The sequence below is a fragment of the Mesoplodon densirostris genome, unplaced genomic scaffold (genome assembly GCF_025265405.1).
Source record: "Mesoplodon densirostris isolate mMesDen1 unplaced genomic scaffold, mMesDen1 primary haplotype scaffold_44, whole genome shotgun sequence".
Taxonomy (NCBI): Eukaryota; Metazoa; Chordata; class Mammalia; order Artiodactyla; family Ziphiidae; genus Mesoplodon; species Mesoplodon densirostris.
Genome location: NW_026778198.1, coordinates 350,662 through 494,840, shown reverse-complemented (window position 1 = coordinate 494,840; position 144,179 = coordinate 350,662).

Genomic DNA, 144,179 nt, shown 5'->3' with positions numbered 1-144,179 from the left:
ACTCCATGACACCTGACAACACAATGATCCGGGACTCTTGTCATCACAATGCTCCATTCCCTAGTCATCACAATGCTCCACGACCCCTGTCATCACAACACTCCATGAACTTTTTCAGCCCAGTGCTCCATGACACTTGTCATCACAGTGATCCATGCCGTTGTCATCCCAATGCTCCATGACCCCTGAATTCACAAAGCTCCGTGACGCTTGTCATCACAGTGCTCCATGACACATGTCATCACAATGCTCCATGTCTTTCTCAGCAAAATGCTCCATGACCTTGTCATGTCAATGCTCTATGCGCTTTTCATCACAATACTCCATTTCCATTGTCATAACTATCCTCCATGAAGTTTGGGATCACATTGCTTCATGCCCTTGTCATCACAATGCTCCATGCTCCTTGAAATCAAAATGATCCATGACCTCTGTCATCACAATGCTCCAAACCCTTGTGATCACAATGTTGCATAACACTTGTCATCACAACGCTCCATGATGCCTGTCATCACAATACTCCATGCCGTTTTCATCACAATGCTCCATGACCTTTGTCAGCAAAAATCTCAAGACACTTGTCATCACAATGCTCCCTGGCAATTGTCATCAGAATGCTCCTTGAAACCTGTCACGAAAAGTCTCCATGCCTTTTTCATCTCAATGCCCCATGCCGTTTTCATCACAATGCTCCGTGACCCTTGTCATTACAATTCTCCATGCACTTGTCAGCACAATGCTCCCTGACCCTTCTCCTCACAATGCTCCAAGCCATTGTCATCACAATGCTCCATTACCTTTGTCATCAGAATCCCTCATGACACTTGGCATCACAATAATCCATGCCATTGTCATCACAATGGGCCATTACATATGTCATCACAATGCTCCCTGACACCTGTCTTCACAATACTGCATGATCTGCTCATCACGATGTTTGATGCCCTTGTCATCACAATGCGCCATTCCAACTCTCATCGCAATAATCCATGAAACTTATTAGACCAATGTTCCATGCACTTGTCATCAAAATGCTCCATGCCCTTGTTAACACAATGCTCCATGACCTCTGTCATCACAATGCTCCATCATTCCAGTCACCACAATGGTTCATACCCTCGTCATCAACAGTCTCTGTGACCTTTTTAACCACAATGCTCCATGAACTTTTCATCACAATGGTCCTTGACCCTTGTCATCACAATACTCTATGCCTTTCTCAGCACAATGCTCTATGACCCTTGTCATCACAATGCACCATGCGCTTGTCATTACAATGCTCCACAATCTTGTCATCACAATGCTCCATAAAATTTGTCATCACAATGCTCCATGCACTTCTCATCAAAATGCTCTCTCACCACTGATATCACAATGCTACATCACTATTTGTCACAACACTCCCTCACCCCTGTCATCACAATGTTACATGACTCCTGTCATCACAATGCTACATGCACTTATCATCACAATGATCGATGACCCCTGACATCACAATGTTCCATAACACCTGTCATCAAAATGTTCCATGACACTTTTCATCAAATTGCTCCATGACCCTGTCATCACAATGCTCCCTGCCCTTCTCATCACAATGCACCACGCCCCTGCCATCAAAATGCTCCATGACCTTTGTCATCACAAAGATCCATGACCATTGGCATCACAATGCTCCATGTCATTGTCATCACATTGCTCCATGCCCTTGTCTTCACATAGCTCCATGACACATGTCATCAGAATGCTCCATGGCCTTCTCATCACAATGTTCCATGCCCTTGCCATGACAATGCTCCATTACCCCTGTCATAACAATGCTCCATGACCCCTGCCATCACGATGTTCCATGGCCTTGTCATCACAAGAATCCATGACCGTTCTCATCACAATGCTCTAAGAACACTGTAATCACAATTCTCTATGCCCCTTTTCATCTCAATGATCCATGAACCATGTCATCACAATGCACCATGCCCATCATCATAATGCTTCATGCTATTGTCATCACAATGAAATCAAAATGCTCCATGACCTCTGTCATAACAATGTTCCATACCCTTGTGATCACCATAATCCATAACACTTATCATCACAACACCCCATGACGCTCATCATCACAATTATACATGGTCTTCTCTTCACAATGCTCCATGATCTTTGTCTTCACAATTCTCAATACACTTGTCATCACAATGCTCCCTGACACTGGTGGTCAGTATGCTCCTTGAACCCTTTCATGACAAGGCTCCATGCCTTCTTCATCATAATAATCCATGCCCTTTTCATCACAATGCTCCAAGATGCCTGTAATCACAATGCTCCATGCACTTGTCATCTAAAAGCTCCATGACACTTGTCATCAGAATGCTCCATTCCCTAGTCATCACAATGCTCCATGACCCCTGTCATCACAACACTCCATGAATATTTTCATCCCAGTGCTCCATGACCCTTGTCATCACAATGATCCATGACCTTGTCATCCCAATGCTCCATGAACCCTGTATTCACAATGCTCCGTGACGCTTGTCAACACAGTGCTCCATGACACATGTCATCACAATGCTCCATGCCTTTGTCAGCAAAATGCTACATGACCTTTTCATTACAATGCTCTATGTCGTTGTCATCACAATACTCCATTTCCATTGTCATCACAATCCTCCATGAATTTTGGGATCACATTGCTTCATGCTCTTTTCATCACAATGCTCCATGCTCCTTGAAATCAAAATGATCCATGACCTCTGTCATCACAATGCTCCAAACCCTTGTGATTACAGTGTTCCATAACACTTGTCATCACAACGTTCCATGATGCCTGTCATCACAATACTCCATGCCCTTGTCATCACAATGCTCCTAGAAACCTGTCATCACAATGCTCCGTGACTCCAGTCATCACAATGCTTCATAACGTTTGTCATCACAATGATCCATGCCCGCATCATCACAAGGCTCTGTGACCTTTGTAACCACAATGCTCCATGAACATTTCATCACAATTCTCTGTGAACCTTGTCATCACAATGCTCCATATCTTTGTCAGAACAATGCTCCATGACCATTGTCATCACAATGTGCCACACGCATTTCATCACAACGGTCCACAACGTTTTCATTGCAATGCTCCATAAACCTTGTAATAACAATGGTCCATGCACTTCTCATCAAAATGCTCTCTCACCAGAGATATCACAATGTTCCATCACTAGTCGTCAAAATACTCCCTCACCCCTGGAATCACAATGATCCATGACCCTGTAATCAAAATGCTACGTCCCCTTATCATCAAAATGTTCCATGACCCCTGACATCACAATGTTCTATAACCCCTGCCATCAAAATATTCCATTACACATTTTATCAAATTGCTGCATGACCCGGTCATCAAAATGCTCCCTGCCCTTCTCATCACAATGCACCATGCCCTTTTCATTAAAATGCTCCATGACTTGTCATCACAAAGCTCCATGACCCTTGGCATCACAATGCTCAATGTCATTGTCATCACAATGCTCCATGAAAAATCTCATAACATTGCTCAATGCCCTTGTCATCACAAAGCTCCATGACACCTGTCATCACAATGCTCGATGCCCTTCTCATCACAATGCTCCATGCCCTTGTCATTACAGTCCTGCATGACCCATGTATCACAGTGTTCCGTGCCCTTGTCATCACAATGCTCCATGCCCACTCTCATCACAATAATCCATGAAACATTTCAGACCAAAGTTCCATACCCTTCTCATCACAAGGCTCCATTACCCCTGTCATAACAATGCACCATGACCGCTGCCATCACAATGTTCCACGGCCTAGTCATCACAAGGTTCCATGACAATTCTCATCACAATGCTCAAGACCCCTGGAATCACAATGCTCCATGCCCTTGTCATCACAAAGCTCCATGACGCATGTAATCAGAATGTTCCATGGCCTCCTCATCACAATGCTCCATGTCCTTGTCATCACAATGCTCCAAAACCCTTGTAATTACAATGCTCCATGCCCCTTTTCATCTCAATGCTCCATGAACCCTGTCATCACAATGCACCATGCACATCATCATAATGCTTCAGGCTATTGTCATCACAATGAAATCAATATTTTCCATGACCTCTGTCATCATAATGCTCCAAACCCTTGTGATCACAATGTTGCATAACACTTATCATCACAACACACCATGATGCTCATCATCACAATTTTCCATGGTCTTCTCATAACAATGCTCCATGATCTTTGTCATCCCAATGCTCAATACACTTGTCATCACAATGCTCCCTGACACTTGTCGTCAGTATGCTCCTTGAACCCTGTCATGACAAGGCTCCATGCCTTTTTCATCACAATGATCCATGACTTTTTCATCTCAATACTCCAAGATCCCTGTAATCACAATGCTCCATGCCCTTGTCATCACAAAACTCCATGACGCATGTCAACAGAATGCTCCATGGCTTTCTCATCACAATGCTCCATGCCCTAGTCATCAGAATGCTCTAAGACCCCTGTAAACACAATGCTCCAGTCCCCTTTTCTTCAGAATGCTCCATGAGGCTTGTCATCACAACTTTCCATGGTCTTCTTTTCACAATGCTCCAAGACCTTGTCACCACCATGCTCCATTCCCTTGTCATCACAATGCTCCATGCACTTCTCATCAAAATGCTCTCTCACCACTGATATCACAATGCTACATCACTATTTGTCACAACACTCCCTCACCCCTGTCATCACAATGTTACATGACTCCTGTCATCACAATGCTACATGCACTTATCATCACAATGATCGATGACCCCTGACATCACAATGTTCCATAACACCTGTCATCAAAATGTTCCATGACACTTTTCATCAAATTGCTCCATGACCCTGTCATCACAATGCTCCCTGCCCTTCTCATCACAATGCACCACGCCCCTGCCATCAAAATGCTCCATGACCTTTCTCATCACAAAGATCCATGACCATTGGCATCACAATGCTCCATGTCATTGTCATCACATTGCTCCATGCCCTTGTCTTCACATAGCTCCATGACACATGTCATCAGAATGCTCCATGGCCTTCTCATCACAATGCTCCATGCCCTTGCCATGACAATGCTCCATTACCCCTGTCATAACAATGCTCCATGACCCCTGCCATCACGATGTTCCATGGCCTTGTCATCACAAGAATCCATGACCGTTCTCATCACAATGCTCTAAGAACACTGTAATCACAATTCTCTATGCCCCTTTTCATCTCAATGATCCATGAACCATGTCATCACAATGCACCATGCCCATCATCATAATGCTTCATGCTATTGTCATCACAATGAAATCAAAATGCTCCATGACCTCTGTCATAACAATGTTCCATACCCTTGTGATCACCATAATCCATAACACTTATCATCACAACACCCCATGACGCTCATCATCACAATTATACATGGTCTTCTCTTCACAATGCTCCATGATCTTTGTCTTCACAATTCTCAATACACTTGTCATCACAATGCTCCCTGACACTGGTGGTCAGTATGCTCCTTGAACCCTTTCATGACAAGGCTCCATGCCTTCTTCATCATAATAATCCATGCCCTTTTCATCACAATGCTCCAAGATGCCTTTAATCACAATGCTCCATGCACTTGTCATCTAAAAGCTCCATGACACTTGTCATCAGAATGCTCCATTCCCTAGTCATCACAATGCTCCATGACCCCTGTCATCACAACACTCCATGAATATTTTCATCCCAGTGCTCCATGACCCTTGTCATCACAATGATCCATGACCTTGTCATCCCAATGCTCCATGAACCCTGTATTCACAATGCTCCGTGACGCTTGTCAACACAGTGCTCCATGACACATGTCATCACAATGCTCCATGCCTTTGTCAGCAAAATGCTACATGACCTTTTCATTACAATGCTCTATGTGGTTGTCATCACAATACTCCATTTCCATTGTCATCACAATCCTCCATGAATTTTGGGATCACATTGCTTCATGCTCTTTTCATCACAATGCTCCATGCTCCTTGAAATCAAAATGATCCATGACCTCTGTCATCACAATGCTCCAAACCCTTGTGATTACAGTGTTCCATAACACTTGTCATCACAACATTCCATGATGCCTGTCATCACAATACTCCATGCCCTTGTCATCACAATGCTCCTAGACACCTGTCATCACAATGCTCCGTGACTCCAGTCATCACAATGCTTCATGACGTTTGTCATCACAATGATCCATGCCCGCATCATCACAAGGCTCTGTGACCTTTGTAACCACAATGCTCCATGAACATTTCATCACAATTCTCTGTGAACCTTGTCATCACAATGCTCCATATCTTTGTCAGAACAATGCTCCATGACCATTGTCATCACAATGTGCCACACGCATTTCATCACAACGGTCCACAACGTTTTCATTGCAATGCTCCATAAACCTTGTAATAACAATGGTCCATGCACTTCTCATCAAAATGCTCTCTCACCAGAGATATCACAATGTTCCATCACTAGTCGTCAAAATACTCCCTCACCCCTGGAATCACAATGATCCATGACCCTGTAATCAAAATGCTACGTCCCCTTATCATCAAAATGTTCCATGACCCCTGACATCACAATGTTCTATAACCCCTGCCATCAAAATATTCCATTACACATTTTATCAAATTGCTGCATGACCCGGTCATCAAAATGCTCCCTGCCCTTCTCATCACAATGCACCATGCCCTTGTCATTAAAATGCTCCATGACTTGTCATCACAAAGCTCCATGACCCTTGGCATCACAATGCTCAATGTCATTGTCATCACAATGCTCCATGAAAAATCTCATAACATTGCTCAATGCCCTTGTCATCACAAAGCTCCATGACACCTGTCATCACAATGCTCGATGCCCTTCTCATCACAATGCTCCATGCCCTTGTCATTACAGTCCTGCATGACCCATGTATCACAGTGTTCCGTGCCCTTGTCATCACAATGCTCCATGCCCACTCTCATCACAATAATCCATGAAACATTTCAGACCAAAGTTCCATACCCTTCTCATCACAAGGCTCCATTACCCCTGTCATAACAATGCACCATGACCGCTGCCATCACAATGTTCCACGGCCTAGTCATCACAAGGTTCCATGACAATTCTCATCACAATGCTCAAGACCCCTGGAATCACAATGCTCCATGCCCTTGTCATCACAAAGCTCCATGACGCATGTAATCAGAATGTTCCATGGCCTCCTCATCACAATGCTCCATGTCCTTGTCATCACAATGCTCCAAAACCCTTGTAATTACAATGCTCCATGCCCCTTTTCATCTCAATGCTCCATGAACCCTGTCATCACAATGCACCATGCACATCATCATAATGCTTCAGGCTATTGTCATCACAATGAAATCAATATTTTCCATGACCTCTGTCATCATAATGCTCCAAACCCTTGTGATCACAATGTTGCATAACACTTATCATCACAACACACCATGATGCTCATCATCACAATTTTCCATGGTCTTCTCATAACAATGCTCCATGATCTTTGTCATCCCAATGCTCAATACACTTGTCATCACAATGCTCCCTGACACTTGTCGTCAGTATGCTCCTTGAACCCTGTCATGACAAGGCTCCATGCCTTTTTCATCACAATGATCCATGACTTTTTCATCTCAATACTCCAAGATCCCTGTAATCACAATGCTCCATGCCCTTGTCATCACAAAACTCCATGACGCATGTCAACAGAATGCTCCATGGCTTTCTCATCACAATGCTCCATGCCCTAGTCATCAGAATGCTCTAAGACCCCTGTAAACACAATGCTCCAGTCCCCTTTTCTTCAGAATGCTCCATGAGGCTTGTCATCACAACTTTCCATGGTCTTCTTTTCACAATGCTCCAAGACCTTGTCACCACCATGCTCCATTCCCTTGTCATCACAATGCTCCATGCACTTCTCATCAAAATGCTCTCTCACCACTGATATCACAATGCTACATCACTATTTGTCACAACACTCCCTCACCCCTGTCATCACAATGTTACATGACTCCTGTCATCACAATGCTACATGCACTTATCATCACAATGATCGATGACCCCTGACATCACAATGTTCCATAACACCTGTCATCAAAATGTTCCATGACACTTTTCATCAAATTGCTCCATGACCCTGTCATCACAATGCTCCCTGCCCTTCTCATCACAATGCACCACGCCCCTGCCATCAAAATGCTCCATGACCTTTCTCATCACAAAGATCCATGACCATTGGCATCACAATGCTCCATGTCATTGTCATCACATTGCTCCATGCCCTTGTCTTCACATAGCTCCATGACACATGTCATCAGAATGCTCCATGGCCTTCTCATCACAATGCTCCATGCCCTTGCCATGACAATGCTCCATTACCCCTGTCATAACAATGCTCCATGACCCCTGCCATCACGATGTTCCATGGCCTTGTCATCACAAGAATCCATGACCGTTCTCATCACAATGCTCTAAGAACACTGTAATCACAATTCTCTATGCCCCTTTTCATCTCAATGATCCATGAACCATGTCATCACAATGCACCATGCCCATCATCATAATGCTTCATGCTATTGTCATCACAATGAAATCAAAATGCTCCATGACCTCTGTCATAACAATGTTCCATACCCTTGTGATCACCATAATCCATAACACTTATCATCACAACACCCCATGACGCTCATCATCACAATTATACATGGTCTTCTCTTCACAATGCTCCATGATCTTTGTCTTCACAATTCTCAATACACTTGTCATCACAATGCTCCCTGACACTGGTGGTCAGTATGCTCCTTGAACCCTTTCATGACAAGGCTCCATGCCTTCTTCATCATAATAATCCATGCCCTTTTCATCACAATGCTCCAAGATGCCTTTAATCACAATGCTCCATGCACTTGTCATCTAAAAGCTCCATGACACTTGTCATCAGAATGCTCCATTCCCTAGTCATCACAATGCTCCATGACCCCTGTCATCACAACACTCCATGAATATTTTCATCCCAGTGCTCCATGACCCTTGTCATCACAATGATCCATGACCTTGTCATCCCAATGCTCCATGAACCCTGTATTCACAATGCTCCGTGACGCTTGTCAACACAGTGCTCCATGACACATGTCATCACAATGCTCCATGCCTTTGTCAGCAAAATGCTACATGACCTTTTCATTACAATGCTCTATGTGGTTGTCATCACAATACTCCATTTCCATTGTCATCACAATCCTCCATGAATTTTGGGATCACATTGCTTCATGCTCTTTTCATCACAATGCTCCATGCTCCTTGAAATCAAAATGATCCATGACCTCTGTCATCACAATGCTCCAAACCCTTGTGATTACAGTGTTCCATAACACTTGTCATCACAACATTCCATGATGCCTGTCATCACAATACTCCATGCCCTTGTCATCACAATGCTCCTAGACACCTGTCATCACAATGCTCCGTGACTCCAGTCATCACAATGCTTCATGACGTTTGTCATCACAATGATCCATGCCCGCATCATCACAAGGCTCTGTGACCTTTGTAACCACAATGCTCCATGAACATTTCATCACAATTCTCTGTGAACCTTGTCATCACAATGCTCCATATCTTTGTCAGAACAATGCTCCATGACCATTGTCATCACAATGTGCCACACGCATTTCATCACAACGGTCCACAACGTTTTCATTGCAATGCTCCATAAACCTTGTAATAACAATGGTCCATGCACTTCTCATCAAAATGCTCTCTCACCAGAGATATCACAATGTTCCATCACTAGTCGTCAAAATACTCCCTCACCCCTGGAATCACAATGATCCATGACCCTGTAATCAAAATGCTACGTCCCCTTATCATCAAAATGTTCCATGACCCCTGACATCACAATGTTCTATAACCCCTGCCATCAAAATATTCCATTACACATTTTATCAAATTGCTGCATGACCCGGTCATCAAAATGCTCCCTGCCCTTCTCATCACAATGCACCATGCCCTTGTCATTAAAATGCTCCATGACTTGTCATCACAAAGCTCCATGACCCTTGGCATCACAATGCTCAATGTCATTGTCATCACAATGCTCCATGAAAAATCTCATAACATTGCTCAATGCCCTTGTCATCACAAAGCTCCATGACACCTGTCATCACAATGCTCGATGCCCTTCTCATCACAATGCTCCATGCCCTTGTCATTACAGTCCTGCATGACCCATGTATCACAGTGTTCCGTGCCCTTGTCATCACAATGCTCCATGCCCACTCTCATCACAATAATCCATGAAACATTTCAGACCAAAGTTCCATACCCTTCTCATCACAAGGCTCCATTACCCCTGTCATAACAATGCACCATGACCGCTGCCATCACAATGTTCCACGGCCTAGTCATCACAAGGTTCCATGACAATTCTCATCACAATGCTCAAGACCCCTGGAATCACAATGCTCCATGCCCTTGTCATCACAAAGCTCCATGACGCATGTAATCAGAATGTTCCATGGCCTCCTCATCACAATGCTCCATGTCCTTGTCATCACAATGCTCCAAAACCCTTGTAATTACAATGCTCCATGCCCCTTTTCATCTCAATGCTCCATGAACCCTGTCATCACAATGCACCATGCACATCATCATAATGCTTCAGGCTATTGTCATCACAATGAAATCAATATTTTCCATGACCTCTGTCATCATAATGCTCCAAACCCTTGTGATCACAATGTTGCATAACACTTATCATCACAACACACCATGATGCTCATCATCACAATTTTCCATGGTCTTCTCATAACAATGCTCCATGATCTTTGTCATCCCAATGCTCAATACACTTGTCATCACAATGCTCCCTGACACTTGTCGTCAGTATGCTCCTTGAACCCTGTCATGACAAGGCTCCATGCCTTTTTCATCACAATGATCCATGACTTTTTCATCTCAATACTCCAAGATCCCTGTAATCACAATGCTCCATGCCCTTGTCATCACAAAACTCCATGACGCATGTCAACAGAATGCTCCATGGCTTTCTCATCACAATGCTCCATGCCCTAGTCATCAGAATGCTCTAAGACCCCTGTAAACACAATGCTCCAGTCCCCTTTTCTTCAGAATGCTCCATGAGGCTTGTCATCACAACTTTCCATGGTCTTCTTTTCACAATGCTCCAAGACCTTGTCACCACCATGCTCCATTCCCTTGTCATCACAATGCTCCATGACCCCTGTCATCACAATAATCCATGAACATTTTCAGCCCAATGTTCCACTACTTTCTCATCACAATGCTCCATGGCCAATATCATCACAATGCTCCATGACCACTGTAATCACAGCACTCCATGACACCTGACAACACAATGATCCGGGACTCTTTTCATCACAGTGCTCCATTCCCTATTCATCACAATGCTCCATGACTCCTGTCATCACAACACTCCATGAACATTTTCAGCCCACTGCTCCATGACCCTTGTCATCACATAGGTCCATGCCCTTGTCATCCCAATGATCCATGACCCCTGTATTCACAATGGACGGTAACGATTGTCATCACTGTGGCCATGACACATGTCATCACAATGCTGCATGCCTTTGTCATCAAAATGCTACATGACCTTGTCATGACAGTGCTCTATGCGCTTGTCATCACAATACTCCATTTCCATTGTCATCACAATCCTCCATGAACTTTGGGATCACATTGCTTCATGCCCTTGTCATCACAATTCACCATGCTCCTTGAAATCAAAATGATCCATGACCTCTGTCATCACAATGTTCCAAACCCTTCTGATCACAATGTACCATAACACTTGTCATCACAACACTCCATGATGCCTGTCATCACAATACTCCATGCCCTTTTCATTACAAAGCTCCATGACCTTTCTCATCACAATTCTCAATACACTTGTCCTCACAATGCTCCCTGACACTTGTCATCACAATGTTCCTTGAACCCTGTCACGAAAAGGCTCCATGCTTTTTTCATCACAATGCCCCATGCCGTTTTCATCACAATGCTCCATGCCATTGTCATCAAAATACTCAATAAGCTTGTCATCAGAATGCTCCATGACCCTTGTCATCACAATTCTCCATGCACTTGTCAGCACAATGCTCCATTACTTTTGTCATCAGAATCCTCCATGACACTTGGCATCACAATGCTCCAAGCCATCGTCATCATAATGGGCCATTATATATGTCATCACAATGCTCCCTGACACCTGTCTTCACAATACTGCATGATCTGCTCATCACGATGTTCGATGCCCTTGTCATCACAATGCGCCATTCCAACTCTCATCGCAATAATCCATGAAACTTATTAGACCAATGTTCCATGCACTTGTCATCAAAATGCTCCATGCCCTTGTTAACACAATGCTCCATGACCTCTGTCATCACAATGCTCCATCATTCCAGTCACCACAATGGTTCATACCCTCGTCATCAACAGTCTCTGTGACCTTTTTAACCACAATGCTCCATGAACTTTTCATCACAATGGTCCTTGACCCTTGTCATCACAATACTCTATGCCTTTCTCAGCACAATGCTCTATGACCCTTGTCATCACAATGCACCATGCGCTTGTCATTACAATGCTCCACAATCTTGTCATCACAATGCTCCATAAAATTTGTCATCACAATGCTCCATGCACTTCTCATCAAAATGCTCTCTCACCACTGATATCACAATGCTACATCACTATTTGTCACAACACTCCCTCACCCCTGTCATCACAATGTTACATGACTCCTGTCATCACAATGCTACATGCACTTATCATCACAATGATCGATGACCCCTGACATCACAATGTTCCATAACACCTGTCATCAAAATGTTCCATGACACTTTTCATCAAATTGCTCCATGACCCTGTCATCACAATGCTCCCTGCCCTTCTCATCACAATGCACCACGCCCCTGCCATCAAAATGCTCCATGACCTTTCTCATCACAAAGATCCATGACCATTGGCATCACAATGCTCCATGTCATTGTCATCACATTGCTCCATGCCCTTGTCTTCACATAGCTCCATGACACATGTCATCAGAATGCTCCATGGCCTTCTCATCACAATGCTCCATGCCCTTGCCATGACAATGCTCCATTACCCCTGTCATAACAATGCTCCATGACCCCTGCCATCACGATGTTCCATGGCCTTGTCATCACAAGAATCCATGACCGTTCTCATCACAATGCTCTAAGAACACTGTAATCACAATTCTCTATGCCCCTTTTCATCTCAATGATCCATGAACCATGTCATCACAATGCACCATGCCCATCATCATAATGCTTCATGCTATTGTCATCACAATGAAATCAAAATGCTCCATGACCTCTGTCATAACAATGTTCCATACCCTTGTGATCACCATAATCCATAACACTTATCATCACAACACCCCATGACGCTCATCATCACAATTATACATGGTCTTCTCTTCACAATGCTCCATGATCTTTGTCTTCACAATTCTCAATACACTTGTCATCACAATGCTCCCTGACACTGGTGGTCAGTATGCTCCTTGAACCCTTTCATGACAAGGCTCCATGCCTTCTTCATCATAATAATCCATGCCCTTTTCATCACAATGCTCCAAGATGCCTTTAATCACAATGCTCCATGCACTTGTCATCTAAAAGCTCCATGACACTTGTCATCAGAATGCTCCATTCCCTAGTCATCACAATGCTCCATGACCCCTGTCATCACAACACTCCATGAATATTTTCATCCCAGTGCTCCATGACCCTTGTCATCACAATGATCCATGACCTTGTCATCCCAATGCTCCATGAACCCTGTATTCACAATGCTCCGTGACGCTTGTCAACACAGTGCTCCATGACACATGTCATCACAATGCTCCATGCCTTTGTCAGCAAAATGCTACATGACCTTTTCATTACAATGCTCTATGTGGTTGTCATCACAATACTCCATTTCCATTGTCATCACAATCCTCCATGAATTTTGGGATCACATTGCTTCATGCTCTTTTCATCACAATGCTCCATGCTCCTTGAAATCAAAATGATCCATGACCTCTGTCATCACAATGCTCCAAACCCTTGTGATTACAGTGTTCCATAACACTTGTCATCACAACATTCCATGATGCCTGTCATCACAATACTCCATGCCCTTGTCATCACAATGCTCCTAGACACCTGTCATCACAATGCTCCGTGACTCCAGTCATCACAATGCTTCATGACGTTTGTCATCACAATGATCCATGCCCGCATCATCACAAGGCTCTGTGACCTTTGTAACCACAATGCTCCATGAACATTTCATCACAATTCTCTGTGAACCTTGTCATCACAATGCTCCATATCTTTGTCAGAACAATGCTCCATGACCATTGTCATCACAATGTGCCACACGCATTTCATCACAACGGTCCACAACGTTTTCATTGCAATGCTCCATAAACCTTGTAATAACAATGGTCCATGCACTTCTCATCAAAATGCTCTCTCACCAGAGATATCACAATGTTCCATCACTAGTCGTCAAAATACTCCCTCACCCCTGGAATCACAATGATCCATGACCCTGTAATCAAAATGCTACGTCCCCTTATCATCAAAATGTTCCATGACCCCTGACATCACAATGTTCTATAACCCCTGCCATCAAAATATTCCATTACACATTTTATCAAATTGCTGCATGACCCGGTCATCAAAATGCTCCCTGCCCTTCTCATCACAATGCACCATGCCCTTGTCATTAAAATGCTCCATGACTTGTCATCACAAAGCTCCATGACCCTTGGCATCACAATGCTCAATGTCATTGTCATCACAATGCTCCATGAAAAATCTCATAACATTGCTCAATGCCCTTGTCATCACAAAGCTCCATGACACCTGTCATCACAATGCTCGATGCCCTTCTCATCACAATGCTCCATGCCCTTGTCATTACAGTCCTGCATGACCCATGTATCACAGTGTTCCGTGCCCTTGTCATCACAATGCTCCATGCCCACTCTCATCACAATAATCCATGAAACATTTCAGACCAAAGTTCCATACCCTTCTCATCACAAGGCTCCATTACCCCTGTCATAACAATGCACCATGACCGCTGCCATCACAATGTTCCACGGCCTAGTCATCACAAGGTTCCATGACAATTCTCATCACAATGCTCAAGACCCCTGGAATCACAATGCTCCATGCCCTTGTCATCACAAAGCTCCATGACGCATGTAATCAGAATGTTCCATGGCCTCCTCATCACAATGCTCCATGTCCTTGTCATCACAATGCTCCAAAACCCTTGTAATTACAATGCTCCATGCCCCTTTTCATCTCAATGCTCCATGAACCCTGTCATCACAATGCACCATGCACATCATCATAATGCTTCAGGCTATTGTCATCACAATGAAATCAATATTTTCCATGACCTCTGTCATCATAATGCTCCAAACCCTTGTGATCACAATGTTGCATAACACTTATCATCACAACACACCATGATGCTCATCATCACAATTTTCCATGGTCTTCTCATAACAATGCTCCATGATCTTTGTCATCCCAATGCTCAATACACTTGTCATCACAATGCTCCCTGACACTTGTCGTCAGTATGCTCCTTGAACCCTGTCATGACAAGGCTCCATGCCTTTTTCATCACAATGATCCATGACTTTTTCATCTCAATACTCCAAGATCCCTGTAATCACAATGCTCCATGCCCTTGTCATCACAAAACTCCATGACGCATGTCAACAGAATGCTCCATGGCTTTCTCATCACAATGCTCCATGCCCTAGTCATCAGAATGCTCTAAGACCCCTGTAAACACAATGCTCCAGTCCCCTTTTCTTCAGAATGCTCCATGAGGCTTGTCATCACAACTTTCCATGGTCTTCTTTTCACAATGCTCCAAGACCTTGTCACCACCATGCTCCATTCCCTTGTCATCACAATGCTCCATGACCCCTGTCATCACAATAATCCATGAACATTTTCAGCCCAATGTTCCACTACTTTCTCATCACAATGCTCCATGGCCAATATCATCACAATGCTCCATGACCACTGTAATCACAGCACTCCATGACACCTGACAACACAATGATCCGGGACTCTTTTCATCACAGTGCTCCATTCCCTATTCATCACAATGCTCCATGACTCCTGTCATCACAACACTCCATGAACATTTTCAGCCCACTGCTCCATGACCCTTGTCATCACATAGGTCCATGCCCTTGTCATCCCAATGATCCATGACCCCTGTATTCACAATGGACGGTAACGATTGTCATCACTGTGGCCATGACACATGTCATCACAATGCTGCATGCCTTTGTCATCAAAATGCTACATGACCTTGTCATGACAGTGCTCTATGCGCTTGTCATCACAATACTCCATTTCCATTGTCATCACAATCCTCCATGAACTTTGGGATCACATTGCTTCATGCCCTTGTCATCACAATTCACCATGCTCCTTGAAATCAAAATGATCCATGACCTCTGTCATCACAATGTTCCAAACCCTTCTGATCACAATGTACCATAACACTTGTCATCACAACACTCCATGATGCCTGTCATCACAATACTCCATGCCCTTTTCATTACAAAGCTCCATGACCTTTCTCATCACAATTCTCAATACACTTGTCCTCACAATGCTCCCTGACACTTGTCATCACAATGTTCCTTGAACCCTGTCACGAAAAGGCTCCATGCTTTTTTCATCACAATGCCCCATGCCGTTTTCATCACAATGCTCCATGCCATTGTCATCAAAATACTCAATAAGCTTGTCATCAGAATGCTCCATGACCCTTGTCATCACAATTCTCCATGCACTTGTCAGCACAATGCTCCATTACTTTTGTCATCAGAATCCTCCATGACACTTGGCATCACAATGCTCCAAGCCATCGTCATCATAATGGGCCATTATATATGTCATCACAATGCTCCCTGACACCTGTCTTCACAATACTGCATGATCTGCTCATCACGATGTTCGATGCCCTTGTCATCACAATGCGCCATTCCAACTCTCATCGCAATAATCCATGAAACTTATTAGACCAATGTTCCATGCACTTGTCATCAAAATGCTCCATGCCCTTGTTAACACAATGCTCCATGACCTCTGTCATCACAATGCTCCATCATTCCAGTCACCACAATGGTTCATACCCTCGTCATTAACAGTCTCTGTGACCTTTTTAACCACAATGCTCCATGAACTTTTCATCACAATGGTCCTTGACCCTTGTCATCACAATACTCTATGCCTTTCTCAGCACAATGCTCTATGACCCTTGTCATCACAATGCACCATGCGCTTGTCATTACAATGCTCCACAATCTTGTCATCACAATGCTCCATAAAATTTGTCATCACAATGCTCCATGCACTTCTCATCAAAATGCTCTCTCACCACTGATATCACAATGCTACATCACTATTTGTCACAACACTCCCTCACCCCTGTCATCACAATGTTACATGACTCCTGTCATCACAATGCTACATGCACTTATCATCACAATGATCGATGACCCCTGACATCACAATGTTCCATAACACCTGTCATCAAAATGTTCCATGACACTTTTCATCAAATTGCTCCATGACCCTGTCATCACAATGCTCCCTGCCCTTCTCATCACAATGCACCACGCCCCTGCCATCAAAATGCTCCATGACCTTTGTCATCACAAAGATCCATGACCATTGGCATCACAATGCTCCATGTCATTGTCATCACATTGCTCCATGCCCTTGTCTTCACATAGCTCCATGACACATGTCATCAGAATGCTCCATGGCCTTCTCATCACAATGCTCCATGCCCTTGCCATGACAATGCTCCATTACCCCTGTCATAACAATGCTCCATGACCCCTGCCATCACGATGTTCCATGGCCTTGTCATCACAAGAATCCATGACCGTTCTCATCACAATGCTCTAAGAACACTGTAATCACAATTCTCTATGCCCCTTTTCATCTCAATGATCCATGAACCATGTCATCACAATGCACCATGCCCATCATCATAATGCTTCATGCTATTGTCATCACAATGAAATCAAAATGCTCCATGACCTCTGTCATAACAATGTTCCATACCCTTGTGATCACCATAATCCATAACACTTATCATCACAACACCCCATGACGCTCATCATCACAATTATACATGGTCTTCTCTTCACAATGCTCCATGATCTTTGTCTTCACAATTCTCAATACACTTGTCATCACAATGCTCCCTGACACTGGTGGTCAGTATGCTCCTTGAACCCTTTCATGACAAGGCTCCATGCCTTCTTCATCATAATAATCCATGCCCTTTTCATCACAATGCTCCAAGATGCCTTTAATCACAATGCTCCATGCACTTGTCATCTAAAAGCTCCATGACACTTGTCATCAGAATGCTCCATTCCCTAGTCATCACAATGCTCCATGACCCCTGTCATCACAACACTCCATGAATATTTTCATCCCAGTGCTCCATGACCCTTGTCATCACAATGATCCATGACCTTGTCATCCCAATGCTCCATGAACCCTGTATTCACAATGCTCCGTGACGCTTGTCAACACAGTGCTCCATGACACATGTCATCACAATGCTCCATGCCTTTGTCAGCAAAATGCTACATGACCTTTTCATTACAATGCTCTATGTCGTTGTCATCACAATACTCCATTTCCATTGTCATCACAATCCTCCATGAATTTTGGGATCACATTGCTTCATGCTCTTTTCATCACAATGCTCCATGCTCCTTGAAATCAAAATGATCCATGACCTCTGTCATCACAATGCTCCAAACCCTTGTGATTACAGTGTTCCATAACACTTGTCATCACAACATTCCATGATGCCTGTCATCACAATACTCCATGCCCTTGTCATCACAATGCTCCTAGACACCTGTCATCACAATGCTCCGTGACTCCAGTCATCACAATGCTTCATGACGTTTGTCATCACAATGATCCATGCCCGCATCATCACAAGGCTCTGTGACCTTTGTAACCACAATGCTCCATGAACATTTCATCACAATTCTCTGTGAACCTTGTCATCACAATGCTCCATATCTTTGTCAGAACAATGCTCCATGACCATTGTCATCACAATGTGCCACACGCATTTCATCACAACGGTCCACAACGTTTTCATTGCAATGCTCCATAAACCTTGTAATAACAATGGTCCATGCACTTCTCATCAAAATGCTCTCTCACCAGAGATATCACAATGTTCCATCACTAGTCGTCAAAATACTCCCTCACCCCTGGAATCACAATGATCCATGACCCTGTAATCAAAATGCTACGTCCCCTTATCATCAAAATGTTCCATGACCCCTGACATCACAATGTTCTATAACCCCTGCCATCAAAATATTCCATTACACATTTTATCAAATTGCTGCATGACCCGGTCATCAAAATGCTCCCTGCCCTTCTCATCACAATGCACCATGCCCTTGTCATTAAAATGCTCCATGACTTGTCATCACAAAGCTCCATGACCCTTGGCATCACAATGCTCAATGTCATTGTCATCACAATGCTCCATGAAAAATCTCATAACATTGCTCAATGCCCTTGTCATCACAAAGCTCCATGACACCTGTCATCACAATGCTCGATGCCCTTCTCATCACAATGCTCCATGCCCTTGTCATTACAGTCCTGCATGACCCATGTATCACAGTGTTCCGTGCCCTTGTCATCACAATGCTCCATGCCCACTCTCATCACAATAATCCATGAAACATTTCAGACCAAAGTTCCATACCCTTCTCATCACAAGGCTCCATTACCCCTGTCATAACAATGCACCATGACCGCTGCCATCACAATGTTCCACGGCCTAGTCATCACAAGGTTCCATGACAATTCTCATCACAATGCTCAAGACCCCTGGAATCACAATGCTCCATGCCCTTGTCATCACAAAGCTCCATGACGCATGTAATCAGAATGTTCCATGGCCTCCTCATCACAATGCTCCATGTCCTTGTCATCACAATGCTCCAAAACCCTTGTAATTACAATGCTCCATGCCCCTTTTCATCTCAATGCTCCATGAACCCTGTCATCACAATGCACCATGCACATCATCATAATGCTTCAGGCTATTGTCATCACAATGAAATCAATATTTTCCATGACCTCTGTCATCATAATGCTCCAAACCCTTGTGATCACAATGTTGCATAACACTTATCATCACAACACACCATGATGCTCATCATCACAATTTTCCATGGTCTTCTCATAACAATGCTCCATGATCTTTGTCATCCCAATGCTCAATACACTTGTCATCACAATGCTCCCTGACACTTGTCGTCAGTATGCTCCTTGAACCCTGTCATGACAAGGCTCCATGCCTTTTTCATCACAATGATCCATGACTTTTTCATCTCAATACTCCAAGATCCCTGTAATCACAATGCTCCATGCCCTTGTCATCACAAAACTCCATGACGCATGTCAACAGAATGCTCCATGGCTTTCTCATCACAATGCTCCATGCCCTAGTCATCAGAATGCTCTAAGACCCCTGTAAACACAATGCTCCAGTCCCCTTTTCTTCAGAATGCTCCATGAGGCTTGTCATCACAACTTTCCATGGTCTTCTTTTCACAATGCTCCAAGACCTTGTCACCACCATGCTCCATTCCCTTGTCATCACAATGCTCCATGACCACTGTCATCACAATAATCCATGAACATTTTCAGCCCAATGTTCCACTACTTTCTCATCACAATGCTCCATGGCCAATATCATCACAATGCTCCATGACCACTGTAATCACAGCACTCCATGACACCTGACAACACAATGATCCGGGACTCTTTTCATCACAGTGCTCCATTCCCTATTCATCACAATGCTCCATGACTCCTGTCATCACAACACTCCATGAACATTTTCAGCCCACTGCTCCATGACCCTTGTCATCACATAGGTCCATGCCCTTGTCATCCCAATGATCCATGACCCCTGTATTCACAATGGACGGTAACGATTGTCATCACTGTGGCCATGACACATGTCATCACAATGCTGCATGCCTTTGTCATCAAAATGCTACATGACCTTGTCATGACAGTGCTCTATGCGCTTGTCATCACAATACTCCATTTCCATTGTCATCACAATCCTCCATGAACTTTGGGATCACATTGCTTCATGCCCTTGTCATCACAATTCACCATGCTCCTTGAAATCAAAATGATCCATGACCTCTGTCATCACAATGTTCCAAACCCTTCTGATCACAATGTACCATAACACTTGTCATCACAACACTCCATGATGCCTGTCATCACAATACTCCATGCCCTTTTCATTACAAAGCTCCATGACCTTTCTCATCACAATTCTCAATACACTTGTCCTCACAATGCTCCCTGACACTTGTCATCACAATGTTCCTTGAACCCTGTCACGAAAAGGCTCCATGCTTTTTTCATCACAATGCCCCATGCCGTTTTCATCACAATGCTCCATGCCATTGTCATCAAAATACTCAATAAGCTTGTCATCAGAATGCTCCATGACCCTTGTCATCACAATTCTCCATGCACTTGTCAGCACAATGCTCCATTACTTTTGTCATCAGAATCCTCCATGACACTTGGCATCACAATGCTCCAAGCCATCGTCATCATAATGGGCCATTATATATGTCATCACAATGCTCCCTGACACCTGTCTTCACAATACTGCATGATCTGCTCATCACGATGTTCGATGCCCTTGTCATCACAATGCGCCATTCCAACTCTCATCGCAATAATCCATGAAACTTATTAGACCAATGTTCCATGCACTTGTCATCAAAATGCTCCATGCCCTTGTTAACACAATGCTCCATGACCTCTGTCATCACAATGCTCCATCATTCCAGTCACCACAATGGTTCATACCCTCGTCATCAACAGTCTCTGTGACCTTTTTAACCACAATGCTCCATGAACTTTTCATCACAATGGTCCTTGACCCTTGTCATCACAATACTCTATGCCTTTCTCAGCACAATGCTCTATGACCCTTGTCATCACAATGCACCATGCGCTTGTCATTACAATGCTCCACAATCTTGTCATCACAATGCTCCATAAAATTTGTCATCACAATGCTCCATGCACTTCTCATCAAAATGCTCTCTCACCACTGATATCACAATGCTACATCACTATTTGTCACAACACTCCCTCACCCCTGTCATCACAATGTTACATGACTCCTGTCATCACAATGCTACATGCACTTATCATCACAATGATCGATGACCCCTGACATCACAATGTTCCATAACACCTGTCATCAAAATGTTCCATGACACTTTTCATCAAATTGCTCCATGACCCTGTCATCACAATGCTCCCTGCCCTTCTCATCACAATGCACCACGCCCCTGCCATCAAAATGCTCCATGACCTTTGTCATCACAAAGATCCATGACCATTGGCATCACAATGCTCCATGTCATTGTCATCACATTGCTCCATGCCCTTGTCTTCACATAGCTCCATGACACATGTCATCAGAATGCTCCATGGCCTTCTCATCACAATGCTCCATGCCCTTGCCATGACAATGCTCCATTACCCCTGTCATAACAATGCTCCATGACCCCTGCCATCACGATGTTCCATGGCCTTGTCATCACAAGAATCCATGACCGTTCTCATCACAATGCTCTAAGAACACTGTAATCACAATTCTCTATGCCCCTTTTCATCTCAATGATCCATGAACCATGTCATCACAATGCACCATGCCCATCATCATAATGCTTCATGCTATTGTCATCACAATGAAATCAAAATGCTCCATGACCTCTGTCATAACAATGTTCCATACCCTTGTGATCACCATAATCCATAACACTTATCATCACAACACCCCATGACGCTCATCATCACAATTATACATGGTCTTCTCTTCACAATGCTCCATGATCTTTGTCTTCACAATTCTCAATACACTTGTCATCACAATGCTCCCTGACACTGGTGGTCAGTATGCTCCTTGAACCCTTTCATGACAAGGCTCCATGCCTTCTTCATCATAATAATCCATGCCCTTTTCATCACAATGCTCCAAGATGCCTTTAATCACAATGCTCCATGCACTTGTCATCTAAAAGCTCCATGACACTTGTCATCAGAATGCTCCATTCCCTAGTCATCACAATGCTCCATGACCACTGTCATCACAACACTCCATGAATATTTTCATCCCAGTGCTCCATGACCCTTGTCATCACAATGATCCATGACCTTGTCATCCCAATGCTCCATGAACCCTGTATTCACAATGCTCCGTGACGCTTGTCAACACAGTGCTCCATGACACATGTCATCACAATGCTCCATGCCTTTGTCAGCAAAATGCTACATGACCTTTTCATTACAATGCTCTATGTCGTTGTCATCACAATACTCCATTTCCATTGTCATCACAATCCTCCATGAATTTTGGGATCACATTGCTTCATGCTCTTTTCATCACAATGCTCCATGCTCCTTGAAATCAAAATGATCCATGACCTCTGTCATCACAATGCTCCAAACCCTTGTGATTACAGTGTTCCATAACACTTGTCATCACAACGTTCCATGATGCCTGTCATCACAATACTCCATGCCCTTGTCATCACAATGCTCCTAGACACCTGTCATCACAATGCTCCGTGACTCCAGTCATCACAATGCTTCATGACGTTTGTCATCACAATGATCCATGCCCGCATCATCACAAGGCTCTGTGACCTTTGTAACCACAATGCTCCATGAACATTTCATCACAATTCTCTGTGAACCTTGTCATCACAATGCTCCATATCTTTGTCAGAACAATGCTCCATGACCATTGTCATCACAATGTGCCACACGCATTTCATCACAACGGTCCACAACGTTTTCATTGCAATGCTCCATAAACCTTGTAATAACAATGGTCCATGCACTTCTCATCAAAATGCTCTCTCACCAGAGATATCACAATGTTCCATCACTAGTCGTCAAAATACTCCCTCACCCCTGGAATCACAATGATCCATGACCCTGTAATCAAAATGCTACGTCCCCTTATCATCAAAATGTTCCATGACCCCTGACATCACAATGTTCTATAACCCCTGCCATCAAAATATTCCATTACACATTTTATCAAATTGCTGCATGACCCGGTCATCAAAATGCTCCCTGCCCTTCTCATCACAATGCACCATGCCCTTGTCATTAAAATGCTCCATGACTTGTCATCACAAAGCTCCATGACCCTTGGCATCACAATGCTCAATGTCATTGTCATCACAATGCTCCATGAAAAATCTCATAACATTGCTCAATGCCCTTGTCATCACAAAGCTCCATGACACCTGTCATCACAATGCTCGATGCCCTTCTCATCACAATGCTCCATGCCCTTGTCATTACAGTCCTGCATGACCCATGTATCACAGTGTTCCGTGCCCTTGTCATCACAATGCTCCATGCCCACTCTCATCACAATAATCCATGAAACATTTCAGACCAAAGTTCCATACCCTTCTCATCACAAGGCTCCATTACCCCTGTCATAACAATGCACCATGACCGCTGCCATCACAATGTTCCACGGCCTAGTCATCACAAGGTTCCATGACAATTCTCATCACAATGCTCAAGACCCCTGGAATCACAATGCTCCATGCCCTTGTCATCACAAAGCTCCATGACGCATGTAATCAGAATGTTCCATGGCCTCCTCATCACAATGCTCCATGTCCTTGTCATCACAATGCTCCAAAACCCTTGTAATTACAATGCTCCATGCCCCTTTTCATCTCAATGCTCCATGAACCCTGTCATCACAATGCACCATGCACATCATCATAATGCTTCAGGCTATTGTCATCACAATGAAATCAATATTTTCCATGACCTCTGTCATCATAATGCTCCAAACCCTTGTGATCACAATGTTGCATAACACTTATCATCACAACACACCATGATGCTCATCATCACAATTTTCCATGGTCTTCTCATAACAATGCTCCATGATCTTTGTCATCCCAATGCTCAATACACTTGTCATCACAATGCTCCCTGACACTTGTCGTCAGTATGCTCCTTGAACCCTGTCATGACAAGGCTCCATGCCTTTTTCATCACAATGATCCATGACTTTTTCATCTCAATACTCCAAGATCCCTGTAATCACAATGCTCCATGCCCTTGTCATCACAAAACTCCATGACGCATGTCAACAGAATGCTCCATGGCTTTCTCATCACAATGCTCCATGCCCTAGTCATCAGAATGCTCTAAGACCCCTGTAAACACAATGCTCCAGTCCCCTTTTCTTCAGAATGCTCCATGAGGCTTGTCATCACAACTTTCCATGGTCTTCTTTTCACAATGCTCCAAGACCTTGTCACCACCATGCTCCATTCCCTTGTCATCACAATGCTCCATGACCCCTGTCATCACAATAATCCATGAACATTTTCAGCCCAATGTTCCACTACTTTCTCATCACAATGCTCCATGGCCAATATCATCACAATGCTCCATGACCACTGTAATCACAGCACTCCATGACACCTGACAACACAATGATCCGGGACTCTTTTCATCACAGTGCTCCATTCCCTATTCATCACAATGCTCCATGACTCCTGTCATCACAACACTCCATGAACATTTTCAGCCCACTGCTCCATGACCCTTGTCATCACATAGGTCCATGCCCTTGTCATCCCAATGATCCATGACCCCTGTATTCACAATGGACGGTAACGATTGTCATCACTGTGGCCATGACACATGTCATCACAATGCTGCATGCCTTTGTCATCAAAATGCTACATGACCTTGTCATGACAGTGCTCTATGCGCTTGTCATCACAATACTCCATTTCCATTGTCATCACAATCCTCCATGAACTTTGGGATCACATTGCTTCATGCCCTTGTCATCACAATTCACCATGCTCCTTGAAATCAAAATGATCCATGACCTCTGTCATCACAATGTTCCAAACCCTTCTGATCACAATGTACCATAACACTTGTCATCACAACACTCCATGATGCCTGTCATCACAATACTCCATGCCCTTTTCATTACAAAGCTCCATGACCTTTCTCATCACAATTCTCAATACACTTGTCCTCACAATGCTCCCTGACACTTGTCATCACAATGTTCCTTGAACCCTGTCACGAAAAGGCTCCATGCTTTTTTCATCACAATGCCCCATGCCGTTTTCATCACAATGCTCCATGCCATTGTCATCAAAATACTCAATAAGCTTGTCATCAGAATGCTCCATGACCCTTGTCATCACAATTCTCCATGCACTTGTCAGCACAATGCTCCATTACTTTTGTCATCAGAATCCTCCATGACACTTGGCATCACAATGCTCCAAGCCATCGTCATCATAATGGGCCATTATATATGTCATCACAATGCTCCCTGACACCTGTCTTCACAATACTGCATGATCTGCTCATCACGATGTTCGATGCCCTTGTCATCACAATGCGCCATTCCAACTCTCATCGCAATAATCCATGAAACTTATTAGACCAATGTTCCATGCACTTGTCATCAAAATGCTCCATGCCCTTGTTAACACAATGCTCCATGACCTCTGTCATCACAATGCTCCATCATTCCAGTCACCACAATGGTTCATACCCTCGTCATCAACAGTCTCTGTGACCTTTTTAACCACAATGCTCCATGAACTTTTCATCACAATGGTCCTTGACCCTTGTCATCACAATACTCTATGCCTTTCTCAGCACAATGCTCTATGACCCTTGTCATCACAATGCACCATGCGCTTGTCATTACAATGCTCCACAATCTTGTCATCACAATGCTCCATAAAATTTGTCATCACAATGCTCCATGCACTTCTCATCAAAATGCTCTCTCACCACTGATATCACAATGCTACATCACTATTTGTCACAACACTCCCTCACCCCTGTCATCACAATGTTACATGACTCCTGTCATCACAATGCTACATGCACTTATCATCACAATGATCGATGACCCCTGACATCACAATGTTCCATAACACCTGTCATCAAAATGTTCCATGACACTTTTCATCAAATTGCTCCATGACCCTGTCATCACAATGCTCCCTGCCCTTCTCATCACAATGCACCACGCCCCTGCCATCAAAATGCTCCATGACCTTTGTCATCACAAAGATCCATGACCATTGGCATCACAATGCTCCATGTCATTGTCATCACATTGCTCCATGCCCTTGTCTTCACATAGCTCCATGACACATGTCATCAGAATGCTCCATGGCCTTCTCATCACAATGCTCCATGCCCTTGCCATGACAATGCTCCATTACCCCTGTCATAACAATGCTCCATGACCCCTGCCATCACGATGTTCCATGGCCTTGTCATCACAAGAATCCATGACCGTTCTCATCACAATGCTCTAAGAACACTGTAATCACAATTCTCTATGCCCCTTTTCATCTCAATGATCCATGAACCATGTCATCACAATGCACCATGCCCATCATCATAATGCTTCATGCTATTGTCATCACAATGAAATCAAAATGCTCCATGACCTCTGTCATAACAATGTTCCATACCCTTGTGATCACCATAATCCATAACACTTATCATCACAACACCCCATGACGCTCATCATCACAATTATACATGGTCTTCTCTTCACAATGCTCCATGATCTTTGTCTTCACAATTCTCAATACACTTGTCATCACAATGCTCCCTGACACTGGTGGTCAGTATGCTCCTTGAACCCTTTCATGACAAGGCTCCATGCCTTCTTCATCATAATAATCCATGCCCTTTTCATCACAATGCTCCAAGATGCCTTTAATCACAATGCTCCATGCACTTGTCATCTAAAAGCTCCATGACACTTGTCATCAGAATGCTCCATTCCCTAGTCATCACAATGCTCCATGACCCCTGTCATCACAACACTCCATGAATATTTTCATCCCAGTGCTCCATGACCCTTGTCATCACAATGATCCATGACCTTGTCATCCCAATGCTCCATGAACCCTGTATTCACAATGCTCCGTGACGCTTGTCAACACAGTGCTCCATGACACATGTCATCACAATGCTCCATGCCTTTGTCAGCAAAATGCTACATGACCTTTTCATTACAATGCTCTATGTCGTTGTCATCACAATACTCCATTTCCATTGTCATCACAATCCTCCATGAATTTTGGGATCACATTGCTTCATGCTCTTTTCATCACAATGCTCCATGCTCCTTGAAATCAAAATGATCCATGACCTCTGTCATCACAATGCTCCAAACCCTTGTGATTACAGTGTTCCATAACACTTGTCATCACAACGTTCCATGATGCCTGTCATCACAATACTCCATGCCCTTGTCATCACAATGCTCCTAGACACCTGTCATCACAATGCTCCGTGACTCCAGTCATCACAATGCTTCATGACGTTTGTCATCACAATGATCCATGCCCGCATCATCACAAGGCTCTGTGACCTTTGTAACCACAATGCTCCATGAACATTTCATCACAATTCTCTGTGAACCTTGTCATCACAATGCTCCATATCTTTGTCAGAACAATGCTCCATGACCATTGTCATCACAATGTGCCACACGCATTTCATCACAACGGTCCACAACGTTTTCATTGCAATGCTCCATAAACCTTGTAATAACAATGGTCCATGCACTTCTCATCAAAATGCTCTCTCACCAGAGATATCACAATGTTCCATCACTAGTCGTCAAAATACTCCCTCACCCCTGGAATCACAATGATCCATGACCCTGTAATCAAAATGCTACGTCCCCTTATCATCAAAATGTTCCATGACCCCTGACATCACAATGTTCTATAACCCCTGCCATCAAAATATTCCATTACACATTTTATCAAATTGCTGCATGACCCGGTCATCAAAATGCTCCCTGCCCTTCTCATCACAATGCACCATGCCCTTGTCATTAAAATGCTCCATGACTTGTCATCACAAAGCTCCATGACCCTTGGCATCACAATGCTCAATGTCATTGTCATCACAATGCTCCATGAAAAATCTCATAACATTGCTCAATGCCCTTGTCATCACAAAGCTCCATGACACCTGTCATCACAATGCTCGATGCCCTTCTCATCACAATGCTCCATGCCCTTGTCATTACAGTCCTGCATGACCCATGTATCACAGTGTTCCGTGCCCTTGTCATCACAATGCTCCATGCCCACTCTCATCACAATAATCCATGAAACATTTCAGACCAAAGTTCCATACCCTTCTCATCACAAGGCTCCATTACCCCTGTCATAACAATGCACCATGACCGCTGCCATCACAATGTTCCACGGCCTAGTCATCACAAGGTTCCATGACAATTCTCATCACAATGCTCAAGACCCCTGGAATCACAATGCTCCATGCCCTTGTCATCACAAAGCTCCATGACGCATGTAATCAGAATGTTCCATGGCCTCCTCATCACAATGCTCCATGTCCTTGTCATCACAATGCTCCAAAACCCTTGTAATTACAATGCTCCATGCCCCTTTTCATCTCAATGCTCCATGAACCCTGTCATCACAATGCACCATGCACATCATCATAATGCTTCAGGCTATTGTCATCACAATGAAATCAATATTTTCCATGACCTCTGTCATCATAATGCTCCAAACCCTTGTGATCACAATGTTGCATAACACTTATCATCACAACACACCATGATGCTCATCATCACAATTTTCCATGGTCTTCTCATAACAATGCTCCATGATCTTTGTCATCCCAATGCTCAATACACTTGTCATCACAATGCTCCCTGACACTTGTCGTCAGTATGCTCCTTGAACCCTGTCATGACAAGGCTCCATGCCTTTTTCATCACAATGATCCATGACTTTTTCATCTCAATACTCCAAGATCCCTGTAATCACAATGTTCCATGCCCTTGTCATCACAAAACTCCATGACGCATGTCAACAGAATGCTCCATGGCTTTCTCATCACAATGCTCCATGCCCTAGTCATCAGAATGCTCTAAGACCCCTGTAAACACAATGCTCCAGTCCCCTTTTCTTCAGAATGCTCCATGAGGCTTGTCATCACAACTTTCCATGGTCTTCTTTTCACAATGCTCCAAGACCTTGTCACCACCATGCTCCATTCCCTTGTCATCACAATGCTCCATGACCCCTGTCATCACAATAATCCATGAACATTTTCAGCCCAATGTTCCACTACTTTCTCATCACAATGCTCCATGGCCAATATCATCACAATGCTCCATGACCACTGTAATCACATCACTCCATGACACCTGACAACACAATGATCCGGGACTCTTTTCATCACAGTGCTCCATTCCCTATTCATCACAATGCTCCATGACTCCTGTCATCACAACACTCCATGAACATTTTCAGCCCACTGCTCCATGACCCTTGTCATCACATAGGTCCATGCCCTTGTCATCCCAATGATCCATGACCCCTGTATTCACAATGGACGGTAACGATTGTCATCACTGTGGCCATGACACATGTCATCACAATGCTGCATGCCTTTGTCATCAAAATGCTACATGACCTTGTCATGACAGTGCTCTATGCGCTTGTCATCACAATACTCCATTTCCATTGTCATCACAATCCTCCATGAACTTTGGGATCACATTGCTTCATGCCCTTGTCATCACAATTCACCATGCTCCTTGAAATCAAAATGATCCATGACCTCTGTCATCACAATGTTCCAAACCCTTCTGATCACAATGTACCATAACACTTGTCATCACAACACTCCATGATGCCTGTCATCACAATACTCCATGCCCTTTTCATTACAAAGCTCCATGACCTTTCTCATCACAATTCTCAATACACTTGTCCTCACAATGCTCCCTGACACTTGTCATCACAATGTTCCTTGAACCCTGTCACGAAAAGGCTCCATGCTTTTTTCATCACAATGCCCCATGCCGTTTTCATCACAATGCTCCATGCCATTGTCATCAAAATACTCAATAAGCTTGTCATCAGAATGCTCCATGACCCTTGTCATCACAATTCTCCATGCACTTGTCAGCACAATGCTCCATTACTTTTGTCATCAGAATCCTCCATGACACTTGGCATCACAATGCTCCAAGCCATCGTCATCATAATGGGCCATTATATATGTCATCACAATGCTCCCTGACACCTGTCTTCACAATACTGCATGATCTGCTCATCACGATGTTCGATGCCCTTGTCATCACAATGCGCCATTCCAACTCTCATCGCAATAATCCATGAAACTTATTAGACCAATGTTCCATGCACTTGTCATCAAAATGCTCCATGCCCTTGTTAACACAATGCTCCATGACCTCTGTCATCACAATGCTCCATCATTCCAGTCACCACAATGGTTCATACCCTCGTCATCAACAGTCTCTGTGACCTTTTTAACCACAATGCTCCATGAACTTTTCATCACAATGGTCCTTGACCCTTGTCATCACAATACTCTATGCCTTTCTCAGCACAATGCTCTATGACCCTTGTCATCACAATGCACCATGCGCTTGTCATTACAATGCTCCACAATCTTGTCATCACAATGCTCCATAAAATTTGTCATCACAATGCTCCATGCACTTCTCATCAAAATGCTCTCTCACCACTGATATCACAATGCTACATCACTATTTGTCACAACACTCCCTCACCCCTGTCATCACAATGTTACATGACTCCTGTCATCACAATGCTACATGCACTTATCATCACAATGATCGATGACCCCTGACATCACAATGTTCCATAACACCTGTCATCAAAATGTTCCATGACACTTTTCATCAAATTGCTCCATGACCCTGTCATCACAATGCTCCCTGCCCTTCTCATCACAATGCACCACGCCCCTGCCATCAAAATGCTCCATGACCTTTCTCATCACAAAGATCCATGACCATTGGCATCACAATGCTCCATGTCATTGTCATCACATTGCTCCATGCCCTTGTCTTCACATAGCTCCATGACACATGTCATCAGAATGCTCCATGGCCTTCTCATCACAATGCTCCATGCCCTTGCCATGACAATGCTCCATTACCCCTGTCATAACAATGCTCCATGACCCCTGCCATCACGATGTTCCATGGCCTTGTCATCACAAGAATCCATGACCGTTCTCATCACAATGCTCTAAGAACACTGTAATCACAATTCTCTATGCCCCTTTTCATCTCAATGATCCATGAACCATGTCATCACAATGCACCATGCCCATCATCATAATGCTTCATGCTATTGTCATCACAATGAAATCAAAATGCTCCATGACCTCTGTCATAACAATGTTCCATACCCTTGTGATCACCATAATCCATAACACTTATCATCACAACACCCCATGACGCTCATCATCACAATTATACATGGTCTTCTCTTCACAATGCTCCATGATCTTTGTCATCCCAATGCTCAATACACTTGTCATCACAATGCTCCCTGACACTGGTGGTCAGTATGCTCCTTGAACCCTTTCATGACAAGGCTCCATGCCTTCTTCATCATAATAATCCATGCCCTTTTCATCACAATGCTCCAAGATGCCTGTAATCACAATGCTCCATGCACTTGTCATCTAAAAGCTCCATGACACTTGTCATCAGAATGCTCCATTCCCTAGTCATCACAATGCTCCATGACCCCTGTCATCACAACACTCCATGAATATTTTCATCCCAGTGCTCCATGACCCTTGTCATCACAATGATCCATGACCTTGTCATCCCAATGCTCCATGAACCCTGTATTCACAATGCTCCGTGACGCTTGTCAACACAGTGCTCCATGACACATGTCATCACAATGCTCCATGCCTTTGTCAGCAAAATGCTACATGACCTTTTCATTACAATGCTCTATGTGGTTGTCATCACAATACTCCATTTCCATTGTCATCACAATCCTCCATGAATTTTGGGATCACATTGCTTCATGCTCTTTTCATCACAATGCTCCATGCTCCTTGAAATCAAAATGATCCATGACCTCTGTCATCACAATGCTCCAAACCCTTGTGATTACAGTGTTCCATAACACTTGTCATCACAACGTTCCATGATGCCTGTCATCACAATACTCCATGCCCTTGTCATCACAATGCTCCTAGACACCTGTCATCACAATGCTCCGTGACTCCAGTCATCACAATGCTTCATGACGTTTGTCATCACAATGATCCATGCCCGCATCATCACAAGGCTCTGTGACCTTTGTAACCACAATGCTCCATGAACATTTCATCACAATTCTCTGTGAACCTTGTCATCACAATGCTCCATATCTTTGTCAGAACAATGCTCCATGACCATTGTCATCACAATGTGCCACACGCATTTCATCACAACGGTCCACAACGTTTTCATTGCAATGCTCCATAAACCTTGTAATAACAATGGTCCATGCACTTCTCATCAAAATGCTCTCTCACCAGAGATATCACAATGTTCCATCACTAGTCGTCAAAATACTCCCTCACCCCTGGAATCACAATGATCCATGACCCTGTAATCAAAATTCTACGTCCCCTTATCATCAAAATGTTCCATGACCCCTGACATCACAATGTTCTATAACCCCTGCCATCAAAATATTCCATTACACATTTTATCAAATTGCTGCATGACCCGGTCATCAAAATGCTCCCTGCCCTTCTCATCACAATGCACCATGCCCTTGTCATTAAAATGCTCCATGACTTGTCATCACAAAGCTCCATGACCCTTGGCATCACAATGCTCAATGTCATTGTCATCACAATGCTCCATGAAAAATCTCATAACATTGCTCAATGCCCTTGTCATCACAAAGCTCCATGACACCTGTCATCACAATGCTCGATGCCCTTCTCATCACAATGCTCCATGCCCTTGTCATTACAGTCCTGCATGACCCATGTATCACAGTGTTCCGTGCCCTTGTCATCACAATGCTCCATGCCCACTCTCATCACAATAATCCATGAAACATTTCAGACCAAAGTTCCATACCCTTCTCATCACAAGGCTCCATTACCCCTGTCATAACAATGCACCATGACCGCTGCCATCACAATGTTCCACGGCCTAGTCATCACAAGGTTCCATGACAATTCTCATCACAATGCTCAAGACCCCTGGAATCACAATGCTCCATGCCCTTGTCATCACAAAGCTCCATGACGCATGTAATCAGAATGTTCCATGGCCTCCTCATCACAATGCTCCATGTCCTTGTCATCACAATGCTCCAAAACCCTTGTAATTACAATGCTCCATGCCCCTTTTCATCTCAATGCTCCATGAACCCTGTCATCACAATGCACCATGCACATCATCATAATGCTTCAGGCTATTGTCATCACAATGAAATCAATATTTTCCATGACCTCTGTCATCATAATGCTCCAAACCCTTGTGATCACAATGTTGCATAACACTTATCATCACAACACACCATGATGCTCATCATCACAATTTTCCATGGTCTTCTCATAACAATGCTCCATGATCTTTGTCATCCCAATGCTCAATACACTTGTCATCACAATGCTCCCTGACACTTGTCGTCAGTATGCTCCTTGAACCCTGTCATGACAAGGCTCCATGCCTTTTTCATCACAATGATCCATGACTTTTTCATCTCAATACTCCAAGATCCCTGTAATCACAATGCTCCATGCCCTTGTCATCACAAAACTCCATGACGCATGTCAACAGAATGCTCCATGGCTTTCTCATCACAATGCTCCATGCCCTAGTCATCAGAATGCTCTAAGACCCCTGTAAACACAATGCTCCAGTCCCCTTTTCTTCAGAATGCTCCATGAGGCTTGTCATCACAACTTTCCATGGTCTTCTTTTCACAATGCTCCAAGACCTTGTCACCACCATGCTCCATTCCCTTGTCATCACAATGCTCCATGACCCCTGTCATCACAATAATCCATGAACATTTTCAGCCCAATGTTCCACTACTTTCTCATCACAATGCTCCATGGCCAATATCATCACAATGCTCCATGACCACTGTAATCACAGCACTCCATGACACCTGACAACACAATGATCCGGGACTCTTTTCATCACAGTGCTCCATTCCCTATTCATCACAATGCTCCATGACTCCTGTCATCACAACACTCCATGAACATTTTCAGCCCACTGCTCCATGACCCTTGTCATCACATAGGTCCATGCCCTTGTCATCCCAATGATCCATGACCCCTGTATTCACAATGGACGGTAACGATTGTCATCACTGTGGCCATGACACATGTCATCACAATGCTGCATGCCTTTGTCATCAAAATGCTACATGACCTTGTCATGACAGTGCTCTATGCGCTTGTCATCACAATACTCCATTTCCATTGTCATCACAATCCTCCATGAACTTTGGGATCACATTGCTTCATGCCCTTGTCATCACAATTCACCATGCTCCTTGAAATCAAAATGATCCATGACCTCTGTCATCACAATGTTCCAAACCCTTCTGATCACAATGTACCATAACACTTGTCATCACAACACTCCATGATGCCTGTCATCACAATACTCCATGCCCTTTTCATTACAAAGCTCCATGACCTTTCTCATCACAATTCTCAATACACTTGTCCTCACAATGCTCCCTGACACTTGTCATCACAATGTTCTTTGAACCCTGTCACGAAAAGGCTCCATGCTTTTTTCATCACAATGCCCCATGCCGTTTTCATCACAATGCTCCATGCCATTGTCATCAAAATACTCAATAAGCTTGTCATCAGAAAGCTCCATGACCCTTGTCATCACAATTCTCCATGCACTTGTCAGCACAATGCTCCATTACTTTTGTCATCAGAATCCTCCATGACACTTGGCATCACAATGCTCCAAGCCATCGTCATCATAATGGGCCATTATATATGTCATCACAATGCTCCCTGACACCTGTCTTCACAATACTGCATGATCTGCTCATCACGATGTTCGATGCCCTTGTCATCACAATGCGCCATTCCAACTCTCATCGCAATAATCCATGAAACTTATTAGACCAATGTTCCATGCACTTGTCATCAAAATGCTCCATGCCCTTGTTAACACAATGCTCCATGACCTCTGTCATCACAATGCTCCATCATTCCAGTCACCACAATGGTTCATACCCTCGTCATCAACAGTCTCTGTGACCTTTTTAACCACAATGCTCCATGAACTTTTCATCACAATGGTCCTTGACCCTTGTCATCACAATACTCTATGCCTTTCTCAGCACAATGCTCTATGACCCTTGTCATCACAATGCACCATGCGCTTGTCATTACAATGCTCCACAATCTTGTCATCACAATGCTCCATAAAATTTGTCATCACAATGCTCCATGCACTTCTCATCAAAATGCTCTCTCACCACTGATATCACAATGCTACATCACTATTTGTCACAACACTCCCTCACCCCTGTCATCACAATGTTACATGACTCCTGTCATCACAATGCTACATGCACTTATCATCACAATGATCGATGACCCCTGACATCACAATGTTCCATAACACCTGTCATCAAAATGTTCCATGACACTTTTCATCAAATTGCTCCATGACCCTGTCATCACAATGCTCCCTGCCCTTCTCATCACAATGCACCACGCCCCTGCCATCAAAATGCTCCATGACCTTTGTCATCACAAAGATCCATGACCATTGGCATCACAATGCTCCATGTCATTGTCATCACATTGCTCCATGCCCTTGTCTTCACATAGCTCCATGACACATGTCATCAGAATGCTCCATGGCCTTCTCATCACAATGCTCCATGCCCTTGCCATGACAATGCTCCATTACCCCTGTCATAACAATGCTCCATGACCCCTGCCATCACGATGTTCCATGGCCTTGTCATCACAAGAATCCATGACCGTTCTCATCACAATGCTCTAAGAACACTGTAATCACAATTCTCTATGCCCCTTTTCATCTCAATGATCCATGAACCATGTCATCACAATGCACCATGCCCATCATCATAATGCTTCATGCTATTGTCATCACAATGAAATCAAAATGCTCCATGACCTCTGTCATAACAATGTTCCATACCCTTGTGATCACCATAATCCATAACACTTATCATCACAACACCCCATGACGCTCATCATCACAATTATACATGGTCTTCTCTTCACAATGCTCCATGATCTTTGTCTTCACAATTCTCAATACACTTGTCATCACAATGCTCCCTGACACTGGTGGTCAGTATGCTCCTTGAACCCTTTCATGACAAGGCTCCATGCCTTCTTCATCATAATAATCCATGCCCTTTTCATCACAATGCTCCAAGATGCCTTTAATCACAATGCTCCATGCACTTGTCATCTAAAAGCTCCATGACACTTGTCATCAGAATGCTCCATTCCCTAGTCATCACAATGCTCCATGACCCCTGTCATCACAACACTCCATGAATATTTTCATCCCAGTGCTCCATGACCCTTGTCATCACAATGATCCATGACCTTGTCATCCCAATGCTCCATGAACCCTGTATTCACAATGCTCCGTGACGCTTGTCAACACAGTGCTCCATGACACATGTCATCACAATGCTCCATGCCTTTGTCAGCAAAATGCTACATGACCTTTTCATTACAATGCTCTATGTCGTTGTCATCACAATACTCCATTTCCATTGTCATCACAATCCTCCATGAATTTTGGGATCACATTGCTTCATGCTCTTTTCATCACAATGCTCCATGCTCCTTGAAATCAAAATGATCCATGACCTCTGTCATCACAATGCTCCAAACCCTTGTGATTACAGTGTTCCATAACACTTGTCATCACAACGTTCCATGATGCCTGTCATCACAATACTCCATGCCCTTGTCATCACAATGCTCCTAGACACCTGTCATCACAATGCTCCGTGACTCCAGTCATCACAATGCTTCATGACGTTTCTCATCACAATGATCCATGCCCGCATCATCACAAGGCTCTGTGACCTTTGTAACCACAATGCTCCATGAACATTTCATCACAATTCTCTGTGAACCTTGTCATCACAATGCTCCATATCTTTGTCAGAACAATGCTCCATGACCATTGTCATCACAATGTGCCACACGCATTTCATCACAACGGTCCACAACGTTTTCATTGCAATGCTCCATAAACCTTGTAATAACAATGGTCCATGCACTTCTCATCAAAATGCTCTCTCACCAGAGATATCACAATGTTCCATCACTAGTCGTCAAAATACTCCCTCACCCCTGGAATCACAATGATCCATGACCCTGTAATCAAAATGCTACGTCCCCTTATCATCAAAATGTTCCATGACCCCTGACATCACAATGTTCTATAACCCCTGCCATCAAAATATTCCATTACACATTTTATCAAATTGCTGCATGACCCGGTCATCAAAATGCTCCCTGCCCTTCTCATCACAATGCACCATGCCCTTGTCATTAAAATGCTCCATGACTTGTCATCACAAAGCTCCATGACCCTTGGCATCACAATGCTCAATGTCATTGTCATCACAATGCTCCATGAAAAATCTCATAACATTGCTCAATGCCCTTGTCATCACAAAGCTCCATGACACCTGTCATCACAATGCTCGATGCCCTTCTCATCACAATGCTCCATGCCCTTGTCATTACAGTCCTGCATGACCCATGTATCACAGTGTTCCGTGCCCTTGTCATCACAATGCTCCATGCCCACTCTCATCACAATAATCCATGAAACATTTCAGACCAAAGTTCCATACCCTTCTCATCACAAGGCTCCATTACCCCTGTCATAACAATGCACCATGACCGCTGCCATCACAATGTTCCACGGCCTAGTCATCACAAGGTTCCATGACAATTCTCATCACAATGCTCAAGACCCCTGGAATCACAATGCTCCATGCCCTTGTCATCACAAAGCTCCATGACGCATGTAATCAGAATGTTCCATGGCCTCCTCATCACAATGCTCCATGTCCTTGTCATCACAATGCTCCAAAACCCTTGTAATTACAATGCTCCATGCCCCTTTTCATCTCAATGCTCCATGAACCCTGTCATCACAATGCACCATGCACATCATCATAATGCTTCAGGCTATTGTCATCACAATGAAATCAATATTTTCCATGACCTCTGTCATCATAATGCTCCAAACCCTTGTGATCACAATGTTGCATAACACTTATCATCACAACACACCATGATGCTCATCATCACAATTTTCCATGGTCTTCTCATAACAATGCTCCATGATCTTTGTCATCCCAATGCTCAATACACTTGTCATCACAATGCTCCCTGACACTTGTCGTCAGTATGCTCCTTGAACCCTGTCATGACAAGGCTCCATGCCTTTTTCATCACAATGATCCATGACTTTTTCATCTCAATACTCCAAGATCCCTGTAATCACAATGCTCCATGCCCTTGTCATCACAAAACTCCATGACGCATGTCAACAGAATGCTCCATGGCTTTCTCATCACAATGCTCCATGCCCTAGTCATCAGAATGCTCTAAGACCCCTGTAAACACAATGCTCCAGTCCCCTTTTCTTCAGAATGCTCCATGAGGCTTGTCATCACAACTTTCCATGGTCTTCTTTTCACAATGCTCCAAGACCTTGTCACCACCATGCTCCATTCCCTTGTCATCACAATGCTCCATGACCCCTGTCATCACAATAATCCATGAACATTTTCAGCCCAATGTTCCACTACTTTCTCATCACAATGCTCCATGGCCAATATCATCACAATGCTCCATGACCACTGTAATCACAGCACTCCATGACACCTGACAACACAATGATCCGGGACTCTTTTCATCACAGTGCTCCATTCCCTATTCATCACAATGCTCCATGACTCCTGTCATCACAACACTCCATGAACATTTTCAGCCCACTGCTCCATGACCCTTGTCATCACATAGGTCCATGCCCTTGTCATCCCAATGATCCATGACCCCTGTATTCACAATGGACGGTAACGATTGTCATCACTGTGGCCATGACACATGTCATCACAATGCTGCATGCCTTTGTCATCAAAATGCTACATGACCTTGTCATGACAGTGCTCTATGCGCTTGTCATCACAATACTCCATTTCCATTGTCATCACAATCCTCCATGAACTTTGGGATCACATTGCTTCATGCCCTTGTCATCACAATTCACCATGCTCCTTGAAATCAAAATGATCCATGACCTCTGTCATCACAATGTTCCAAACCCTTCTGATCACAATGTACCATAACACTTGTCATCACAACACTCCATGATGCCTGTCATCACAATACTCCATGCCCTTTTCATTACAAAGCTCCATGACCTTTCTCATCACAATTCTCAATACACTTGTCCTCACAATGCTCCCTGACACTTGTCATCACAATGTTCCTTGAACCCTGTCACGAAAAGGCTCCATGCTTTTTTCATCACAATGCCCCATGCCGTTTTCATCACAATGCTCCATGCCATTGTCATCAAAATACTCAATAAGCTTGTCATCAGAATGCTCCATGACCCTTGTCATCACAATTCTCCATGCACTTGTCAGCACAATGCTCCATTACTTTTGTCATCAGAATCCTCCATGACACTTGGCATCACAATGCTCCAAGCCATCGTCATCATAATGGGCCATTATATATGTCATCACAATGCTCCCTGACACCTGTCTTCACAATACTGCATGATCTGCTCATCACGATGTTCGATGCCCTTGTCATCACAATGCGCCATTCCAACTCTCATCGCAATAATCCATGAAACTTATTAGACCAATGTTCCATGCACTTGTCATCAAAATGCTCCATGCCCTTGTTAACACAATGCTCCATGACCTCTGTCATCACAATGCTCCATTATTCCAGTCACCACAATTGTTCATACCCTCGTCATCAACAGTCTCTGTGACCTTTTTAACCACAATGCTCCATGAACTTTTCATCACAATGGTCCTTGACCCTTGTCATCACAATACTCTATGCCTTTCTCAGCACAATGCTCTATGACCCTTGTCATCACAATGCACCATGCGCTTGTCATTACAATGCTCCACAATCTTGTCATCACAATGCTCCATAAAATTTGTCATCACAATGCTCCATGCACTTCTCATCAAAATGCTCTCTCACCACTGATATCACAATGCTACATCACTATTTGTCACAACACTCCCTCACCCCTGTCATCACAATGTTACATGACTCCTGTCATCACAATGCTACATGCACTTATCATCACAATGATCGATGACCCCTGACATCACAATGTTCCATAACACCTGTCATCAAAATGTTCCATGACACTTTTCATCAAATTGCTCCATGACCCTGTCATCACAATGCTCCCTGCCCTTCTCATCACAATGCACCACGCCCCTGCCATCAAAATGCTCCATGACCTTTCTCATCACAAAGATCCATGACCATTGGCATCACAATGCTCCATGTCATTGTCATCACATTGCTCCATGCCCTTGTCTTCACATAGCTCCATGACACATGTCATCAGAATGCTCCATGGCCTTCTCATCACAATGCTCCATGCCCTTGCCATGACAATGCTCCATTACCCCTGTCATAACAATGCTCCATGACCCCTGCCATCACGATGTTCCATGGCCTTGTCATCACAAGAATCCATGACCGTTCTCATCACAATGCTCTAAGAACACTGTAATCACAATTCTCTATGCCCCTTTTCATCTCAATGATCCATGAACCATGTCATCACAATGCACCATGCCCATCATCATAATGCTTCATGCTATTGTCATCACAATGAAATCAAAATGCTCCATGACCTCTGTCATAACAATGTTCCATACCCTTGTGATCACCATAATCCATAACACTTATCATCACAACACCCCATGACGCTCATCATCACAATTATACATGGTCTTCTCTTCACAATGCTCCATGATCTTTGTCATCCCAATGCTCAATACACTTGTCATCACAATGCTCCCTGACACTGGTGGTCAGTATGCTCCTTGAACCCTTTCATGACAAGGCTCCATGCCTTCTTCATCATAATAATCCATGCCCTTTTCATCACAATGCTCCAAGATGCCTGTAATCACAATGCTCCATGCACTTGTCATCTAAAAGCTCCATGACACTTGTCATCAGAATGCTCCATTCCCTAGTCATCACAATGCTCCATGACCCCTGTCATCACAACACTCCATGAATATTTTCATCCCAGTGCTCCATGACCCTTGTCATCACAATGATCCATGACCTTGTCATCCCAATGCTCCATGAACCCTGTATTCACAATGCTCCGTGACGCTTGTCAACACAGTGCTCCATGACACATGTCATCACAATGCTCCATGCCTTTGTCAGCAAAATGCTACATGACCTTTTCATTACAATGCTCTATGTCGTTGTCATCACAATACTCCATTTCCATTGTCATCACAATCCTCCATGAATTTTGGGATCACATTGCTTCATGCTCTTTTCATCACAATGCTCCATGCTCCTTGAAATCAAAATGATCCATGACCTCTGTCATCACAATGCTCCAAACCCTTGTGATTACAGTGTTCCATAACACTTGTCATCACAACGTTCCATGATGCCTGTCATCACAATACTCCATGCCCTTGTCATCACAATGCTCCTAGACACCTGTCATCACAATGCTCCGTGACTCCAGTCATCACAATGCTTCATGACGTTTGTCATCACAATGATCCATGCCCGCATCATCACAAGGCTCTGTGACCTTTGTAACCACAATGCTCCATGAACATTTCATCACAATTCTCTGTGAACCTTGTCATCACAATGCTCCATATCTTTGTCAGAACAATGCTCCATGACCATTGTCATCACAATGTGCCACACGCATTTCATCACAACGGTCCACAACGTTTTCATTGCAATGCTCCATAAACCTTGTAATAACAATGGTCCATGCACTTCTCATCAAAATGCTCTCTCACCAGAGATATCACAATGTTCCATCACTAGTCGTCAAAATACTCCCTCACCCCTGGAATCACAATGATCCATGACCCTGTAATCAAAATTCTACGTCCCCTTATCATCAAAATGTTCCATGACCCCTGACATCACAATGTTCTATAACCCCTGCCATCAAAATATTCCATTACACATTTTATCAAATTGCTGCATGACCCGGTCATCAAAATGCTCCCTGCCCTTCTCATCACAATGCACCATGCCCTTGTCATTAAAATGCTCCATGACTTGTCATCACAAAGCTCCATGACCCTTGGCATCACAATGCTCAATGTCATTGTCATCACAATGCTCCATGAAAAATCTCATAACATTGCTCAATGCCCTTGTCATCACAAAGCTCCATGACACCTGTCATCACAATGCTCGATGCCCTTCTCATCACAATGCTCCATGCCCTTGTCATTACAGTCCTGCATGACCCATGTATCACAGTGTTCCGTGCCCTTGTCATCACAATGCTCCATGCCCACTCTCATCACAATAATCCATGAAACATTTCAGACCAAAGTTCCATACCCTTCTCATCACAAGGCTCCATTACCCCTGTCATAACAATGCACCATGACCGCTGCCATCACAATGTTCCACGGCCTAGTCATCACAAGGTTCCATGACAATTCTCATCACAATGCTCAAGACCCCTGGAATCACAATGCTCCATGCCCTTGTCATCACAAAGCTCCATGATGCATGTAATCAGAATGTTCCATGGCCTCCTCATCACAATGCTCCATGTCCTTGTCATCACAATGCTCCAAAACCCTTGTAATTACAATGCTCCATGCCCCTTTTCATCTCAATGCTCCATGAACCCTGTCATCACAATGCACCATGCACATCATCATAATGCTTCAGGCTATTGTCATCACAATGAAATCAATATTTTCCATGACCTCTGTCATCATAATGCTCCAAACCCTTGTGATCACAATGTTGCATAACACTTATCATCACAACACACCATGATGCTCATCATCACAATTTTCCATGGTCTTCTCATAACAATGCTCCATGATCTTTGTCATCCCAATGCTCAATACACTTGTCATCACAATGCTCCCTGACACTTGTCGTCAGTATGCTCCTTGAACCCTGTCATGACAAGGCTCCATGCCTTTTTCATCACAATGATCCATGACTTTTTCATCTCAATACTCCAAGATCCCTGTAATCACAATGCTCCATGCCCTTGTCATCACAAAACTCCATGACGCATGTCAACAGAATGCTCCATGGCTTTCTCATCACAATGCTCCATGCCCTAGTCATCAGAATGCTCTAAGACCCCTGTAAACACAATGCTCCAGTCCCCTTTTCTTCAGAATGCTCCATGAGGCTTGTCATCACAACTTTCCATGGTCTTCTTTTCACAATGCTCCAAGACCTTGTCACCACCATGCTCCATTCCCTTGTCATCACAATGCTCCATGACCCCTGTCATCACAATAATCCATGAACATTTTCAGCCCAATGTTCCACTACTTTCTCATCACAATGCTCCATGGCCAATATCATCACAATGCTCCATGACCACTGTAATCACAGCACTCCATGACACCTGACAACACAATGATCCGGGACTCTTTTCATCACAGTGCTCCATTCCCTATTCATCACAATGCTCCATGACTCCTGTCATCACAACACTCCATGAACATTTTCAGCCCACTGCTCCATGACCCTTGTCATCACATAGGTCCATGCCCTTGTCATCCCAATGATCCATGACCCCTGTATTCACAATGGACGGTAACGATTGTCATCACTGTGGCCATGACACATGTCATCACAATGCTGCATGCCTTTGTCATCAAAATGCTACATGACCTTGTCATGACAGTGCTCTATGCGCTTGTCATCACAATACTCCATTTCCATTGTCATCACAATCCTCCATGAACTTTGGGATCACATTGCTTCATGCCCTTGTCATCACAATTCACCATGCTCCTTGAAATCAAAATGATCCATGACCTCTGTCATCACAATGTTCCAAACCCTTCTGATCACAATGTACCATAACACTTGTCATCACAACACTCCATGATGCCTGTCATCACAATACTCCATGCCCTTTTCATTACAAAGCTCCATGACCTTTCTCATCACAATTCTCAATACACTTGTCCTCACAATGCTCCCTGACACTTGTCATCACAATGTTCCTTGAACCCTGTCACGAAAAGGCTCCATGCTTTTTTCATCACAATGCCCCATGCCGTTTTCATCACAATGCTCCATGCCATTGTCATCAAAATACTCAATAAGCTTGTCATCAGAATGCTCCATGACCCTTGTCATCACAATTCTCCATGCACTTGTCAGCACAATGCTCCATTACTTTTGTCATCAGAATCCTCCATGACACTTGGCATCACAATGCTCCAAGCCATCGTCATCATAATGGGCCATTATATATGTCATCACAATGCTCCCTGACACCTGTCTTCACAATACTGCATGATCTGCTCATCACGATGTTCGATGCCCTTGTCATCACAATGCGCCATTCCAACTCTCATCGCAATAATCCATGAAACTTATTAGACCAATGTTCCATGCACTTGTCATCAAAATGCTCCATGCCCTTGTTAACACAATGCTCCATGACCTCTGTCATCACAATGCTCCATCATTCCAGTCACCACAATGGTTCATACCCTCGTCATCAACAGTCTCTGTGACCTTTTTAACCACAATGCTCCATGAACTTTTCATCACAATGGTCCTTGACCCTTGTCATCACAATACTCTATGCCTTTCTCAGCACAATGCTCTATGACCCTTGTCATCACAATGCACCATGCGCTTGTCATTACAATGCTCCACAATCTTGTCATCACAATGCTCCATAAAATTTGTCATCACAATGCTCCATGCACTTCTCATCAAAATGCTCTCTCACCACTGATATCACAATGCTACATCACTATTTGTCACAACACTCCCTCACCCCTGTCATCACAATGTTACATGACTCCTGTCATCACAATGCTACATGCACTTATCATCACAATGATCGATGACCCCTGACATCACAATGTTCCATAACACCTGTCATCAAAATGTTCCATGACACTTTTCATCAAATTGCTCCATGACCCTGTCATCACAATGCTCCCTGCCCTTCTCATCACAATGCACCACGCCCCTGCCATCAAAATGCTCCATGACCTTTGTCATCACAAAGATCCATGACCATTGGCATCACAATGCTCCATGTCATTGTCATCACATTGCTCCATGCCCTTGTCTTCACATAGCTCCATGACACATGTCATCAGAATGCTCCATGGCCTTCTCATCACAATGCTCCATGCCCTTGCCATGACAATGCTCCATTACCCCTGTCATAACAATGCTCCATGACCCCTGCCATCACGATGTTCCATGGCCTTGTCATCACAAGAATCCATGACCGTTCTCATCACAATGCTCTAAGAACACTGTAATCACAATTCTCTATGCCCCTTTTCATCTCAATGATCCATGAACCATGTCATCACAATGCACCATGCCCATCATCATAATGCTTCATGCTATTGTCATCACAATGAAATCAAAATGCTCCATGACCTCTGTCATAACAATGTTCCATACCCTTGTGATCACCATAATCCATAACACTTATCATCACAACACCCCATGACGCTCATCATCACAATTATACATGGTCTTCTCTTCACAATGCTCCATGATCTTTGTCATCCCAATGCTCAATACACTTGTCATCACAATGCTCCCTGACACTGGTGGTCAGTATGCTCCTTGAACCCTTTCATGACAAGGCTCCTTGCCTTCTTCATCATAATAATCCATGCCCTTTTCATCACAATGCTCCAAGATGCCTGTAATCACAATGCTCCATGCACTTGTCATCTAAAAGCTCCATGACACTTGTCATCAGAATGCTCCATTCCCTAGTCATCACAATGCTCCATGACCCCTGTCATCACAACACTCCATGAATATTTTCATCCCAGTGCTCCATGACCCTTGTCATCACAATGATCCATGACCTTGTCATCCCAATGCTCCATGAACCCTGTATTCACAATGCTCCGTGACGCTTGTCAACACAGTGCTCCATGACACATGTCATCACAATGCTCCATGCCTTTGTCAGCAAAATGCTACATGACCTTTTCATTACAATGCTCTATGTCGTTGTCATCACAATACTCCATTTCCATTGTCATCACAATCCTCCATGAATTTTGGGATCACATTGCTTCATGCTCTTTTCATCACAATGCTCCATGCTCCTTGAAATCAAAATGATCCATGACCTCTGTCATCACAATGCTCCAAACCCTTGTGATTACAGTGTTCCATAACACTTGTCATCACAACGTTCCATGATGCCTGTCATCACAATACTCCATGCCCTTGTCATCACAATGCTCCTAGACACCTGTCATCACAATGCTCCGTGACTCCAGTCATCACAATGCTTCATGACGTTTGTCATCACAATGATCCATGCCCGCATCATCACAAGGCTCTGTGACCTTTGTAACCACAATGCTCCATGAACATTTCATCACAATTCTCTGTGAACCTTGTCATCACAATGCTCCATATCTTTGTCAGAACAATGCTCCATGACCATTGTCATCACACTGTGCCACACGCATTTCATCACAACGGTCCACAACGTTTTCATTGCAATGCTTCATAAACCTTGTAATAACAATGGTCCATGCACTTCTCATCAAAATGCTCTCTCACCAGAGATATCACAATGTTCCATCACTAGTCGTCAAAATACTCCCTCACCCCTGGAATCACAATGATCCATGACCCTGTAATCAAAATGCTACGTCCCCTTATCATCAAAATGTTCCATGACCCCTGACATCACAATGTTCTATAACCCCTGCCATCAAAATATTCCATTACACATTTTATCAAATTGCTGCATGACCCGGTCATCAAAATGCTCCCTGCCCTTCTCATCACAATGCACCATGCCCTTGTCATTAAAATGCTCCATGACTTGTCATCACAAAGCTCCATGACCCTTGGCATCACAGTGCTCAATGTCATTGTCATCACAATGCTCCATGAAAAATCTCATAACATTGCTCAATGCCCTTGTCATCACAAAGCTCCATGACACCTGTCATCACAATGCTCGATGCCCTTCTCATCACAATGCTCCATGCCCTTGTCATTACAGTCCTGCATGACCCATGTATCACAGTGTTCCGTGCCCTTGTCATCACAATGCTCCATGCCCACTCTCATCACAATAATCCATGAAACATTTCAGACCAAAGTTCCATACCCTTCTCATCACAAGGCTCCATTACCCCTGTCATAACAATGCACCATGACCGCTGCCATCACAATGTTCCACGGCCTAGTCATCACAAGGTTCCATGACAATTCTCATCACAATGCTCAAGACCCCTGGAATCACAATGCTCCATGCCCTTGTCATCACAAAGCTCCATGACGCATGTCATCACAATGTTCCATGGCCTCCTCATCACAATGCTCCATGTCCTTGTCATCACAATGCTCCAAAACCCTTGTAATTACAATGCTCCATGCCCCTTTTCATCTCAATGCTCCATGAACCCTGTCATCACAATGCACCATGCACATCATCATAATGCTTCAGGCTATTGTCATCACAATGAAATCAATATTTTCCATGACCTCTGTCATCATAATGCTCCAAACCCTTGTGATCACAATGTTGCATAACACTTATCATCACAACACACCATGATGCTCATCATCACAATTTTCCATGGTCTTCTCATAACAATGCTCCATGATCTTTGTCATCCCAATGCTCAATACACTTGTCATCACAATGCTCCCTGACACTTGTCGTCAGTATGCTCCTTGAACCCTGTCATGACAAGGCTCCATGCCTTTTTCATCACAATGATCCATGACTTTTTCATCTCAATACTCCAAGATCCCTGTAATCACAATGCTCCATGCCCTTGTCATCACAAAACTCCATGACGCATGTCAACAGAATGCTCCATGGCTTTCTCATCACAATGCTCCATGCCCTAGTCATCAGAATGCTCTAAGACCCCTGTAAACACAATGCTCCAGTCCCCTTTTCTTCAGAATGCTCCATGAGGCTTGTCATCACAACTTTCCATGGTCTTCTTTTCACAGTGCTCCAAGACCTTGTCACCACCATGCTCCATTCCCTTGTCATCACAATGCTCCATGACCCCTGTCATCACAATAATCCATGAACATTTTCAGCCCAATGTTCCACTACTTTCTCATCACAATGCTCCATGGCCAATATCATCACAATGCTCCATGACCACTGTAATCACAGCACTCCATGACACCTGACAACACAATGATCCGGGACTCTTTTCATCACAGTGCTCCATTCCCTATTCATCACAATGCTCCATGACTCCTGTCATCACAACACTCCATGAACATTTTCAGCCCACTGCTCCATGACCCTTGTCATCACATAGGTCCATGCCCTTGTCATCCCAATGATCCATGACCCCTGTATTCACAATGGACGGTAACGATTGTCATCACTGTGGCCATGACACATGTCATCACAATGCTGCATGCCTTTGTCATCAAAATGCTACATGACCTTGTCATGACAGTGCTCTATGCGCTTGTCATCACAATACTCCATTTCCATTGTCATCACAATCCTCCATGAACTTTGGGATCACATTGCTTCATGCCCTTGTCATCACAATTCACCATGCTCCTTGAAATCAAAATGATCCATGACCTCTGTCATCACAATGTTCCAAACCCTTCTGATCACAATGTACCATAACACTTGTCATCACAACACTCCATGATGCCTGTCATCACAATACTCCATGCACTTTTCATTACAAAGCTCCATGACCTTTCTCATCACAATTCTCAATACACTTGTCCTCACAATGCTCCCTGACACTTGTCATCACAATGTTCCTTGAACCCTGTCACGAAAAGGCTCCATGCTTTTTTCATCACAATGCCCCATGCCGTTTTCATCACAATGCTCCATGCCATTGTCATCAAAATACTCAATAAGCTTGTCATCAGAATGCTCCATGACCCTTGTCATCACAATTCTCCATGCACTTGTCAGCACAATGCTCCATTACTTTTGTCATCAGAATCCTCCATGACACTTGGCATCACAATGCTCCAAGCCATCGTCATCATAATGGGCCATTATATATGTCATCACAATGCTCCCTGACACCTGTCTTCACAATACTGCATGATCTGCTCATCACGATGTTCGATGCCCTTGTCATCACAATGCGCCATTCCAACTCTCATCGCAATAATCCATGAAACTTATTAGACCAATGTTCCATGCACTTGTCATCAAAATGCTCCATGCCCTTGTTAACACAATGCTCCATGACCTCTGTCATCACAGTGCTCCATCATTCCAGTCACCACAATGGTTCATACCCTCGTCATCAACAGTCTCTGTGACCTTTTTAACCACAATGCTCCATGAACTTTTCATCACAATGGTCCTTGACCCTTGTCATCACAATACTCTATGCCTTTCTCAGCACAATGCTCTATGACCCTTGTCATCACAATGCACCATGCGCTTGTCATTACAATGCTCTACAATCTTGTCATCACAATGCTCCATAAAATTTGTCATCACAATGCTCCATGCACTTCTCATCAAAATGCTCTCTCACCACTGATATCACAATGCTACATCACTATTTGTCACAACACTCCCTCACCCCTGTCATCACAATGTTACATGACTCCTGTCATCACAATGCTACATGCACTTATCATCACAATGATCGATGACCCCTGACATCACAATGTTCCATAACACCTGTCATCAAAATGTTCCATGACACTTTTCATCAAATTGCTCCATGACCCTGTCATCACAATGCTCCCTGCCCTTCTCATCACAATGCACCACGCCCCTGCCATCAAAATGCTCCATGACCTTTCTCATCACAAAGATCCATGACCATTGGCATCACAATGCTCCATGTCATTGTCATCACATTGCTCCATGCCCTTGTCTTCACATAGCTCCATGACACATGTCATCAGAATGCTCCATGGCCTTCTCATCACAATGCTCCATGCCCTTGCCATGACAATGCTCCATTACCCCTGTCATAACAATGCTCCATGACCCCTGCCATCACGATGTTCCATGGCCTTGTCATCACAAGAATCCATGACCGTTCTCATCACAATGCTCTAAGAACACTGTAATCACAATTCTCTATGCCCCTTTTCATCTCAATGATCCATGAACCATGTCATCACAATGCACCATGCCCATCATCATAATGCTTCATGCTATTGTCATCACAATGAAATCAAAATGCTCCATGACCTCTGTCATAACAATGTTCCATACCCTTGTGATCACCATAATCCATAACACTTATCATCACAACACCCCATGACGCTCATCATCACAATTATACATGGTCTTCTCTTCACAATGCTCCATGATCTTTGTCTTCACAATTCTCAATACACTTGTCATCACAATGCTCCCTGACACTGGTGGTCAGTATGCTCCTTGAACCCTTTCATGACAAGGCTCCATGCCTTCTTCATCATAATAATCCATGCCCTTTTCATCACAATGCTCCAAGATGCCTGTAATCACAATGCTCCATGCAGTTGTCATCTAAAAGCTCCATGACACTTGTCATCAGAATGCTCCATTCCCTAGTCATCACAATGCTCCATGACCCCTGTCATCACAACACTCCATGAATATTTTCATCCCAGTGCTCCATGACCCTTGTCATCACAATGATCCATGACCTTGTCATCCCAATGCTCCATGAACCCTGTATTCACAATGCTCCGTGACGCTTGTCAACACAGTGCTCCATGACACATGTCATCACAATGCTCCATGCCTTTGTCAGCAAAATGCTACATGACCTTTTCATTACAATGCTCTATGTCGTTGTCATCACAATACTCCATTTCCATTGTCATCACAATCCTCCATGAATTTTGGGATCACATTGCTTCATGCTCTTTTCATCACAATGCTCCATGCTCCTTGAAATCAAAATGATCCATGACCTCTGTCATCACAATGCTCCAAACCCTTGTGATTACAGTGTTCCATAACACTTGTCATCACAACGTTCCATGATGCCTGTCATCACAATACTCCATGCCCTTGTCATCACAATGCTCCTAGACACCTGTCATCACAATGCTCCGTGACTCCAGTCATCACAATGCTTCATGACGTTTGTCATCACAATGATCCATGCCCGCATCATCACAAGGCTCTGTGACCTTTGTAACCACAATGCTCCATGAACATTTCATCACAATTCTCTGTGAACCTTGTCATCACAATGCTCCATATCTTTGTCAGAACAATGCTCCATGACCATTGTCATCACAATGTGCCACACGCATTTCATCACAACGGTCCACAACGTTTTCATTGCAATGCTCCATAAACCTTGTAATAACAATGGTCCATGCACTTCTCATCAAAATGCTCTCTCACCAGAGATATCACAATGTTCCATCACTAGTCGTCAAAATACTCCCTCACCCCTGGAATCACAATGATCCATGACCCTGTAATCAAAATGCTACGTCCCCTTATCATCAAAATGTTCCATGACCCCTGACATCACAATGTTCTATAACCCCTGCCATCAAAATATTCCATTACACATTTTATCAAATTGCTGCATGACCCGGTCATCAAAATGCTCCCTGCCCTTCTCATCACAATGCAACATGCCCTTGTCATTAAAATGCTCCATGACTTGTCATCACAAAGCTCCATGACCCTTGGCATCACAATGCTCAATGTCATTGTCATCACAATGCTCCATGAAAAATCTCATAACATTGCTCAATGCCCTTGTCATCACAAAGCTCCATGACACCTGTCATCACAATGCTCGATGCCCTTCTCATCACAATGCTCCATGCCCTTGTCATTACAGTCCTGCATGACCCATGTATCACAGTGTTCCGTGCCCTTGTCATCACAATGCTCCATGCCCACTCTCATCACAATAATCCATGAAACATTTCAGACCAAAGTTCCATACCCTTCTCATCACAAGGCTCCATTACCCCTGTCATAACAATGCACCATGACCGCTGCCATCACAATGTTCCACGGCCTAGTCATCACAAGGTTCCATGACAATTCTCATCACAATGCTCAAGACCCCTGGAATCACAATGCTCCATGCCCTTGTCATCACAAAGCTCCATGACACATGTAATCAGAATGTTCCATGGCCTCCTCATCACAATGCTCCATGTCCTTGTCATCACAATGCTCCAAAACCCTTGTAATTACAATGCTCCATGCCCCTTTTCATCTCAATGCTCCATGAACCCTGTCATCACAATGCACCATGCACATCATCATAATGCTTCAGGCTATTGTCATCACAATGAAATCAATATTTTCCATGACCTCTGTCATCATAATGCTCCAAACCCTTGTGATCACAATGTTGCATAACACTTATCATCACAACACACCATGATGCTCATCATCACAATTTTCCATGGTCTTCTCATAACAATGCTCCATGATCTTTGTCATCCCAATGCTCAATACACTTGTCATCACAATGCTCCCTGACACTTGTCGTCAGTATGCTCCTTGAACCCTGTCATGACAAGGCTCCATGCCTTTTTCATCACAATGATCCATGACTTTTTCATCTCAATACTCCAAGATCCCTGTAATCACAATGCTCCATGCCCTTGTCATCACAAAACTCCATGACGCATGTCAACAGAATGCTCCATGGCTTTCTCATCACAATGCTCCATGCCCTAGTCATCAGAATGCTCTAAGACCCCTGTAAACACAATGCTCCAGTCCCCTTTTCTTCAGAATGCTCCATGAGGCTTGTCATCACAACTTTCCATGGTCTTCTTTTCACAATGCTCCAAGACCTTGTCACCACCATGCTCCATTCCCTTGTCATCACAATGCTCCATGACCCCTGTCATCACAATAATCCATGAACATTTTCAGCCCAATGTTCCACTACTTTCTCATCACAATGCTCCATGGCCAATATCATCACAATGCTCCATGACCACTGTAATCACAGCACTCCATGACACCTGACAACACAATGATCCGGGACTCTTTTCATCACAGTGCTCCATTCCCTATTCATCACAATGCTCCATGACTCCTGTCATCACAACACTCCATGAACATTTTCAGCCCACTGCTCCATGACCCTTGTCATCACATAGGTCCATGCCCTTGTCATCCCAATGATCCATGACCCCTGTATTCACAATGGACGGTAACGATTGTCATCACTGTGGCCATGACACATGTCATCACAATGCTGCATGCCTTTGTCATCAAAATGCTACATGACCTTGTCATGACAGTGCTCTATGCGCTTGTCATCACAATACTCCATTTCCATTGTCATCACAATCCTCCATGAACTTTGGGATCACATTGCTTCATGCCCTTGTCATCACAATTCACCATGCTCCTTGAAATCAAAATGATCCATGACCTCTGTCATCACAATGTTCCAAACCCTTCTGATCACAATGTACCATAACACTTGTCATCACAACACTCCATGATGCCTGTCATCACAATACTCCATGCCCTTTTCATTACAAAGCTCCATGACCTTTCTCATCACAATTCTCAATACACTTGTCCTCACAATGCTCCCTGACACTTGTCATCACAATGTTCTTTGAACCCTGTCACGAAAAGGCTCCATGCTTTTTTCATCACAATGCCCCATGCCGTTTTCATCACAATGCTCCATGCCATTGTCATCAAAATACTCAATAAGCTTGTCATCAGAATGCTCCATGACCCTTGTCATCACAATTCTCCATGCACTTGTCAGCACAATGCTCCATTACTTTTGTCATCAGAATCCTCCATGACACTTGGCATCACAATGCTCCAAGCCATCGTCATCATAATGGGCCATTATATATGTCATCACAATGCTCCCTGACACCTGTCTTCACAATACTGCATGATCTGCTCATCACGATGTTCGATGCCCTTGTCATCACAATGCGCCATTCCAACTCTCATCGCAATAATCCATGAAACTTATTAGACCAATGTTCCATGCCCTTGTCATCACAATGCTGCATGCCTTTGTTATCACAATGCTCCATGACCTCTGTCATCACAATGCTTCGTGACTCAAGTCATCACAATGCTTCATGACCTTTGTCATCACAATGATTCATGCCCTGGTCATCAACAGTATCTGTGACCTTTTTAACCACAATGCTCCATGAACTTTTCATCACTATGCTCTTTGACCCTTGTCATCACAATGCTCTATGCCTTTCTCAGCACAATGCTCCATGACCCTTGTCATCACAATGCTCCATGCGCTTATCAGCAAAATGCTCCATGACACATGTCATCACAATGCACCATGCGCTTGTCATCAGAGTGCTCCACAATCTTGTTATCACAATGTTCCTTAAATTTGTCATCACAATGCTCCATGCACTTCTCATCAAAATGCCCTCTCACCACTGATATCACAAGGCTACATCACTATTTGTCACAATACACCCTCACCCTTGTCGTCACAATGTTCCATGACTCCTGTCATCACAATGCTACATGCAATTATCATCACAAAGTTCGATGACCCCTGACATCACAATGTTCCATAACACCTGTCATCAATATGTTCCATGATACTTTTCATCAAATTGCTCCATGACCCTGTCATCAGAATGCTCCCTGCCCTTCTCATCACAATGCAACACGCACTTGCCATCAAAATGCTCCATGACCTTTGTCATCACAAAGATCCATGACCCTTGGCATCACAATGCTCCATGTCATTGTCATCACAATACTCCATGAACGCTCTCATCACATTGCTACATGCCGTTGTCATCAAAAAGCTCCAAGACACATGTCATCAAAATGCTCCATGGCCTTCTCATCACAATGTTCCATGCCCTTGCCATCACAATGCTCCATTACACCTGTCATAACAATGCTCCATGACCCATGTCATCACGAATTTCCATGGCCTTGTCATCAAAGGCTCCATGACCCTTCTCATCACAATGATCCAAGAACACTGTATTCACAATGCTCTATGCCCCTTTTCATCTCAATGATCCATGAAGCCTGTCATCACAATGCACCATGCCAATCATCATAATGCTTCATGCTATTGTCATCACAATGAAATCAAAATGCTCCATGACCTCTGTCATAACAATGCTCCAAACCCTTGTGAACACAATATTCCATAACACTTGTCATCACAATGACCCATGTGGCTCGTCATCACAATTATCAATGGACTTCTCATCACAATGCTCCTTGAAATTTGTCATCACAATGCTCAATACACTTGTCATCAAAATGCTCCCTGACACTTGTCGTCAGTATGCTCCTAGAACCCTGTCATGACAAGGATCCATGCATTTTTCATCACAATGATCCATGACCTTTTCATCACAATTCTCAATATACATGTTATCACAATGCTCCCTGACACTTGTCATCAGAATGCTCCTTGAACCCTGTCACGAAAAGGCTCCATGCCTTTTTCATCACAATGCCCCATGCAGTTTTCATCACAATGCTCCATGCCACTGTCATCACAGTACTCCAAAAGCTTGTCATCAGAATGCTCCATGACCCTTGTCATCACAATTCTCCATGCACTTGTCAGCACAATGCTCCCTGAACCTTGTCATCACAATTCTCCAAGCCATTTTCATCACAATGCTCCATTACTTTTTTCATCAGAATCCTCCATGACACTTTGCAACACAATGCTCCATTCCCTAGTCATCACAATGCTCCATGACACCTGTCATCACAACACTCCATTTATATTTTCAGCCCAGTGCTTCATGACACTTGTCATCACAATGATTCATGACCTCGTCATCCCAATGCTCCTTGAACCCTGTATTCACAATGCTCCGTGACGCTTGTCAACACAGTGCTCCATGACACATATCATTACAATGCTCCATGCATTTGTCAGCAAAATGCTACATGACCTTGTCATTAAAATCCTCTATGCGCTTGTCATCACAATACTCCATTTCCATTGTCATCACAATCCTCCATGAACCTTGGGATCACTTTTCTTCATGCCCTTGTCATCACAATGCTCCCTGACACTTGTCGTCAGTGTGCTCATTGAACCCTGTTATGACAAGGTTCCATGCATTTTTCATCACAATGATCCATGACCATTTCATCACAATCCTCCAAGGTCCCTGTAATCACAATGCTCCATGCCCTTGTCATCACAAAACTCCATGACGCATGTCATCAGAATGCTCCATGGCCTTCTCATCACAATGCTCTATGCCCTAGTCATCACCATGCTCCAAGACCGCTGTAATCACAATGCTCCATGTCCCTTTTCATCAGAATGCTCCATGAGACTTGCCATCACAAGTCTCCATGATCTTCTCATCACAATGCTCCAGGAACTTGTCATCACCATGCTCCATTCCCTTGTCATCACAATGCTCCATGATCACTGTCATCACAATAATCCATGAACATTTTCAGCCCAATGCTTCACGACCTTCTCATCACAATGCTCCATTGCCAATATCATCACAATGCTCCATGACCACTGTCATCACAACACTCCATGACACCTGACAACACAATGATACAGGACTCTTGTCATCACAATGCTCCATTAGCTTGTCGTCACAATGCTACATGACACCTGTCATCACAACTCTCCATGAACATTTTCAGCCCAGCGCTCCATGACCCTTGTCATCACAATGATCCATGCCCTTGTCATCCCAATGCTCCATGACCCCTGTATTCACAATGCTCCTTGACGCTTGTCATCACAGAGCTCCATGACACATGTCATCACAATGCTCCATGCCTTTGTCAGCAAAATGCTACATGACCTTGTCATTACAATACTCTATGAGCTTGTCATCAAAATACTCCATTTCCATTGTCATCACAATCCTCCATGAACTTTGGGATTACATTGCTTCATGCCCTTGTCATCACAATGCTCCATGCTCCTTGAAATCAAAATGATCCATGACCTCTGTCATCCCAATGCTCCAAACCCTTGTGATCACAATGTTCCATAACACTTGTCATCATAACGCTCCATGATGCCTGTCATCACAATACTCCATGCCCTTTTCATCACAATGCTCCATGACCCCTGTCAGCACAATGCTCCATGACTCCAGTCATCACAATGCTTCATGACCTTTGTCATTACAATGGTCCATGCCCTCATCATCAACAGTCTCTGTGATCTTTTCAACCACAATGCTCCATGAACTTTTCATCACAATGCTCTTTGACCCTTGTCATCACAATTTTCTATGTCTTTCTCAGCACAGTGCTCCATGAACCTTGTTATCACAGTGCTCCATGCGCTTGTCAGCACAATGCTCCATGTCACATGTCATCACAATGCACCATGCGCTTGTCATCACAGTGCTCCACAACCTTGTCATCACAATGCTCCATAAAATTTGTCATCACAGTGCTCCATGCACTTCTCATCAAAATGCTCTCTCACCACTGATATCACAATGCTACATCACTATTTGTCACAATACTCCCTCACCCCTGTCATCACAATGTTCCATGACTCCTGTCATCACAATGCTACATGCACTTATCATCACAATGTTCGATGACCCCTGAAATCACAATGTTCCATAACACCTGTCATCAAAATGTTCCATGACACTTTTCATCAAATTGCTTTATGGACTTCCGGGTAAGATGGCGGAAGAGTAAGACGCGGAGATCACCTTCCTCCCCGCAGATACACCAGAAATACAGCTACACGTGGAACAACTCCTACAGAACACCTACTGAACGCTGGCAGAAGACCCCAGACCTCCCAAAAGGCAAGAAACTCCCCACATACCTGGGGAGGGCAAAGCAGAGAGATTCCCGCACAGAGGAGCGGTGCCGAGCGGCACTCACCAGCCCGAGAGGCTTGTCTGCTCCCCCGCTGGGGCGGACGGCGCTGGAGCTGAGGCTCGGGCTTCGGTCAGAGCGCAGGGAGAGGACTGGGGCTGGCGGCGAGAACTCAGCTTGAAGGGGGCTAATGTGCCACAGCTAGCCGGGAGGGAGTCCGGGAAAACTCTGGAGCTGCCAAAGAGGCAGGAGACTTTTTCTTCCCTCTTGGTTTCCTGGTGCGCGAGGAGAGGGGATTAAGAGCGCCGCGTAAAGGAGCTCCAGAGACGGGCGCGAGTTGCGGCTGAAAGCGCGGAGCCCAGAGACGGGCGTGGGATGCTGGGGCTGCTGCTGCCGCCGCCAAGAAGCCTGTGTGCGAGCGCAGGTCACTGTCTACACCGCCCTTCCGGGAGCCTGTGCAGCCTGCCACTGCCGGGATCCCAGGATCCAGGGGCGGCTTCCCTGGAAGAACGCACGGCGCGCCTCGGGCTGGTGCAACGTCACGCCGACCTCTGCCGCTGCAGGCTCGCCCCGCACTCCGTGCCCCTCCCTCCCGCCCGGCCTGAGTGAGCCAGAATCCTCGAAGAGGCTGCTCCTTTAACCCTGTCCTGTCTGAGCGAAGAACAGACGCCCTCCGGCGACCTACATGCAGAGGCGGGGCCAAATCCAAAGCTGAGACCCAGGAGCTGTGAGATCAAAGAAGAGAAAGGGAAACCTCTCCCAGCAGCCTCAGAAGCAGCGGATTAAAGCTCCACAATCAACTCCATGTACCCTGCATCTGTGGAATACATGAATAGACAACAAATCATCCCAAATTGAGTAACCAGGAGTCAGTGCTGTGCCTCTGAGGTGGGAGAGAGAACTTCAGGACACTGGTCCACAAGAGACCTCCCAGCTCCACATAATATCAAACGGCGAAAATCTTCCAGAGATCTCCATCTCAACACCAGCACCCAGCTTCACTCTACGACCAGCAAGCTACAGTGCTGGACACCCTATGCCAAACAACTAGCAAGACAGGAACACAACGCCACCCATTAGCAGAGAGGCTGCCTCAATTCATAAAAAGTCCACAAACACCCCAAAACACACAACCAGGCGTGGACCTGCCCACCAGAAAGACAAGATCCAGCCTCATCCACCAGAACACAGGCAGTAGTCCCCTCCACCAAGAAGCCTACACAACCCACTAAACCAACCTTAGCCACTGGGGACAGACACCAAAAACAACGGGAACTACGAACCTGCAGCCTGCAAAAAGGAGACCCCAAACACAGTAATATAAGCAAAATGAGAAGACAGAAAAACACACAGCAGGAGAAGGAGCAAGATAAAAACCCACCAGACCTAACAAATGAAGAGGTAATAGGCAGTCTATCTGAAAAAGAATTCAGAATAATGATGGTAAAGATGATCCAAAATCTTGGAAATAGAATAGACAAAATGCAAGAAACAGTTAACAAGGACCTAGAAGAACTAAAGACGAATCAAGCATCGATTAAAAACACAATAAATGAAATAAAAAATACTCTAGATGGGATCAATAGCAGAATAACTGAGGCAGAAGAACGGATAAGTGAGGTGGAAGATAAAATAGTGGAAATAACTGCTGCACAGCAAAATAAAGAAAAAAGAATGAAAAGAACAGAGGACAGTCTCAGAGACCTCTGGGACAACATTAAACGCACCAACATTCGAATTATAGGGGTTCCAGAAGAAGAAGAGAAAAAAAAAGGGACTGAGAAAATATTTGAAGAGATTATAGTTGAAAACTTCCTTAATATGGGAAAGGAAATAGTTAATCAAGTCCAGGAGGCACAGAGAGTCCCATACAGAATAAATCCAAGGAGAAATACACCAAGACACATATTAATCAAACTGTCAAAAATTAAACACAAAGAAATCATATTAAAAGCAGCAAGGCAAAAACAACAAATAACACACAAGGGAATCCCCATCAGGATAACAGCTGATCTCTCAGCAGAAACTCTACAAGCCAGAAGGGAGTGGCAGGACATACTTAAAGTGATGAAGGAGAAAAACCTGCAACCAAGATTACTCTACCCAGCAAAGATCTCATTCAGATTTGATGGAGAAATTAAAACCTTTACAGACAAGCAAAAGCTGAGAGAGTTCAGCACCACCAAACCAGCTTTACAACAAATGCTAAAGGAACTTCTCTAGGCAAGAAACACAACAGAAGGAAAAGAACTACAATAACGAACCCAAAACAATTAAGAAAATGGGAATAGGAACATACATATCAATAATTACCTTAAATGTAAATGGACTAAATGCTCCCACCAAAAGACACAGACTGGCTGAATGGATACAAAAACAAGAACCATATATATGCTGTCTACAAGAGACCCACTTCAGACCTAGAGACACATACAGACTGAAAGTAAGGGGATGGAAAAAGGTATTCCATGCAAATGGAAACCAAAAGAAAGCTGGAGTAGCAATTCTCATATCAGACAAAATAGACTTTAAAATAAAGACAACTAGAAGAGACACAGAAGGACACTACATAATGATCAAGGGATCAATCCAAGAAGAAGATATAACAATTGTAAATATTTATGCACCAAACATAGGAGCACCTCAATACATAAGGGAAATATTAACAGCCATAAAAGGAGAAATCGACAGTAACACAATCATAGTAGGGGACTTTAACACCCCACTTTCACCAATGGACAGGTCATCCAAAATGAAAATAAATAAGGAAACACAAGCTTTAAATGATACATTAAACAAGATGGACTTAATTGATATTTATAGGACATTCCATCCAAAAACAACAGAATACACATTTTTCTCAAGTGCTCATGGAATATTCTCCAGGATAGATCATATCTTGGGTCACAAATCAAGCCTTGGTAAATTTAAGAAAATTGAAATTGTATCAAGTATCTTTTCCGACCACAATGCTATGAGACTAGATATCAATTACAGGAAAAGAGCTGTAAAACATACAAACACATGGAGGCTAAACAATACACTACTTAATAACGAAGTGATCACTGAAGAAATCAAAGAGGAAATTAAAAAATACCTAGAAACAAATGACAATGGAGACACGACGACCCAAAACCTATGGGATGCAGCAAAAGCAGTTCTAAGAGGGAAGTTTATGGCAATACAATCCCACCTTAAGAAACAGGAAATATCTCGAATAAACAACCTAACCTTGCACCTAAAGCAATTAGAGAAAGAAGAACAAAAACATCCCAAAGTTAGCAGAAGGAAAGAAATCATAAAAATCAGATCAGAAATAAATGAAAAAGAAATGAAGGAAATGATAGCAAAGATCAATAAAACTAAAAGCTGGTTCTTTGTGAAGATAAACAAAATTGATAAACCATTAGCCAGACTCATCAAGAAAAAAAGGGAGAAGACTCAAATCAATAGAATTAGAAATGAAAAAGGAGAAGTAACAACTGACACTGCAGAAATACAAAAGATCATGAGAGATTACTATCAGCAACTCTATGCCAATAAAATGGACAACCTGGAAGAAATGGACAAATTCTTAGAAATGCACAACCTACCAAGACTGAATCAGGAAGAAATAGAAAATATGAACAGACCAATCACAAGCACTGAAATTGAAACTGTGATTAAAAATCTTCCAACAAACAAAAGCCCAGGACCAGATGGCTTCACAGGCGAATTCTATCAAGCATTTAGAGAAGAGCTAACACCTATCCTTCTCAAACTCTTCCAAAATATAGCAGAGGGAGGAACACTCCCAAACTCATTCTACGAGGCCACCATCACCTTGATACCAAAACCAGACAAGGATGTCACAAAGAAAGAAAACTACAGGCCAATATCACTGATGAACATAGATGCAAAAATCCTCAACAAAATACTAGCAAACAGAATCCAACAGCACATTAAAAGGATCATACACCATGATCAAGTGGGGTTTATTCCAGGAATGCAAGGATTCTTCAGTATTCGCAAATCAATCAATGTGATACACCATATTAACAAACTGAAGGAGAAAAACCATATGATCATCTCAATAGATGCAGAGAAACTTTTGACAAAATTCAACACCCATTTATGATAAAAACCCTGCAGAAAGTAGGCATAGAGGGAACTTTCCTCAACTTAATAAAGGCCATATATGACAAACCCACAGCCAGCATCGTCCTCAATGGTGAAAAACTGAAACCATTTCCACTAAGATCAGGAACAAGACAAGGTTGCCCACTCTCACCACTCTTATTCAACATAGTTTTGGAAGTTTTAGCCACAGCAATCAGAGAAGAAAAGGAAATAAAAGGAATCCAAATGGGAAAAGAAGAAGTAAAGCTGTCACTGTTTGCAGATGACATGATACTATACATAGAGAATCCTAAAGATGCTACCAGAAAACTACTAGAGCTAATCAATGAATTTGGTAAAGTTTCAGGATACAAAATTAATGCACAGAAATATCTGGCATTCCTATATACTAATGATGAAAAATCTGAAAGTGAAATCAAGGAAACACTCCCATTTACCATTGCAACAAAAAGAATAAAATATCTAGGAATAAACCTACCTAAGGAGACAAAAGACCTGTATGCAGAAAATTATAAGACACTGATGAAAGAAATTAAAGATGATACAAACAGATGGAGAGATGTACCATGTTCTTGGATTGGAAGAATCAACATTGTGAAAATGACTCTACTACCCAAAGCAATCTACAGATTCAATGCAATACCTATCAAACTACCAATGGCATTTTTCACAGAACTAGAACAAAAAATTTCACAATTTGAATGGAAACACAAAAGACCCCGAATAGCCAAAGCAATCTTGAGAACGAAAAATGGAGCTGGAGGAATCAGGCTCCCTGACTTCAGACTATACTACAAAGCTACAGTAATCAAGACAGTATGGTACTGGCACAAAAACAGAAAGATAGATCAATGGAACAGGATAGAAAGCCTAGAGATAAACCCACGGACATATGGTCACCTTATCTTTGATAAAGGAGGCAGGAATGTACAGTGGAGAAAGGACAGTCTCTTCAATAAGTGGTGCTGGGAAAACTGGACAGGGACATGTAAAAGTATGAGATTAGATCACTCCCTAACACCATACACAAAAATTAGCTCAAAATGGATTAAAGACCTAAATATAAGGCCAGACACTATCAAACTCCTAGAGGAAAACATAGGCAGAACACTCTATGACATAAATCACAGCAAGATCCTTTTTGACCCACCTCCTAGAGAAATGGAAATAAAGACAAAAATAAACACATGGGACCTAATGAAACTTAAAAGCTTTTGCACAGCAAAGGAAACCATAAACAAGACCAAAAGACAACCCTCAGAATGGGAGAAAATATTTGCAAATGAAGCAACTGACAAAGGATTAATCTCCAAAATTTATAAGCAGCTCATACAGCTCAATAGCAAAAAAACAAACAACCCAATCCAAAAATGGGCAGAAGACCTAAATAGACATTTCTCCAAAGAAGATATACAGACAGCCAACAAACACATGAAAGGATGCTCAACATCTTTACTCATTAGAGAAATGCAAATCAAAACTACAATGAGATATCATCTCACACCAGTCAGAATGGCCATCATCAAAAAATCTAGAAACAATAAATGCTGGAGAGGGTGCGGAAAAAAGGGAACACTCTTGCACTGCTGGTGGGAATGTGAATTGGTACAGCCACTATGGAGAACGGTATGGAGGTTCCTTAAAAAACTACAAATAGAACTACCATATGACCCAGCAATCCCACTACTGGGCATATACCCTGAGAAAACCATAATTCAAAAAGAGACATGTACCAAAATGTTCATAGCAGCCCTATTTACAATAGCCCGGAGATGGAAACAACCTAAGTGTCCATCATCGGATGAATGGATAAAGAAGATGTGGCACATATATACAATGGAATATTACTCAGCCATAAAAAGAAATGAAATTGAGCTATTTGTAATGAGGTGGATGGACCTAGAGTCTGTCATACAGAGTGAAGTAAGTCAGAAAGAGAAAGACAAATACTGTATGCTGACACATATATATGGAATTTAAGAAAAAAATGTCATCAAGAACATAGGGGTAAGACAGGAATAAAGACACAGACCTACTAGAGCATGGACTTGAGGATATGGGGAGGGGGAAGGGTAAGCTGTGACAAAGTGAAAGAGCGGCATGGATATATATACACTACCAAACGTAAGGTAGATAGCTAGTGGGAAGAAGCCGCATAGCACAGGGAGATCAGCTCGGTGCTTTGTGACCGCCTGGAGGGGTGGGATAGGGAGGGTGGGAGGGAGACGCAAAAGGGAGGGGATATGGGAACATATGTATATGTATAACTGATTAAATTTGTAAAATAAAAAAAATAAATAAAATAAAAAAAATATTGCTTTATGACCCAGTCATCAGAATGCTCCCTGCCCTTCTCATCACAATGCACAACGCCCTTGACATCAAAATGCTCCATGACCTTTGTCATCACAAAGATCCATTACCCTTGGCATCACAATGCTCCATGTCGTTGTCATCACAATGCTCCATGAATGCTCTCATCACATTGCTCCATGCCCTTGTCTTCACATAGTTCCATGACACATGTCATCAGAATGCTCCATGGCCTTCTCATCACAATGTTCCATGCCCTTGTCATCACAATAGGCCATTCCAACTGTCATCGCAACAAACCATGAAACTTATTACACCAATGTTCCATGCACTTGTCATCACAATGCTCCATGCCCTTCTTATCACAATGCTCCATGACCCATGTCATCACAATGCTCCGTGACTCCAGTCATCACAATGCTTCATGAACTTTGTCATCACAATGGTCCATGTCCTTGTCATCAACTGTCTCTGTGACCTTTTTAACCCCAATGCTCCATGAACTTTTCTTCGCAATGCTCTTTGACCCTTGTCATCACAATGCTCTATGCCTTTCTCAGCACAATGCTCCATGACCCTGGTCATCAAAATGCTCCATGCACTTGTCTTCACAATGTTCCATGACACATGTCATCACAGACCTCCATGACCCCTGTCATCACAATGCTCAGTGACTCCAGTCATCACAATGCTTCATAACGTTTTTCCTCAAAATTGTCCAAGCCCGCCTCATCACAAGGCTCTGTGACATTTGTTACCACAATGCTCCATGAACTTTTCATCACAATTCTCTGTGACCCTCGTCATCACAATGCTACATGTCTTTGTCAGAACAATGCTCCATAACCATTATCATCACAGTGTGCCACGCGCATTTCATCAAAACGGTCCACAATCTTGTCATTGCAATGCTCCATAAACTTTGTAATCACAATGCTCCATGCACTTCTCATCAAAATGCGCTGTTACCAGAGATATCACAGTATTCCATCCCTAGTCATCGCAATACTACCTCACCCCTGTAATCAGAATGTTCCATGACCCTGTCATCACACTGCTACATCCCCTTATCAACACAATGTTCCATGACCCATGACATCACAATGTTCCATAACCCATGTCATCAAAATGCTCCATGATCCTTTTCATCCCAAAGCTCCAAGACCCCTGACATCACAATGTTCTATAAACCCCGCCATCAAAATGTTCCATTACACTTTTCATCAAATTGCTGCATGACCCGGTCATCAAAATGCTCCCTGCCCTTCTCATCACAATGCACCATGTCCTTGTCATCAAAATGCTCCATGACTGGTCAGCAGAATGCTCCATGACCCCTGGCATCACAATGCTAAATGTCATTGTCATCACCATGCTCCATGAACCCTCTCATAACATTGCTCAATGCCCTTGTCATCACAGAGCTCCATGACCCTTGTCATAACAATGCTCGATGCCCTTCTCATCACAATGCTCCATGCCCTTGTCATTACAATCCTGCATGACGAATGTATCATAGAGTTCCGTACCCTTGTCATCACAATGCTCCATGCCCACTCTCATCACAAAAATCCATGAAACATTTCAGACCAATGTTCCATGGCCTTCTCATCACAATGGTCCATTACCTCTGTCATAACAATGCACCATGAACCCTGCCATCACAATGTTCCATGGCGTAGTCTTCACAAGGTTCCATGACACTTGTCATCACAATGCTGAAAACCACTGTAATCACAATGATCCATGCCCTTCTCATCACAAAGCTCCATGACGCATGTCATCAGAATATTCCATGGCCTTCTCATCACAATGATCCTTGCCCTTGTCATCACAATGCTCCAAGACCTTGTAAACACAATGCACCATGCCCATTTTCATCTCAATGCTCCAAGAACCCTGTCATCACAGTGCACGTTGCCCATCATCATAATACTTCAGTCTATTGTCATCACAATGAAATCAATATTGTCCATGACCTCTGACATCATAATGCTTCAAACCCTTGTGATCACAATGTTCCATAAAACTTATCATCACAGCACCCAATGACGCTCATCATCACAATTATCCATGGTCTTCTCATCACAATGCTCCATGACCTTTGTCATCCTGATGCTCAATACACTTGTCATCACAATGCTCCCTGACACTTGTCGTCAGTATGCTCCTTGAACCCTGTCATGACAAGGCTCCATGCCTTTTTCATCACAATAATCCATTCCCTTTCCATCACAATGCACCAAGATCCCTGTAATCACAATGCTCCATGGCCTTGTCATCAAAAAGCTCCATGAGGCATGTCATCAGAATGTATCCTGGCCTTCTCATCACAATGTTCCATGCCCTTTTCATCACAATGCTCCAAGACCCCTGTAATCACAATGCTCCATGCCCCTTTTCATCAGAATGCTCCATGAGACTTTTCATCACAAGTCTCCATGGTCTTCCCATCACAATGCTCCAGGACCTTGTCATCACCATGATCCATTCCCTTGTCATCACAATGCTACCTGACCGCTGTCATCTCAATAATCCATGAACAAATGTCAGCCCAATGCTCCACGACCTTCTCATCACAATGCTCCATGGCCAATATCATCACAGTGCTCCATGACCACAGTCCTCACAACACTCCATGACACCTGACAACACAATGATCTGGGAAATTTGTCATCACAATGCTCCATTCCCTAGGCATCACAATGCTCCATGAACCCTGTCATCACAACTCTCCATGAACATTTTCAGCCCAGTGCTCCATGACCCTTGTCATCACAATGATCCATGCCCTTGTCATCCCAATGCTCCATGACGCCTGTATTCACAATGATCTTGACTCTTGTCATCACAGTTCTCCATGACCTTTGTCACCACAATTCGCTTTACACTAGTCATCACAATGCTCCCTGACAGATGTCATCAGAATGCTCCTTGAAAACTGTCACGAAAAGGCTCCATGCCTTTTTCATCACAATGCCCCATGCCGTTTTCATCACAATGCTCCATGCCATTGTCATCAAAATACTCCACAAACTTGTCATCAGAATGCTCCCTGACCCTTGTCATCACAATTCTCCATGCACTTGTCAGCACAATGCTCCCTGACCCTTGTCATCACAATGCTCCAAGTCATTGTCATCACAATGTTCCATGACCCCTGTCATCACAATAATCCAGGAACATTTTCAGCCCAATGCTCCACGACCTTCTCATCACAATGCTCCATGGCCAATATAATCAAAATGCTCCATGACCACTGTCATCACAACACTCCATGACACCTGACAACACAATGATCCGGGATTCTTGTCATCACAATGCTCCATTCCCTAGTCGTCACAATGCTCCATGACCCCTGTCATCACAACACTCCATGAACATTTTCAGCCCAGTGCTTCTTGAAGCTTGTCATCACAATGATCCATTTCCTTGTCATCCCAATGCTCCATGACCCCTGTATTCACAATGCTCCTTGACGCTTGTCATCACAGTGGTCCATGACACATATCATCACAATGCTCCATGCCTTTGTAAGCAAAATGTTACATGACCTTGTCATTACAATCCTCTATGCGCTTGTCATCACAATACTCCATTTCCATTGGCATCACAATCCTCTATGAACCTTGGGATCACATTGCTTCATGCCCTTGTCATCACAATGCTCCATGCTCCTTGAAATCAAAATGATCCATGACCTCTGTCATCACAATTCTCCGATCACAATATTCCATAACACTTGTCAACACAATGCCCCTTGACGATCGTCATCACAATTATCCATGGTCTTCTCATCACAATGCTCCCTGACCTTCATCATCACAATGCTCAATACACTTGTCATCAACATGCTCCCTGACACTTGTTGTCTGTATGCTCCTTGAACCCTGTCATGACCAGGCTCCATGCCTTTTTCATCACAATGATCCATGCCATTTTCATCACAATGCTCCAAGTCCCATGTAATCACAATGGTCCATGCCATTGTCATCAAAGAGCTCAATGACGCATGTCATCAGAATGCTCTTTGGTCTTCTCCTCAGAATGCTCCATGCCCTTGTCTTCACAATGTTCCAAGACCCTTGTAATCACAATGCTCCATTCCCCTTTTAATCAGTATGCTCCTTGAGACTTGTCATCACAAGGCTCCATGGTTTTGTCATCACAATGCTCCAGGACCTTGTCATCACAATGCTTCACGACTTTGTCCTGAAAATTTTCAATGACCCTTGTCATCATAATGCTCCAAGCCCTAATCATCCCAATGCTCCATTATATTTGTCATCACAATCCACCATTACATTTGGTATCACAAAGCTCCATGCCATTGTCATCGCCATGGACCATGACATATGTCTCACAATGCTCCCTGACACCTGTCTTCACAATACTCCATGCCCTTGTCATCACAATGCACCATGCCCACTCTCATCACAAAAATCTATGAAACTTGTCAGACCAATGCTCCATGCCCCTGTCATCACAATGCTCCATGACTCCAGTCATCACAATGCTTCGTAATGTTTGTCATCACAATGGTCCATGCCCGCGTCATCACAAGGCTCCGTGACTTTGTAACCACAATGCTCCATGAACTTTTCATCACAATTCTCTGAGAAACTTGTCATCACAATGCTCCATGTATTTGTCAGAACAATGCTCCATGACCATTGTCATCACAATGTGCCACGCGCATGTCATCACAACGTTCCAAACCTTGGCATTGCAATGCTCCATAAAACTTGTAATCACAATGCTCCATTCACTTCTCATCAAAATGCTCTTTCACCAATGAAATCACAATATTCCATCACTAGTCATCACAATACACCCTCACCCTTGTAATCACAATGTTCCATGACCCTGTCATCACAATGCTACATCCCCTTATCATAACAATGTTCCATGAACCCTGCCATCACAATGTTCCATAAGACCTGTCATCAAAATGCTCCATGACCCTTTCCATCCCAAAGCTCCAAGACCCCTGACATCACAATGTTCTATAACCCCTGCCATCAAAATGTTCCATTACACTTTTTATCAAATTGCTGCATGACCCAGTCATCAAAATGCTCCCTGCCCTTCTCATCAAAATGCTCCATGACTTGTCATCACAAAGCTCCAAGACCCTTGGCATCACAATGCTCCATGTCATTGTCATCACAATGCTCCATGAACCCTCTCATCACATTGCTCCATGCCCTTGTCATCACAAAGCTCCATGACACTTGTCATCACAATGCTCGATGCCCTTCTCATCACAATGCTCCATGCCCTTGTCATTACATTCCTGCATGACCCTTGTATCACAGTGTTCCCTTTCCTTGTCATCACAATGCTCCATTCCCACTCTCATCACAATAATCCATGAAATATTTCAGGCCAAAATTCCATACCCTTCTCATCACAATGCTCAATTACCCCTGTCATAACAATGCACCATGACACCTGCCTTCACAATGTTCCACGGCCTAGGCATCACAAGGTTCCATGATATTTCTCATCACAATGCTCAAGACCCCTGAAATCACAATGCTCCTTGCCCTTGTCATCACAAAGTTCCATGACGCATGTCATCAGAATGTTCCATGTCCTTCCCATCACAATGCTCCATGCCCTTGTCATCACAATGCTCCAAGACCCTTGTAATCACAGTGCTCCATGCCCCATTTCATCTCAATGCTCCATGCCTTTGTCAGCAAAATGCTACATGACCTTGTCATTACAATGCTCTATGCACTTGTCATCACAATAATCCATTTCCATTGTCATCACAATCCTCCATGAAATTTGGGATCACATTGCTTCATTCCCTTGTCATCACAATGCTCCATGCTCCTTGATATCAAAATGATCCATGACCTCTGTCATCACAATGCTCAAAACCCTTGTGATCACAATGTTCCATAACATTTGTCCTCACAACGCTCCATGATGCCTATCATCACAATACTCCATGCCCTTTTCATCACAATGCTCCATGACTTTTCTCACCACAATTCTCAATACACTTGTCATCACAATGCTCCCTGACACTTGTCATCAGAATGCTCCTTGAACCCTGTTATGAAAAGGCTCCATGCATTTTTCATCACAATGCCCCATGCCGTTTTCATCACAATGCTCCAGGCCATTGTCATCAAAATACTCCAAAAGCTTGTCATCAGAATGCTCCAAGACCCTTGTCATCACAATGCTCCAAGCGATTGTCATCACAATGCTCCATTACCTTTGTCATCAGAATCCTCCCTGACACTTGGCATCACAATACTCCATGTCATCCTCATCACAATGGGCCATTACATATGTGATCACAATGCTCCCTGACACCTGTCTTCACAATACGGCATGACCTGGTCATCACAATGCTCCATGCCCTTGTCATCACAGTGTGCCATTCCAACTGTCATTGAAATACTGCATGAAACCCATTAGACCAATGTTCCATGCCATTCTCATCACAATGCTCAATGCCTTTGTTATCACAATGCTCCATGACCCCTGTCATCACAATGCTCCGTGACTCCAGTCATCACAATGCTTCATGACCTTTGTCATTACAATGGTCCATGCCCTCGTCATCAACAGTCTCTGTGACCTTTTCAACCACAATTCTCCATGAACTTTTCATCACAATGCTCTTTGAACCTTGTCATCACAATTTTCTATGTCTTTCTCAGCACAATGCTCCATGACCCTTGTCATCACAGTGCTCCATGCACTTCTCATCAAAATGCTCTCTCACCACTGATATCACAATGCTACATTACTATTTGTCACAATACTCCCTCACCCCTGTCATCATAATGTTCCATGACTCCTGTCATCACAATGCTACATGCACTTATCATCACAATGTTAAATGACCCCTGACATCACAGTGTTCCATAACACCTGTCATCAAAATGTTCCATGACAATTTTCATTAAATTTCTCCATGACCCAGTCATCAGAATGCTCCCTGCCCTACACATCACAAAGCACAACGCCCTTGCCATCAAAATGCTCAATGACCTTTGTCATCACAAAGATCCATGACCCTTGGCATCACAACGCTCCATGTCATTGTCATCACAATGCTCCATGTACGCTCTCATCACATTGCTCCATGCCCTTGTGTTCACAAAGCTCCATGACACATGTCATCAGAATGCTCCATGGCCTTCTCATCACAATGCTCCCTGCCCTTGCCATCACAATGCTGAATTACCCCAGTCATAACAATGCTCCATGACCCCTGCTATCACGATATTCCATGGCCTTGTCAACACAAACCTCCATGACCCTTCTCATCACAATGCTCCAAGAACCCTGAAATCACAATGCTCTATGCCCCCTTTCATCTCAATGATACATGAACCCTGTCATCACAATGCACCATGCCCATCATCATAATGCTTCATGCTATTGTCATCACAATGAAATCAAAATGCTCCATGACCTCTGTCATAACAATGCTCCACACCCTTGTGATCACAATATTCCATAACACGTGTCATCACAATGCCCCATGAAGCTCGTCATCACAATTATCCATGGTCTTCTCATCACAATGCTCCATGAACTTTGTCATCACAATGCTCAATACACTTGTAATCAAAATGCTCCCTGACACTTGTTGTCTGTATGCTCCTTGAACCCTGTCATGATAAGGCTCCATGCCTTTTTCATCACAATGATCCATGACCTTTTCATCACAATGCTCCAAGACCCATGTAATCACAATGCTCCATGCACTTGTCATCACAAAGCTCAATGACGCATGTCATCAGAATGCTCCTTGGTCTTCTCTTCACAATGCTCCATGCCCTTGTCATCACAATGTTCCAAGACACCTGTAATCACAATGCTCCATGCCCCTTTTCATCAGTATGCTCCATGAGACTTGTCATCACAAGGCTCCATGGTTTTGTCATCACAATGCTCCAGGACCTTGTCATCACAATGCTTCTCGACCTTGTCATGAAAATTTTCATTGGCCCTTGTCATCATAATGCTCGAAGCCCTAATCATCACAATGCTCCATTATATTTGTCATCACAATTCTCCATTACATTTGGTATCACAATGCTCCATGCCATTGTCTTTGCAATCGACCATGACATATGTCATCACAATGCTCTTTGACATCTGTCTTCACAATACTCAATGAGCTTCTCATCACAGTGCTCCATGCCTTTGTCATCACATTGAACCATGCCCACTGTCATCACAATAATCTATGAAACTTGTCAGACCAATGCTCCATGGCCTTCTCATCACAATGCTCTATACCCTAGTCATCACAATGCTTCAAGACCCCTGTAATCAGAATGCTCCATGACCCTTTTCATCAGAATGCTCCATGAGACTTGCCATCACAAGTCTCCATGTTCTTCTCATCACAATGCTCCAGGACCTTGACATCACCATGCTCCATTCCCTTGTCATCACAATGCTCCATGACCCCTGTTATCACAACACTCCATGAATATTTTCAGGCCTGTGCTCCATGACCCTTGTCATCCCAATGCTCCATGACCCCTGTATTCACAATGCTCCTTGATGCTTCTCATCACAGTGCTCCATGACACATGTCATCACAATGCTCCATGCCTTTGTCAGCAAAATGCTACATGACATTGTCATTACAATGCTCTATGCGCTTGTCATCAAAATACTCCATTTCCATTGTCATCACAATCCTCCATGAATCTTGGGATCACATTGCTTCATGCCCTTGTCATCAAAATGCTCCATGCTCCTTGAAATCAAAATGATCCATGACCTCTGTCATCACAGTGCTCCAAAAGCTTGTGATCACAATGTTCCGTAACACTTGTCCTCACAACGCTCCATGATGCCTGTCATCACAATACTCCATGCCCTTTTCATCACAATGCTCCATGAGCTTTGCCACCGCAATTCTCAATACACTTGTCATCACAATGCTCCCTGACTCTTGTCATCAGAATGCTCCTTGAAACCTGTCACGAAAAGGCTCCATGCCTTTTGCATCACAGAGCCCCATTCCGTTTTCATCACAATGCTCCATGCCATTGTCATCAAAGTACTCCTCAAGCTTGTCATCAGAATGCTCCATGACCCTTGTCATCACAATTCACCATGCACTTCTCAGCACAATGCTCCCTGACCCTTGTCATCACAATGCTCCAAGCCATTGTCATCACAATGCTCCATTACCTTTGTCATCAGAATCCTCCATGACACTTGGCATCACAATGCTCCATGCCATCCTCATCACAACGGGCCATTACACATGTGATCACAATGCTCCCTGACACCTGTCTTCACAATACTGCATCACCTGGTCATCACAATGCTCCATGCCCTTGTCATCACAATGCGCCATTCCAACTGTCATCGGAACCATCCATGATACTTATTAGACCAATGTTCCATGACCTTTTTATCACCATGCTCCATACCCTCGTTATCACAATGCTCCATGACACCTGTCATCACAATGCTCCATGACTCCAGTCATCACAATGCTTCATGACCTTTGTCATCACAGTGGTCCATGCCCTCATCATCAACAGTCTCTGTGACCGTTTTAACCACAATGATCCATGAACTTTTCATCACAATGCTCTTTGACCCCTGTCATCACAATGTTCTCTGCCTTTTTCAGCACATTGCTCCATGACACTTGTCATCACAATGTTCCATGCGCTTGTCAGCACAATGCTCCATGACACATGTCATCACAATGCACCATGCACTTGTCATCACAGTGCTTCACAACCTTGTCATCACAATGCTCCATAAAATTTGTCATCACAGTGCTCCATGCACTTCTCATCAAAATGCTCTCTCACCACTGATATCACAATGCTACATTACTATTTGTCACAATACTCCCTCACCCCTGTCATCATAATTTTCCATGACTCCTGTCATCACAATGCTACATGCACTTATCATCACAATGTTCGATGACCCCTGACATCACAATGTTCCATAACAACTGTCATCAAAATGTTCCATGACACTTTTCATCAAATTGCTCCATGACCCTGTCATCAGAACTGACCCTGCCCTACTCATCACAATGCACAACGCCCTTGCCATCAAAATGCTTAATGACCTTTGTCGTCACAAAGATCCATGACACTTGGCATCACAATGCTCCATGTCATTGTCATCACAATGTTCCATGAACGCTCTCATCACATTGCTCCATGCCCTTCTCTTCACATAGCTCCATGACACGTCATCAGAATGCTCCATGGCCTTCTCATCACAATGCTCCATTACCCCTGTCATAACAATGCTCCATGACCTCTGCCATCACGAAGTTCCATGGCCTTGTCATCAAAGGCTCCATGACCCTTCTCATAACAATGCTCCAAGAACACTGTAATCACAATGCTCTATGCGCCTTTTCATCTCAATGATCCATGAACCCTGTCATCACAGTGCACCATGCCCATCATCATAATGCTTCATGCTATTGTCATCACAATGAAATCAAAATGCTCCATGACCTCTGTCATAACAATGCTCCAAACACTTGTGATCACAATATTCCATAACACTTTTCATCACAATGCCCCATGACGCTCGTCATCACAATTATCCATGGTCTTCTCATCACAATGCTCCATGACCTTTGTCATCACAATGCTCAATACACTTGTCATCAACATGCTCCCTGACACTTGTTGTCTGTATGCTCCTTGAAACTTGTCATGACAAGGCTCCATGCCTTTTTCATCACAATGATCCATGCCCTTTGCATCACAATGCTCCAAGTCCCATGTAATCACAATGGTCCATGCAATTGTCATCACAAAGCTCAATGACGCATGCCATCAGAATGCTTCTTTGTCTTCTCCTCACAATTCTCCATGCCCTTATCATCACAATGTTCCAAGAACCCTGTAATCACAATGCTCCATGCCCCATTTCATCAGTATGCTCCATGAGACTTGTCATCACAAGCCTCCATAGTTTTGTCATCACAATGCTCCAGGACCTTGTCATCACAATGCTTCATGACCTTGTCCTGAAAATTTTCAATGGCCCTTGTCATCATAATGCTCCAAGCCCTAATCATCACAATGCTCCATTATATTTGTCATCACAATCCTCCATTATATTTGGGTATCACAATGATCCATGCCACTGTCATCGCAATGGTCCATGACATATGTCATCACAATGCTCCCTGACACCTTTCTTCACAATACTCCATGACCTTATCATCACAATGCTCCATGCCCTTGTCATCACAAGGCTCCATGATCCCTGTCATCACAATGCTCCATGACTACAGTCATCACCATGCTTCATAACGTTTGTCATCACAATGGTCCATGCCCCCGTCATCACAAGGCTCTGTGAAATTTGTAACCACAATTCTTCATGAACATTTCATAACAATTCTCTGTGAAACTTGTCATCACAATGCTCCATTTCTTTGTCAGAACGATTCTCCATGACCATTGTCATCAGAATGTGCCACGTGCAGTTCATCACAACGGTCCAAAACCTTGTCATTGTAATGCTCCATAAAACTTGTAATCACAATGGTCAAAGTAATTCTCATCAAAATGCTCTCTCACCAGACATATCACAATGTTACATCACTAGTCATCAAAATACTCTCTCACCCTTGTAATCACAATGTTCCATGACACTGTCATCACAATGCTACATTCCCTTATCATAACAATGTTCCATGACCCCTGCCATCACAATGTTCATAAGCCCTGTCATCAAAATGCTCAATGACCCTTTCCATCCCAACTTCCAAGACCCCTGACATAACAATGTTCTATAACCCCTGCCATCAAAATGCTCCATTACACTTTTTATCAAATTGCAGCATGACACGGTCATCAAAATGCTCCCTGCCCTTCTCATCAAAATGCTCCATGACTTGTCATCACAAAGCTCCAAGACCCTTGTCATCACAATGCTCCATGTCATTGTCATCACAATGCTCCATGAACCCTCTCATCACATTGCTCCATGCCCTTGTCATCACAAAGCTCCATGACACTTGTCATGACAATGCTCGATGTCCTTCTCATCACAATGCTCCATGCCCTTGTCATTACAGTCCTGCGTGACCCATGTATCACATTGTTCCGTGCCCTTGTCATCACAATGCTCCATGCCCACTCTCATCACAATAATCCATGAAACATTTCAGACCAAAGTTCCATACCCTTCTCATCACAATGCTCCATTACCCCTGTCATAACAATGCACCATGACCACTGCCATCACAATGTTCCACGGCCTAGTCATCAGAAGACTCCATGATACTACTCATCACAATGCTCAAGACCCCTGATATCACAATGCTCCATGCCCTTGTCATCCCAAAGCTCCATGACGCATGTCATCAGAATGTTCCTTGGCCTTCTCATCACAATGCTCCATGCCCTTGTCATCACAATTCTCCAAGACCCTTGTAATCACAATGTTCCATGCCCCTTTTCATCTCAATGCCCCATGAAATCTGTCATCACAATGCTCCAAGACCCTTGTAATCACAATGCTCTATGCCCCTTTTCATCTAAATGCTCCATGAACCCTATCATCACAATGCACCATTCCCATCATCATAATGCTTCAGGCTATTGTCATCACAATGAAATCAATATTTTCCATGACCTCTGTCATCATAATGCTCCAAACCCTTGTAATCACAATGTTGCATAACACGTATCATCACAACACCCCATGACGCTCATCATCACAATTATCAATGGTCTTCTCATCAAAATGCTCCATGATCTTTGTCACCACAATGCTCAATACACTTGTCATCACAATGCTTCCTGACCCTTGTCGTCAGTATGCTACTTGAACCCTGTCATGACAAGTTTCCATGCATTTTTCATCACAATGATCCATGACCATTTCATCACAATGCTCAAAGGTCCCTGTAATCACAATGCTCCATTCCCTTATCATCACAAAACTCCATGACGCATGTCATCAGAATCCTCCATGGCCTTCTCATCACAATGCTCTATGCCCTAGTCATAAATATGCTCCAAGACCCCTGTAATCACAATGCTCCATGCCCCTTTTCATCAGAATGCTCCATGAGACTTGCCATTACAAGTCTCCATGGTTTTCTCATCACAATGTTCCAGGACTTTGTCATCACCATGATCCATTCCCTTGTCATCACAATGCTCCATGATCACTGTCATCACAATAATCCATGAACATTTTCAGCCCAATGCTCCACGACCTTCTCAACACAATGCTCCATTGCCAATATCATCACAATGCTCCATGACCTCTGTCATCACAACACTCCATGACACCTGACAACACAATGATCCTGGACTCTTGTCATCGCAATGCTCCATTCCCTAGTCATCACAATGCTCCATGACACCTGTCATCACAACTCTCCATGAACATTTTCAGCCCAGTGCTCCATGTCCCTTGTTATCACAATGATCCATGCCCTTGTCATCCCAATGATCCATGACCACTGTATTCACAATGCTCCTTGACGCTTCTCATCACAGTGCTCCATGACACATGTCATCACAATGCTCCAAGACTTTGTCAGCAAAATGCTACATGACATTGTCATTATAATCCTCTATGCGCTTGTCATCACAATACTCGACTTGCATTGTCATCACAATCCTCCATGAATTGGGGGATCACATTGCTTCATGCCCTTGTCATCACAATGCTCCATGCTCCTTGAAATCAAAATGATCCATGACCTCTGTCATCACAATGCTCCAAACCCTTTTGATCACAATGTTCAATAACACTTGTCCTCACAACGCTCCATGATGCCTGTCATCAAAATACTCCATGCCCTTTTCATCACAATGCTCCATGACCTTTGTCACCACAATTCTCTATACACTTGTCATCACAATGCTCCCGGACACTTGTCATCAGAATGCTCCTTGAACCCTGTCACGAAAAGGCTCCATGCCTTTTTCATCACAATGCCCCATGCCGTTTTCCTCACAATGCTCCATGCCATTGTCATCAAAATACTCCACAAGCTTGTCATCAGAATGCTCCATGACACTTGCCATCACAGTTCTCCATGCACTTGTCAGCACAATTCTCCCTGACCCTTGTCATCACAATGCTCCAAGCAATTGTCATCACAGTGCTCCATTACCTTTGTCATCAGAATCCTCCCTGACACTTGGCAGCACAATGCTCCATGCCATCCTCATCACAATGGGCCATTACATATGTGATCACAGTGCTCCCTGACACCTGTCTTCACCATACGCATGACCTGGTCATCACAATGCTCCATGTCCTTGTCATCACAGTGTGCCATTCCAACTGTCATCGCAATACTCCATGAAGCTTATTAGACCAATGTTCCATGTACTTGTCATCACAATGCTCCATGCCCTTGTTATCACAATGCTCCATGACCCCTGTCATCACAATGCTCCGTGACTCCAGTCATCACAATGCTTCATGGCCTTTGTCATCACAATGGTCCATGCCCTCGTCATCAACAGTCTCTGTGACCTTTTTAACCACAATGCTCCATGAACTTTTCATCACAATGCTCTTTGACCCTTGTCATCACAATGCTCTATGACTTGCTCAGCACAATGCTCCATGACCCTTGTCATCACAATGCTCCATTCGCTTGTCAGCACAATGCTCCATGACACATGTCATTACAATACACCATGCACTTGTCATCACAGTGATCCACAACATTGTCTTCACAATGCTCCATAAAATTTGTCATCACAATGCTCCATGCACTTCTCATCAAAATGCTCTCTCACCACTGATATCACAATGCTACATCACTATTTGTCACAATACTCCCTCACCCCTGTCATCACAATGTTCCATGACTCCTGTCATCACAATGCTACATGAACTTATCATCATAATCTTCGATGACCTCTGAAATCACAATGTTCCATAACACCTATCATCAAAATGTTCCATGCCACTTTTCATCAAATTGCTCTATGACCCTGTCATCACAATGCTCCGTGCCCTTCTCATCACAATGCACAAAGCCCTTGCCATCAAAATGCTCCATGACATTTGTCATCACAATGATCCCTGACACTTGGCATCACAATGCTCCATGTCATTGTCATCACAATGCTCCATGAACGCTCTCATCACATTGCTCCCTGCCCTTGTCTTCACATAGATCCATGACACATGTCATCAGAATGCTCCATGGCCTTCTCATCACAATGCTCCATGCCCTTGCCATCACAGTGCTCCATTACACCTGTCATAACAATGCTCCATGACCCCTGCCATCACGATGTTCCATGGCCTTGTCATCACAAGGCTCCATGACCCTTCTCATCACAATGCTCCAAGAACAGTGTAATCCCAATGCTCTATGCCCCTTTTCATCTCAGTGATCCATGAACACTGTCATCACAATGCACCATGCCCATCATCATAATGCTTCATGCTATTTTCATAACAATGAAATCAAAATGTTCCATGACCTCTGTCATAACAATGCTCCAAACCCTTGTGATCACAATATTCCATAACACGTGTCATCACAATGCCCCATGAAGCTCGTCATCACAATTATCCATGGTCTTCTCATCACAATGCTCCATGACCTTTGTCATCACAATGCTCAATACAATTGTCATCAAAATGCTCCCTGACACTTTTTGTCTGTATGCTCCTTGAACCCTGTCATGACAAGGCTCCATGCCTTTTTCATCACAATGATCCATGACTTTTTCATCACAATGCTCCAAGACTCATGTAATCACAATGCTCCATGCACTTGTCATCACAAAGCTCAATGATGCATGCCATCAGAATGCTCCTTGGTCTTCTCCTCACAATGATCCATGCCCTTGTCATCACAATGTTCCAAGACACCTGTAATCACATTGCTCCATGCCCCTTTTCATCAGTATGCTCCATGAGACTTGTCATCACAAGGCTCCATGGTTTTGTCATCACAATGCTCCAGGACCTTGTCATCACAATTCTTCTCGACCTTGTCATGAAAATTTTCAATGGCCCTTGTCATCATAATGCTCGAAGCCCTAATCATCACAATGCTCCATTATATTTGTCATCACCATTCTCCATTACATTTGGCATCACAATGCTCCATGCCATTGTCATCGCAATCGACCAAGACATATGTCATCACAATGCTCTTTGACATCTGTCTTCACAATACTCCATGAGCTTCTCATCACAGTGCTCCATGCCTTTGTCATCACAATGCACCATGCCCACTGTCATCACAATAATCTATGAAACTTGTCAGACCAATGCTCCATGGCCTTCTCATCACAATGCTCTATACCCTAGTCATCACAATGCTTCAAGACCCCTGTAATCACAATGCTCCATGCCCCTTTTCATCAGAATGCTCCATGAGACTTGCCATCAAAAGTCTCCATGGTCTTCTCATCACAATGCTCCAGGACCTTGACATCACCATGCTCCATTCCCTTGTCATCACAATGCTCCATGAACACTGTCATCACAATAATCCATGAACATTTTCACCCCAATGATCCACGAACTTCTCATCACAATGCTCCATGTCCAATAGCATCACAATGCTCCATGACCACAGTCATCACAACACTCCATGACACCTGACAGCACAATGATTAGGGACTCTTGTCATCACAATGCTCCATTCCCTAGTCATCACAATGCTCCATGACCCCTGTATTCACAATGCTCCTTGACGCTTCTCATCACAGTGCTCCATGACACATGTCATCACAATGCTCCATACCTTTGTCAGCAAAATGCTACATGACATTGTCATTACAATGCTCTATGCGCTTGTCATCACAATACTCCATTTCCATTGTCATCACAATCCTCCATGAATCTTGGGATCACATTGCTTCATGCCCTTGTCATCACAATGCTCCATGCTCTTGAAATCAAAATGATCCATGACCTCTGTCATCACAGTGCTCCAAAAGCTTGTGATCACAATGTTCCATAACACTTGTCCTCACAACGCTCCATGATGCCTGTCATCACAATACTCCATGCCCTTTTCATCACAATGCTCCATGAGCTTTGTCACCACAATTCTCAATACACTTGTCATCACAATGCTCCCTGACTCTTGTCATCAGAATGCTCCTTGAACCCTGTCACGAAAAGGCTCCATGCCTTTTTCATCACAAAGCCCCATTCCGTTTTCATCACAATGCTCCATGCCATTGTCATCAATGTACTCCACAAGCTTGTCATCAGAATGCTCCATGACACTTGTCATCACAATTCACCATGCACTTGTCAGCACAATGCTCGCTGACCCCTGTCATCACAATGCTCCAAGCCATTGTCATCACAATGCTCCATTTCCTTTGTCATCAGAATCCTCCATGACACCTGGCATCACAATGCTCCATGCCATCCTCATCACAACGGGCCATTACACATGTGATCACAATGCTCCCTGACATCTGTCTTCACAATACTGCATGACATGGTCATCACAATGCTCCATGCCCTTGTCATCACAATGCGCCATTCCAACTGTCATCGCAACCATCCATGATACATATTAGACCAATGTTCCATGCCCTTGTTATCACCATGCTCCATACCCTCGTTATCACAATGCTCCATGACCCCTGTCATCACAATGCTCCATGACTCCAGTCATCACAATGCTTCATGACCTTTGTCATCACAGTGGTCCATGCCCTCATCTTCAACAGTCTCTGTGACCCTTTTAACCACAATGATCCATGAACTTTTCATCACAATGCTCTTTGACCCCTGTCATCACAATGCTCTCTGCCTTTTTCAGCAAATTGCTCCATGACACTTGTCATCACAATGCTCCATGCGCTTGTCAGCACAATGCTCCATGACACATGTCATCACAATGCACCATGCGCTTGTCATCACAGTGCTCCACAACCTTGTCATCACAATGCTCCATAAAATTTGTCATCACAGTGCTCCATGCACTTCTCATCAAAATGCTCTCTCACCACTGATATCACAATGCTACATCACTATTTGTCACAATACTCCCTCACCCCTGTCATCATAATGTTCCATGACTCCTGTTATCACAATGCTACATGCACTTATCATCACAATGTTCGATGACCCCTGACATCACAATGTTCCATAACACCTGTCATCAAAATGTTCCATGACACTTTTCATCAAATTGCTCCATGATCCAGTCATCAGAATGCTTCCAGCCCTACTCATCACAATGCACAACGCCCTTGCCATCAAAATGCTCAATGACCTTTGTCATCACAAAGATCCATGACCCTTGGCATCACAATGCTCCATGTCATTGTCATCACAATGCTCCATGAACGCTCTCATCACATTGCTCCATGCCCTTGTCTTCACATAGCTCCATGACACGTCATCAGAATGCTCCATGGCCTTCTCATCACAATGCTCCATGCCCTTGCCATCACAATGCTCCATTACCCCTGTCATAACAATGCTCCATGACCCCTGCCATCACGATGTTCCATGGCCTTGTCATCAAAGGCTCCATGACCCTTCTCATCACAATGCTTCAAGAACACTGTAATCACAATGCCATATGCCCCTTTTCATCTCAATGGTCCATGAACCCTGTCATCACAATGCACCATGCCCATCATCATAATGCTTCATGCTATTGTCATAACAATGAAATCAAAATGCTCCATGACCTCTGTCATAACAATGCTCCAAACACTTGTGATCACAATATTCCATAACACTTGTCATCACAATGCCCCATGACGCTCGTCATCACAATTATCTATGGTCTTCTCATCACAATGTTCCATGACCTTCGTCATCACAATGCTCAATACACTTGTCATCAACATGCTCCCTGACACTTCTTGTCTGTATGCTCCTTGAACCCTGTCATGACAAGGCTCCATGACTTTTTCATCACAATGATCCATGCCCTTTTCATCACAATGCTCCAAGTCCCAAGTAATCACAATGCTCCATGCCCACTCTCATCACAATAATCCATGAAACATTTCAGACCAAAGTTCCATACCCTTCTCATCACATTGCTTAATTACCCCTGTCAGAAGAATGCACCATGACACCTGCCATCACAATGTTCCACGGCCTAGTCATCACAAGGTTCCATGATATTTTTCATTACAATGCTCAAGACCCCTGAAATCACAATACTCCATGCCCTTGTCATCACAAAGCCCCATGACGCATGTCATCAGAATGTTCCATGGCCTTCTCATCACAATGCTCCATGCACTTGTCATCACAATGCTCCAAGACCATTGTAATCACACTGCTCCATGCCACTTTTCATCTCAATGCTCCATGAAATCTGTCATCACAATGCTCCAAGACCCTTGTAATCACAATGCTCCATGCCCCTTTTCATCTCAGTGCTCCATGAACCCTGTCATCACAATGCACCATGCCCATCATCATAATGCTTCAGGCTATTGTCATCACAATGAAATCAATATTCTGCATGACCTCTGTCATCATAATGCTCCAAACCCTAGTGATCACAATGTTGCATAACACGTATCATCACAACACCCCATGACGCTCATCATCACAATGATCCATGGTCTTCTCATCACAATGCTCCATGATCTTTGTCATCACAATGCTCAATACACTTGTCATCACAATGATCCCTGACACTTGTCGTCAGTATGCTCCTTGAACCCTGTCATGACAAGGTTCCATGCATTTTTCATCACAATGATCCATGATCATTTCATCACAGTCCTCCAAGGTCCCTGTAATCACAATGCTCCATGCCCTTGTCATCACAAAACGCCATGACGCATGTCATCAGAATGCTCCATGGCCTTCTCATCACAATGCTCCATGCGCTTGTCAGCACAATGCTCCATGACACATGTCATCACAATGCTCCATGACTTTGTCAGCAAAATGCTACATGACCTTGTCATTACAATCCTCTATGCGCTTGTCATTACAATACTCGACTTGCATTGTCATCACAATCCTCCATGAATTGGGGGATCACATTGCTTCATGTCCTTGTCATCACAATGCTCCATGCTCCTTGAAATCAAAATGATCCATGACCTCTGTCATCACAATGCTCCAAACCCTTGTGATCACAATGTTCCATAACACTTGTCCTCACAACACTCCATGATGCCTGTCATCAAAATACTCCATGCCCTTTTCATCACAATGCTCCATGAGCTTTGTCACCACAATTCTCAATACACTTGTCATCACAATGCTCCCTGACACTTGTCATCAGAATGCTCCTTGAACCCTGTCACGAAAAGGCTCCATGCCTTTTTCATCACAATGCCCCATGCCGTTTTCCTCACAATGCTCCATGCCATTGTCATCAAAATACTCCACAAGCTTGTCATCAGAATGCTCCATGACCCTTGTCATCACAATTCTCCATGCACTTGTCAGCACAATTCTCCCTGACCCTTGTCATCACAATGCTCCAAGCAATTGTCATCACAATGCTCCATTACCTTTTTCATCAGAATCCTCCCTGACACTTGGCAGCACAATGCTCCATGCCATCCTCATCACAATGGGCCATTACATATGTGATCACTGTGCTCCCTGACACCTGTCTTCACCATACGCATGACCTGGTCATCACAATGCTCCATGTCCTTGTCATCACAGTGTGCCATTCCAACTGTCATCACAATACTCCATGAAGCTTATTAGACCAATGTTCCATGTACTTGTCATCACAATGCTCCATGCCCTTGTTATCACAATGCTCCATGACCCCTGTCATCACAATGCTCCGTGACTCCAGTCATCACAATGCTTCATGACCTTTGTCAACACAATGGTCCATGCCCTCGTCATCAACAGTCTCTGTGACCTTTTTAACCACAATGCTCCATGAACTTTTCATCACAATGCTCTTTGACCCTTGTCATCATAATGCTCTATGACTTGCTCAGTAAAATGCTCCATGACCCTTGTCATCACAATGCTCCATTCGCTTGTCAGCACAATGCTCCATGACACATGTCATTACAATGCACCATGCACTTGTCATCACAGTGATCCACAACATTGTCTTCACAATGCTCCATAAAATTTGTCATCACAATGCTCCATGCACTTCTCATCAAAATGCTCTCTCACCACTGATATCACAATGCTACATCACTATTTGTCACAATACTCCCTCACCCCTGTCATCATAATGTTCCATGACTCCTGTTATCACAATGCTACATGCACTTATCATCACAATGTTCGATGACCCCTGACATCACAATGTTCCATAACATCTGTCATCAAAATGTTCCATGACAATTTTCATCAAATTGCTCCATGACCCAGTCATCAGAATGCTCCCTGCCCTACTCATCACAATGCACAACGCCCTTGCCATCAAAATGCTCAATGACCTTTGTCATCACAAAGTTCCATGACACTTGGCATCACAATGCTCCATGTCATTGTCATCACAATGCTCCATGAACGCTCTCATCACATTGCTCCATGCCCTTGTCTTCACATAGCTCCATGACACGTCATCAGAATGCTCCATGGCCTTCTCATCACAATGCTCCATGCCCTTGCCATCACAATGCTCCATTACCACTGTCATAACAATGCTCCATGACCCCTGCCATCACGATGTTCCATGGCATTGTCATCACAAGGCTCCATGACCCTTCTCATCACAATGCTCCAAGAACACTCTAATCCCAATGCTCTATGCCCCTTTTCATCTCAATGATCCATGAACCTTGTCATCACAATGTACCATGCCCATCATCATAATGCTTCAGGCTATTTTCATAACAATGAAATCAAAATGTTCCATGACCTCTGTCATAACAATGCTCCAAACCCTTGTGATCACAATATTCCATAACACGTGTCATCGCAATGCCCCATGAGGCTCGTCATCACAATTATCCATGGGCTTCTCATCACAATGCTCCATGACCTTTGTCATCACAATGCTCAATACAATTGTCATCAAAATGCTCCCTGACACTTTTTGTCTGTATGCTCCTTGAACCCTGTCATGACAAGGCTCCATGCCTTTTTCATCACAATGATCCATGACCTTTTGATCACAATGCTCCAAGTCCCATGTAATCACAATGCTCCACGCACTTGTCATCACAAAGCTCAATGATGCATGCCATCAGAATGCTCCTTGGTCTTCTCCTCACAATGATCCATGCCCTTGTCATCACAATGTTCCAAGACACCTGTAATCACAATGCTCCTTGCCCCTTTTCATCAGTATGCTCCATGAGACTTGTCATCACAAGGCTCCATGGTTTTGTCATCACAATGCTCCAGGACCTTGTCATCACAATGCTCCTCGACCTTGTCATGAAAATTTTCAATGGCCCTTGTCATCATAATGCTCGAAGCCCTAATCATCACAATGCTCCATTATATTTGTCATCACCATTCTCCATTACATTTGGCATCACAATGCTCCATGCCATTGTCATCGCAATCGACCAAGACATATGTCATCACAATGCTCTTTGACATCTGTCTTCACAATACTCCATGAGCTTCTCATCACAGTGCTCCATGCCTTTGTCATCACAATGCACCATGCCCACTGTCATCACAATAATCTATGAAACTTGTCAGACCAATGCTCCATGGCCTTCTCATCACAATGCTCTATACCCTAGTCATCACAATGCTTCAAGACCCCTGTAATCACAATGCTCCATGCCCCTTTTCATCAGAATGCTCCATGAGACTTGCCATCACAAGTCTCCATGGTCTTCTCATCACAATGCTCCAGGACCTTGACATCACCATGCTCCATTCCCTTGTCATCACAATGCTTCATGAGCACTGTCATCACTATAATCCATGAACATTTTCAGCCCAATGATCCACGACCTTCTCATCACAATGCTCCATGTCCAATATCATCACAATGCTCCATGACCAAAGTCATCACAACACTCCATGACACCTGACAACACAATGATTAGGGACTCTTGTCATCACAATGCTCCATTCCCTAATCATCACAATGCTCCATGACCCCTGTTATCACAACACTCCATGAATATTTTCAGGCCAGTGCTCCATGACCCTTGTCATCCCAATGCTCCATGACCTCTGTATTCACAATGCTCCTTGACGCTTCTCATCACAGTGCTCCATGACACATGTCATCACAATGCTCCATGCCTTTGTCAGCAAAATGCTACATGACATTGTCATTACAATGCTCTATGCGCTTGTCATCACAATACTCCATTTCCATTGTCATCACAATCCTCCATGAATCTTGGGATCACATTGCTTCATGCCCTTGTCATCACAATGCTCCATGCTCCTTGAAATCAAAATGATCCATGACCTCTGTCATCACAGTGCTCCAAAAGCTTGTGATCACAATGTTCCATAACACTTGTCCTCACAACGCTCCATGTTGCCTGTCATCACAATACTCCATGCCCTTTTCATCACAATGCTCCATGAGCTTTGTCACCACAATTCTCAATACACTTGTCATCACAATGCTCCCTGACACTTGTCATCAGAATGCTCCTTGAACCCTGTCACGAAAAGGCTCCATGCCTTTTTCATCACAAAGCCCCATTCCGTTTTCATCACAATGCTCCATGCCATTGTCATCAATGTACTCCACAAGCTTGTGATCAGAATGCTCCATGACCCTTGTCATCACAATTCTCCATGCACTTGTCAGCACAATGCTCCCTGACCCTTGTTATCACAATGCTCCAAGCCACTGTCATCACAATGCTCCATTACCTTAGTCATCAGAATCCTCCATGACACTTAGCATCACAATGCTACCTGACACCTGTCTTTACAATAGTGCATGACCTGGTCATCACAATGCTCCAAGCCATTGTCATCACAATGCTCCATTACGTTTGTCATCAGAATCCTCCATGACACTTGGCATCACAATGCTCCATGCCATCCTCATCACAACGGGCCATTACACATGTGATCACAATGCTCACTGACACCTGTCTTCACAATACTGCATGACCTGGTCATCACAATGCTCCATGCCCTTGTCATCACAATGCGCCATTCCAACTGTCATCACAACCATCCATGATACTTATTAGACCAATTTTCCATGCCCTTGTTATCACCATGCTCCATACCCTCGTTATCACAATGCTCCATGATCCCTGTCATCACAATGCTCCATGACTCCAGTCATCACAATGCTTCATGAAATTGTCATCACAGTGGTCCATGCCCTCATCATCAACAGTCTTGTGACCGTGTTATCCACAAAGATCCATGAACTTTTCATCACAATGCTCTTTGACCCCTGTCATAACAATGCTCTCTGCCTTTTTCAGCAAATTGCTCCATGACACTTGTCATCACAATGCTCCATGCACTTGTCAGCACAATGCTCCATGACACATGTCATCACAATGCACCATGCGCTTGTCATCACAGTGCTCCACAACCTTGTCATCACAATGCTCCATAAAATTTGTCATCACAGTGCTCCATGCACTTCTCATCAAAATGATCTCTCACCACTGATATCACAATGCTACATCACTATTTGTCACAATACTCCCTCTCCCCTGTCATCATAATGTTCCATGACTCCTGTTATCACAATGCTACATGCACTTATCATCACAATGTTCGATGACCCCTGACATCACAATGTTCCATAACACCTATCATCAAAATGTTCCATGACACTTTTCATCAAATTGCTCCATGACCCTGTCATCAGAATGATCCCTGCCCTTCTCATCACAATGCACAACGCCCTTGCCATCACAATGCTCCATGACCTTTGTCATCACAAAGATCCATGACCCTTGGCATCACAATGCTCCATGTCATTGTCATCACAATGCTCCATGAACGCTCTCATCACATTGCTCCATGCCCTTGTCTTCACATAGCTCCATGACACATGTCATCAGAATGCTCCATGGCCTTCTCATCACAATGCTCCAAGCCCTGGCCATCACAATGCTCCATTACCCCTGTCATAACAATGCTCCATGACCCCTGCCATCACGATGTTCCATGGCCTTGTCATCACAAGGCTCCTTGACCCTTCTCATCACAATGCTCCAAGAACACTGTAATCACAATTCTTTATGCCCCTTTTCATCTCAATGATCCATGAACCCTGTCTTCACAATGCACTATGCCCATCATCATAATGCTTCATGCTATTGTCATAACAACGAAATCAAAATGTTCCATGACCTCTGTCATAACAATGCTCCAAACCCTTGTGATCACAATATTCCATAACACTTGTCATCACAATGCCCCAGGATGCTCGCCATCACAATTATCCATGGTCTTCTCATCACAATGCTCCATGACCTTCGTCATCACAATGCTCAATACACTTGTCATCAACATGCTCCCTGACACTTGTTGTCTGTATGCTCCTTGAACCCTGTCATGACAAGGCTCCATGCCTTTTCATCACAATGATCCATGCCCTTTTCATCACAATGCTCCAAGTCCCATGTAATCACAATGGTCCATGCCATTGTCATCACAAAGCTCAATAACGCATGCCATCAGAATGCTCCTTGGTCTTCTCCTCACAATGCTCCATGCCCTTGTCTTCACAATGTTCCAAGACCCCTGTAATCACAATGCTCCATTCCCCTTTTAATCAGTATGCTCCATGAGACTTGTCATCACAAGGCTCCATGACCTTTGTCATCACAAAGATCCATGACCCTTGGCATCACAATGCTCCGTGTGATTGTCATCACAATGCTCCATGAATGCTCTCATCACATTGCTCCATGCCTTTGTCTTCACATAGCTCCATTACACGTCATCAGAATGCTCCATGGCCTTCTCATCACAATGCTCCATGCCCTTTCCATCACAATGCTCCATTACCCCTGTCATAACAATGCTCCATGACCCCTGCCATCACGAAGTTCCATGGCCTTTTCATCAAAGGCTCCATGACCCTTCTCATCACAATGCTTCAATAACACTGTAATCACAATGCTCTATGCCCCTTTTCATCTCAATGTTCCATGAACCCTGTCATCACAATGCACCATGCCCATCATCATAATGCTTCATGCTATTGTCATAACAATGAAATCAAAATGCTCCATGACCTCTGTCATAACAATGCTCCAAACACTTGTGATCACAATATTCCATAACACTTGTCATCACAATGCCCCATGACGCTCGTCATCACAATTATCCATGGTCTTCTCATCAAAATGCTCCATGATCTTCGTCATCACAATGCTCAATACACTTGTCATCAACATGCTCCCTGACACTTGTTGTCTGTATGCTCCTTGAACCCTGTCATGACAAGGCTCTATGCCTTTTTCATCACAATGATCCATGCCCTTTTCATCACAATGCTCCAAGTCCCATGTAATCACAATGGTCCATGCACTTGTCATCACAAAGCTCAATGACGCATGCCATCAGAATGCTCCTTTGTCTTCTCCTCACAATTCTCCATGCCCTTATCATCACAATGTTCCAAGATCCCTGTAATCACAATGCTTCATGCCCCATTTCATCAGTATGCTCCATGAGACTTGTCATCACAAGGCTTCATAGTGTTGTCAACACAGTGCTCCAGGACATTGTCATCACAATGCTTCACGACGTTGTCCTGAAAATTTTCAATGGCCCTTGTCATCATAATGCTACAAGCCCTAATCATCACAATGCTCCATTATATTTGTCATCACAATCCTCCATTACATTGGGTATCACAATGTTCCATGCCACTGTCATCACAATGGGCCATGACATATGTTATCACAATGCTCCCTGACACCTTTCTTCACAATACTCCATGAGCTTATCATCACAATGCTCCATGCCCTTGTCATTACAATGCACCATGCCCACTCTCATCACAATAATCTATGAAACGTGTCAGACCAATGCTCCATGCCACTGTCATCACAATGCTCCATGCCCTTGTCATCACAAGCCTCCATGACCCCTGTCATCACAATGCTCCGTGACTCCAGTCATCACAATGCTTCATAACGTTTGTCATCACAATGGTCCATGCCCCCGTCATCACAAGGCTCTGTGAAATTTGTAACCACAATTCTTCATGAACATTTCATAACAATTCTCTGTGAAACTTGTCATCACAATGCTCCATGTCTTTGTCAAAACGATTCTCCATGACCATTGTCATCAGAATGTGCCACGAGAAGTTCATCACAACGGTCCACAACCTTGTCATTGCAATGCTTCATAAACCTTGTAATCACAATGGTCAATGTAATTCTCATCAAAATGCTCTCTCACCAGACATATCACAATGTTACATCAGTAGTCATCAAAATACTCCCTCACCCTTGTAATCACAATGTTCCATGACCCCTGCCATCACAATGTTCATAAGCCCTGTCATCAAAATGCTCAATGACCCATTCCATCCAAAAGCTCCAAGACCCCTGACATCACAATGTTCTATAACCACTGCCATCAAAATGCTCAATTACACTTTTTATCAAATTGCAGCATGACCCGGTCATCAAAATTCTCCCTACCCTTCTCATCAAAATGCTCCATGACTTGTCATCACAAAGCTCCAAGACCCTTGTCATCACAATGCTCCATGTCATTGTCATCACAATGCTCCATGAACCCTCTCATCACATTGCTCCATGCCCTTGTCATCACAAAGCTCCCTGACACTTGTCATCACAATGCTCGATGCCCTTCTCATCACAATGCTCCATGCCCTTGTCATTACAGTCCTGCATGACCCATGTATCACAGTGTTCCCTGCCCTTGTCATCACAATGCTCCATGCCCACTCTCATCACAATAATCCATGAAACATTTCAGACCAAAGTTCCATACCCTTCTCATCACAATGCTCCATTACCCCTGTCATAACAATGCACCATGACCCCTGCCATCACAATGTTCCACGGCCTAGTCATCACAAGGCTCCATGATACTTCTCATCACAATGCTCAAGACCCCTGAAATCACAATGCTCCATTTCCTTGTCATCACAAATCTCCATGACGCATGTCATCAGAATGTTCCTTGGCCTTCTCATCACAATGCTCCATGCCCTTGTCATCACAATGCTCCAAGACCCTTGTAATCACAATGATCCATGCCCCTTTTCATCTCAGTGCCCCCTGAAATCTGTCATCACAATGCTCCAAGTCCCATGTAATCACAATGGTCCATGCCATTGTCATTACAAAGCTCAATGACGCATGCCATCAGAATGCTCCTTGGTCTTCTCCTCACAATGCTCCATGCCCTTGTCTTCACAATGTTCCAAGACCCCTGTAAACACAATGCTCCATTCCCCTTTTAATCAGTATGCTCCATGAGACTTGTCATCACATAGCTCCATGGTTTTGTCATCACAATACTCCAGGACCTTGTCATCACAATGCTTCATGACCTTTTCCTGAAAATTTTCAATTGCCCTTGTCATCATAATTCTCCAAGCCCTAATCATCACAATGCTCCATTATATTTGTCATCACAATCCTCCATTACATTTGGTATCACAAAGTTCCATGCCATTGTCATCGCCATTGAACATACCATGACATATGTCATCACAATGGTCCTTGACACCTGTCTTCACAATACTCCATGACCTTATCATCACAGTGCTCCATGCCCTTGTCATCACATTGCACCATGCCCATTCTCATCACAATAATCTTTGAAATTTGTCAGACCAATGCTCCATGCCACTGTCATCACAATGCTCCATGACCCCTGTCATCACAATGTTCCATGACTCCTTTCATCACAATGCAACGTGCACTTATCTTCACAATGTTCGATGACCCCTGACATCACAATGTTCCATAACCCTTGTCATCAAAATGCTCCATGACTTTTGTCATCACAAAGCTCCATGACACTTGCCATTACAATGCTCCATGTCATTGTCATCACAATGTTCCATGCACTTTTCATCACAATGCTCCATGCTATTTTCATCACAATACTCCACAAGCTTTTCATCAGAATGCTCCATGACCCTTGTCATCACAATGCTCCATGGCCACTGTCACCACAATGCTCCATACCACTTGTCATTACAGTGCTCCATGACGCTCGACATCACAATTATCCATGGTCTTCTCATCACAATGTTCCATGACCCCTGTCATCACAGTGCTCCATGACCACTGTCATCACAACCTTCCATGAACCCTGACAACACAATGATCCGGGACACTTGTCATCAAAATGCTCCATGCCCTTGTCATACCAATGCTCCATGACCGGTGTAATCACCATACTTCATGACGCTTGTAATCACAGTTCTCCATGAACCTTGTAATCACAAAGCCTTTGTCAGCATAATGATACATAATCTTGTCATCACTATGCTCCATTCTCTTGTCATCAAAATACTCCACAAGCTTGTCATCAGAATGCTCCATGCCCATGTCATCACAATGCGACATTCCAACTGTCATCACAATAATCCATGAAAAATATTAGACCGATGCTCCATGCCCTTATCATCACAATGCTCCATGCCCACGTTATCACAATGCTCCATGACCCCTGTCATCACAATGTTCCGTGACTCCAGTCATCACAATACTTCATGACCTTTGTCATCACTATGGTCCATGCCCTCGTCATCAACAGTCTCTGTGATATTTTAAACACAATGCTCCATGAACATTTCATCACAATGCTCTTTGTCCCTTGTCATCACAATGCTCTATAACTTTCTCAGCACAATTCTCCATGACCCTTGTCATCACAATGCTCCATGCGCATGTCAGCACAATGCTGCATGACACATGTCATCAGAATGCACCATGCGCTTGTCATCACAGTGCTCCACCATCTTGTCATCTCAATGCTCCATAAAACTTGTCATCAAGATGCTCCATGCACTTCTCATCAAAATGCTCTCTCACCATTGATGTCACAATGTTACATAACTATTCGTCACAATACTCCCACACCTCTGTCATCACAGTGTTCCATGACGCCTGTCATCACAATGCTACATGCACTTGTCATCACCTTGTTTGATGACCCCTGACATCACAATGTTCCATAACCCCTGTCATCAAAATGCTCCATGACCTTTTTCATCAAAATGTCCATGACCCCTGACATCACAATGTTCCATAACCACAGTCATCAAAATATTCCATGACTCTTTCGTCACATTGCTCCATGACCCCGTCATCACAATGCTCCCTGCCCTTCTTATCACAATGCACAACACCCTTGTCATCAAAATGCTCCATTCCCTTGCCATCACAATGCTCCATTACACCTGTCATAACAATATACCATGACCCCTGCCATCACGATGTTCCATGACCTTTTCATCACAAGGCTCCATGACCCTTCTCATCACAATGCTCCAAGACCCCTGTAATCAAAATGCTCCATGCCCCTTTTCATCACAATGTTCCATGAACACAGTCATCACAATGCACCATGCCCATCATCATAATGCTTCATACTATTGTCATCACAATGAAATCAAAATGCTCCATGACCTCTGTCATAACAATGCTCGAAACCCTTGTGATCACAATATTCCATAACACCTGTCGTCACAATGCGCCATGACGCTCGTCATCACAATTATCCATGGTCTTCCCATCACAATGCTCCATGATCTTTGTCCTCACAATGCTCAATACACTTGTCATCAAAATGCTCCCTGACACTTGTTGTCTGTATGCTCCTTGAACCCTGTCATGACAAGGGCCCATGCCATTTTCATCACAATGATCCATGCCCTTTTCATCATGATGCTCCAAGACCCTTGTAATCACAATGCTACATGCCCTTGTCATCACAAAGCTCAATGACCCATGTCATCAGAATGCTCCTTGGCCTTCTCCTCACAATGCTCCATGCCCTTGTCATCACAATGTTCCAAGACCCCTATAATCTCAATGCTCCATGCCCCTTTTATTCAGTATGCTCCATGAGACTTTTCATCACAAGGCTCCATGGTTTTGTCATCACAATACTCCAGGAAATTGTCATCACAATGCTTCACGACCTTGTCATGAAAATTCTCAATGGCCCTTGTTATCAGAATGCTCCAATCCCTAGTCATCACAATGCTCCATTATATTAGTCATCACAATCCTCCATTAAATTTGGCATCACAATGCCCCATTCCATTGTCATCACAATGGAACATGACATATGTCCTCACAATTCTCCCTGACAACTGTCTTCACAATACTCCATGACCTTCTCATCACAATGCTGCATGCCCTTGTCATCACAATGCTCCATGACCCCTGTCATCACAATGCTCCGTGACTCCAGTCATCAAAATGCCGCATAACGTTTGTCATCACAATGGTCCATGCCTGCGTCATCACAAGTTTCTGTGACATTTGTAACCACAATGCTCCTTGAACTATTCATCACAATGCTCTGTGACCCTTGTCATCACAATGCTCCATGCCTTTGTCAGAACCATGCCTGATGACCCTTGTCATCACAATGTGAAACGTGCTTTTCATCACAACAGTCCGCAAATTTGTCATAGCAATGTTCCATAAAACTTTTAATTGAATGCTCCATGCCCTTCTGATCACAATGCTCCATTACCCCTGTCATAACAATGCTTCATGACCCATGTCATCAAAATTTTCCACGGCCTTGTCATCACAAGGCTCCATGACACTTGCCATCACAATGCTCCAAAACCCCTGTAATCACAATGCTCCATGCCCTTGTCATCACAAAGCTCCATGACGCATGTCATCAGAATGTTCCATGGCCTTCTCATCACAATGTTCCATGCCCTTGTCATCACAATGCTCCAAGACCCCTGTAATCACAATGCTCCATGCCACTTTTCATCTCAATGCTCCAAGAATCCTGTCATCACAATGCACCATGCCCATCATCATAATGCTTCAAGCTATTGTCATCACAATGAAATCAAAATGCTCCATGACCTCTGTCATCACAATGCTCCATGACCCCAGTCATCACAATACTCCATGAACATTTCCAGCCCAATGAGCCATGACACTTCTAATCACAATGATGCATGCCCTTTTCATCCCAATGCTCCATGACCACTGTATTCACAATGCTCTGTGACGCTTGTCATCAAAGTGCTCCACGAAACCTGTCATAACAATGCTCCATGCCTTTTTCAGCAAAATGCTACATGACCTTGTCATTACGATGCTCTATGCGCTTGTCATCCCAATACTCCATTACCAATGCCATCACATTCCTCCATGAACTTTGGGATCACATTGCTTCATGCCCTTGTCATCACAATGCTCCATGCTCCTTGAAATCAAATGAGCCATGACCTCTGTCACCACAAGGCTCCAATCCCTTGTGATCACAGTGTTCCATAACACTTGTCATCACAACGCTCCATGATGCCTGTCATCACAATACTCCATGCCCTTTTCATCACAATGCTCCATGCCATTGTCATCACAATACTACATGACCTGGTCATCACAATGCTCCATGACCTTGTCATCACAATGTGCCATTCCAACTGTCCTCGCAATAATCCTTGAATCTTATTAGACCAATGCTCTATGCCCTTGTCATCACAATGCTCCATGCCCTTGTTATCACAATGCTCCATGACCCCTGTCATCACAATGCTCTGTGATTCCAGTCATCACAATGCTTCATGACCTTTGTCATCACAATGGTCCATGCCCTCGTCATCAACAGACTCTGTGACCTTTTTAACCACAATGCTCCATGAACTTTTCATCACAATGCTCTTTGACCCTTGTCATCACAATGCTCTATGCCTTTATCAGCACAAGGCTCCATGACACTTGTAATCACAATGCTCCATGAACGCTCTCATCACATTGCTCCAAGCCCTTCTCTTCACAAATCTCCATGACAAATGTCATCAGAATGCTCCATGGCCTTCTCATCACAATGTTCCATGCCCTTGCCATGACAATGCTCCATTACCCCAGTCATAACAATGCTCCATGACCCCTGCCATCACGATGTTCCATGGCTTGTCATCACATAGCTCCAAGACCCTTCTCATCACAATGCTCCAAGAACCCTGTAATCACAATGATCTATGCCCTTTTTCATCACAATGATCCATGAATCCTGTCATCACAATGCACCATGCCCATCGTCCTAAGGTTTCAGGCTATTGTCATCACAATGAAATAAAAATGCTCCATGACCTCTGTCATAACAATGCTCCAAACCCTTGTGATCACAATATTCCATAACACTTGTCATCACAATGCCCCATGACGCTCGTCATCACAATTATCAATGGACTTCTCATCACAATGCTCCATGACGGTGGTCATCACAATGCTCAACACACTTGTCATCAAAACGCTCCCTGACACTTGTTGTCTGTTTGCTCCTTGAACCCTGTCATGACAAGGCTGCATGCCTTTTTCATAACAATGATCCATGCCCTTTTCATCACAGTGCTCCGAGACCCATGTAATTTCAATGCTCCATGCCCTTGTCATCACAAAGCTCAATGACGCATGCCATCAGAATGCTCCTTCTTCTTCTCCTCACAATGCTTCATGCCATAGTCCTCACAATGTTCCAAGACCCCAGTAATCACAATGCTCCATGCCCTTGTCATCAAAAAACTCCATGACGCATGTCATCAGAATGCTCTATGCCCTAGTCATCACAATGCTCCAAGACCCTGTAATCACAGTGCTACATGCCCCTTTTCATCAGAATGCTCCATGAGACTTGTCATCACAAGTCTCCTGGTCTTCTCATCACAATGCTCCAGGACCTTGTTATCACCATACTCCATTCCCTTGTCAACACAATGCTCCATGACCCCTGTCATCACGATAATCCATGATCATTTTCAGCCCAATGCTCCACGACCTACTCATCACAATCCTCAATGGCCAATATAATCACAGTGCTCCATGACCACTGTCATCACAACACTCCATGACCCTTGACAACGCAATGATCCTGGACTCTTGTGATCACAATGCTCCATTCCCTAGTCCTCACAATGCTCCATGAACCCAGTCATCAGAACACTCCATGAACATTTTCAGCCCTGTGCTCCATGACACCTGTCATCACAATGCTCCATGCCTTTGTCAGCAAAATGCTACATGACCTTGTTATTACAATGCTCTATGCGCTTTTCATCACAATACTCCATTTCCATTGTCATCACAATCCTCCATGAATCTTGCGATCACATTGCTTCATGCCGTTGTCATCACAATGCTCCATGCTCCTTGAAATCAAAATGATCCATGAACTCTGTCATCACAATGCTCCAAACCCTTGTGATCACAATGTTCCATAACACTGGTCATCACAACGCTCCATGATGCCTGTCATCACAATACTCCATACCCTTTTCATCATAATGGTCCATGACCTTTGTGATCACAATTCTCAATACACATGTCATCACAATGCTCCCTGACACTTGTCGTCAGAATGCTCCTTGAACCCTGTCACGAAAAGGCTCCATGCTTTTTCATCACAATGCCCCATGCCGTTTTCATCACAATGCTCCATGCCATTGTCATCAAAATACTCCACAAGCTTGTCATCAGAATGCTCCATGACCCATGTCATCACAATTCTCCATGCACTTGTCAGCACAATGCTCCCTGAACCTTGTCATCACAATGCTCCAAGCCATTGTCATCACAGTGCTCCATTACCTTTGTCATCAGAATCCTCCAGGACACTTGGCATCACAATGCTCCATTCCATTGTCATCACAATGGGCCATTACATATGTCATCACAATGCTCCCTGACACCTCTCTTCACAATACTGCATGACCTCGTCATCAAAATGCTCCATGCCCACTGACATCATAGTGTTCCATAACAACTGTCATCAAAATGTTCCATAAAACTTTTCATTAAATTGCTCCATGACCCTGTCATCAGGATGCTCCCTGCCCTTCTCATCACAATGCACAACGCCCTTGCCATCAAAATGCTCCTGACCTTTGTCATCACAAAGATCCATGACACTTGGCATCACACTGCTCCATGTCATTGTCATCACAATGCTCCATGTACCCTCTCATAACATTGCTCAATGCCCTTGTCATCACACAGCTCCATGACACTTGTCATCACAATGCTCGATGCCCTTCTCATCACAATGCTCCATGCCCTTGTCATTACAGTCCTGCATGACACATGTATCACAGTGTTCCCTGCCCTTGTCATCACAATGCTCCATGCCCACTCTCATCACAATAATCCATGAAACATTTCAGACCAAAGTTCCATACCCTTCTCATCACAATGCTCCATTACCCCTGTCATAACAATGCACCATGACCCCTGCCATCACAATATTCCACGGCCTAGTCATCACCAAGTTCCATGACACTTCTCATCACAATGCTCAAGACCCCTGAAATCACAATGCTACATTCCCTTGTCATCACAAAGCTCGATGACGCATGCCATCTTAATGTTCCATGGCCTTCTCATCACAATGTTCCATACCTTTGTCATCACAATGCTCCAAGGCCCCTCTAATCACAATGCTCCATGCCCCATTTCATCTCAGTGCTTCATGAACCCTGTCATCACAAAGAACCATGCCCATCATCAAAAAGCTTCAGGCTATTGTCATCACAATTAAATCAATATTCTCCATGACCTCTGTGTTCCTAATGCTCCAAACACTTGTGATCACAATGTTGCATAACAATTATCATCACAAAGCTCTATGACATTTGTCATCACAATGCTCGATGCCATTGTCATCACAATGGGCAATTACATATGTCATCACAATGCTCCCTGACACCTGTCTTCACAGTACTGCATGACCTGGTCATCACAATGCTCCATGCCCTTGTCAACACAATGCGCCATTCCAACTGTCATCGCGAAAATCCATGAAAGTTATTAGACCATTGTTCCATGCCCTTGTCATCACAATGCTCCATGCCCTTGTTATCACAATGCTCCATGACCCTTGTCATCATGATGCTCCGTGACTCCAGTCATCACAATGCTTCTTGACCTTTGTCATCACAATGGTCCATGCCGTCGTCATCAACAGTCTCTGTGACCTTTTTAAGCACAATGCTCCATGAACATTTCATCACAATGGTCTTTGACACTTGTCATCACAATGCTCTATGCCCTTCTCAGCACAATGCTCCATGACCCTTGTCATCACAATGCTCCATGCGCTTGTCAGCACAATGCTCCATGACACATGTCATCACAATGCACCATGTGCTTGTCATCACAGTGCTCCACAATCTTGTCATCACAATGCTCCATAAAATTTGTCATCACAATGCTCCATGCACTTCTCATCAAAATGTTCTCTCACCACTGATATCACAATGCTACATCACTATTTGTCACAATACTGCGTCAACCCTGTCATCACAATGTTCCATGACTCCTGTCAGCACAATGCTACATGCACTTATCATCAGAATGTTCGATGACCCCTGACATCACAATGTTCCATAACACCTGTCATCAAAATGTTCCATGACACTTTTCATCAAATTGCTTAATGACCCTGTCATCACAATGCTCCCTGCCCTTCTCATCACAATGTACAACGACCTTGCCATCAAAATGCTCCTTGACATTTGTCATCACAAAGATCTATGACCCTTGGCATCACAATGCTCCATGTCATTGTCATCACAATGCTCCATGAACGCTCTCTTCACATTGCTCCATGCCCTTGTCTTCACAAAGCTCCATGACACATGTCATCAGTATGCTCCCTGCCCTTCTCATCACAATGCTCCATGCCCTTGCCATGACAATGCTCCATTACACCTGTCATAACAATGCTCCATAACCCCTGCCATCACGATGTCCCATGGCCTTGTCATCACAAGGCTCCATGACCCTTCTCATCACAATGCTCCAAAACCCTGTAATCACAATGCTGTATGCCCCTTTTCATCTCAATGATCCATGAAACCTGTCATCACAATGCACCATGCCCATCATCATAATGCTTCATGCTATTGTCATCACAATGAAATCAAAATGCTCCATGACCTCTGTCATCACAATGCTCCAAACCCTTGTGATCACAATATTCCATAACACTTGTCATCACTATGCCCCATGACGCTCGTCATTACAATTATCCATGGTCTTCTCATCACAATGCTCCATGACATTCGTCATCACAATGCTCAATACACTTGTCATCAAAATGCTCCCAGACACTTGTTGTTTGTATGCTCCTTGAACCCTGTCATGACAAGGCTCCTTGCCTTTTTCATCACAATGATCCATGCCATTTTCATCACAGTGGTCCAAGACCCCTGTAATCACAATGCTCCATGCCCTTGTCATCACAAAGCTCAATGACTCATGCCATCAGAATGCTCCTTGGTCTTCTCCTCACAATGCTCCATGCCCTTGTCAGAACAATGTTCCAAGACCCCTGTAATCACAATGCTCCATGCCCCTTTTCATCAGTATGCTCCATGAGAATGGTCATCACAACTTTCCATGGTTTTCTCATCACAATGCTCCAGGACCTTGTCATCACAATGCTTCACGACCTTGTCATGAAAATTTTCAATGGCCCTTGTCATCATAATGCTCCAAGCCCTAATCATCACAATGCTCCATTATATTTGTCATCACAATCCTCCCTTACATTTGGCATCACAATGCTCCATGCCATTGTCATCGCCATGGACCATGACATATTTCATCACAATGCTCCGTGACACCTGACTTCACAATACTCCATGACCTACTTATCACAATGCTCCATGCCCTTGTCATCACAATGCACCATGCTCAATGTCATCACAATAATCTATGTAACTTGTCAGACCAATGCTCCATGCCCCTGCCATCACAATGTTCCATGCCCTTGTCATCACAATGCTCCATGACAACTGTCATCACAATGCTCCGTGACTCCATTCATCACAATGCTTCATAACGTGTGTCATCACAATGGTCCATGCCCGAGTCCTCACAACGCTCTGTGACATTTGTAACCACAAAGCTCCATGAACTTTTCCTCACAATTCTTTGTGACCCTTGTCATCACAATGCTCCTTGTCTTTGTCAGAACAATGCTCCATGACCATTGTCATCACAATGTGCCACGCACATTTCATCACAACAGTACACAACCTTGTCATTGCAATGCTCCATAAACCTTGTAATAACAATTGTCCATGCACTTCTCATCAAAATGCTCTCTCACCAGAGATATCACAATGTTCCATCACTAGTCATCACAATACTCCCTCACACATGTAATCACAATGTTCCATGACCCTGTCATCACAATGCTACATCCTCTTATCCTAACAATGTTCCCTGACACCTGACATCACAATGTTCCATAACCCCTGTCATCAAAATGCTCCATGACCCTTTTCATCCCAAATCTCCAAGAACCCTGACATCACAATGTTCTGTAACCCCTGCCATCAAAATGTTCCATTACACTTTTCATTAACTTGCTGCTTGACCCGGTCATCAAAATGCTCCCTGCCTTTCTCATCACAATGCACCATGTCCTTGTCATCAAAATGCTCCATGACTTGTCATCACAAAGCTCCATGACCCTTGGCATCACAAGGCTCCATATCATTGTCATCACAATGCTCCATGAACACTCTCATCACATTACTCCATGCACTTGTCATCACAAAGCTCCATGACCCCTGTCATCACAATGCTCCGTGACTCTAGGCATCACAATGCTTCATAACATTTGTCATCACAATGGTCCATGCCCGCTTCGTCACAAGGCTCTGTGACCTCTGTAACCACAATGCTCCATGATATTTTCATCACAATGCTCCGTAATACTTGTCATCACAATGCTCCATGTGTTTGTCAGAAAAATGCTCCATGACTCTTGTCATCAAAATGTGCCACACACTTTTCATCACAATGGTCCACAAATTTCTCATCGCCATGCACCATAAAGCTTGTAATCACAATGCTCCATGCCCTTCTCATCACAATGCTCCATTACCCCTCTGATAACAATGCTCCATGACCACTGCCATCACAATGTTCCACGGCCTTGTCACCACAAGGCTCCATGACCCTTGTCATCACAATGCTCCAAGACCCCTGTAATCACAATGTTCCATGCCCGTGTCTTCACAAAGCCCTATGACACATGTCATCAGAATGTTCCATGGCTTTCTCATGAAAATGCTCCTTTCTCTTGTCATCAAAATGCTCCAAGACCCCTTAATCACAATGCCCCATGCCCTTTTTCATCTCAATGATCCATGAACTCTGTCATCACAATGCATCATGCCCACCATCATAATGCTTCAGGCTATTGTCAGCACAAGGAAATCAAAATTCTCAATGACCTCTGTCATCACAATGCTCCATGACCCCTGACATCACAATACTTCATGTACATTTTCATCCCAATGCTCCATGACACTTATCACAATGATCCATGCCCTTGCCATCCCAATGTTCCATGACCCCTGTATTAACAATGCGCCGGGGCCTCCCTGGTGGCGCAGTGGTTAAGAGTCCGCCTGCCGATGAAGGGGATACGGGTTCGTGCCCCGGTCTGGGACATCCCATATGCCGCGGAGCGGCTGGGGCCGTGAGCCATGGCCGCTGGGCCTGCGCATCCGGAGGCTGTGCTCCGCAACGGGAGAGGCCCCAACAGTGAGAGGCCCACATACCACAAAAAGAAAAAAGAAAAAAAAAAAAAAAATGCTCCGTGACGCTTGTCATCACAGTTCTCCATGACACCAGTCATCACTATGCTCCATGCCTTTGTCAGCAAAATGCTACATGACCTTGTCATTACAATGCTCTATGCACTTGTCATCACAATACTTCATTTCCATTGTCATCACAATCCTCCATGAACCTTGGGATCACATTGCTTCATGCCCTTGTCATCACAATGCTCCATGCTCCTTGAAATCAAAATGATCCATGACCTCTGTCATCACAATGCTCCAAACCCTTGTGATAACAAAGTACCATAACAATTGTCATCACAACACTCCATGATGCCTGTCAGCACAATACTCCATGCCCTTTTCATTACAAAGCACCATGACCTTTCTCATCACAATTCTCAATACACTTGTCATCACAATGCTCCCTGACACTTGTCATCACAGTGCTCCTTGAACCCTGTCACGAAAAGGCTCCATGCCTTTTTCATCACAATGCCCCATGCCGTTGTCATCTCAATGCTCCATGCCATTGTCATCAAACTACTCCAAAAGCTTGTCATGAGAATGCTCCATGACCCTTGTCATCACAATTCTCCATTCACTTGTCAGCACAATGCTCCCTGACCCTTGTCATCACAATACTCCAAGCCATTGTCATCACATTGCTCCATTACCTTTGTCATCAGAATCCTCCATGACACTTGGCATTACAATGCTCCATGACATCGTGATCACAATGGGCCATTACATATGTGATCACAGTACTCCCTGACACCTGTCTTCACAATACGGCATGACCTGGTCATCACGATGCTCCATGGCCTTGTCATCACATAGCTCCATGCCCTTGTCATAACAATCCTGCATGACTCATGTTTCATAGTGTTCCGTACCCTTGTCATCACAATGCTCCTTTCCCACTCAAATCACAATAATCCATGAAACATTTCAGAGCAATGTTCCATGCCCTTCTCATCACAATGCTCCATTAGCTCTGTCATAACAATGCACCATGACGCCTGCAATCACAATGTTCCACGGCATAATCATCACAAGGTTACATGAAACTTTTCATCACAATGCTGAAGACCCCTGTAATCACAATGCTCCATTCCCTTGTCATCACAAAGCTCCATGACGCATGTCATCAGAATGTTCCATGGCCTTCTCATCACAATGCTCCAAGCCCTTGTCATCACAATGCTCCAAGACCCCTGTAAACACAATGCTGAATGCCCCTTTTCATCTCAATGCTCCATGAACCCTGTCATCTCAATGCACCATGCCCATCATCATAATGCTTCAGGCTATTTTAAGCACAATGAAATCAATATACTCCATGACCTCTATCATCATAATGCTCCAAACCCTTGGGATCACAATGTTCCATAACACTTATCATCACAACACCTGATGACGCTCATCATCACAATTATCCATGGTCTTCTCATCACAGTGCTCCATGATCTTTGTCATCAAGATGCTCAATACACTTGTCATCACAATGCTCCCTGACACTTGTCATCAGTGTGCTCCTTGAACCCTGTCATGAAAAGGCTCCATGAATTTTTCATCACAATAATCCATGCCCTTTTCATTACAATGCTCCAAGATCACTGAAATCACAATGCTCCTTGCCCTTGTCATCAAAAAGCTCCATGACGCATGTCATCAGAATGTTCCATGGCCTTCTCATCACAATGCTCCATGCACTTGTAATCACAATGCTCCAACACCCCTGTAATCACAATGCTCCAAGTCCAATTTCATCAGTATGTTCCATGAGACTTGTCATCACAAGTCTCCATGGTCTTCTCATCACAATGCTCCAGGACATTGTCATCACCATGCTCCATTCCATTGTCATCACAATGCTCCATGACCTATGTCATCACAATAATCCATGAACATTTTCAGCCCAATGCTCCACGAACTTCTCATCACAATGCTCTATGGCCAATATCATCACAATGCTCCATGACCACTGTCATCACAACACTCAATGACACCTGACAACACAATCATCTGGGACTCTTGTCATCACAAGGTCCAATTCCCTAGTCATCACAATGTTCCATGACACCTGTCATCACTACACTCCATGAACATTTTCAGCGCAGTGCTCCATGACACTTGTCATCACAATGATCCATGCCCTTGTCATCCCAATGTTCCATGACCCCTGTATTCACAATGCTCCGTGACGCGTGTCATCACAGTGCTCCATGATACATGTCATCACAATGCTCCATGCATTTGTCAGCAATATGCTACATGACTTTTTCATTACAATCCTATATGCGCTTGTCATCACAATACTCCATTTCCATTGTCATCACAATCCTCCATGAACCTTGGCGTCATATTGCTACATGCCCTTGTCATCAAAATGCTCCATGCTCCTTGAAATCAAAATGATCCATGACCTCTGTCATCACAATGCTCCAAACCCTTTTGATCACAATGTTCCATAACACTTGTTATCACAATGCTCCATGATGCCTGTCATCACAATACTCCATGCACTTTTCATCACAATGCTCCATGATCTTTGTCATCAAAATTCTCAATACACTTGTCATCAAAGTGCTCCCTGACACTTGTCATCAGAATGCTCCTTGAAACCTGTCACGAAAAGGCTCCATGCCTTTTTCATCACAATGTCCCATGCCGCTTTCATCACAATGCTCCATGCCATTGTCATCAAAATACTCCACAAGCTTGTCATCCGAATGCTCCATGAATCTTGTCATCACAATTCTCCATTCACTTGTCAGCACAATGCTCCCTGACCCTTGTCATCACAGTGCTCCAAGCCATTGTCATCACAATGCTCCATTACATTTTTCATCAGAATATTCCATGACACTTGGCATCACAATGCTCCATGCCATTGTCATCAAAATGGGCCATTACATATGTGATCACAATGCTCCCTGACACTTGTCTTCACAATACTGCATGACCTGGTCATCACAATGCTCCATGCCCTTGTCATCACAATGTGCCATTCCAACAGTCATCGCAATAATCCATGAAACTTAATAGAACAATTTTCCATGCCCTTGTTATCACAATGCTCCATGATTCCTGTCATCACAATGCTCCTTGACTCCATTCATCACAATGCTTCATGACCTTTGTCATCACAAAGGTCCATGCCTTCGTCATCAACAGTCTCTGTGACTTTTTAACCACAATGCTCCATGAACTTTTCATCACAATGCTCTTTGACACTTGTCATCACAATGCTCTAAGCTTTTCTCAGCACAATGCTCCATGACCCTTTTCATCACAAAGCTCCATGCACTTGTCAGCACAATTCTCCATGACACATGTCATCATAATGCTCCATGACCCCTGTCATCACAATGCTCCGTGACTCCAGTCATCACAATGCTTCATAACGATTGTCATCACAAAGGTCCATGCCCGCGTCATCACAAGGCTCTGTGACCTTTGTAACCACAGTGCTCCATGAACTTTTCATCACAATTCTCTGTGACCCTTGTCATAACAATGTTCCATGTCTTTGTCAGAACAATGCTCCATGACCATTGTCATCACAATGTGCCATGACCTTTTCATCACAATGCACCATGCACACTCTCTTCACAATAATCTATGAAACTTGTCAGTCCAATGCTCCATGCCACTGTCATCACAATGCTCCATGCCCTTGTCATCACAATGCTCCATGACCCCTGTCATCACAATGCTCCGTGACTCCAGTCATCACAATGATTCATAACGTTTGTCATCACAATGGTCCATGTCCACGTCTTCAAAAGGCTCTGTGACCTTTGTAACCACAATGCTCCATGAACATTTCATCACAATTCTCTGTGAAACTTGTCATCACAATGCTCCATGTCTTCGTCAGAACAATGCTCCATGACCATTGTCATCAAAATGTGCCATGCGCATTTCATCACAACGGTCCACAACCTTGTCATTGCAATGCTCCATAAAACTTGTAAGCACAATGCTCCATGCCCTTGTCATCACAGTGTGACATTCCAACTGTCATCGCAATACTCCATGAAACTTATTAGACCAATGTTCCATGCCCTTGTCATCACAATGCTCCATGCCCTTGTTATCACAATGCTCCTTGACCCCTGTCATCACAGTGCTCCGTGACTCCAGTCATCACAATTCTTCATGACCTTTGTCATCACAATGGTCCATGCCCTCGTCATCAACAATCTCTGTGACCTTTTTAACCACAATGCTCCATGAACTTTTCATCACAATGCTCTTTGACCCTTGTCATCACAGTGCTCTATGCCTTTCTCAGCACAATGCTCCATGACCCTTGTCATCACAATGCTCCATGCACTTTTCAGCCCAATGCTCCATGACACATATCATCACAATGCACCATGCGATTGTCATCACAGTGCTCCACAACATTGTCATCACAATGCTTCATAAAATTTGTCATCACAATGCTCCATGCACTTCTCATCAAAATGCTCTCTCACCACTGATATCACAATGCTACATCACTATTTGTCACAATACTCCCTCACCCCTGTCATCACAATGTTCCATGACTCCTGTCATCACAATGCTACATGCACTTATCATCACAAAGTTCGATGACCACTGACATCACAATGTTCCATAACACTTGTCATCAAAATGTTCCATGACAACTTTCATCAAATTGCTCCCAGACCCTGTCATCACAGTGCTCCCTGCCCTTCTCATCACAATGCTCATCGCCCTTGCCATCAAAATGCTCCATGACATTTGTCATCACAAAGATCCATGACCCTTTGCATAACAATGCTCAATGTCATTGTCATCACAATGCTCCATGAACGCTCTCATCACATTGCTCCATGCCCTTGTCTTCACATAGCTCCATGACACATGTCATCAGAATGCTCCATGGCCTTCTCATCACAATGCTCCATGCCCTTGCCATCACAATGCTCCATTACAACTGTCATAACAATGCTCCATGACCCTTCCCATAACGATGTTCCATGGCCTTGTCAATACAAGGCTCCATGACCCTTCTCATCACAATGCTCCAATAACACTGTAATCACAGTGCTCTATGCCCCTTTTCATCTCAATGATCCATGAACCCTATCATCACAATGCACAATGCCCATCATCATAATGCTTCATGCTATTGTCATAACAATGAAATCAAAATGTTCCATGACCTCTGTCATAACAATGCTCCAAACCCTTGTGATCACAATATTCTATAACACGTGTCATCACAATGCCCAATGATGCTCGTCATCACAATTATCCATGGTCTTCTCATCACAATACTCCATGACCTTCGTCATCACAATGCTCAATACACTTGTCATCAACATGCTCCCTGACACTTGTTGTCTGTGTGCTTCTTGAACCCTGTCATGACAAGGCTCCATGCCATTTTCATCACAATGATCCATGCCCTTTTCATCACAATGCTCCAAGTCCCATGTAATCACAATGGTCCATGCCAATGTCTTCACAAACCTCAAAGACGCATGCCATCAGAAGGCTCCTTGGTCTTCTCCTCACAATGCTCCATGCCCTTGTCTTCACAATGTTCCAAGAGCCCTGTAATTACAATGATCCATGCCTATTTCATCAGTATGCTCCATGAGACTCTTCTTCACAAGGCTCCATGGTTTTATCATCACAATGCTCCAGTACATTGTCATCACAATGTTTCACGACCTTGTCATCAAAATTTTCAATGGCCTTTGTCATCAAAATGCTTCAAGCCCTAATCATCACAACCCTCCATTACATTTGGTATCACAAAGCTCCATGCCATTGTCATCGCCATGGATCATGACATATGTCATCACAATGCTCCCTGACACCTGTCTTCACAATACTCCATGACCTTATCATCACAATGCTCCATGCCCTTGTCATCACAATGCACCATGCCCACTCTCATCACAATAATCTATGAAAATTGTCAGACCAATGCTCCATGACACTGTCATCACAATGCTCCATGCCCTTGTCATCACAATGCTTCATAACGTTTGTCATCACAATGGTCCATGCCCGCGTCATCACAAGGCTCTGTGACCTTTGTAACCACAATGCTCCATGAACTTTTCATCACAATTCTCTGAGAAACTTGTCATCTCAATGCACCATGTCCTTGTCATCAAAATGCTCCATGACTGGTCAGCAGAAAACTCCATGACCCCTGGCATCACAATGCTAAATGTCATTGTCATCACAATGCTCCATGAACCCTCTCATAACATTGCTAAATGCACTTGTCATCACAAAGCTCCATGACACTTGTAATCACAATGCTCGATGCCCTTCTCATCACAATGCTCCATGCCTTTGTCATTACAATCCTGCATGACGAATGTATCATAGTGTTCCATACCCTTATCATCACAATGCTAGATGCGCACTCTCATCACAAAAATTCATGGAACATTTCAGACCAATGTTCCATGCCCTTCTCATCACAATGCTCCATTACCTCCGTCATAAAAATGCACCATGATCCCTGCCATCACAATGTTCCACGGCCTCGTCTTCACAAGGTTCCATGACACTTGTCATCACAATGCTGAAAAACACTGTAATCACAATGCTCCATGCCCTTGTCATCACAAAGCTCCATGACGCATGTCATCAGAATGTTCCATGGCCTTCTCATCACAATTATCCATGCCCTTGTCATCACAATGCTCCAAGACCCTTGTAAACACAATGCTCCAAGCCCCTTTTCATCTCAATGCTCCATGAACCCTGTCATCACAGTGCACGATGCCCATCATCATAATACTTCAGTCTATTGTCATCACAATGAAATCAATATTCTCCATGACCTTTGACATCATAATGCTGAAAACCCTTGTGATCACAATGTTCCATAAAACTTATAATCACAGCACCACATGAGGCTCATCATCACAATTATCCATGGTCTTCTCATCACAATGCTCCATGATCTGTGTCATCACGATGCTCAATACACTTGTCATCACAATGCTCCCTGACACTTGTCGTCAGTATTCTCCTTGAACCCTGTCATGACAAGGCTCCATGCCTTTTTCATCACAATAATCCATGCCCTTTTCATCACAATGCTCCAAGATCCCTGTAATCACCATGCTTCATGGCCTTGTCATCAAAAAGCTCCATGAGGCATGTCATCAGACTGTTTCCTGGCATTCTCATCACAATGTGCCATGCCCTTGTCATCACAATGCTCCATGACCACTTTCATCACAATAATCCATGAACATTTTCAGCCCAATGCTCCACGACCTTCTCATCACAATGCACCATGCCCACTCTCATCACAATAATCTATGAAACTTGTCAGACCAATGCTCCATGCCACTGTCATCACAATGTTCCATGCCCTTGTCATCACAATGCTCCATGACCCCTGTCATCACAATGCTCCGTGACTCCAGTCATCACAATGCTTCATAACCTTTGTCATCACAGTGGTCCATGCCCACGTCATCACAAGGCTCTGTGAACTTTGAAACCACAATGCTCCATGAACTTTTCATCACAATTCTCTGAGAAACTTGTCATCACAATGCTCCATGTATTTGTCAGAACAATGCTCCAAGACAATTGTCATCACAATGTGCCACGAACATTTCATCACAACGTTCTAAACTTTGTCATTGCAATGCTCCATAAACCTTGTAATCACAATAGTCTATGCACTTCTCATCAAAATGCTCTCTCACCAGAGATATCACAATGTTCCAATACTAGTCATCACAATACACCCTCACCCTTGTATTCACAATGTTCCATGACCCGGTCATCACAATGCTACATCCCCTTATCATCACAATGTTCCATGACCCTTGCCATCACAATATTCCATAAACCCTGTCATCAAAATGCTCCATGACCCATTCCATCCCAAAGCTCCAAGACCCCTGACATCACAATGTTCTATAACCCCTGCCATCAAAATGTTCCATTATACTTTTTATCAAATTGCTGCATGAGCTGGTCATCAAAATGCTCCCTGGCCTTCTCATCAAAATGTTCCATGCCTTGTCATCACAAAGCTCCAAGACACTTGGCATCACATTGCTCCATGCCCTTGTCATCACACAGCTCCATGACACTTGTCATCACAATGCTCGATGAGCTTCTCATCACAATGCTCCATGCCCTTGTCATTACAGTCCTGCATGACCCATGTATCACAGTGTTCCGTGCCATTGTCATCACAATGCTCCATGCCTACTCTCATCACAATAATCCATGAAACATTTCAGACCAAAGTTCCATACCGTTTTCATCACAATTCTCCATTACCCCTGTCATAACAATGCACCCTGACAACTGCCATCACAATGTTCCACGGCCTAGTCATCACAAGGTTCCATGATACTTTTTATCACAATACTCAAGACCTCTGAAATCACAATGCTCCATGCGCTTGTCATCACAAAGCTCCATGACGCATGTCATCAGAATGTTCCATGGCCTTCTCATCAAAATGCTCCATGCCCTTGTCATCACAATGCTCCAAGACCCTTGTAATCAAAATGCTCCATGCCCCTTTTCATCTCAATGCTCCATGAAATCTGTCATCACAATGCTCCAAGACCCTTGTAATCACAATGCTCCATGCCCCTTTTCATCTTAGTGCTCCATGAACCCTGTCATCACAATGCACCATACCCATCATCATAATGCTTCACGCTGTTTTCATCACAATGAAATCAATATTCTGCATGACCTCTGTCATCATAATGCTCCAAACCCTTGTGATCACAATGTTGCATAACACATATCATCACAACACCCCATGACGCTCATCATCACAATTATCCATGGTCTTCTCATCACAATGCTCCATGATCTTGTCATCACAATTCTCAATACATTTGTCATCACAATGCTCCCTGACACTTGTCGTCAGTATGCTCCTTGAACCCTGTCATGACAAGTTTCCATGCCTTTTTCATCACAATGATCCATGACCATTTCATCATAATCCTCCAAGGTCCCTGTAATCACAATGCTCCATGCCCTTGTCATCACAAAACTCCATGACGCATGTCATCAGAATGCTCCATGACCTTCTCATCACAATGCTCTATGCCCTAATCATCACAATGCTCCTAGACCCCTGTAAGCACAATGCTCCATGCCCCTTTTCATCAGAATGCTCCATGAGACTTGCCATCACAAGTCTCCATGGTCTTCTCATCACAATGTTCCAGGACCTTTTCATCACCATGATCCATTCCCTTGTCATCACAATTCTTCATGATCCCTGTCATCACAGTAATCCATGAACATTTTCAGCCCAGTGCTCCACGACCTTCTCTTCACAATGCTCCATTGCCAATATCATCACAATGCTCCATGACCACAGTCATCACAACAATCCATGACACCCGACAAAACAATGATCCGGGATTCTTGTCTTCACAATGCTCCATTCCCTTGTCATCACAATGCTCCATGACACCTGTAATCACAACTCTCCATGAACATTTTCAGCCCAGTGCTCCATGACCCTTGTCATCACAATGATCTATGCCCTTGGCATCCCAATGCTCCATGACCCCTGTATTCAAAATGCTCCTTGACGCTTGTCATCACAGTGCTCCATGACACATGTCATAACAATGCTCCATGCCTTTGTCAGCAAAATGCTACATGACCTTGTCATTACAATGCTCTATGCGCTTGTCATCACAATACTCCATTTCCATTGTCATCACAATCCTCCATGAACATTGGGATCACATTGCTTCATGCCCTTCTCATCAGAATGCTCCATGCTCCTTGAAATCAAAATGATCCATGACCTCTGTCATCACAATGCTCCAAACACTTGTGATCACAATGTTCCATAACACTTGTCTTCACAACGCTCCATGATGCCTGTCATCACAATACTCCATGCCCTTTTCATCACAATGCTCCATGACTTTTGTCACCACAATTCTCAATACACTTGTCATCACAATGTTCCCTGACACTTGTCATCAGAATGCTCCTTGAAACCTGTCACGAAAAGGCTCCATGCTTTTTTCATCACAATGCCCCATGCCGTTTTCATCACAATGCTCCATGCCATTGTCATCAAAATACTCCACAAGCTTGTCATCAGAATGCTCCATGACGCTTGTCATCACAATTCTCCATGCACTTCTCAGCACAATGCTCACTGACGCTTGTCATCACAATGCTCCAAGCCATTGTCATCACAAAGCTCCATTACCTTTGTCCTCAGAATCTTCCATGACACTTGGCATGACAATTCTCCATGACATCAACATCATAATGGGCCATTTCATATGTGATCACAATGCTCCCTGACACCTGTCTTCACAATACTGCATGACCTGGTCATCACAATGCTCCATGCCCTTGTCATCACAATGCACCATTCCAACTGTCATCGCAACAATCCTTGAAACTTATTAGACCAATGTTCCATGCCCTTGTCATCACAATGCTCCATACCCTTGTTATCACAATGCTCCATGACCCCTGTCATCACAATGCTCCGTGACTCCAGTCATCACAATGCTCCATGACCTTTGTCATCACAGTGGTCCATGCCCTCATCATCAACAGTCTCTGTGACCATTTTAACCAAAATGCTCCATGAACTTTTCATCACAATGCACTTTGATCCTTGTCATCACAATGCTCTATGCCTTTCTCAGCACAATGCTCCATGACCCTTGTTATCACAATGCTCCATGCGCTTGTCAGCACAATGCTCCATGACGCATGTCATCACAATGCACCATGCGCTTTTCATCACAGTGCTCCACAACCTTGTCATCACAATGCTCCATAAAATTTGTAGTCACAATGCTCCATGCACTTCTCATCAAATGCTCTCTCACCACTGATATCACAATTCTACATCACTATTTGTCAGAGTACTCTCTCACCCCTGTCAACACAATGATCCATGACTCCTGTCATCACAGTGCTACATGCACTTATCATCACAATGTTCGTTGAACCCTGACATCACAATGTTCCATAACACCTGTCATCAAAATATTCCATGACACTTTTCATCAAATTGCTCCATGACCATGTCATCAGAATAATCCCTGCCCTCCTCATCACAATGCACAACGCCGTTGCCATCAAAATGCTCCATGACCTTTGTCATCACAAAGATCCATGACCCTTGGCATCACAATGCTCCATGTCATTGTCATCACAATGCTCTATGAACGCTCTCATCACATTGCTCCATACCCTTGTCTTCACATAGCTACATGACACATGTCATCAGAATGCTCCATGGCCTTCTCATCACAATGCTCCGTGCCCTTGCCATCACAATGCTCCATTAGACCTTTCATAACACTGATCCATGACCCCTGCCATCACGATGTTCCATGGCCTTGTCATCACAAGGCTCCATGAGCCTTCTCATCACAATGCTCCAAGAACACTGTAATCACAATGCTCTATGCCCTTTTTCATCTCAATGATCCATGAACACTGTCATCACAATGCACCATGCCCATCATCATAATGCTTCATGCTATTGTCATAACAATGAAATCAAAATATTCCGTGACCTCTGTCATAACAATGCTCCAAACCCTTGTGATCTCAATATTCCATAACACTTGTCATCAAAATGCCCCATGACGCTCGTCATCACAATTAACCATGGTCTTCTCATCACATGTGCCATGACCTTCGTCATCACAATGCTCAATACACTTGTCATCAAACTGCTCCCTGACACTTGTTGTCTGTATTCTCCTTGAACCCTGCCATGACAAGGCTCCATGCCATTTTCATCACAATGCTCCATACCCTTTTCATCACAATGCTCCAAGACCCCTGTAATCACAATGCTCCATGCCCTTGTCATCACAAAGCTCAATGACGCATGACATCATAGTGCTCCTTGGCCTTCTTCTCACAATGCTCCATGCCCTTGTCTTCACAATGTTCCAAGACCCCTGTAATCACAATGCTCCATGCCCCTGTTCATCAGTATGCACCATGATACTTGTCATCACAAGGCTCCATTGTTTTGTCATCACAATGCTCCATGCCCTTGTCATTACAATGCACAATTCCCACTCTCATCACAATAATCTATGCAACTTGTCAGACCAATGCTCCATGCCACTGTCATCAAAATGTTCCATGCCCTTCTCATCACAATGCTCCATGCCCTTGTCATCACAAAGCTCCATGACAGTTGTCATCACAATGCTCGATGCCCTTCTCATCACTATGCTCCATGCCATTGTCATTACAATCCTGCATGACACATGTATCACAGTGTTCCTTGCCCTTGTCATCATAATGCTCCATGCCCACTCTCATCACAATAATTCATGAAACTTTTCACACCAATGTTCCATGACCTTCTCATCAAAATGCTCCATTACCCCTGTCATAACAATGCACCATGAGCCTTGCCATCACAGTGTTCCACGGCCTAGTCATCACAAGATTCCATGACACTTTTCATCACAATGCTGAAGACCACTGTAATCACAATGCTCCATGCACTTTTCATCACAAATCTCCATGACGCATGTCATCAGAATGTTGCATGGCATTCTCATCACAATGCTCCATGCCCTTGTCATCACAATGCTCCACGCCCTTGTTATCACAATGTTCCAAGACCCCTGTAATCAGAATGTTCCATGCCCGTTTACATCATTATGCTCCATGAGACCTGTCATCACAAGGCTACATGTATTTCTCATCACAATGCTCCAGGAAATTGTCATGACAATGCTTCACGACATTGTCATGGGAATTCTCAACGGCCCTTGTCATCATAATGCTCCTTGCCCTAGTCATCACAATACTCCATTATATTTGTCATCACAATACTCCCTTACATTTGGAATCACAATGCTACATGCCATTGTCATCGCAATGGACCATGACATATGTCATCACAATGCTCCCTGACACCTGTCTTCACAATAATCTATGCCCTTGTCATCACAATGCTCCATGCGCTTGTCATCACAATGCACCATGTCCACTGTCATCACAATAATCTGTGAAACTTTTCAGACGAATGCTCCATGACCCTGTCATCACAATGCTCCATGCCCTTGTCATCACAAAGCTCCATGACGCATGTGATCAGAAGGTTCCATGGCCTTCACATCACAATGCTCCATACCCTAGTCATCATAATGCTCTAAGACCCCTGTAAACACAATGCTCCATGCCACTTTTCATCTCAATGCTCCATGAATCCTGTCATCACAATGCACCATGCCCATCATCATAATGCTTCAGGCTATTGTCATCACAATGAAATCAATATTCTCCATGACCTCTGTCATCATAATGCTCCAAACCCTTGTGATCACAATGTTCCATAACACGTATCATCACAACACCCCATGACGCACATCATCACAATTATCCATGGCCTTCTCATCACAATGCTCCATGATCTTTGTCATCACAATGCTCAATACACTTGTCATCACAATGCTCCCTGACACTTGTCGTCAGTATGCTCCTTGAACCCTGTCATGACAAGGCTCCATGCCTTTTTCATCACAATAATCCATGCCCTTTTCATCACAATGCTCCAAGATCCCTGTAATCACAATGCTCCAAGCCCTTGTCATCAAGAACTCCATAACGCATGTCATCAGAATGCTTCATGGCCTTCTCATCACAAAGCTCCATGCCCTTGTCATCACAGTGCTCCAAGACCCCTGTAATCACAATGCTCCATGCCCCTTTTCATCAGAATGCTCCATGAGACTTGTCATCTCAAGTCTCCAAGGTCTTCTATTCACAATGCTCCACGACCTTGTCATCACCATGCTCCATTCCGTTGTCATCAGAATGCTCCATGGCCCCTGTCATCACAATAATCCATGAATATTTTCAGCCCAATGCTCCACGACTTTCTCATCACAATGCTCCATGGCCAATATCATCACAATGCTCCATGACCACTGTCATCACAACACTCCATGACACCTGACAACACAATGATCCAGGACTCTTGTCATCACAATGCTCCATTCCCTAGTCATCACAATGTTCCATGACCCCTGTCATCACAACACTTTATGAACATATTCAGCACAGTGATCCATGACCCATGTCATCACAATGATCCATGACCTTGTCATCCCAATGTTCCATGACCCATGTATTCACAATGCTCTGTGACGCTTGTCATCACAGTGCTCCATTACACATGTCATCACAATGCTCCATGCCATTGTCTGCAAAATGGTACATGAACTTGTCATTACAATGCTCTATGCGCTTGTCATCACAATACTCCATTAACATTGTCATCAGAATCCTCCATGAACCTTGGGATCACATTGCTCCATTCCCTGGTCATCACACTGCTCCATGCTCCTTGAAATCAAAATGATCCATGACCTCTGTCATCACAATGCTCCAAACCCTTGTGATCACAGTGTTCCATAACACTTGTTATCACAACGCTCCATGATGCCTGTCATCACAATACTCCATGCCGTTTTCATCACAATGCTCCATGACCTTTGTCATCACAATTCTCAATACACTTGTCATCAAAATGCTCCCTGACATTTGTCATCAGAATGCTCCTTGAAACCTGTCAAGAAAAGGCTCTATGGTTTTTCATCACAGTGCCCCATGCCATTTTCATCCCAATGTTCCATGCCATTGTCATCAAAATACTCCACAAGCTTGTCATCAGAATGCTCCATGACCCTTGTCATCACAATTCTCCATGCACTTGTCAGCACAATGCTCCCTGACCCTTGTCATCACAATGCTCCAAGCCATTGTCATCACAATGCACCATTACATTTGTCATCAGAATCCTCCATGACACTTGGCATCACAATGCTCCATGCCATTGTCATCACAATGGGCCATAACATATGTCATCACCATGCTCCCTGACACCTGTCTTCACAATACTGCATGACCTGGTCATCACTACGCTCCATGCCCTTTTCATCACTATGCGCCATTCCAACTGTCATCGCAATAATCCATGAAACATATTAGACCAATGCGCCATGCCCTTGTCATCACAATGCTCCATGCCCTTGTTCTCACAATGTTTCAAGACCCCTGTAATCAGAATGCTCCATGCCCCTTTTCATCAGTATGCTCCATGAGACTTGTCATCACAAGGCTCCATGGTTTTCTCATCACAGTGCTCCAGGAACTTGTCATCACATTGCTTCACGACCTTATCATGAAACTCTCAATGGCCCTTGTCATCATAATGCTCCAAGCCCTAGTCATCACAATGCTCCATTATATTTGTCATCACAATCATCCATTACATTTGGCATCACAATGCTCCATGCCATTGTCATCGCAATGGACCATGACATATGTCATCACAATGCTCCCTGACACCTGTCTTAACAATAATCCATGCCCTTGTCATCACAATGCACCATGTACACTGTCATGACAATAATCTATGAAACTTGTCAGACCAATGCTCCATGACCCTTTCATCACAATGCTCCATGCCCTTGTCATCACAATGCTTCATGACCCCTGTCATCACAATGCTCCTTGACTCCAGTCATCACAATGCTTCATAACATTTGTCATCACAACGGTACATGCCCGCATCATCACAAGGCTCTGTGACCTATGTAACCACAATGCTACATGAACTTTTAATCACAATGTTCCGTGACCCTTGTCATCACAATGCTCCATGCCTTTGTCAGAACAATGCTCCATGACCCCTGTCATCAGAATGCTCCGTGACCCCAGTCATCACAATGCTTCATAACGTTTCTCAACACAATGGTCCATGCCCGCGTCATCGCAAAGCTCTGTGACCTTTGTAACCACAATGCTCCATGAATTTTTGATCACAATGCTCCATGACCCTTGTCATCACAATGTGCCATGCGCTTTTCATCACAATGATCCACAACCTTGTCATCTCTATGCTCCATAAACCTTGTAATCACAATGCTCCATGCACTTCTCATCCAAATGCTCTCTCACATGAGATATAACAATGTTCCATCACTAGTCATCACAATCCTCCCTCACCCCTGTTATCGCAATGTTCCATGACCCCTGTCATCACAGTGCTACATCCCCTTATCAGCACAATGTTCCATGACCCCTGACATCACAATTTTCCATAACCCCTGTCATCAAAATGCTCCATGATCCATTTCATCCCAAAGCTCCATGACCCCTGGCATCACAATGTTCTATAACCTCTGTCATCAAAATGTTCCATGACACTTTTCATCAAATTACTACATGACCCTGTCATCAAAAGGCTCCCTGCCCTTCTCATCACAATGCACCACACCCTTGTCATCAAAATGCTTCATGACCATTGTCATCACAAAGCTCCATGACCCTTGTCATCACAATGCTCCATGTCATTGACATCACAACGCTCCATGAACACTCTCATCACATTGCTCCATGCCCTTGTCATCACAAAGCTCCATGACACTTATCATCACAATGCTCGATGGCCTTCTCATCACAATGCTCGATGCCCTTGTCATTACAATCCTCCATGACCCATGTATCACAGTGCACCGTGCCCTTGTCATCAAAATGCTCCATGCCCACTCTCATCACAATAATCCATGAAACATTTCAGCCCAATGCACAATGCCCTTCTCATTACAATGCTCCATTACCTCTGTCATAACAATGCTCCATGACCCCTGCCATCAAAATGTTCCACGGCCTTGTCATCACAAGGCTTCATGACCCTTGTCATCACAATGCTCCAAGACCCATGTAATCACAATGCTCCATGCCCTTGTCATCACAAAGCTCCATGACACATGTCATTCGAATGTTCCATGGCCTTCTCCTCACAATGCTCCATGCCCTTGTCATCACAATATTCCAAGACCCCTGTAATCACAGTGCTCCATGCCCCTTTTCAACAGAATGCTCCATGAGACTTGTCATCACATGTCTCCATTGTCATCTCATCACAATGCTCCAAGACCTTGTCATCACCATGCCACATTCCCTTGTCATCACAATGCTCCATGACCCATGTCATCACAATACTCCATGAACATTTTCAGCCCAATGCTCCATGACCTTCTCATGACAGTGCTCCATGACCAATATCATCACAATGCTCCATGACCACTGTCATCACAACACTCCATAACACCTGACAACACAATGATCCGGGACCCTTGTAATTACAATGCTCCAAGACCCCTGTCATCACATACTCCATGAACATTTTCAGCCAAGTGTTCCATGCCCCTTTTCATCACAATGCTCCATGAACCCTGTCATCACTATGAACCATGCCCATCATCATAATGCTTCAGGCTATTGTCATCAGAATGAAATCAAAATACTCCATGACCTCTGTCATCACAATGCTCCAAACCCTGGTGATCACAATGTTGCATAACACTTATCATCACAAAACCCCATGACGCTAATCATCACTATTATCCATGGTCTTCTCATCACAAGGCTCCATGACTTTTGTCATCACAATTCTCAATACTCTTTTCATCACAATGCTCCCTGACACTTGTCGTCAGTATGCTCCATGAACTCTGTCATGACAAGGCTCCATGCCTTTTTCATCACAATGATCCATGCCCTTTTCATCACAGTGCTCCAAGACCCCTGTAATCATAATGCTCCTTGCCCTTGTCATCACAAAGCTCCATGATGCATATCATCAGAATGTTCCATGCACTTCTCATCACAATGCTCCATGCCCTTGTCATCACAATGCTCCAAGACCCCTGTAATCACAATGCTCCATGCCACTTTTCATCTCAATGCTCCATGAACACTGTCATAACAATGCACCATGCCCATCATCATAATGCTTCAGGCTATTGTCATCACAGTGAAATCAAAATGCTCCATGACCTCTGTCATCACAATGCTCCGAACCCTGGTGATCACAATGTTGCAAAACACTTATCATCACAACACCCCATGACGCTCATCATCACAATTATCCATGGTCTTCTCATCACAATGCTCCATGACCTTTGTGATCACAATTCTCAATACACTTGTCATCACAATGCTCCTTGACACTTGTCGTCAGATTGCACCATGAACCCTGTGACGAAAAGGCTCCATGCCTTTTTCATCACAAAGCCCCATGCTGTTTTCATCCCAATGCTCCATGCCATTGTCATCAAAATACTACACAAGCTTGTCATCAGAGTGCTCCATGACCCTTGTCATCACAATTCTCCATGCACTTGTCAGCACAATGCTCCCTGACCCTTGTCATCACAATGATCCAAGCCATTGTCATCACAATGCTCCATTACCTTTGTCATTAGAATCCTCCATGACACTTGGAATCACAATGCTCCAAGCCATTGTAATCACAATGGGCCATTACATATGTAATCACAATGCTCCCTGACACCTCTCTTCACAATAATGTATGAACTGGTCATCAGAATGCTCCATGCTCTTGTCTTCATAATGTGCCATTCCAACTGTCATCACAATAATCCATGAAACTTATTAGACCAATGCTCCATGCCCTTGTCATCACATTGCTCCATGCTCCTGTTATCACAATGTTCCAAGACCCCTGTAATCAGAATGCCCCATGCCCCTTTTCATCAGTATGCTCCATGAGACTTGTCATCGCAAGGCTCCATGGTTTTCTCATCACAATGCTCCAGGACATTGACATCATAATGGTTCACGACATTGTCATGAAAATTCTCAATGGCCCTTGTCTTCATAATGCTCCATGCCCTAGTCATCACAGTGCTCCATTATATTTGTCATCACAATCCTCCCTTGCATTTGGCATCACTATGCTCCATGCTATTGTCATCGCAATGGACCATGACATATTTCATCACAATGCCCCCTGACACCTGTCTTCACAATACTCCATGCCCTTGTCATCACAATGCTCTATGCCCTTGTCATCACAATGCACCATGTCCACTGTCATCACAATAATCTATGAAACTTGTCAGACCAATGCTCCATGCCCCTGTCATAACAATGCTCCATGACCTTGTCATCACAATGCTCCATGACCCCTGTCATCACAATACTCCATGAACATTTTCAGCCCAGTGCTCCATGACCCTTGTCATCACAATGATCCATGCACTTGTCATCCCAATGTTCCATGACGCTTGTAATCACAGTGCTCCATGACATCTGTCATCACAATGCTCCATGCCTTTGTCAGCAAAATGCTACATGACCTTGTCATTACAATGCTCTATGCGCATGTCATCACAATACTCCATTACCATTGTCATCACAATCCTCCAGGAACCTTGGGATCACATTGCTTCAGGCCCTTGTCATCACAATGCTCCATGCTCCTTGAAATCAAAATGATCCATGACCTGTGTCATCACAATGCTCCAAACCCTTGTGATCACAATGTTCCATAACACTTGTCCTCACAACGCTCCATGATGCCTGTCATCACAATAATCCATGCCCTTTTCATCACAATGCTCCATGAACTTTTTCATCACAATTCTCCATACACTTGTCATCAAAATGCTCCCTGACACTTGTCGTCAGAATGCTCCTTGAACTGTGTCACGAAAAGGCTCCATGCCATTTTCATCACAAATCCACATGCCGTTTTCATCCCAGTGCTCCATGCCATTGTCATCAAAATACTCCACAAGCTTGTCATCAGAATGCTCCATGACGCTTGTCATCACAATTCTCCGTGCACTTGTCAGCAAAATGCTCCCTGACCCTCATCATCACAATGCTCCAAGCCATTGTCATCACAATGCTCCATTACCTTTGTCATCAGAATCCTCCATGACACTTGGCATCACAATGCTCCATGCCATTGTCATCACAATGGGCCATTACATATGTCATCACAATGCTCCCTGACACCTCTCTTCACAATACTGCATAACCTGGTCATCACAATGCTCCATGCCCTTGTCATCACAATGTGCCATTCCAACTCTCATCACAATAATCCATGAAACTTATTAGACCAATGCTCCTTGCCCTTGTTATCACAATGTTCCAAGACCCCTGTAATCAGAATGCTCCATGCCCCTTTTCATCAGAATGCTCCATGAGACATGTCATCAGAAGGCTCCATGGATTTCTCATCACAATGCTCCATGACCTTTGTCATCACAATGCTCCAAGACCTATGTAATCACAATGCTTCATGCCCCTGTCATCGCAATGGACCATGGCATTTGGCATCACAATGCTCCATGCCATTGTCTTTGAAATTGACCATGACATATGTCATCACAATGCCCCCTTACACCTGTTTTCACAATACTCCTTGCCCTTGTCATCACAATGCTCCATGCCCTTGTCATCACAATGCACCATGTCCAATGTCATCACAATAATGTATTAAACTTCTCAGACCAATGCTCCATGCCCCTGTCATCACAATGTTCCATGCCCTTATCATCACAATGCTCCATGACCCTTGTCATCACAATGCTCCGTGACTCCAGTCATCACAATGCTTCATAACGTTTGTCATCACAACGGTCCATGCCTGCGTCATCGCAAGGCTCTGTGACATTTGTAACCACAATGCTCCATGAACATTTCATCACAATTCTCCGTGACCCTTGTCATCACAATGCTCCATGCCTTTTTCAGAACAATGCTCCATGACCCTTGTCATCACAATGTGCCATGTGCTTTTCATCACAATGATCCACAACCTTGTCATCGCTATGCTCCATAAACCTTGTAATCACAATGCTCCATGCATTTCTCATCCAAATGCTCTCTCACATGAGATATCACAATGTTCCATCACTTGTCATCACAATCCACCCTCACCCCTGTTATCACAATGTTCCATGACCCCTGTCATCACAATGCTACATCCCCTTATCAGCACAATATTCCATGACCCCTGACATCACAATGTTCCATAACCCCTGTCATCAAAATGCTCCATGACCATTTTCATCCCAAAGCTCTATGACCCCTGGCATCACAATGTTCTATAACCCCTGTCATCAAAATATTACATTACACTTTTCATCAAATTGCTTCATGACCCTGTCATCAAAATGCTCCCTGCCCTTCTCATCACAATGCACCACACACTTGTCATCAAAATGCTCCATGACCATGGTCATCACTAAGCTCCATGACCCTTGGCATCACAATGCTCCATGCCATGGACATCACAATGCTCCATGAACCCTCTCATCATATTGCTCCATGCACATGTCATCACAAAGCTCCATGACACTTGTCATCACAATGCTCGATGCCCTTCTCATCACAATGCTCCATGTCCTTGTCATTACAATCCTCCATCACCCATGTATCACAGTGTACCGTGCCCTTGTCATCACAATGCGCCATGCCCACTGTCATCACAATAAGCCATGAAATATTTCAGACCAATGCTCAATGCACTTCTCATCACAATGCTCCATTACCACTGTCAACAAGGCTCCATGACCCCTGCCATCACAATGTTCCACGGCCTTGTGATCACAAGACTAAATGACCATTGTCATCACAATGCTCCATGCCCTTGTCATCACAGAGCTCCATGATGCATGTCATCAGAATGTTCCATGGCCTTCTCCACACAATGCTCCATGCCCTTGTCATCACAATGCTCCAAGACACTCGTAATCACAATGCTCCATGCCCCTTTTCATCAGAAGGCTCCATGATATTTGTCATCACAAGTCTCCATGGTCAACTCATCACAATGCTCCAAGACCTTGTCATCACCATGCTCCATTCCCTTGTCATCACCATGCTCCATGACTCCTGTCATCACAATACTCCATGAATATTTTCAGCCCAATGCTCCATGACCTTCTCATCACAATGCTCCATGACCAATATCATCACAATGCTCCATGACCACTGTCATCACAACACTCCATGACACCTGACAACACAATGATCCGGGACTCTTGTCATCACAATGCTCCAAGACCCCTGTAATCACAATGCTCCATGACCCCTGTCATCACAATACTCCATGAACATTTTCAGCCCAATGCTCCATGACCCTTGTCATCACAATGATCCATGCCCTTGTCATCCCAATGTTCCATGACCCCTGTATTCACAGTGCTCCATGACGCTTGTCATCACAGTGCTCCATGACACCTGTCATCACAATGCTCCATGCCTTTGTCAGCAAAATGCTACATGACCTTGTCATTACAATGCTCTATGCGATTGTCATCACAATACTCGATTACCATTGTCATCACAATCCTCCATGAACCTTGGGATCACATTGCTTCATGCCCTTGTCATCACAATGCTCCATGCTCCTTGAAATCAAAATGATCCATGACCTCTGTCATCACAATGCTCCAAACCCTTGTGATCACAATGTTCCATAACACTTGTCCTCACAACGCTCCAAGATGCCTGTCATCACAATATTCCATACACTTTTCATCACAATTCTCCATGCCCTTTGTCATCACAATTCTCAATACACTTTTCATTACAGTGCTCCCTGACACTTGTCGTCAGTATGCTCCATGAACCCTGTCATGACAAGGCTCCATGCCTTTTTCATCACAATGATCCATGCCGTTTTCATCCCAATGCTCCAAGACCCCTGTAATCACAATGCTCCATGCCCTTGCCATCCAAAGCTCCATGACGCATGTCATCAGAATGTTCCATGGACTTCTCATCACAATGCTCCCTGCTCTTGTCATCACAAAGCACTAAGACCCCTGTAATCACAATGCTCCATGCCCCTTTTCATCTCAATGCTCCTATGAACCCTGTCAGCACAATGAACAATGCCCATCATCATAATGCTTCAGGCAATTGTCATCACAATCAAATCAAAATGCTCCATGACCTCTGTCATCACAATGCTCAAAATCCTGGTGATCACAATGTTGCATAACTCTTATCATCACAACACCCCATGACGCTCATCATCACAATGATCCATGGTCGTCTCATCACAAGGCTCCATGACCTTTGTCATCAAAATTCTCAATAAACTTGTCATCACAATGCTCGCTGACACTTGTCGTCAGAATGCTCCTTGAACCCTGTCACAAAAAGGCTCCATGTCTTTTTCATCACAAAGCCACATGCCGTTTTCATCCCAATGCTGCATGCCATTGTCATCAAAATACACCACAGGCTTGTTATCAGAATGCTCCATGACCCTTGTCATCACAATTCTCCATGCACTTGTCAGCACAATGCTCCCTGACCCTTTTCATCACAATGCTCCAAGCCATTGTCATCACAATGCTCCATTACCACTGTCATCAGAATCCTCCATGACACTTGGCATCACAATGCTCCATGCCATTGTCATCACAATGCTCCATGTCTTTGTCAGCAAAATGCTAAATGACCTTGTCATTACAATCCTCTATGCGCTTGTCATCACAATACTCCATTTCCATTGTCATCACAATCCTCCATCAACCTTGGGATCACATTGCTTCATGCCTTTGTCATCACAATGCTCCATGCTCCTTGAAATCAAAATTATCCATGACCTCTGTCATCACAATGCTCCAAACCCTTGTGATCACATTGTTCCATAACACTTGTCATCACAACGCTCCATGATGCCTGTCATCACAATACTCCATGCCCTTTTCATCACAATGCTCCATGACCTTTGTCATCACAATTCTCAATACACTTGTGATCACAATGCTCCCTGACACTTGTCATCAGAATGCTCCTTGAAACCCATCACGAAAAGGCTCCATGCTTTTTTCATCACAATGCCCCATGCCATTTTCATCACAATGTTCCATACCATTGTCATCAAAATACTCCACAAGCTTGTCATCAGAATGCTCCCGGACCCTTGTCATCACAATGCTCCGTTACCTTTCTCATCAGAATCCTCCATGACACTTGGCATCACAGTGCTACATGCCATTGTCATCACAATGGGCCATTACATATGTCATCACAATGCTCCCTGACACTTATCTTCACAATACTGCATGACCTGGTCATCACAATGCTCCATGCCCTTGTTATCACAATAGGCCATTCCAACTGTCATCGCAACAAACCATGAAAGTTATTAGACCAATGTCCCATGCCCTTGTCATCACAATGCTCCATGCCCTTGTTATCACAATGCTCCATGACCCCTGTCATCACAATGCTCCGTTACTCCAGTCATCACAATGCTTCATGAACTTTGTCATCACAGTGGTCCATGCCCTCACCATCAACAGTCTCTGTGACCTTTTTAACCCCAATGCTCCATGAACTTTTCATCACAATGGTCTTTGACCCTTGTCATCACAATGCTCTATGCCTTTCTCAGCACAATGCTCCATGACCCTGGTCATCACAATGCTCCATGCCCCTTTTCATCTCAATGCTCCCTGAACCCTGTCATCACAGTGCACGATGCCCATCATCATAATACTTCAGTCTATTGTCATCACAATGAAATTAATATTCTCCATGACCTCTGACATCATAATGCTACAAACCCTTGTGATCACAATGTTCCATAAAACTTATCATCACAGCACCCCATGACGCTCATCATCACAATTATCCATGGTCTTATCATCACAATGCTCCATGATCTTTGTCATCACGATGCTCAATACACTTTTCATCACAATGCTCCCTGACACTTGTCGTCAGTATGCTCCATGAACCCTGTCATGACAAGGCTCCATGCCTTTATCATCACAATGATCCATGCCTTTTCATCGCAATGCTCCAAGACCCCTGCAATCACAATGCTCCATGCACTTCTCATCCAAATGCTCTCTCACATGAGATATCACAATGTTCCATCACTAGTCATCACATTCCTCCCTCAACCCTGTTATCACAATGTTCCATGACCTCTGTTATCACAATGCTACATCCCCTTATCAGCACAATGTTCCATGACCCCTGACATCACAATGTTCCATAACCACTGTCATCAAAATGCTCCATGACCCTTTTCATCCCAAAGCTCCATGACCCCTGGAATCACAGTGTTCTATAACCACTGTCATCAAAATGTTCCATTGCACTTTTCATCAAATTGCTGCATGACCCTGTCATCAAAATGCTCCCTGCCCTACTCATAACAATGCACCACACGCTGGTCATCAAAATGCTCCATGACCTTTGTCATCACAAAGCTCCATGACCCTTGGCATCACAATGCTCCATGTCATTGTCATCACAATGCTCCATGAAATCTCTCTTCACATTGCTCCATGCCCTTGTCATCACAAATCTCCATGACACTTGTCATCACAATGCTCGATGCCTTTCTCATCATAATGCTCCATGTCCTTGTCATTACAATCCTCCATGACCCATGTATCACAGTGTACCGTGCCCTTGTCATCACAATGCTCCATGCCCACTCTCATCACAATAATCCATGAAACATTTCAGACCAATGCTCAATGCCCTTCTCATCACAATGCTCCATTACCTCTATCAACAATGCTCCATGACCCCTGCCATCACAATGTTCCACGGCCTTGTGATCACAAGGCTCCATGACCATTGTCATCACAATGCTCCAAGAGCCATGTAATCACAATGCTCCATGCCCTTGTCATCACAAAGCTCCATGACACATGTCATCAGAATGTTCCATGGCCTTCTCCTGACAATGCTCCATGCCCTTGTCATCACAATGCTCCATACCCTTGTAATCACAATGCTCCATGCCCCTTTTCATCAGAATGCTCCATGAGACTTGTCATCACAAGTCTCCATGGTCATCTCATCACAATGCTCCAAGACCTTGTCATCACCATGCTCCATTCCCTGGTCATCACAATGCTCCATGACACCTGTCATCACAAGGCTCCATGACCCTTCTCATCACAATGCTCCAAACCCCTGTAATCACAATGCTCCATGCCCCTTTTCATCACAATGCTCCATGAACCCTGTCATCACAATGAACCATGCCCATCATCATAATGCTTCAGGCTATTGTCATCACAATGAAATCAAAATGCTCCATGACCTCTGTCATCACAATGCTCCAAACCCTGGTGATCACAATGTTGCATAACACTTATCATCACAAAACCCCATGACGCTAATCATCACTATTATCCATGGTCTTCTCATCACAAGGCTCCATGACCTTTGTCATCACAATTCTCAATACTCTTTTCATCACAATGCTCCCTGACACTTGTCGTCAGTATGCTCCATGAACTCTGTCATGACAAGGCTCCATGCCTTTTTCATCACAATGATCCATGCCCTTTTCATCACAGTGCTCCAAGACCACTGTAATCATAATGCTCCTTGCCCTTGTCATCACAAAGCTCCATGATGCATATCATCAGAATGTTCCATGCACTTCTCACCACAATGCTCCATGCCCTTGTCATCACAATGCTCCAAGACCCCTGTAATCACAATGCTCCATGCCCCTTTTCATCACAATGCTCCATGAACACTGTCATAACAATGCACCATGCCCATCATCATAATGCTTCAGGCTATTGTCATCACAGTGAAATCAAAATGCTCCATGACCTCTGTCATCACAATGCTCCAAACCCTGGTGATCACAATGTTGCAAAACACTTATCATCACAACACCCCATGACGCTCATCATCACAATTATCCATGTTCTTCTCATCACAATGCTCCATGACCTTTGTCATCACAATTCTCAATACACTTGTCATCACAATGCTCCCTGACACTTGTCGTCAGAATGCACCTTGAACCCTGTGACGAAAAGGCTCCATGCCTTTTTCATCACAAAGCCCCATGCTGTTTTCATCCCAAAGCTCCATGCCATTGTCATCAAAATACTACACAAGCTTGTCATCAGAATGCTCCATGACCCTTGTCATCACAATTCTCCATGCACTTGTCAGCACAATGCTCCCTGACCCTTGTCATCACAATGATCCAAGCCATTGTCATCACAATGCTCCATTACCTTTGTCTTTAGAATCCTCCATGACACTTGGAATCACAATGCTCCAAGCCATTGTCATCACAATGGGCCATTACATATGTAATCACAATGCTCCCTGACACCTCTCTTCACAATACTGCATGATCTGGTCATCACAATGCTCCATGCTCTTGTCTTCATAATGCGCCATTCCAACTGTCATCACAATAATCCATGAAACTTATTAGACCAATGGTCCATGCCCTTGTCATCACATTGCTCCATGCTCTTGTTATCACAATGTTTAAGACCCCTGTAATCAGAATGCCCCATGCCCCTTTTCATCAGTATGCTCCATGAGACTTGTCATCGCAAGGCTCCATGGTTTTCTCATCACAATGCTCCAGGACCTTGTCATCACAATGGTTCACGACATTGTCATGAAAATTCTCAATGGCCCTTGTCTTCATAATGATCCAAGCCCTGGTCATCACAGTGCTCCATTATATTTGTCATCACAATCCTCCCTTGCATTTGGCATCACTATGCTCCATGCTATTGTCATCGCAATGGACCATGACATATTTCATCACAATGCCCCCGACACCTGTCTTCACAATACTCCATGCCCTTGTCATCACAATGCTCCATGCCCTGGTCATCACAATGCACCATGTCCACTGTCATCACAATAATCTATGAAACTTGTAAGACCAATGCTCCATGCCCCTGTCATAACAATGCTCCATGACCTTGTCATCACAATGCTCCATGACCCCTGTCATCACAATACTCCATGTACATTTTCAGCCCAATGCTCCATGACACTTGTCATCAGAATGATCCATGCACTTGTCATCCCAATGTTCCATGACGCTTGTAATCACAGTGCTCCATGACATCTGTCATCACAGTGCTCCATGCCTTTGTCAGCAAAATGCTACATGACCTTGTCATTACAATGCTCTATGCCCATGTCATCACAATACTCCATTACCATTGTCATCACAATCCTCCAGGAACCTTGGGATCACATTGCTTCAGGCCCTTGTCATCAAAATGCTCCATGCTCCTTGAAATCAAAATGATCCATGACCTCTGTCATCACAATGCTCCAAACCCTTGTGATCAAAATGTTCAATAACACTTGTCCTCACAACACTCCATGATGCCTGTCATCACAATACTCCATGCCCTTTTCATCACAATGCTCCATGAACTTTGTCATCACAATTCTCCATACACTTGTCATCAAAATGCTCCCTGACACTTGTCGTCAGAATGCTCCTTGAACTGTGTCACGAAAAGGCTCCATGCCATTTTCATCACAAATCCACATGCCTTTTTCATCCCAGTGCTCCATGCCATTGTCATCAAAATACTCCACAAGCTTGTCATCAGAATGCTCCATGACGCTTGTCATCACAATTCTCCGTGCACTTGTCAGCAAAATGCTCCCTGACCCTTATCATCACAATGCTCCAAGCCATTGTCATCACAATGCTCCATTACCTTTGTCATCAGAATCCTCCATGACACTTGGCATCACAATGCTCCATGCCATTGTGATCACAATGGGCCATTACATATGTCATCACAATGCTCCCTGACACCTCTCTTCACAATACTGCATAACCTGGTCATCACAATGCTCCATGCCCTTGTCATCACAATGTGCCATTCCAACTCTCATCACAATAATCCATGAAACTTATTAGACCAATGCTCCTTGCCCTTGTTATCACAATGTTCCAAGACCCCTGTAATCAGAATGCTCAATGCCCCTTTTCATCAGAATGCTCCATATGACATGTCATCAGAAGGCTCCATGGATTTCTCATCACAATGCTCCATGACCTTTGTCATCACAATGCTCCAAGACCCATGTAATCACAATGCTTCATGCCCCTGTCATCGCAATGGACCATGACATTTGGCATCACAATACTCCATGCCATTGTCTTTGAAATTGACCATGACATATGTCATCACAATGCCCCCTTACACTTGCTTTCACAATACTCCATGTCCTTGTCATCACAATGCTCCATGCCCTTGTCATCACAATGCACCATGTCCAATGTCATCACAATAATCTATTAAACTTGTCAGACCAATGCTCCATGCCCCTGTCATCACAATGTTCCATGCCCTTGTCATCACAATGCTCCATGACCCTTGTCATCACAATGCTCCGTGACTCCAGTCATCACAATGCTTCATAACGTTTGTCATCACAACGGTCCATGCCTGCGTCATCGCAAGGCTCTGTGACCTTTGTAACCACAATGCTCCATGAACTTTTCATCACAATTCTCCGTGACCCTTGTCATCACAATGCTCCATGCCTTTTTCAGAACAATGCTCCATGACCCTTGTTATCACAATGTGCCATGTGCTTTTCATCACAATGATCCACAACCTTGTCATCGCTATGCTCCATAAACCTTGTAATCACAATGCTCCATGCACTTCTCATCCAAATGCTCTCTCACATGAGATATCACAATGTTCCATCACTTGTCATCACAATCCTTCCTCACCCCTGTTATCACAATGTTCCATGACCCCTGTCATCACAATGCTACATCCCCTTATCAGCACAATTTTCCATGACCCCTGACATCACAATGTTCCATAACCCCTGTCATCAAAATGCTCCATGACCATTTTCATCCCAAAGCTCTATGACCCCTGGCATCACAATGTTCTATAACCCCTGTCATCAAAATATTACATTACACTTTTCATCAAATTGCTGCATGACCCTGTCATCAAAATGCTCCCTGCCCTTCTCATCACAATGCACCACACACTTGTCATCAAAATGCTCCATGACCATGGTCATCACAAAGCTCCATGACCCTTGGCATCACAATGCTCCATGCCATGGACATCACAATGCTCCATGAACCCTCTCATCACATTGCTCCATGCCCTTGTCATCACAAAGCTCCATGACACTTGTCATCACAATGCTCGATGCCCTTCTCATCACAATGCTCCATGTCCTTGTCATTACAATCCTCCATCACCCATGTATCACAGTATACCGTGCCCTTGTCATCACAATGCGCCATGCACACTGTCATCACAATAATCCATGAAACATTTCAGACCAATGCTCAATGCACTTCTCATCACAATGCTCCATTACCTCTGTCAACAATGCTCCATGACCCCTGCCAATACAATGTTCCACGGCCTTGTGATCACAAGACTAAGTGACCATTGTCATCACAATGCTCCAAGACACATGTAATCACAATGCTCCATGCCCTTGTCATCACAGAGCTCCATGACGCATGTCATCAGAATGTTCCATGGCCTTCTCCTCACAATGCTCCATGCCCTTGTCATCACAATGCTCCAAGACACTCGTAATCACAATGCTCCATGCCCCTTTTCATCAGAAGGCTCCATGATATTTGTCATCACAAGTCTCCATGGTCAACTCATCACAATGCTCCAAGACCTTGTCATCACCATGCTCCATTCCCTTGTCATCACAATGCTCCATGACTCCTGTCATCACAATACTCCATGAACATTTTCAGCCCAATGCTCCATGACCTTCTCATCACAATGCTCCATGACCAATATCATCACAATGCTCCTTGACCACTGTCATCACAACACTCCATGACACCTGACAACACAATGATCCGGGACTCTTGTCATCACAATGCTCCAAGACCCCTGTAATCACAATGCTCCATGACCCCTGTCATCACAATACTCCATGAACATTTTCAGCCCAATGCTCCATGACCCTTGTCATCACAATGATCCATGCCCTTGTCATCCCAATGTTCCATGACCCCTGTATTCACAGTGCTCCGTGACGCTTGTCATCACAGTGCTCCATGACACCTGTCATCACAATGCTCCATGCCTTTGTCAGCAAAATGCTACATGACCTTGTCATTACAATGCTCTATGCGATTGTCATCACAATATTCGATTACCATTGTCATCACAATCCTCCATGAACCTTGGGATCACATTGCTTCATGCCCGTGTCATCACAATGCTACATGCTCCTTGAAATCAAAATGATCCATGACCTCTGTCATCACAATGCTCCAAACCCTTGTGATCACAATGTTCCATAACACTTGTCCTCACAACGCTCCAAGATGCCTGTCATCACAATATTCCATACACTTTTCATCACAATTCTCCATGACCTTTGTCATCACAATTCTCAATACACTTTTCATCACAGTGCTCCCTGACACTTGTCGTCAGTATGCTCCATGAACCCTGTCATGTCAAGGCTCCATGCCTTTTTCATCACAATGATCCATGCCCTTTTCATCACAATGCTCCAAGACCCCTGTAATCACAATGCTCCATGCCCTTGCCATCCAAAGCTCCATGACGCATGTCATCAGAATGTTCCATGGACTTCTCATCACAATGCTCCCTGCTCTTGTCATCACAAAACACTAAGACCCCTATAATCACAATGCTCCATGCCCCTTTTCATCTCAATGCTCCTATGAACCCTGTCAGCACAATTAACAATGCCCATCATCATAATGTTTCAGGCAATTGTCATCACAATCAAATCAAAATGCTCCATGACCTCTGTCATCACAATGCTCAAAATCCTGGTGATCACAGTGTTGCATAACTCTTATCATCACAACACCCCATGACGCTCATCATCACAATGATCCATGGTCGTCTCATCACAAGGCTCCATGACCTTTGTCATCAAAATTCTCAATAAACTTGTCATCACAATGCTCACTGACACTTGTCGTCAGAATGCTCCTTGAACCCTGTCACAAAAAGGCTCCATGTCTTTTTCATCACAAAGCCACATGCCGTTTTCATCCCAATGCTGCATGCCATTGTCATCAAAATACACCACAGGCTTGTTATCAGAATGCTCCATGACCCTTGTCATCACAATTCTCCATGCACTTGTCAGCACAATGCTCCCTGACCCTTGTCATCACAATGCTCCAAGCCATTGTCATCACAATGCTCCATTACCACTGTCATCAGAATCCTCCATGACACTTGGCATCACAATGTTCCATACCATTGTCATCAAAATACTCCACAAGCTTGTCATCAGAATGCTCCCGGACCCTTGTCATCACAATGCTCCATTAACTTTCTCATCAGAATCCTCCATGACACTTGGCATCACAGTGCTACATGCCATTGTCATCACAATGGGCCATTACATATGTCATCACAATGCTCCCTGACACTTATCTTCACAATACTGCATGACCTGGTCATCACAATGCTCCATGCCCTTGTCATCACAATAGGCCATTCCAAATGTCATCGCAACAAACCATGAAAGTGATTAGACCAATGTTCCATGCCCTTGTCATCACAATGCTCCATGCCCTTGTTATCACAATGCTCCATGACCCCTGTCATCACAATGCTCCGTTACTCCAGTCATCACAATGCTTCATGAACTTTGTCATCACTGTGGTCCATGCCCTCACCATCAACAGTCTCTGTGACCTTTTTAACCCCAATGCTCCATGAACTTTTCATCACAATGCTCTTTGACCCTTGTCATCACAATGCTCTATGCCTTTCTCAGCACAATGCTCCATGACCCTGGTCATCACAATGCTCCATGCCCCTTTTCATCTCAATGCTCCCTGAACCCTGTCATCACAGTGCACGATGCCCATCATCATAATACTTCAGTCTATTGTCATCACAATGAAATTAATATTCTCCATGACCTCTGACATCATAATGCTACAAACCCTTGTGATCACAATGTTCCATAAAACTTATCATCACAGCACGCCATGACGCTCATCATCACAATTATCCATGGTCTTATCATCACAATGCTCCATGATCTTTGTCATCACGATGCTCAATACACTTTTCATCACAATGCTCCCTGACACTTGTCGTCAGTATGCTCCATGAACCCTGTCATGACAAGGCTCCATGCCTTTATCATCACAATGATCCATGCCTTTTCATCGCAATGCTCCAAGACCCCTGCAATCACAATGCTCCATGCACTTCTCATCCAAATGCTCTCTCACATGAGATATCACAATGTTCCATCACTAGTCATCACATTCCTCCCTCAACCCTGTTATCACAATGTTCCATGACCTCTGTTATCACAATGCTACATCCCCTTATCAGCACAATGTTCCATGACCCCTGACATCACAATGTTCCATAACCGATGTCATCAAAATGCTCCATGACCCTTTTCATCCCAAAGCTCCATGACCCCTGGAATCACAGTGTTCTATAACCACTGTCATCAAAATGTTCCATTGCACTTTTCATCAAATTGCTGCATGACCCTGTCATCAAAATGCTCCCTGCCCTACTCATAACAATGCACCACACGCTGGTCATCAAAATGCTCCATGACCTTTGTCATCACAAAGCTCCATGACCCTTGTCATCACAATGCTCCATGTCATTGTCATCACAATGCTCCATGAAACCTCTCTTCACATTTCTCCATGCCCTTGTCATCACAAATCTCCATGACACTTGTCATCACAATGCTCGATTCCCTTCTCATCATAATGCTCCAAGTCCTTGTCATTACAATCCTCCATGACCCATGTATCACAGTGTACCGTGCCCTTGTCATCACAATGCTCCATGCCCACTCTCATCAAAATAATCCATGAAACATTTCAGACCAATGCTCAATGCCCTTCTCATCACAATGCTCCATTACCTCTATCAACAATGCTCCATGCCCCCTGCCATCACAATGTTCCACGGACTTGTGATCACAAGGCTCCATGACCATTGTCATCACAATGCTCCAAGACCCATGTAATCACAATGCTCCATGCCCTTGTCATCACAAAGCTCCATGACACATGTCATCAGAATGTTCCATGGCCATCTCCTCACAATGTTCCATGCCCTTTTCATCACAGTGCTCCAAGACACTCGTAATCACAATGCTCCATGCCCCTTTTCATCAGAAGGCTCCATGATATTTGTCATCACAAGTCTCCATGGTCAACTCATCACAATGCTCCAAGAACTTGTCATCACCATGCTCCATTCCCTTGTCATCACAATGCTCCCTGACACTTGACGTCAGTATGCTCCATGAACTTTGTCATGACAAGCCTCCATGCCTTTTTCATCACAATGATCCATGCCCTTTTCATCACAGTTCTCCAAGACCACTGTAATCATAATGCTCCTTGCCCTTGTCATCACAAAGCTCCATGATGCATATCATCAGAATGTTCCATGCACTTCTCATCACAATACTCCATGCCCTTGTCATCGCAATGCTCCAAGACCCCTGCAATCACAATGCTCCATGCACTTCTCATCCAAATGCTCTCTCACATGAGATATCACAATGTTCCATCACTAGTCATCACATTCCTCCATCAACCCTGTTATCACAATGTTCCATGACCTCTGTTATCACAATGCTACATCCCCTTATCAGCACAATGTTCCATGACCCCTGACATCACAATGTTCCATAACCGATGTCATCAAAATGCTCCATGACCCTTTTCATCCCAAAGCTCCATGACCCCTGGAATCACAGTGTTCTATAACCACTGTCATCAAAATGTTCCATTGCACTTTTCATCAAATTGCTGCATGACCCTGTCATCAAAATGCTCCCTGCCCTACTCATAACAATGCACCACACGCTGGTCATCAAAATGCTCCATGACCTTTGTCATCACAAAGCTCCATGACCCTTGGCATCACAATGCTCCATGTCATTGTCATCACAATGCTCCATGAAAACTCTCTTCACATTGCTCCATGCCCTTGTCATCACAAATCTCCATGACACTTGTCATCACAATGCTCGATGCCATTCTCATCATAATGCTCCATGTCCTTGTCATTACAATCCTCCATGACCCATGTATCACAGTGTACCGTGCCCTTGTCATCACAATGCTCCATGCCCACTCTCATCACAATAATCCATGAAACATTTCAGACCAATGCTCAATGCCCTTCTCATCACAATGCTCCATTACCTCTATCAACAATGCTCCATGACCCCTGTCATCAAAATATTCCACGGCCTTGTGGTCACAAGGCTCCATGACCATTGTCATCACAATGCTCCAAGAGCCATGTAATCACAATGCTCCATGCCCTTGTCATCACAAAGCTCCATGACACATGTCATCAGAATGTTCCATGGCCTTCTCCTCACAATGCTCGATGCCCTTGTCATCACAATGCTCCATACCCTTGTAATCACAATGCTCCATGCCCCTTTTCATCAGAATGCTCCATGAGACTTGTCATCACAAGTCTCCATGGTCATCTCATCACAATGCTCCAAGACCTTGTCATCACCATGCTCAATTCCCTGGTCATCACAATGCTCCAAACCCCTGTAATCACAATGCTCCATGCCCCTTTTCATCACAATGCTCCATGAACCCTGTCATCACAATGAACCATGCCCATCATCATAATGCTTCAGGCTATTGTCATCACAATGAAATCAAAATGCTCCATGACCTCTGTCATCACAATGCTCCAAACCCTGGTGATCACAATGTTGCATAACACTTATCATCACAAAACCCCATGACGCCAATCATCACTATTATCCATGGTCTTCTCATCACAAGGCTCCATGACCTTTGTCATCACAATTCTCAATACTCTTTTCATCACAATGCTCCCTGACACTTGTCGTCAGTATGCTCCATGAACTCTGTCATGACAAGGCTCCATGCCTTTTTCATCACAATGATCCATGCCCTTTTCATCACAGTGCTCCAAGACCACTGTAATCATAATGCTCCTTGCCCTTGTCATCACAAAGCTCCATGATGCATATCATCAGAATGTTCCATGCACTTCTCATCACAATGCTCCATGCCCTTGTCATCACAATGCTCCAAGACCCCTGTAATCACAATGCTCCATGCCCCTTTTCATCTCAATGCTCCATGAACACTGTCATAACAATGCACCATGCCCATCATCATAATGCTTCAGGCTATTGTCATCACATTGAAATCAAAATGCTCCATGACCTCTGTCATCACAATGCTCCAAACCCTGGTGATCACAATGTTGCAAAACACTTATCATCACAACACCCCATGACGCTCATCATCACAATTATCCATGGTCTTCTCATCACAATGCTCCATGACCTTTGTCATCACAATTCTCAATACACTTGTCATCACAATGCTCCCTGACACTTGTCGTCAGAATGCACCTTGAACCCTGTGACGAAAAGGCTCCATGCCTTTTTCATCACAAAGCCCCATGCTGTTTTCATCCCAAAGCTCCATGCCATTGTCATCAAAATACTACACAAGCTTGTCATCAGAATGCTCCATGACCCTTGTCATCACAATTCTCCATGCACTTGTCAGCACAATGCTCCCTGACCCTTGTCATCACAATGATCCAAGCCATTGTCATCACAATGCTCCATTACCTTTGTCATTAGAATCCTCCATGACACTTGGAATCACAATGCTCCAAGCCATTGTCATCACAATGGGCCATTACATATGTAATCACAATGCTCCCTGACACCTCTCTTCACAATACTGCATGATCTGGTCATCACAATGCTCCATGCTCTTGTCTTCATAATGCGCCATTCCAACTGTCATCACAATAATCCATGAAACTTATTAGACCAATGGTCCATGCCCTTGTCATCACATTGCTCCATGCTCTTGTTATCACAATGTTTAAGACCCCTGTAATCAGAATGCCCCATGCCCCTTTTCATCAGTATGCTCCATGAGACTTGTCATCGCAAGGCTCCATGGTTTTCTCATCACAATGCTCCAGGACCTTGTCATCACAATGGTTCACGACATTGTGATGAAAATTCTCAATGGCCCTTGTCTTCATAATGATCCAAGCCCTGGTCATCACAGTGCTCCATTATATTTGTCATCACAATCCTCCCTTGCATTTGGCATCACTATGCTCCATGCTATTGTCATCGCAATGGACCATGACATATTTCATCACAATGCCCCCGACACCTGTCTTCACAATACTCCATGCCCTTGTCATCACAATGCTCCATGCCCTGGTCATCACAATGCACCATGTCCACTGTCATCACAATAATCTATGAAACTTGTAAGACCAATGCTCCATGCCCCTGTCATAACAATGCTCCATGACCTAGTCATCACAATGCTCCATGACCCCTGTCATCACAATACTCCATGTACATTTTCAGCCCAATGCTCCATGACACTTGTCATCACAATGATCCATGCACTTGTCATCCCAATGTTCCATGACGCTTGTAATCACAGTGCTCCATGACATCTGTCATCACAGTGCTCCATGCCTTTGTCAGCAAAATGCTACATGACCTTGTCATTACAATGCTCTATGCGCATGTCATCACAATACTCCATTACCATTGTCATCACAATCCTCCAGGAACCTTGGGATCACATTGCTTCAGGCCCTTGTCATCAAAATGCTCCATGCTCCTTGAAATCAAAATGATCCATGACCTCTGTCATCACAATGCTCCAAACCCTTGTGATCAAAATGTTCAATAACACTTGTCCTCACAACACTCCATGATGCCTGTCATCACAATACTCCATGCCCTTTTCATCACAATGCTCCATGAACTTTGTCATCACAATTCTCCATACACTTGTCATCAAAATGCTCCCTGACACTTGTCGTCAGAATGCTCCTTGAACTGTGTCACGAAAAGGCTCCATGCCATTTTCATCACAAATCCACATGCCTTTTTCATCCCAGTGCTCCATGCCATTGTCATCAAAATACTCCACAAGCTTGTCATCAGAATGCTCCATGACGCTTGTCATCACAATTCTCCGTGCACTTGTCAGCAAAATGCTCCCTGACCCTTATCATCACAATGTTCCAAGCCATTGTCATCACAATGCTCCATTACCTTTGTCATCAGAATCCTCCATGACACTTGGCATCACAATGCTCCATGCCATTGTGATCACAATGGGCCATTACATATGTCATCACAATGCTCCCTGACACCTCTCTTCACAATACTGCATAACCTGGTCATCACAATGCTCCATGCCCTTGTCATCACAATGTGCCATTCCAACTCTCATCACAATAATCCATGAAACTTATTAGACCAATGCTCCTTGCCCTTGTTATCACAATGTTCCAAGACCCCTGTAATCAGAATGCTCCATGCCCCTTTTCATCAGAATGCTCCATGAGACATGTCATCAGAAGGCTCCATGGATTTCTCATCACAATGCTCCATGACCTTTGTCATCACAATGCTCCAAGACCTATGTAATCACAATGCTTCATGCCCCTGTCATCGCAATGGACCATGGCATTTGGCATCACAATGCTCCATGCCATTGTCTTTGAAATTGACCATGACATATGTCATCACAATGCCCCCTTACACCTGTTTTCACAATACTCCTTGCCCTTGTCATCACAATGCTCCATGCCCTTGTCATCACAATGCACCATGTCCAATGTCATCACAATAATGTATTAAACTTCTCAGACCAATGCTCCATGCCCCTGTCATCACAATGTTCCATGCCCTTATCATCACAATGCTCCATGACCCTTGTCATCACAATGCTCCGTGACTCCAGTCATCACAATGCTTCATAACGTTTGTCATCACAACGGTCCATGCCTGCGTCATCGCAAGGCTCTGTGACATTTGTAACCACAATGCTCCATGAACATTTCATCACAATTCTCCGTGACCCTTGTCATCACAATGCTCCATGCCTTTTTCAGAACAATGCTCCATGACCCTTGTCATCACAATGTGCCATGTGCTTTTCATCACAATGATCCACAACCTTGTCATCGCTATGCTCCATAAACCTTGTAATCACAATGCTCCATGCATTTCTCATCCAAATGCTCTCTCACATGAGATATCACAATGTTCCATCACTTGTCATCACAATCCACCCTCACCCCTGTTATCACAATGTTCCATGACCCCTGTCATCATAATGCTACATCCCCTTATCAGCACAATATTACATGACCCCTGACATCACAATGTTCCATAACCCCTGTCATCAAAATGCTCCATGACCATTTTCATCCCAAAGCTCTAT